This window comes from Odocoileus virginianus, chromosome 12 (genome assembly GCF_023699985.2).
Source record: "Odocoileus virginianus isolate 20LAN1187 ecotype Illinois chromosome 12, Ovbor_1.2, whole genome shotgun sequence".
Classification (NCBI taxonomy): domain Eukaryota; kingdom Metazoa; phylum Chordata; class Mammalia; order Artiodactyla; family Cervidae; genus Odocoileus; species Odocoileus virginianus.
The window spans coordinates 62,659,185-62,803,363 of NC_069685.1; positions in this window are offsets into that span (position 1 = coordinate 62,659,185).

Here is a 144,179-nt window from a genome sequence, read left to right on the forward strand (position 1 = left end):
AGATGTGAGTTCGATCCTGGATCCTGGTGGGAGGATCCTTTGGAGGGGTGCGTGGAAGCCCACTGCAGTATTCTTGCCTGGAGAATCCCATGGACAGAGGAGCTTGATGGGCTACAGTTCCTAGGGTCGCAAGGAGTCAGAAGTGACTTAGCACACATGCGCGTTCTCTTACTGACCCAACATTCATTCCACAAATACTTCCTTAAGCATCTACAGGGTACCATCCTCCATACTAGAGGCTAGAGATTCCAGGAGGTCCAAGTCTCCCAAATTATAAACTCCAGAAGGTGGGAGGGCCCAGAGCAGACCATTCTTGTTAAAAGGTCCTTTGGTGACAAATAGCAGCGTGGTTCTTTCCAACCTGGCCAGGGACCAGTCAGTTTCCTTCATCCCTTATAGATGCAGAAAAATGCATGAGTCAAGACTATGGTCTCTGTCCTGAGCAGCCTGTGTTTGCATCAGGTTTGTAGAACTACTAGCTGGTTGGCCTTGAGCAAGTTGCCTCTTTTCTGCACACCTCAGTTTCTTTATCTGTAGAATGGGAGTAAACACACTATCGACCTCATTGGGTTGTTACAAGAATTAATGAAAATTGGCAGAGCACTTAGAACAATGTATGGAACACAGGTCTTATTAAGTCTTTGTTAGCTAAATCACAAACCTTACTTTTGAAACAGTTACTTGAAAATAAAATCCATTGTAAAACCAGATTGCTTTGCTTGTTCCATGATTGCCATAGGGGATTCATTTTACAAAGGGAAAAACTTGGGTAGCCGTGTGTTGAATTTGCTAAGAGTGAAGGAGTCGTGCTGCCGGCTTCTGACAGGGGCGGGAAGGGAACTTTGCTAGGAGGTATGGCAGGTTGCTGTGGAACACCCATCCCTGAAGGGCCTGGAAGCTCCTTGAACTCCCTGATTTTGCCTCCATGTTCGTCTATCTTTTTCCTTTCTTTGCCCCCAAAGTCCTTGCAACACTGGGAGGTGAGAAGGTGTTTTAACTAAGACCTAGTAAGGGACACATGTACTGCTTTCTTAACATCTCAGGATGGAAAATCCTAAGAACTTTTCTGAATCCACAAGCCAAGCCTTCTGTGAAAAAAAAAAAATGTCTTCCCTGTACATCTCTCTTCACTTCCTGTACCTTTCCCTCCACTTCCTGCTCCACAGGAAGTGTTGAAACAGGAAGTGATCACTTCCCATCTCCGGGGCATCTTGGCCAAGGTGGTCTAAATATAAACGCTCCCCTCAGCAGAGTGCTGGGCAAGGGCCACCCCTCACTGCCTCACACCCAGCGACCCGGGACCACCTCTTGAGCGTCACAGCCCAGCAGATGATCTCAAAGTTTTCACAATTATTACAGGTGTCAACAGGATGGAAATTAAGCCAGAAGCTGTGCTGAGATTCTGCCGTCGAGATCCAAAAAGGAGCATTCGGCTTCCCAGCATTTCTTGCCAAAGATGATCTCAGATTCATCTGTTCCTGTTCACAGTGAGCAAAGGCCTTGATTTTAATAAGGGTGCGGCTCCCCTTCCCCTGTTCCTGAAACGGGGCTGGGTGTGGGGTTGTTGATGGTCAGAACTGGGGTGAATCTGGAGAAAGGTGTCCTTGTGTTGGCAGCTGGCGACGTCTGCTACCTACAAGGGTTTTGGCATCTCTCCTTGTGTGGCTCTCCTCTCACACAATCCGCTCTCTCCTGAGGGCCCCTGGGCCCCTGCCTGCTCCCATCTCCACTGACTCATTTATTATTATTTTTTTTAAGGTTGAACATTTATTCTGGGAATGCAGAGTTGAATGAGACACAGCCCTGTCTCGTGGAGCTCACAGCTGGAACACAGGATGGGGGCAAGTGAACAAATAAACAGACAGTTAAACACAGTGGTAGGAAGCGTGACACGGGAGGCAGGGGCACGTAACAGCGTGAGATGAGACATTAACGCAGCCTGGAGGATTAGGGAAGGTTGCCTGCGCAGAGGGGATCCAGCAGAGCATCTCTCTCAGAACCTCCCTGCATCCCTCGGACCTTATCGATTCACTGTGCCAGCTGCTGCAGGCATCTCTGGGTCTGAGGGGTTGTGCCAGAGATCCATGGCATAGGGTACAAGTGCTCAGGAGTTAATTCATCAACCCCAACACAGAACAGCCCTCATTCTGGGGAAATGGTGTGTTAATACCCAAGCCCCCTCGCACCTCCAGTGAGATGATGCTGAAGCTTGTGTTTTATGGTGTTTTCCAGACTTTCTCTGCAGGATCAAGCTCCAGCCACCCTCTGTGATGACTGGCTCTATAATATACCCCTTTGACCCGCCTCAGTTCCTCATTCCCCTTAAGTGAACACCCTGGGGTTCCTTTCCTAAAACACTCCCTGCTGTTGAATCCTCCATGTTGGCTTCTGGGGAAATTCAAAGTAAGTGTGTGGGGAGGAGAGCGATATGGTCAGGTCTGGGTTTCCGAGAAGAGTTGCTCTTTTTATCCACCTGGCTGGGAGGCGTCTCAGAGTGGACAGGTGAGACAAGACCACAGGTTATGATCTGACTGGACACCAGGATGCAGCCCGACCTTTCAGTCCTGGAAATACTACGAATGCTCCCCCTCTGTGTCCCAGAGAGCACTCCTTTCCTCCTTTATCCTCACAATCCCCTTGAGGCAGTTTCTGTCGATGGGAACCCTGAGGTCCAGGGTCAGGGAGCAGGTGACTGGCAGACGGTGACTCTGCCATCACTGGGTAGAGACAGGATTGAGGCCAGGAAGACCCAGTATTCGGGCGGCTGGACTGGCATGTTCTGAGACAGGAACTCTGGCCCAGAGAAGGGAGTGATCTACTCCAGGGGATGTCTAGACCTAAGACACTCAGAGTCTGGTGGGCCTTGAGCACCTGCTGTATCACACACACGCCAAGAACGTCCCTGGCTGCTGTTCTCTGGGGTCCTTCCCATGGCCAGGTCCCCAGTGTGTTTCATGATTTAAAAGGAAAATTAGCGGTTAAAGTGTGTGTAAAATTAACTGTTAATGCATGTGGGGGGGTTAGTCTCTCAGTCGTATGTGACCCCATGGACTGCATGCAGTCCTCCAGGCTCCTCTGTCCATGGGATTCTCCAGGCAAGAATACTGGAGTGGGTAGCCATGCCCTTCTCCAGGGGATCTTTCCGACCCAGGGATTGAACCCAGGTCTCCTGCATTGCAGGTGGTTTCTTTACCATCTGAGCCACCAAGGAATCCCCTAACAGTTAATAGAGAGGAAGAAAGAAGGGGAGAGTAGAAAGAGGGGAAGGAAGGGAAGGAAAGAGGGAGGGAAAGAAATCTCAGAAGGGCCGGGTCCCTGGCAAGGGAATTAGAATGTGAATGAGCAGGATTTTTTTTTTTTTTAAGAGAACATTATTTATTTACTTTTGGCTGTGCTGGGTCTTTGCTGCTACATGGACTTTTCTCTAGTTGAGGCGAGCGTGGGCTACTCTCTAGCTGCAGGGTGGGGGTTTCTCAGGGCGATGCCTTCTCTTGTTGCGGGGCGTGAGCTCCGGGGCATGTGGGATCAGTAGCTGTGGCTCACCGGCTTAGTCACCCCATGGCATGTGGAACCTTCCAGTCCAGGGATTGAACCCATGTCCTCTGCATTGACAGGTGGACTCTTAACCACTGGACCACCAGGGAAGTCCGTGAGCCAGTTTTTTTCCCTGGTTCCAGCTCCTGAGAACTTTGCACCTGGTGACAGGTTCCCCCATGTCTCAGCATTTAGGATTTCTCATTCGCCCAGTGGGAGCCTGCTTCATTTATTCCTGAACAACAATAGCAGCAGTATCAGTGACACAATTGTGCTTCTGTAGGGTTTGCTCCATGCCTGGCCCTGTTCTAAGCACTTTGTGATCTTGGTTCACTAGAGGCTCAAGATGACCCTGGGAGAGAACACTAAGCTAACGCTAAGTCACCCTAACCCTAACCCTGTCTCCTTTACGCTCTGGGACACAAGTGTGCTCAAGTCGCTTCCGCAGGGCCACAGGGCTCCGGGGTGGCTGTGTTGGAAGATGAGCACAGGGCCAGGGTTTGTGGCCACCAGGCCACACCATCTCTTCCTGCCCATCAGGCAGCAGGCTGACGGGGCCACTGGCAGCTACGTGGGAGGACACCTGCATGAGCCTGGCATGATGCTGAACACATAGTAGGTGCTCCAGACCCACCCCTTGCCTGGCCCGCTTGCTAGTCTCCTAAGAGCCAGGCCTCTGAAGAGTGGCTCAGACAGTATGGAGTCCACCTGCAATGCAGGAGACCCAGGTTCGATCCCTGGATCAGGAAGATCCCTTGGAGGAGGAAATGGCAACCTACTCCAGTATTCTTGCCTGGAGAATCCCATGGACAGAGGAGCCTGGCGGGCTACAGTCCATGGGGTCACAAAGACTAAGCACGCACCCACTCCCAGGGCATCTTTTAATTTTTTGTAAGTTTTTTTTTTTTTCATATGGACCATATTTTTTTAAAGTCTTCATTGAATTTGTTACAATATTGCTTCTGTTTTATGTTTTGGCTTTTTGGCCGCAAGGCACGTGGCATCTTGGCTCCCAGACCTGGGATTGATCGCATACCCGCCCTGTACTGGAAGGAGAAAGTCTTAACCACTGGACTTAACCACTGGGGAAGTCCTGGGCATCTTGTAATTTAACCACAGCCTCACTCTGTCCCTCTTAGGATGGCCAGTCCCGACAGGACCCCTGGGCTCGTACCCTGGCCAACCAGTGGGGGCCCAGCACCCCATTATCATTCCACTGCCTGCCGATGGAAATTATAAGCACTTTGTGTCAACCCCAGCAGGCATGCCAGGGGAAAGCGATTGAGGTCAGGGGAGGCAGACAGCCTACCCATCACGGCCGCCACGGCCATTCCTCACGCGGTGACATGCAATCTCCCGCCGAGGGTCACCTCTGGGGAAGCGATTCCTTCAAGCCCAGAACAAGTGCCAAATTGCAGCTTTGCCGAATAATCACGTGGATCACATTGAAAATAGCGGCCTCCGTAATAGATGGTTAACCAAAGCGGCCCCTTCCTCCAGCATAAGCAAGAACGCGGTCACTGTAAATACATTAACTTATTCGTGCTCATGGCCCGGGAGCTGGCTCCACAGGCAGTAGAGAGCAAACCCCAGCCAGCCTGCGAGGGAGCAGACGGTGAGTGGGAGGAATTTGTCAGCCAGGAAGAGGAAGAGGTAAGCAGGAGCGCCCAGCATGGAAGAACCCGCTGCTGGTCCCAAGGCCCCATCCCCGGGGAGATCTCCCTAGAAGGAGACTTGTGATTTTGCATGAGGCTGTCACTCTGAGTCCCATGGAATCTGTGAATTAAGACTGGATTGAGGAAAGAGGCATCCGTGTGTCTTCCTGCTCACATGTACGTCAGTGGTGTGGCAACTCCGAACTCTGCTGGACAAGTGTGTTGGGGAGGGGCGTGAGGGAGGGGAGGAGAGAGAGCAAGACAGAGGGATGGGGGGGAGGAAAGAGTGACAGTGAGAGGCAGAAACGTCAATGAGACACGGGAAAAAGAATGGAGAAGTGATTGGAAGATGGGAAGAAGGATGACCAGAAAAAGCAATACAGAAAGGAAAGATTCTTTGTTATGTTCTTTTCCGTGATGGTTTATGGGAAAACAGCACCAGGAACTATACTTAACATCACACAGGATGTGTGGTTCCCTCTGCTGAACGGCAGGGCCTTGTTGTTTGTCCATTCTCAATATGTTAACAATAGTTTGCATCTACCAACCCCAAACTCCCAGTCCATTTCCCCACACATTCCCCTTGGCAGCCACAAGTGTGTTCTGTATGTCAAGGACTCTCTCTGTTTTGTACATAGGTTCACGGTGATAAGCCTGATTGGAAAAGGGTAGAAAGAATGTCTATAAGTGTAAAGATTGGCACAACATTGTAAATCAACTATATTTCATGAAAAAATCAAAATTTAAAAAATTTAAAAATAGATAAAAAAAATCATGACAATGGCAAGATTTATATGTGTTATGCTACAATAAAAAGCAGACCTATTAATGCATTTTATATTCTTTTTATAGAATATTTCTGTCAACTTTTCCCAATCTCAAAGTACAGGATTTGATGTATTTTTCCCACATTATGGACTATTTGTCAAAATTATGGTCATGGGTTATCAACATTGTCACCTTAAACTGCGAGTTAGTCAGAGAACTGGTTAAACTGTATTATAATGTACCTTGTGATTGTCATTGATAAATATTAGGATTTCTTTATTTTTTCTAAACTTATTTTTAGCTGCAAAAAAAAAGAAGGAAAACATGCTGGAGGAGGTGAAAGAAGAGGATGGAGAGACAGGGAACGTGCAGGGAGAGAGAGAGAGAGGTGGAGAGGGCAAAGGTCCGCTCTGCAAGGCAGGGTTTTGTTTTCGCCGAGAACAAACATCATTCTTTGTTATCAAAAGCCTTGAGTGACACCAGCAGACCCTCGGACCCCCTCTCCAACACAGCAGCACCCAGACTAGTGCGAGCATGCACGCCCTGACAACCTCACACACTGACTCGTAACCCACAGTCCATCCCCTGCCCCCCGCCCCCGCCCCCAGCTCTGAAGGCAATTCAGTCCCAGAGCAGAAAGAGCAGTCAGTGGCCCTAGCTAAAGGCAAGAGGCCAAAACCAGATGGGAGCTGGGTGGAGGGGAGGGCAGAGGAGGCAGCCCGGGTCAGGGGCCCAGAGAGGACAGAAATGCACGTGGAGGAAAGAGAACCTGGAGCGGCCTGGGGCAGGGCTGTGGCCTCCAGCGCCCCCAGACTTGTCCCCCTTCATCCCAGCATCAGGGGCCAACTTTAATGGGCCATGGCCCCCCGGTACCTAGAGAGGTCTGTAGGACACAAGCTTCAAGAGGCAGGGACACCCCTGCAGAGAGCGGGCAGTCTGGGCCACGGCAGGCTCCCAGCGTCTCCTTCTGAATTAGATGGGCAGCTTCCGGCCAACCTTTACTTTAGCCCTTTAGCCTTACTCCCTCCCGCCGCCCCTGACACCTCACTAATTTGCCAAATTAACAGATTTATGGCAGCACCTTGGTTTGGATGAACTTTTCATATGTACTTTGCAAGAGAAAAACATTTCCCTCCTCTCCGACTTACTGTTTACCCGTTGATACACTCCACATTCGCTGGTGCCGAATGACTGTTCACATTTTCTCTCTTCATCGAGAATGCTGCTGCTGTGATTAAGGGTGCCAGGGTTCTCACAAGTACAAACACCAAAACCATAAAAGGGCAATTAGTTCTTTAAAAAAAAAAAGGATACTAGAGTGTGGGAGACAATGGAAGCTCTGTTTACAGAAAAGCAAGAAAGAAAACAGGTGTTTGTCAGCAGTGTCCTTACAGGGCAGTGATGTCTCCTGTAAACCATTGGAAAGGTATTGTCCAGCAGATACTTGGTCGTCGAAAGGCTGTGTGTCAACCACTTGTGATTAAGCCGGCTCCTGGGGTGGTCACTGGAGGAAACCACAGAGCATGGTTCGGAGGGGGGATAGTCTGGCTAGAATGGAAATTCCCCCTCTAGATAAGGCACCTGCTTCCTCTGAACTTCAGTTTAGTGATTACATACTCAGTCATGTCTGACACTTCTCGACTCCATGGACTGTAGCCTGCCAGGCTCCTCTGCTCATGGGATTTCCCAGGCAAGAGTGCTGGAGTGGGTTGCCATTTCCTTCTCCAGGGGATTCTTCTTGACCCAGGGATCAAACTCACACCTCTTGTGTCTCCTGCATTGGCTGGCAGATTCTTTTTACCACTGCATCACCTGGGGAACCTCAGTTCAGTTCAGTTCAGTTCAGTTCAGTTACTCAGTCGTGTCCAACTCTTTGAAACCCCATGGACTGCAGCACACCAGGCCTCCCTGTCCATCACCAACTCCCAGAGTTTACCCAAACTCAAGTCTATTGAGTCGGTGATGGCATCTAACCATCTCATCTTCTGTTGTCCCCTTTTCCTCCCACCTTCAATCTTTCCCAGCATCAGGGTCTTTTCAAATGAGTCAGCCCTTTGCATCAGGTGGCCAAAGTATTGGAGTTTCAGCTTCAGCATCAGTCCTTCCAATGAACATTCAGGACTGATCTCCTTTAGGATGGACTGGTTGGATCTCCTTGCAGTCCAAGGGACTCTCAAGAGTCTTCTCCAACACCACAGTTCAAAAGCATCAATTCTTTGGTGCTCAGCTTTCTTTATAGTCCAACTCTCACATCCATACATGACTACTGGAAAAATCATAGCCTTGACTAGATGGACCTTTGTTGGCAAAGTAATGTCTCTGCTTTTTAATATGCTATCTAGGCCGGACCTCAGTTTCCTCATCTGAAAAATGGGAAACTGAGCCCCTCCCCAGGATGGCTGTGATCATTCAAGAGGAAAATGTCTATCAAGGGCTTGGTTGGGTGCCTGGCACATAGGCATATGAGAATGAACTGGTTCTGTGTTCACTCGTGCATTTATGGACCACCTCCTCTGGATCAAGTCCCAGGCTGGATTCTGTGGGTGGGATGCTAAGAAGGATGTACCAGTCCCTACTTGTGCTGAGCTGATGATCTCTGAATGGGAGTCAGAAACTCTAAGCCTCTAAAACTGTGAGGTTTCCTACAGTGACCAATGCTTGCAGAAAAGCAGAACACAATGAGCGAATAAAATTGTCCTGGTGGCTCCAGCGGACCGTGGATGGTGGTGGGGATGGAGGTGGGGGTGGGGGCAGGCAGGGGACTTGAGCACAGACAGAGCAGGGAAAAAGGTGAATGGTGGATTTTGTTTATATCTTTCCCAGTCGCTTTCACCTTTCCTAAAAGTAACGCTTAACAAGTCCCGAAAGAGCAGGGAGAGACAGTTGTGTGTGAGCAACTGAGACATACTTTGGGAGTCATTGAAAAAGAAAAAAAGGCCAGGACACACTCAGTGAATGTTCTCTTTCAAAAATATGCACGTATGTTCTGAGCACCTACTACGTGCCGGGTGCCATGCTGGGCTGTGGGGATACAGCCACAGAGAGAGCAGGCGTGGCTCCCGCCTCCTGGCACTTAAAGCTGCGCAGGGCTGGGGTTCACACCCTGAACGAACCCAGACGCTCTGGTGATGTCCTCACACGCTCTGGCAGGGGCCTCAGTGAAGACGCGGTGAGCTCTGGGGCCCGCACCGGGGCCTGACCGGAAGTGACGACGCAGGTGAAATTGGAAGGGTGAGTAGGAGGTCAGGGGTGGCGGGAGGGTGAGACAGGGAGGAGCGTCCTTGAGGGAGGGAACAGTGCGTGCGTGGGCCAGGCCGGTGGGGAAACGAGACACACAGGCTCTGGGGTCAGGCCGACTCCGGTTCAAGTGCCTGCCCCGCCGCCTCCCACCTGTGTGACCTTGGGCAGGTAACTCAGCATCTCTGAGCCTCACGGTTCTCACCTGTAAAGTGGGGCCTCGCTGAGACTCCAAGGGGCTGTCCTGAGGACCTGAGGGAGGGAAGCGTTAAACCAAGCTGGGCGTTTTGCAGAGCAATCGGATCTGGGGGTGGGGTGGGGTCCAGGCAGCGGTCCAGACACCCAGCATCCAGACCCTGTGCTGTCCCTTGTCCCACACTGACATCATCTCCTGTGATGTCCCGCACCATGAATGAGGGGTCCCCATCACTGTCTCAGGAAAATAGCATTCAATCCGCAGAATGGACACTGATCAAGTGCCTCCCAGGTGCCCACCAGTGGACTCAGGAGCTAAGATGACCTGGTCTCAGTTTCGGTCAAGGTCAGCGTGAGTGACTTATGTCCATCCAGTGACCACAGAAACAAATTCCAGATGGTTCTCCACACTCCCCTTCACTCAGCGGGTTGCTGATTCCCCAGTCCAAGCCTCACCCCGTCCAGTCGGATCGGGGTCAAGTCACTTCCACCTCCTTGGGAGGGGTCCCTGACTGGCTTCCTGGCAGCTCCGTGTTCGCTCTGCCCACACCCCCTCCATCACTGGCTCTGCCCTGGTGCCATCTCCTCCAGGGTGATCCTGTGGTCCTTGCCTCTCTCCGCCTGGACTCCTTCCTCAACTTCAGCCTTGCTGTCTCAGCTGCCCCCATCTCACCTCCACTCTGACATCTAAATGACACGCACGCTTAACACGATCAAAGCCAACCTGACCCCACCTGACCTACCCCCACCTTCTTCCACCACACCATGCCCTCCTTTCAGCAAAGGATGGTGCCAACCTTCTTCTGTCCCCGTTTCAAGAAAAACTCTTGGCCCCGCCCTGGATGCCTCTCTTTTGCTCACACTCCACATCGAGCTAGTACTCTTGGTTCCAACTTCATCATTTGTCTGGAGTCCAGGCACATCTCACCAGCCTCAGAACTGCTACCCAAGCCCGGGCCACTGTCACCTCTTGACAGGGTTGTCGAGGCAGCCCCCAAACACCTTGTTGCTCTCTGCATTACCCCCTCCCCATAGTCTAACTGAAAGCTAAGACATATGTCAGACCAGGTTACTCCTCCTCTCCAGGCCCCCTCAATGCATGCTGGCTCCCTCAGAGTAGAAGCCTGTGTCCAGCTCCCCCATCACAGCCTCACTGGCGTGGTGGGCCCCAGGGCCTTTGCACTTGCATCCTGAAATGCTTCTCCCCAAAGTGGCCACTCCCTCACCCTTTCCAGGTCTCTCCGGGCTGTCAGCTCAGAGAGGATGGCGAAATTAAAACACTTCCTAGACCCGGTTCTGCTGCCATATGGTCTACAGGGCACTCGGCCCCTTCTGACCTTCAGTATCTGTTCAGTCACTCATGGTTTCCTTCCTTCTCTGCACTAGAAGGCTGGGTTCTTGAGGTTTATTGGTTGTGGGGAGTGCCACTGAGTAAATATTTGTTGAATGGATGATGTCTGTGACTCCAGCCATGATTGATTCACTGGCCCTTTGGATCTTAGAAAGATGGCAAGGGGCAGCTTCTAGTGAGACGTAGAGCATCCCATCTCTCAGGGGTCTGGCTTCCCTTGATATCAAGATATCTAGGGGTTGAGCTGAGGGGGAAAGAGGTGACGGAGAATCATGCTTCAGGCAGAACCCACGCAAATCACAGCCTTGGGAACTCCCTCCAGGTACCTGATACTCATGTTCTCATCCTAAAATGGAGCATGTTGGGGACTAAACTGTGCCCTCCGTAAAGATATGCTAGCTTCCCCCAGTGACTTAAGTGGTTTAAAAAAAAAAAAAAAAAACCGCCTGCAATGCAGGAGACGCAGGTTTGATCCCTGGGTCAGGGAGATCCCCCAGAGTAGGATAATGGCAACCCACTCCAATATTCTCACCTGGAAAAGCCTGTCGACAGAGGAGCCTGCCGGGCTACCCTCCACGGGGTCACAAGGAGCAGGACACGACTGAGCAATTGAGTGCACCCATAAACACGTGCTAAGTCCTAACCTCTGGGAATGGGATTCTAGTTGGAAATAAGAGGTTTTTGCAGATATAAGTAGCTAAAAACTAAGGTCATACTGGATTCAAGAGGGCCCTAAACTCACTGGCTGATAAGTTTATAAAAAGGGGGAAGTTTTGGAAGCACACGCATGCAGAAGACAGCGTGGGAAGAGGGAGGCAGAGCTCGGAGGAGTGCTGCCTCAGCCACGGAACACCTGAAGCTTCCAGAAACTGGAAGAGGCAAGGAACGCCCCTCCCCTGGAGACCTCAGAGCAAACATGGCACTGCAGACACCTTGACTTTGGACTTCCAGCCCGTAGAACCGTGAGACTCCCGCTGTTTGAAGGCACCCAGTCGCTGGCATTTTGTTTCGACGGACACAGGACAGAAACACAGAACGACACCCCCCTGTTGCTAAGGTCTGCGGGATGCACCGAGGGCCCCCAAGGGCTAGGTCACAGCAGCCCCTCCCCGAGTGCTCCCTGGCCCCTCTGACATGCCGGACACCACTTCTGCCAGCTCTGAGGAAGGGAAGGGGGAGGACGATGCTCGAGTGACAGGCTGAAGCTGCTGTCTGATCACAGAGTCCCCAAGATCTGGGCACATAGGGGACCCGCAGAGTCTGGTGGCCGGCCCCTCTCACCTGCAAGGGGGCCACATAAGTAGCGACCCTTGTGAGCCCTCAGATCTCTGCTGAAATCTCTGCTCTGATCCCTCGGAACCACGCCTCTTCCCCAACACCCCCAACTGAAACACAGCCAGATTCTCCATCGGATTCTGCTAAACAAACCCAGTCTATCCATCCACCGCCCACCCCCCACCACCACCACAGCTCACCTCCACTGCCTCCATCCACTGACATTTGGACCCCAAAGCTAATTGCAGCAGCTTCATCTAAAAGGAAACCACAAACACGCTCTCACCCACGTTTTATGACTTTATAACTCACCAAATAAACCTGATTCCTATAACCATAAAACAAAGCAGAAACGAGTTGGACATGTACCAGCCAGGAGAAGTTGGGAGGGGGGAGGAGGGGGTGGAAATTGCCGGAGGGGCCTCTTAGCTGCGGAGCCGCGGTTCTCTGTGTGGATTTCGGCGCCGCGCCTTGCAGAAACTTAATATTCCAATCAGCACCCAAGCAAGGCATTAGAAGCCAAGGAGTGCATGAATGCCCCCATAGCTGGGGGAATATTACTCACCAGGTCATGGTCGGCTGCGTAAAATACAACCCTCATATATCATTATAACTGCCAGCCAACGACAGTTATAATTGAGACGGCAATAACTAGGAGAGAGTTCTTTAATTTAACATCCAATTATTACAAGTTATCACTTCTTAATAAATGTAATATAACAGACAATCAATGTTGCATGCGACGGCCCAGACTGCAATGGAATGGGAAATTTATATCCTGGGGAAAAAAATATACTCTGTGTAGTGTGTGTGCGTGTGTGCGTGCGTGCGTATGTGTGTGTGTGTGTGCATGTGTGTGTGTGTGTGTGTGTGCGCGCGCGCACGCGTGTATGTTTCGGCTTTCTGAAGTCTGCAGCGGCTGTGATAAGTGTTGCAAGACTCCAGCTATAAATAGCCGAGTTTGCCTCAATAGCTGACATCGCCTCATTTGCATATGTACAATAGCTCCAGGCCAAGGCAGAGGAAAGAATCAGAAGAGGGGGAAAAAAAGATTTTCTTTTCTCCCTGTTACTGGCTCTGAGGGGAGCAAGTGGAAGCAGCTTCCCCCTGACCCAGAGTGTGCTGAGACCCAAATTGTCCTCAACTTAACACTCAGTTGGGTGCGACTCTTTGTGACCCTGTGGTAGCCCACCAGACTTCTCTGTCCACAGGATTCTCTAGGCCAGAATACTGGAGTGGGTTGCCATTCCCTTCTCCAAGGGATCTTCCCAACCCAGGGATCGAACCCATGTCTCCTGAATTGACAGGCAGATTCTCTACCACTGAGCCACCAACTTAGCAGGGAATGCTCTTTTAAAATATTTTTTTGTTCTTTGATGTGTGACAAGTACACAGAAAAGTGAGTACGCTGTGAGTGAGAGTGCAGCTGGGCGACTTTCGACAAAACAGATACACCCGGGGATTAGCAGCTGGGTAAACAAGTAGGAAAGATCAGCCCCCTCCCCAGAAATCCCCCTCCAGGCATCACCCTCTCCTGGCACAGCCAAGATAACCTCTCCCGATTTCCTCCTCCACAGATGATGTTTGCTCTTTTTCCAACTTTGCAGAAACAGAATCAGACAGTGCATTCTCTTGAGTCTGGCTTCTCCTGTGCAATATTATTTTGTGACACTACTGCATGTGGAAGCGCTTCGTGTTTTTTTTTCCAGATAATACCCAACCTTGGGAACACGCCATGGTCTATTGATCTGTTCCTTAACCGGTACTTCTGAGCAGAGTTTTCAGCTTAGGGCTCTTACGTGTAGAGCCGCCACAGACATTCTTGTGCGCGTGTTGGGTGAATGTCTGTAGATGGTTGTCTGGGGTGTGGGCCTGGGAGGAGGATATCTGGTCTCCAGGGAAGGTGCGCGTTTACTCTAACAGATGCGGCCAAACAGCTCTCCAGGGTGGCTGTACCGTCTGCTTTCCCAGCAGCAGTCTACAAGCATTCCGAGGGCTCTCTACATCCTCAACAACACTTGACAGGATCCGTCTGGTTGGCCTCCATCAGTCAGGCGGGTGTGTAGGAGGATCTGGGTGTGTCTTCATTCACATTCTCCTGGGGACTAGGAAAATCGTCACTGTGGGCGGTGACTGCCGTCATGAGATTAAAAGACGCTTGATCCCTGGGAGGAAAGCTATGACCAACCTAGACAGCATATTAAAAAGCAGAGGCATCACTTTGCTAGCAAAGGTCCGTCTAGTCAAAGCTATGGTTTTTCCAGTAGTCGTGTACAGATGTGAGAGTTGGACCATTAAGAACTGATGCTTTCGAATTGTAGTGGTGAGGAAGACTCTTGAGAGTCCCTTGGACTGCAAGGAAGTCAAACCAGTCCATCCTTTGGAAATCAACCCTGAATATTCATTGGAAGGACTGATGCTGAAGCTCCAATATTTTGGCCACCTGATGCAAAGAGCTGACTCATTGGAAAAGACCCTGATGCTGGGAAAGGCTGAGGGCAGGAGGAGAAGGGGATGACAGAGGATGAGATGGTTGGATGGCATCAGTGACTCAATGGACATGAATTTGAATGAACTCCAGGAGAGCGTGAAGGACAGGGAGGCCTGGCGTGCTGAGGCACACAACTTAGCGAGGGAACAACAAAGTGGCTAGTGAGGTTGCCCACCTTTATGTGCTTTCATGAGCCGTTTGTCTGTCCTCAGCGGTGACGGGCTTGTTCTAGTGTTTTGTCCATTCTAGTGGGTTGTTTGTCCTTGTCTTTCTCTGGATACAAATCTTTGTTGGTTGGAAGGATCGCAAATGTCTTCTCCTGCTCTGCTTTGCAACTTGCCTTTTCATTCTGTTATAGTCTTTTGGTGAAGAGAGATTTTCAAATTTCAATCCGGTCCAATTTGCAAAGATTGGCTTTCGCAGCAGTGCTTTTTCTGTGCAGTACAGAATTTTGATCCTCTTTAAAAAGTGGAATCTGCTCGAAATAAGTTTTAGTTAAGCTTCTAAGAGAACAAATCAGTTGGGCATCTTGTGGGGGTTTTTTTGCTCCGCCTATTAATCCACACCCTCAACTTGGTTCACATGGACCCAGTGAGTAAAAATTATGGTAAATCATTCATTCACTGTGCATCCATCTCTCCATCCATTGACTCAGTTATGGAGACTTGAGTGCCAGGCACTGTGCTTCTAAGAACTTGAGTCACACAAATGAATACAACAGACATAGCTCATGATCTCAAGAAATATAAAATTCCCAGAAAGAAACATAGGGTAAAATTCATAGTGACCTTGAGTTTGGTAAAGAATTTTTTAAAAATTTTTATTTATATATTTTTGGCTGTACTGGATCTTTGTTGCAGAGCATGGGCTTCTCATCGTGATGGCTTTTCTTGTTGCCGAGCACAGGCTCAGATGCCCTGTGGCATGTGGGATCTTCCCAGAACAGGGGCTGAACCTGTGTTCCCTGCACTGGCAGGGATTCTTAACCATTGGGCCACCAGAAAAGTCCCTTCTTAAATAAGACAAGACAAGAAAAGAATGAAAACACATGAACTATAAAAGCAAAAATAAATCCCTATATTGGACTTCATCAAGATGAAAGAATTTTGCTTTACTAAAGACACTTTAAGAAAGGCTGAAAACAAGTTTTCCAGTAATCTCTTTATTCATCCACTCAGTATTTAATGAGTACACACGATGTGCCAGGGAGAATGGGGGGCCCCAGGTAATCACACCTGGAGGAGAACGGCCAAGCAAGCACACTATGGGGCCCTGTGCAATGGGGGCTGCGTGGAAATCAGGGCGGACGTTGTGGGAATGTGAGGAGGACACCTGGAAGGCTTCCTTGAGGAAGTGACCTTTAAACACGGCTCTGAAGGATGAACACCGGAAGACAGTCAGAGGCTAGGAGTTAGGAAAGCGGAGGCAGGTTCCAGAATGGAAAGTCGCCTTAGGACCTGGAGGGCAGACAAAGGAAAGACAAGAGGTGAGCCTGGAGAGGAGGCGGCCAGTCTCAGAGGGGTCCACGTGCCCTGAGAAGGGCTGGGATTGCATTGCGAGGGCAACAGGGATGGAGGGATGGAGGGAGGACGGGAAGGTCTCAGAAACAAGAGCAAGTAGAATTTCAGCCGGGCACTTGGCGTTCAGGGCCCTCTTCATCCTCCCCTCCTCCGGGCATCCCCTGGGCGGGGGCGGGGGCAGCCCGCAGGGGGCGGGAGTGACACCCACTCGCCCCAGACAGAAGGTCCCCACGTGGGGCGTGGGCTCTGCATTTGAGCCTCCGCAGCCGCACCCGCCTCCTTCTGGGGGAGCCGAGAGGTGGCGGGGCTGGGGGCCGCGGGGGAGGGTCGCGCCGCAGTTGCGCTCCGCTCGGCAGCCTGCCGGGCAAACTAAGGGGCTCCCCGCCAAGGGAGGTGTGATCTCCCCCCAGCTCGGCGTCCTGGAGTGCGAACTTCAAACGCCCGATTCCCAACATTTGGCCGATTTTTTTTTTCCCCTTACCCCAAAGCAAATGTGGCTCCAACGTGGGCTTCTGGCGCCCGACCCTGGAGCAGTTGGCTGTTTTGCCCGGATGAGAAGGACTCACTCAGCCGGACTAGAGAGGGGAAATCTAGTCGGGGGAGAGGGAGGTGAGACCTCCGGCAGGGTCATCGCGGGTGGGGGTGTGAGTGGGTGGATGGATGGAAGTGCTAATACAGAGGCACAGAGTGGGCAGTGTGGTCAGAATGAGACCAGGACCCACCATCCCCTCTTGCGTCCTTGTCACACTCACCTCCCTGGACGAGGAAGACCCCCTTTCCCTTCTTCTGAAGGGGTGAGTCTCCCCAAACTCCCTGCTGCTGGGGCTGAGCATGGGGCCCAACTCGGACCCACATCCAAGTGGAGAGCAGAAACAGGGACAGAGACGGGAAAGAAAGAAGGAAGAGGAGGTGAAAGGAGGGAATTCAGTCTCGATAGAAACAACAGGACGTCTCACACAATAGAGAACCTTCTCCTGCTACTCCTGGCCCGGATCTCACAGATGACACAGCTGCAAAAAGGGCCAGACACGAAAGGGGAGAGACTGTGCAATCCCAGCTGTGAGTGTCAAACCGGGCAGCAGTCGGCTCTGCAGGAGGGGTCGGAAGAACGGTCACCCCTGGGGTCGGGTAGTAACTGGGGAGGCAGGAGGGTGTTGGGAATATTCTATAATCTTGATCTCACTGATGGTTCGGGGGGCAGCCACGTATGTAAGAAACTATCAAATTGTAACATAAAGATGTGTGGACTTCAGAATACACGTTCCTACGGGTACATTTTAGAGCTCCGTCATTTTTTAAAAGTAGATAACAAGACAGAAAATGGATGGATGGATGGACAAAGGACAGATACTCATTTAGTGGATATGTATGGACCCTTCATGTGAGTGGGACTCTGTGGCGTTTTGGGGGCGCCCAGAGACAAACCAGTCTCAGCCTTTTCTTCCAAAGAACTCACAGTCGGACCGACCGGGAGACAGGTGCACGCAGGCAGGCAACACAAGGAAACAACAGGAGGGCCGCGGTTGGAAAGAAGGGAGGGGCTGGATCAGAGGAGAGGGAAAATATTTGCCAAGAGCATCAGATGGGCCGAATGGGATGAAAACACAGAAACAGACTGAAAACAGAAGCCTGAGCAGAAAGAAGTGTGAAAAACAGAAATGGATGGATGGATGGGTAGAGGGATGGATGGATGGATGGATGGATGGATGAGTGGATAGAGAAATGGAGGGATGGATGGAGGGATGGATGGATGGATAGGGGGATGGATGGATGAGTGGATAGAGAAATGGAGGGATGGATGGAGGGATGGATGGATGGATAGAGGGGTGGATGGATGAGTGGATAGAGAAATGGATGCATGGATGGGTGGATAGAGGAATGGATGGATGGTAGACGGATGGATGGATGGATAGAGGGATGGATGAGTGGATAGAGAAATGGATGGATGGATGGATGGATGGATGGATGGATAGAGGGATGGATGGATGAGTGGATAGAGAAATGGAGGGATGGATGGAGGGATGGATAGAGGGGTGGATGGATGAGTGGATAGAGAAATGGATGCATGGATGGGTGGATAGAGGAATGGATGGATGGTAGACGGATGGATGGATGGATAGAGGGATGGATGAGTGGATAGAGAAATGGATGGATGGATGGATGGATGGATAGAGGGATGGATGGATGAGTGGATAGAGAAATGGAGGGATGGATGGAGGGATGGATAGAGGGGTGGATGGATGAGTGGATAGAGAAATGGATGCATGGATGGGTGGATAGAGGAATGGATGGATGGATAGATGGATGGATGGATGGATAGATAGAGGAATGGCTGGTTGGCTGGCTGGATGGATGGATAGAGGGATGGATGGCTGGATAGAGAAATGGATGGATGGATGGATGGATGGATAGATAGAAGGATGGATGGATGGGTGGATAGAGGAATAATGGATGGATAGATAGAGGAATGGCCGGTTGGCTTGCTGGATGGATGGAGGGAGGGAGGGAAGGAAAGAGGAAGGGATGGATGGGGAATTTATTTTACTCCTTGAATGTTGAAATTGTCTTGCACATAGTACATTTTTAATTAGATGTTGAATGAGCAAGTAAATGAATCTGATATGTTCCAGTTTTTCTAGCACGGTTGATAGCAAGGTAACTAAGAAAGGATCTTAAACATTTTGAGCTTCTTTTGGATCTGAGCATCTACTTGCTCAGATCCAGCCTACAGAATAATCAGGGATGCAAGAAAGACCATGAAACAAGGGGTTTGTTGTGGCTTTATTTATAATGGCACAGGTTAGGTGGCAACAACCCCCGAAAGGTAACAACAGGGAGCTTTGATGCAGCCACACAGGAATATGTAGCTCGACAGAGAGCTTCCCTGGTCCCTCAGACAGTAAAGAATCTGCCTGCAATGCAGGAGACCCAGGTTCGATCCCTGGATGGGGAAGATCCGCTGGAGAAGGAAATGGTTACCTGTTCCAGTATCCTTGCCTGAAGAATCCCATGGACAGGGGAGCCTGGTGGGCTACAGTCCATGGGGTCATAAAGAGTCAAACACAACTGAGTGACCAACTTTCACTTTTTTTCACATAGGACAAGGGAAAAAATGTTGTCAATGACACGAGAAGATGTTTAGGATGGGGAAAAAGGGCAAAATAAAATAATTAGTATATAAAAGTAGTTTTACCATATGAAAGCACTAACGTTTGTGGTTTTTTTTTTTTTTTTTTTTTTTTAAGAAAGGACTTAGAAAAACATCATGTGCAGGCGTTTCTTTCGGCTTTCCCTAAGTGGCAGGATAATTTTGTTTTCTGCTTTGTTACATATTCTGCGCTAACTAACCATCATGCAATGATAGCAGAGAGCTTTAGTTATCAGACAAAGAAAGGCCATTTCTGTTTTGCCAACTTCAAGGAAAAACAAAAAGGGAATTTGCTCTAAAAAATAATGATGATGTCAGTGATGTAATAATGACAATCAAGTCGAAAATATTCCACCCTGAAGTTGCTCCTTTTTTAGTTCTCATGAGCACTTGTGTCCCTCTGAGCAGAGCAGTATTAAAAGGCTCAAGAGACAGATCTGTTTGTCCCTGGAAACAGTGCCTTCATTCACCACAACATGTCTACTGAGCACCTGCTATGGGCTGGATAGGCCAATGGGCTGCAAGTGACTGTCTTTGCTGGGAATGTGTGTTTTGTTAGGTGTCAAGCCTGAGTAGCCACACTGTCACCCCTGTTCACCCAAGCAGGGGCTAAGAAGAGTGCCTAGCGTCTATGGAGTCCTGATTCCATGCCAGGGCCCCGACATTCATCACAGAGACTGACCTCAAGCCAGTCCATGAGACCAGCCCTGTGTGCAATTCACCAACCAGGAAACTGAGGCTCAGAGAGGCCAGGGAGCTTGCTCAAGGACACATGGAAGATATGGCAGAGCAAGAGCCTGTGCTCACACCTTCAAGGCCACCCTCTTCACCCTCCCGCTCTGAGACCTGCTTTCTCTTTGCGATTACACTCATTCAGAGAGAGAAGGCAAAGAAGAGGTGATGGAAAGATAACATAATGTCATGCTGTGGAAAGTTTTGTGGAGGAAAGCCAAGCGGGTGAAAGGCAACGGGTGACGTGTGCACGGGGGCTGGTTTAGATAGAAGGTGCTCCATGAAGTGTGAGGCCTGAGTGAAGGAGAACACCATGGGGAGAAATACAGGGAGTATTCCAGGCAGCAGGTACAGCAAGTGCAAAGGCCCTGTGGCAGGACCGAGCGTGGCAGAAACAAGGAACAGGGGAGCTAGTACAGCTGGAGTGAGGTGGGCAAGAGAAAAAGGATGGGATTAGCTGTGGGTGTGTGGTAGTGAGTTCCCCATCCCTGGAGGCAAACAAGAAAAGTAAATGAATCACTGCACACATATAGGCTTCAAGTATAGAGTATACTAGATTATCTGTATTATAGTAATAGCCAGAGCATAGGTCATTCACCCATCCATACATATGCTTATTCCATCAATCATCGAGCATCTACTATGCACCAGACACTGGGTTTTTAGCAAAGACACAGGAGAAATATATCAACATGGTCCCTGTCCTCACAAAGCTTACAATGAAAATGATAGCATGAGCATATTGGTAACATTCACCCAGTTATAGACAGTGTGGCTGGCAGCCCTGTGATGTTGATACTTTTTAACTTCATTAAATTTTCTTCAAGAAGAAATTGGCATGCTTTCTTCATAGAGGAGGAAACTGAGGCAGGGAAGGTTACAGAGACCTCCCTAAATGGTGTGTTAATGACAGAGTCGGGACAAAAGTCTGGATTTGCTAAAATCTGCATGGCAGCTTCCTTCCCAGTGAAGGAATGCTCTAAGACCCTTACGGAAAACACTGGGTTCCTTGCACTGCACCTCCCACTCCTGTCCCCCGCCCCCAAAAAACCCCTCATGCCGATTTGCCAGGTCAGAGGGTGCTCTGGGAATTCCCAATCTTCCCCCCACTCGCCAGGAGGAGACCCTGAGCCACGAGCCAGGCCACTTCCCTCCCAGCTCCCAGCTTAATGAATGCTCTGCTAAATTAAAGTCGTACCTCATTTTAAATTAAGGGGATTTAAAAAAAAAAACATGTCTGAAACATTTAAACATCATTAGTAATTACATTTTATTTTATTTTGAGCTGGTTGGAAACATCTTATTTATAATTAGGTACATTTGTTTTTAATATCCAGTTTACTAAACAGAAAGACCTCTCTAGTAATGGTTGGGGGAGGGGTGGGGGGCTTTGCTGGGTCCATCAGGTGATCAAGGGAAGGGGTCTGGGCTCTGTGGAGATCAGAAACCACCTCCCCCCCTCCAGACCAAAACTCACAACTCTGAAGCCAGTCTTTCCTCTGGTCATCAAAGAAGCCACGGAGAAAATACAGAAGTGAACGCTAGTTAAAACTTATAATAATAATCACAGCAAACTCAAAAAAATTTTTAGCGTTTACTATTTCTAAAGCACTTATGCTAAGCACTTTACTACTCCAAACGCCACTGCTAATGATTATAATCAGCTAACGTTTACTGAGCAGTTGCCATATGCCACGCACTTTGTGTGTAGGATTTGTTTTAATCCTCGCAAGAAACTTTTTAAGGTAGATTTCAATGCCTCAGTCTCAATTCTATAATCCAAAAATCTCTGGAAATTTCAAGTCTTTTCAGTAACGCACCTGGCAGCCGTCCTGACCTCAGGATCGCGCCTACTGGGAGCCCACAAGCTCGGCAGCCCCAGCGCCCCTGGGATGGTCCTGGACACTGGCCCAGCCCGCAGGTGCAATCTCTGAAATCTGAACAGGATCTGCTCCCCTCAAGAGACTTGGACGAGGGATTGTGCACCTGCATTTCTTTTCTTTCTGTTTCACAGGTGAGGGTACAGGTCGGGTGGTGAAATAACTCACCCCAGAGTCAGTCGGCTCAGAAGTGTGATTCAAACCCACATCTGGCTTCCCAGGGGTTTTCCCAGGTGGCTCAGTGATAAAGCATCTGCCTGCCGATGCAGGAGACCCGGATTCGACCCCTGGGTCGGGAAGATCCCCTGGAGAAGGAAATGGCAACCCACTCCAGTACTCTTGCCTGGAGAATCCCACGGACAGAGAGGGAGCCCGGTGGACTACAGTCCATGGGGTCGCAGAGTGGGCAGGACTGAGTGACTAAGCCACCACCACCACCTACACTGGTCAGAGCAGCAGCCGTGACGGTCCTTCACAGACGTATTTCGCCTTCCTCTGTCCTGGCAGGAGGCTGAAGGCCCCAAGCAGGACCAGGACCCAGGACTCAGCCTTGTGGCCCCTTCCCTCTCCCTGTTCAGCTCGCTGGCCAGAGTGTTTGTTGACTGGCTAAGGAACCTCACAACTTGCACCCTGAAAGGATGATCTTGAAGTTATCTAATTACTGAGCTGGAGGGGGACCTCAGATGTTATGGGATCTACAGTTCAAACCTTGCGGAGGTTTTCGCACAAAATACTGCTCTCTGAGCCCCCACCCAGACCTGCGGAAGCAGCGTCTCCCAGGGTGTGGCCCAGGAATCTGCATTTCCGGCATTGACACCTCCTTCGTGATCTGATGGTGAGCGCCTCAGGTCCTGGGCTGGCATTCTGGAGCTCAATCACCTCACTCCCCCCTCTGCCTCCATCTCTTGTACTGATCTTCTGTTCAGCCTCCCTGACAGAGACGCTTGGCCTGTTTTATTTGCATGCCTCCAATGGCAAGGAGCTCACTCACTCTCATAGCTTTGAAGCTCATTCTCGAAGCTGATGAAGCACCCGAGCTGATCTCTAGCATACGTATGTGCTCAATGGTTCAGTCGTGTCTGACTCTTTGCAATCCCATGGATTGTAGACCACCCACCAGGCTTCTCTGTCCATGGCATTTTCCAGGCAAGACTACTGGAGAGGGTTGACATTTCCTTCTCCACTGATCTCTGGAGCCTTTCAGAAGGAGCAGTTGCTCCTTAACTTGATGGAGGGCAGATCAGACAAGAGTGCGCATGCGTGACAGAGGCTGGAGCCATATTCTAATTCATTTGGAAATCATCACTCAGGTAAAGGGATGGGAATGGGGCTTCAGACATAGCACCACTGCACATGTGCACGTGTGACCAGCGGGTTAGACCGCATCAGGCATAGTCCTCCGGATGGGCGGTCAGGAGATTCCGGCTCTGCCCATCATTTCCTGTGACCTCAGGTGATTTGCTCACCCTCTCTGAGCCTCCCTTCCTCTTCCGTACAAGGTAACAAATAATGACTCCGTCTCAGGGGTGTATAGGCTGAGTCCCTGCAGGAAAAGGATGCCATGTTGCAGATGGGAACCACTGAATAAGGGGACGTATTTATCACATTGGGGGCCGAGCACAGGAAACCACCAGACAGCTTCCTGGGGTCTGTAGCAGGAGGGAGAGGGTGCAGAGAGGACCCGAAGGGGCAGATGAACAATATTTGAGCGCATCTGTGCTGCAGATTTAATGAGAGCGTGGACTGCAGAAGCTGGCCTGGTCCCCGGGGCATACTCAGCCTCGGAAGTCCACTCCCACTTTCCCACCTCTGCTGCTTTTTGTTGTTATTTAGTCGTTCAGTCATGTCCAACTCCTTGCGACCCCAGGGACCGTAGCCCACCAGGCTCCTCTGTCCATGGGGTTTCCCAGTCAAGAACACTGAAGTGGCTTGCCACTCCCTTCTCCAGGAGATCTTCCCGACCCAGGGATCGAACCCATGTCTCACGCTTGGCAGGCAGATTCTTTAGGGCTGGGCCAACTGGAAGGTTCCTAATGCTCTTGGTGACGACCAAACACCCCAAACAGAATACCTGGCTAGAGGCACCTTACGTCTTCCCCTTCGGAGCTGGAGGTGGGGGGGTGGGGACCCACCAAGTGGCCAGATCTGGGCTCTGCAGAGACACAGGGCACAGCTGCTCCAGGAAGCTGGCAGGCTTGAGGCCAGGGGCCTCCGGGGCTGTTTGTGAAATTCTGGCTGCGTGGAGCTGCGAGCTGTCGAAATCAAGAGGCTGACATTTAACATGCAGCAGCTTCCTGTGATGGATAAATATTAAGCACAGCACGACCGACAAGACTAAGTAAATACCTATTAGTCTCAGCGATGGAGTCGGCAGACACAAGGAGAGGATATCCTAATTGTTCACCCTTCTCGCAATATTAAATCAGCACCCCGGCAGACTTCAGCCAGGACAGACTGTCTGACTTGGCTCCTCTCTCTTTCTCTCTTTATTTTAACCATATGAAGTTGAAAAATCTTACTTGTTTTGAGGCCAGCCCCCAAAATGGATCTCGCAGGTGGAAAACCATTTCCATGACCCTCCTTCAAAGACTAGAATAGAAGGGGAAACTTAGAGATGGTCTAATTCAACCCATCACTTGACAGGTGCTAAACAAATAAATAAAAGATGAAGGCCAAGGAAGTATAGAGGAATATCATCCTTGAAGCGAGCTCTGACTTCTTTCATGTATATTGTAAAGTCTAATTCATATGTGTATATAAATATATGTATAATTATATTATCATATGCATTGTAACTATTCCTAACATATATATTTATACATCCACACACATCTTGGCAAGGAGTTTGAGGTCCAGGGGTGAGCATCACGCGTTTGATCAAACAGCAGGTGTTCACCAAGCACCTACGCCAAGAGAGACGCTGTGTGAGCCTCTGAGATAGAAAAGCAAAGAAGACAGAATGGCTTATTTTGTTACTACGATATAGCTCAGCCTATCACAACTGCTCCCGGAGGCAACCTCAGGGCCCAGGGCTTCTGGAGAGGAGAAGAAGGAACGTGGAGAGGAAGGAGCTCAGCCACGCGTGAGCATGCCCTACTCCGCCTGAGCTCCAAGCTCTAGGCGAGAGTTGTTTGGGGTGGCTTTTGTTCTCACCCCAAGAGCAGCCTCACTCCTTAGTCTGTGCTCCGTTGGTGTACACAGTGGCTAAAAGCTCTCAGACTTAGGTTAGACAGACTCGGGTCCCATTACTGACTCTGTGACCTTCGTCAGGTGATGCAATCTTTCCAAGGCTCAAATGCCTCACCTGTATAACCCGGGTAAAGATGGCACTTTCTCCAACAGCCACTGTAACGATCCAAGTAAGCGCTCAGATAATGGTGTGTGCGGGTGCTCGTTGCTTAGTCGTGTCCGACTCTTTGCAGCCCCAGGAACTGTAGCCCGCCTGGCTCCTCTGTCTATGGGATTTTCCCAGGCAAGAATACTGGAGTGGGCTGCCATGCCCTCCTCCAGGGGGTCTTCCTGAGCCAGGGATCGAACCCTCATCTCCTGCCTCTCCTGACTTGGCAGGCGGATTCTTTGCCACGATCGCCACCTGGGTAAGCCCCTACCCAGGTAATGATGCATGCTAACTTGCCTCAGTCATGTCTGACTCTGAGACCCTGTGGACTGTAGCCCGCCAGGCTCCTTTGTCCATGGGGATTCTCCAGGCAAGAATAAAGGAGTGAGCAGCCAATGCTCTTCTCCAGGGGATCTTCCTGACCCAGGGATTGAACCCAGTCTCCTGCATTGCAGGCAGATTTTTTTCCTTCTGAGCCACCAGTAGCTATTATTACTAAGGTTTGTGCTTGACTAATAGCATTCAGCTTCCTCTAAAGCTGACTTCTGTCTGATCCCTCTGAGTGTCATCCACAAAGTCAGAGCAAACCCATCTGAGGACTTGCTCCAAAGGAACATTTAGAAAAGGGAGCACCCAGCAAGGAAAAGGTTTGCCAGGAATCCCAGCAAGCAGGGAGGTGCAGAGTCAAGAACCGCAGGCTGAGGCTGAGAGCTGAAACCACCACTGAGCAGAAAGGAAAGGAAGTCCATCTCTGAGCCCTGCTGGAAACCAATAGAGGACCTGGAATTCACACTGAGGCTGTTTCATCTCACAACGTGGGTGCTTTACCACATCTCTGCAGGCTCTTTGCAAAGCTGAGGTCCATGAATCCACCCGCTTTGTTATGCCGTGTCCTTATCATGCTGGTAACTAACATGCTCCATTCCCATGCAAGTTTATTTCAAGGTTAATGCTTGCTTTTTGTAGGTGACTTCCTGCGCTCCCTCTCATCAGAAATCCCCGCCCCGTACAAGGTATGTCTGGATGGTGGGGAGTTTTGGAACACAATTCAGTGCCCATGGGTTTGAAGTCATTTGTCACTTTGTGTCCCTTCTAGGGTCTCTGACCTCTTCTCTCCTTTAAAATCTTACCTCTGCCTCATGTTAGAAGCAGTGGCAAGCTCCCCAGTTGATGAGCAGATTCAAAATTTTTGCAAATGTCCATACCAACTGAGTTATCTTAGAATATGTTTGGGCCTGTATAGGGTCACTGCCAAAGCCTCTCAGTGGGTGGAACCATAGGCTTCTAGACCAAGTGGCTCATTATTGTGCTGGTGTATCAGTTATCTATTGACGGCATGATGCTGTGTAACAAACAGCTACAAAATCTTAGGGGGCAGAACAATGAACCTGTGTGTTATCCCCATCACCTCTTCCCAGTGGTGGCAGTTTGGTTCCATAAAATTTCCCATTTTCTGGGAGCTATTACCAAGAGGCCAGGCGTCTCAGGAGGGGTCTGCCAGGGGTTACCACATTTTCCAGAGACAAGCCAGCCAGGTACAAAGGCAGATATGCTGCAGCCACACAGACCCGCCGGAAGAGCTCTTGTAAAGGCATTAGTCAGTGTTTCTAACAGATGAGTAACAGGAGCTGCCCAGTGCCACTCGCGGGCAGCCTGGGACAGAGGAGAAGGTGGGCTTAGAGGTGGCTTCCCCCGGACCCACTGCTTGTTTGCTCTATGACTGCCTGCCTGAGGCTTCATCTCTCTGAGCCTTGGCATCCCCCTGGAAGTGAGGATGACACCTAGTTGGCAGAGTACAGGTCACGCTGGGTACGCGGAGCCGGAGGGCGGCCAGGTACTATTATTGTTTTTGTTTTATCCTTCACTCCCATCCCCTCTTCCTGACTCTTCACAGAAAAAAAAAAAACCACCCATGCATTTCAGCCGGGGCCCAAGCTTCTGTTTAGTATGCAGCTGACTGTGTTTTCCCCAAACCCTCTTTTGAATTTTAGATTATAGGTTTGATTAAGGATTCAAGATATTAGAATATGAGAGTACAAGTAACGTCCTATTTCCTGCTGTGGATTCAGGCTTTCTCCTCCCCCGCCCCCGTCCTTCCATCCCACGGACTTTGCTGTGTGGTACCCAGGACACAGCAGGCTGGCACAAGCTGCCCTCACCCAAGCGCCCCCTTACAGGTCCAAGTGAGTGTGGTCCGTTGTCAGAACCTTTGTAAAATCAGGCCTGCTGTCATTCATTCATTCATTCATTCAATTTGCTAAATAGGAATGCACTTGCCACGTGCAGGCAGTGTGCTGGGAACAGGGAAGCAGGGGGTGACAGCCAACCCCAGCCTGCCCTCAAGAACTCAGCATCCTAAATGCCATGGTGATAAAAATAAGAGATCTTTACTGAACGCTCACTACAAGCACTGCCCAATACTTTCCAATCTCTGTCTCATAACAGCCGAGCCCCAGCCACCTGCCCACACATCCCCAGGTCCCTGACTCAAAGGCAGGACAGATTGGGGTGCCCAGGAGAGAAGGGATCATGGCCCAGGGAGCAGGGATGGTCACTTCCCCGTGCCAGACCATGTGCTCAGGGAGGCCGGAGCAGGAGGGAGGATCCTTTAGCGACTGCTCACCACAGCGGGGGCTCTTCTCAGCCCTGCACACCCACCATGGGCCAGAGCAGACTGGGACAGTCTCTGGGGTTTGGGCAGCAGCCTCTGGTCACCCGTGACTGACTCCATGCCTGTGATAGCACTTTCCACTTGGGATGGTGAATGGACATTGAAAGCTTCCCTCACCATCTGCGGGGCCTAGTGCCAGTCTGGGGGGGAGGCGCAACATGTGGACTGATCATTATGCATGTGGTAATAAACATCTGGGTGTCTGCTCATGTGCCCACTTTACAGAAAGGCAAACTGAGACTCCAAGAGTTTAGCAACTCGTTCTCATTCTCCTAGCAAGCAAGCCAACATGAAGTTGGGTGGGGACTTGAACTGATTGACGTGAAGGGTCCAGGCCTCTGCCAACACCTCCCGTGTACCCAGTGGTTGGGCCTTGGGTAGGGGAGGAGAGGGGACTGGTGTTTTCTCGATGCTCAAAGGCTGAGAGTGGAATCAAATTGCCAGGAGCAGGAGTCTGTGATTATGTTTACTTTTTTAATTCTTTCTTATTTCATGGGTTTTGACATATGTACACACCATAAAACCATCACCACCCTCAAGATCATGAGCATATCAATTACCCCCAGAAGTCTCCTCCGGCCCCTCTGTAATCACTCCCTCCCTCCAGCCAGGCAACCGCTCATCTGCTTTCTGTCAGATGACTTCGCCTCTTCTAGAATTCTATGTGAATGGAGTCCTACAACATGTAATCTTTGGTGTCTGGCTTCTTTCACTCCGAACAATACCCTTGAAGTTCATCCAAGTTTTTTGATATGTCAATAGCTCATTCCTTTTTATTGCTAAGTAGTATTCCGTTGTGTGACTACACTAGTCTGTTGATCCATTCACCTGCTGATGGGAATCGTTTATATTGCTTCTAGTTTTTTGAGCTATTTCAGAGAAAGCTGCAATGAAGGTTGGTGTTGTCTTTTTATGAGCACACACTTCCAGTTATCTTGGGTGAGTACTCAGGATTGGAAAGCCTGGACTATTTGGTAGTGGGATGTTTAAGTATTTTCAAAACTGCAAACCATTTTCTGAGGAAGCTGTGCTGTTTACATTCCCAACAGCAGTGAATGAATGTTTCCATTTCTCTGTGTCACCAGTACCTGGTGTGAACAGTCTTTTAAATGTTTGACTTTCAAAGAAGTATGCAGTGGTATCTCATTGGGATTTGAGTTTGCATTTTCTTTTTTTTTTTTAAATGAATGCCCATTAGTGACTTTGTTCTAATTCAATCAATGAGGGGAGGAGGTAGATGTTACAATTTGTTCAAAAGAGAATCGGAAAGAGAGCAAACCTATTTATAGATCAGGAATATTGACATGAATGTGCAAAAAGAGGCAAAATTTGCTTCCTCAAGGGGCTTAGGAGTCAACTGAGCCTCTACCGTAAGGGACGGAGAATTTACATTTTCTTAATGATGATTGGTGAGTGTCTTTCCACCTGCGTCTTTGCCACCTGTATGTCTTCTTTCCTCACCTGTCCATTCAAATTCTGACACTCAGAGAGCAGGTACCCTGGATCCCAAGGGCTTCCCAGGTGCCTCAGCAGTAAAGAATCTGCCTGCCAAGCAGGAGACACGGGTTCTATCTTGAGTTGAGAGGATCGCCTGGAGAAGAAAATGGCAACCCTCTCTAGTATTTTGGGCAACCCATGGACAGAGGAGCCTGGCGGGCTATAGTCCCAGGGTTCACAAAGAGCTGGACACAGCTTAGCGACTAAACAACAACAACAAACCTAGATTCCAGGACTTGGGAAGAGCTGTCCAAGGTCCCAGAACAGGGACTTGAATACAAGTCTGTCTGATTAGGCTTCCCGTCTTAGCTCACCACCTGGCTTATTCACTGAATGAATGAATGAAATGGTAGGATGAAGTGAGTGAGCACACGCATTAGCATGTCTGTGGGTCCCTCTATTTCTCACAAGTAATCAAAACTTCCTGTGCAGGTTATAGTGAGCCATTTCAGAGGCTCAGGGAAGGCAAGGCATTTACCTAAGGCCATACAGCCAGAGAATCAGCTCCCCCCCAAAAAACAATTCTCTTCTCCCCTTCTTTTCCAATTGAGGCTTCTAAAGCAAGAACTGTATTCCAACTATATATATATATATATATTTACATGCAATATTTGGCTTTAAAGATGTGCGCAGCTATATCTCTTTCACCTTGGCTTGCAAGCAGTCAGGTTTTATTTGGACAAATGAGGTTTGAGTGCACAGCAGAGCTCTGGGTGAGGGGACAGAGGTCAGTGCTAAAGAGGAGAAAGAAAGCAGGGCTACTTGGTTAGGCTCTGTCGAGGCTTGTTTAGAAAACACGCTCAGTTCACTTTCCTCTGCAGCTGGGAACTTAATCTGGAGGGCTTTCTTCTCAGAATCATCCCAGGCTACATGCCACCCGTCGAACTGCCAGGACTGTTTTTCTTAGAGAAGCAGTTTGGAAACAAAACCATTGAAAATGACTTGCCTTTAAGAAGCCTCTTGGTTCAGGCTAAGAGGCACATAGGGATGAACACAAGTTTGAAATGAGATCAAGTCCAATCTGGGTTCCAACAGGTATTAATTATGACTCTTTCTGTTGTAAATTATATGATCCAAATAAAACTAAATTAATAAATGTATATATCTGTGAATATATATAAACACATTTGTCCATTATGTGTCATGTAATCTGTTCATATAACTGGGAAGTCTGGGATGGAATGCTTTCAGGTAAGCTGAATCCAACAGTTTCTGTTCCCTTTTAAAATAATCTTATTTGTTGCCATTACAAAATGAATCATGGTCATTTTAGAAAAAGTATTGCTTAATATGTATTAAAAGTGCTGTATATGGAACCCTGCTCAATGTTACATGGCAGCCAGAATGGGAGGGGAGTTTGGGACAGACTGTACATATATGTGTATAGCTGAGTCCCTTTTGCCGTTCACCCAAAACTTTCACAAGATTATTTGTTAATCAGCTATACCCCAAAACAAAAAGTGTTTTAAAAATAAAGTAGAATGCATAGTGAAGGGGCTTCCCAGGCGGCTCGCTGGTAAAGAATCCTACTGCAGGAGACGTGGGGTTCAATCTCTGGGTCAGGAAGATCCTCTGGAGGAGGAAACGGCAACCTACTCCAGTATTCTTGCCTGCAGAATCCCATGGACAGAGGAGTCTGGCAAACTACAGTCCATGGGGTTGCAAAAGAGTCAGACACGACTGAAACAACCTAGCACTCATGCATGCACACAAGAAAAAAAAGGCCAATAAATTGTAAAAGACCGTTCATTGTAAGTAAGTTCCATCCCAATTTCAATTGCTAAAATGAATTTACATTTTAGCAACATTCAGTTGCTATGTATATCCTGTTAATAACAAAATTCAGTATTTTTTCTCTTTTTGTATTCGCAGTTGCCTTCTATTTATGACTAGTGATGAGGGTTTTCTGTTTAACATGGTTACATAAACTAGCTTGGGGAATAAATATGTTTATTAAATAAAATATTTAAATTGTTTACTTTTAATCATTAAATTTCATTTTATTTAATTAAAATGCATGAATTTAGAAGTAAATATGTGTACTAAGTAAATTTATGGATTTATTTAAAGGAAAATATTAAGTAGATCACAGCAATCCTGATACAGATACTGCAGGCTGGTTAATGAACAACTAAAGATTGGGAAACCCCACTACAGATGGTTTGGCAAAGTGTGGGTGCTGTGTAATCATCAAACCTTTCTGAATATGGGGAAGACAGTCCCCTCTGACTGGAGATACCCTAAATGGACATTTGGCACATTTTCATCTGATAGATGGGGAAATTGAGGTTGAAGAGGAAGGAATGTAACTTCAGTTCAACTCAGCTCTATGTCTTCTCTTCCTTCTTAGGACCAACCTCCAAGCCTTACTATTCACTACATTATTCAGACAGAATCTCTTGCTGGGTCCAAACCAAAACATGGGTTATTACGTGCAAGTCCTTTCTCACTATCACTTAGACATTCTTGAGTCCTAGATTTTGATTCATCCTTTCATTGGCTGGAATACTTCTTCAATTATTTTTTTTCCAGAAGGATACATGAGAATATGTTATTTTCCAAATCCTTCAGTGTACGTTTCCTTCTGTGGTTTTCATTACATTAAAAGCAGTTGGGCTGGGTATAAAATTCTTGGGCCACAATTTTTGTCCTTTTAATATTCCTTTCAGGGAGAATTTATTATTGTGGAGGATAAATCATGGTCTTTCAAAGATAAAATGATTCTTTTAATGTTTCATTTTTTTTTTTCCTATCTAGATTCTTATAGGATTCTTTAATGTGCCTTTGGAATGCAAAGTCAGATTTCATCTAGTCATGGTCACCTTTTTGCTAATTTATCTATAATGTCTTTTGTAACTAGCACATGTACCATTGCATATATGTATATGTGATGCTGCTTTTCAAATACTTCTTAAGATGTTTCTTTCCATTGCATCTTTGATTAATGCTGGAATTGAAATGTTCCAGCATTAATAAAAGATGGTTGCTGATTAGATGACCATTTTAACTAGAAATTTCTTCCCTAATGTAGCAATTAAGGTGATTTCTGGCCTCTACTAACTACTCAAAATTTTAACCCCCTTACCTCTTTTCTTCATAATTGTTTGGGGGATAGTTGGGCTTCTCATTTGCATATATTTTGTGTTTATTCATAAATTGTTTCTCATGATTATGTTTTGCCAGATTCCTTTTATTAGGTCCAGAACAAAGTGCTTTCTGATCTTCTAGAACACAAGAGATACCTTCATCTCAATGAAAGAGACCTTTGAGGTTTGACCTGAATCTCTAGAGAAGCACCAGTCTTTCAGTCTCATACAATCTAACAGCAGACTCTCATGAAACATTTTGAGGTTACAGATGTGCATTCTAAACTTTCTGTGAGTGAGAAGGCATAAAACTTCAGCAACTGATAAATTCTTTCTTTCCACAGTGCAATTAAGCTGGCTAAGCAAATGTAAGCAGGATAAAAGAGTATCTCTTAAGAAAGGAAGAACTTTTTTTTCAAGCAGTTGTTAAAGACCCATCTACAAATTGCATATAAGCTAATTATAAATCAAGTACCCTACAAAGGCCCATTGATAAATTATTTCTATGCAAATTCTAAATCACTTCAGAGAGCTCATTCACAAAAAGATATATGTGCTAATCACAAATCAAGCAACTTAAACATACCCATATACAAATGGTATATGTGCTAATTACAAAAGACACTTTAGATGTTCTCATTTACAAATTAAATACATGCTCACTGTCCACTAAATAATTTAGAAAATTCTATGCACCAATGGTTTTTATGCTAATCACACAACAAGTAATTTGAAGCACATATTTGCAAATAAGCCATGTGCTAATTACACAACAAACACTTTAAAAACACTAATGTACAAATGATTTATGTGCCCTTGACACACCAAACACCTTAGAAACTCCCAAGTACAAATGATTTATATGTAATTACACACCAGACACTTCAGGAACATCCATGTGCAAATGATTTATGTGCTAATTACACCAACACTTAATCTCAAAAATGTCAAACAACAAATTACTTGTATGCTAATCACAAATCCAAACGCTTACTTGCAATTGATTTATGTGCTAATTATTAGCTGTGCTTATCTGTTTCCTTTAAAGGCACATTGTCATCGACAGATTGACAGCTTTCTCCTGGTTGATACTCATTATAAATACAAATAAAATTTGAGTCCATAATGAAAAGACTTTAGGACCCTCTTTTTATCCCCCTTCCTCCCTTAATCCTGCCCAGTCATTGCAGTCTGATCACATTTTGGAGGTGCTGTGAATCTGAGGAACCGTCTTTTAGAACAAGCTTACAGATGTTATCCAAGGTAAGAATATGCTCTTCCCTGTGTCTGTTTGGAACCATCCAAAGAAATTAAAAACTGAAGCACAGGTGTTTATTTGCCCCTCGGTCTATATAATCATCTTTCACATTCAAGGGGGCTCTTGCCGTCCTCATTCTGTTTATACATAAATGTCCTTACGTTGTCTATCACAGCCACTTCTATCTGTTTATGCACCATCTAGCATGTCATAGCTGATAGAAATTTTCCATACTCATTAGGTCTTTCCATACCCGTTTGGACTTAGATCTCATGAAAGAGGGAGAAATCCAGAACTGGGATTAGACTTCCCAGTTTTACAGACGGGAAAACTGAGGCTCAGAATAGCAAAGCTATCTTTGACCTAATTCCAAAGTCGGCCAGACTCCACAGCTCTCGATCATCCTGTGTGGTCTCCAGGTGACATTTCTGCCACAAGAAAACTTCCAACTGCCATACTCCCAGACGCCTCCTGAACCAAAAGACCCACACTGCCCGGAGGCCCCACTCGCCCTTGCCACCCCATCCCATCCCCTCTCCCATCCTGGCATCCTCAGGTCCCTGGCCTCTCCCTCCAGACAAGGCTGGCATTCCAAACCAGACTGGGGGCCCCGGCATGCTTCTCACCTCTTTAAGAGTGAAAATGTATATCCTTGAGATTGTGGCTTAATTGACTGATTAATAACAGAAAACCTAATTGAATGCTCCCAGCTTGTATGTACGATGTCTTAATGTTAGAGCCTTGGGAATAAACGCACAGCAGGGGAACCTGAACTGCAGCACAAGCGCTAGCACTTTCATTTTAAGAGTCAATCTCATTATACAAGAAGCTGTTCCCTTGATCCCCCTGGAAAAGCTCAGGCTCTCAAACCAGACTCCCCTTGTACCAGCATCCTCCACTCTATCCTGTCTATGAGATGCAAATAGGAAGATGGGTTCTCCTCTCTCTCTCACCCTCCCTCCCTCCCTCTCTCTGTCTCTCTCTCCCTGTCTCTTTCTCTCTCCTCTTTATTATTTGCTCTCCCTGCTGCATATCTGAGCAGCTCAGTGAATATTCATGAAATGCCATCGTGGGGTCTGTGAATTGCACAGACGTGGGCCCTGGGAGGTGATGTGTAATTTGAACTCGCCGGCGCTGAAGGGTGAAGGAGGCAGTGAGATGCCTCCAAGTGAGTCCTCTAGCTACAGTTTGCTCCTTTTAGCTTTCTCCTTCAGGGCAGCCAGATCTTTTGATGCCAGAGAGCCGGGGCTGATGTTCTGGGCTCAGAGTGATGAGAGAAGACACTCCAGACCCCAGGCTGGCGTTCCTACCTGCTAGTCAGCGGCAGCATCTCGGAGGCAGGGCCGCAACCTCCTGGGCATCCCTATCAGTCAACCTGGGCTGCCGTAACAGTACCACGGACTGAAGGGCTGAGACAATGGGAAATAATTTCCCCACAGTCTGGAACCTGGAAGTCCAAGGTCAAGGTGTCAGCAGGTTTGGCCTCTCTCACTGGTTTACAGAGGCTGCATCTTATCTCTTTTGAAAGAATAAATTAAAAGAGTCACTTGAATTTTTGCTTTCCTTCAGTGAACTTACACTTTTTTCTGACTGATACCTTCCTTCTCTGTCTAGTGCACCTTACTGAAAAAGCCTTCCATGGTGTGTAACCCTTCGGAGTATCTCCCTGTTTGTCATTTGAGATGCATGCTGTCCCACTGGGGAATCATTTAATAAGGCCAATTAGGTCTTCAAATCTCCTCAATTAGATTTTGTTTTTTAACACAGCACCAAGGAAAGGTCATGTGAGAAGGTGGCCTTCTGCTGGCCAAAAAATGATAGTCCTCATCAGGGACAGAATCAGCCCCACTTTGATCTTGAATTTTCCAGCCTGCAGATCTGTTGTTTAAGCCACACAGTCTGGGGTATTTTGTTATGACAGCTCAAGATGATGAAGACAGGTGTTACTCAGTCACTAAGTGATGTCCAACTCTTTGCGACCCCATGGACTGCAGCACCCCAGGCCTCCCTGTCTATCACCAACTCCCAGAGCTTGCTCAAACTCATGTCCATTGAGTTGGAGGTCCATCCAACCATCTCATCCTCTGTTATCCCCTTCTCCTCCAGCCTTCAATCTTTCCAAGCATCACGGTCTTTGCCAGTGAGGTGGCTCTTCACATCAGGTGGCCAAAGTATTAGAGCTTCAGCTTCAGCATCAGTCCTTCCAATGAATATTCAGGGTTGATTTTCTTCAGGATGGACTGTTTTGATCTTGCTATCCAAGGGACTCTCAAGAGTCTTCTCCAGCAATATAGAAACTTGCATCCAGCAATTCATACCTTTTACTTTCTATAAAGTGAACCTCATACCGAAGTCAGCAAAAAAGAGCGAGAAAGGGCAGCCTGACCTCATTTGTACCCCCAGCTGGTGAGTGGGTGATGCAAGTTGCCGTTTCCTGTGTCCATTTGGCAGACAAGCAAAGGGAGGCTGGGAATGCTGAAGGAGTGCATGGATGCAGCGGCAGAGCAGGGTGTGCAGTCCAGCTGAAGTCTGGTGCCACTTCTGAGGGATGCTAGACCATGGGGTGATGATGTGTAGACCCAGGCGTCCCTCCTGAGGAGTCTAGCCATGACAAGTAAGTAGGTGCTTACAACATGTCATGGTCCCCACCATGATGGGTTTCAGGGAGGTCATGAAAGCATCACAGGGCCACCCAGCAGCCCAGGATGCCAGGAACAGGGGCTTCTGAGCCAAAACTGAAGAATGGCCAGGCACTGAGCCCATTTTGACCCACTTTCCCAGTCTGTGCATGGGAGCCTCTAAGCCCTGCTTCCTAAGGTGTGGTCTGTGAGCCAGCATCATCCTTGTCACTTGGAACCTTGCTGAAAATCAGAATTGTAGCTTCATCCAGAACTACTGCATCAGAATCTGCATTTTAGCAAAATGCCCTGGAAAGCGCATTTAGTCTGGGAGAGTGCAGCTGTTGATGCTTCAGCTGGACTTGAGGAGCCAGGGAGAGCCGTGAGCAGAAGTGATACTTTCTTAAAGGACCAAATCCCCCTCTCTAACTTTGCTGCCAATACTTTTGACTGCCCGGCCCAGGGTACCCATTCAATCCCCACTGGCCCAGGCAACCAGATCGCCTGGGACCATGTGTCTGTACTCAGCCTCCCGATTGGCAGGCCTACCCCCAACAGATGTGTTAGCCTCTGATCTGGCAATTTGCTTGCTGGCTGGACAGCTAGCTACTTCCCCGCAACAAAGGGGGACTTCTCCTCTCCGAGTCCCTGGATAAAGAAGGCTTCCAGGATGGCTAATTACCTGATAGGTAACAAGGTTCTCTCACCGACTAGGCCTTTTAGCTCAGATAATAAAGCAATCTGCTTGGCCTTTTATCCTTCTCTTGTTGTGACATCTTGGCTAACACAGGTTTTTACAAAGCGAGAAAGTTGTACCAAGCCTGCTAGCTCCAGGCTTTAGCATCTAAAAGAAGGAGGAGGGCCCGGGCTCCTCCAGGTCCTCCCCAGGCTACAGCAGCACAGGGCACCTATAAGAAGGTGAGCTCCCCCCACCCCCTTCTCTTGAAAGGTCTGTAGACCCAGCAGGTGTCTAGATAACTGTACCTACTATGCAGGTTAGTATAGCTCAGTTGGTAAAGAAACTGCTTGCAATGCAGGAGACCCCAGGTCGATTCCTGGGTCGGAAAGATCCCCGGGAGAAGGGATAGGCTACCCACTCCAGTATTCGTGGGCTTCCCTCGTGGCTCAGCTGATAAAGAATCCGCCTGCAGTGTGGGAGATCTTTGTTCAACCCCTGGGTTAGGAAGATCCCCTGGAGAAGGGAAAGGCTACCGAATCCAGTATTCTAGCCTGGAGAATTCCATGGACTGTATAGTCCATGGGGTTGCAAAGAGTCAGACACGACTGAATGACTTTCACTCATGCAGGTTATGCTAGAATTAATGTCAAGATCATATATGGTGGACTTCCCCAGTGGTTCAGTGGGTAAGAACCCGCCTGCCAATGCGGGGGACATAGGTTCGATCCCTGGTCCAGGAAGATCCCACATACTGGGAGTCAACTAAGCCCATGCCCCACAACTACCAAGCCTGCTCGCCTAGAGCCCGTGCTCCGCAACAAGAGAGTGGCCCCCCCGCTGGCCCAGCTAGAGAAGCACAAGCACAGCAATGGAGACGCAGTACAGCCAAAGATAAATAAATAATGCATTTTAAAAAGCAAGCATCATCTATGTAAAAGGAGCTCAGTAAACTGTAAGCTTATAGGTAAGCCCGTGTGCAGATCTGCTTGCTAAGCTCGATCTTGCCGTCTTGAAATCGTCTGCTCAGCTGTACTTAAGTGATGGGTCCCCGCCATCATTCACTATCTGCCCAGTGCGTCGTACACCACAGGCGCCTAATGAATGCTTATCGAATAAGTGAAGGAATGAGTGAGGCAGTTGACAAGGAGCCCAGATGGCAGATCCAGGCTTGCCGGTTCATCTTCCCCTCCCCTCCCTGCTCTCTGACACCTGGAAGGTCCCCCTCGGATGCAGGGGAGTTGCCAGCTCTGCAAGTGGGAAGGGCAGGAGGCACAGGAAGCTTGCTCACCCAGCCCAGCCCTCGGTGCTTGGGTCTCGGCCTCTGGCATGGCCTCCACGGGAAATGCTCACCTTTCCATCTGGGTCAGTCACCTCCCACGTTTGCCTCCGTCCCCCCCATTTCTTCTTTTTATCTGGAGCCTCCTGGTGCTCAGAAGAACGTAGGCTGTGAAATGTAGCTCTCATGTTTCGGGAAGTTTTGGAATACCCATGGCTTCTAATGGTGTGTGTCTCCTGCATCGCCCCAGAAAGAAACACGTTTCAGGCGCCTCTGTCGGTGGGATTTCCCCGGCAACAGTACTGGAGTGGGTTGTCATTTCCTTCTCCACCCCCCATCTTCTGAAAGTACAAGACACATGACCTTCAGCCACCCAGGAGGCCTGGAAAACCCAGCCAGCTTTGTCTCCTTGCGTAACGTGGGCTGTCAGGCAGCCCGGAGAGGCCCTGCGGATCCCGGGCTCCGGGTACCTCCACAACCATCTCAGGGCCTGCCCTGGCGGGCCGGTGGCTAAGACCCTGCACTCCTGATGCCGGGGTGCGGGTTCCCTCCTTGAGCGGAAGACTACGATTCTGCAGGGGGCACAGCGCGGCTGAAGAAAGAAGGAAAGCGCCATCTGAGACACCGACAGGCCGAGAGAGGAGGTGACGCCCGCTCAGAGAGAATCGGTGTAAGAGCCGCCTGGTGCCTCACCCCCGTGTCAGACACAGGACGTGCGTCATCGGGGTGACTTGGCTGCACTATCATTTCTTCATTTAGGTTTTTAGGGTTTTCTGTTTTGGTCTGCCAGGTGGGTAAGGGCGCTGCCTTCAGTACAGACCAAGGGCACAAAATGTTTAAGTCATGAGTTATCCAGTGTTCTCCAGGAAGTGAGTGGGGGGGGGGCGGCGGGAAGGAGTGTCTGTGACACACACACACTCATACACCCACACATATGTGCACACACACGCACACACACACATCCACCCAGACACACACACACGTGCACGCCCACACATGCACGCACACACACACCCACACATGCATGCGCACACATACACACACGCCCACACACACAGAGCTGCCCACACACACACGCACACACACACAGAGGAACCTGGGAACGGTAGGATTCAGGGCCAAGAAGAGTGTAGGAGGAAACAGCCAAGGGGGACAGAGAGTGCGGACATGAAAAGGAAATAGGAGAAGGTGCTGGAAGGTAAGATATAAGAAAGGGAGGTGAAGGTGCAGGAAGAAAGGGGGAGGAGGTGAGAGGAGGGGGAGGGAAGGGGACAGAGAAAGAGAGAGCGGAGCAGAATAGCCCGAGAAAGGGGGGAAAGGAGAGACAAGAGAGATGGAAGGGAAAAGAAAGAGAGAAAGGAGAGGAAATAAAATAGGGGTGGGATTCGGGAGAGAGAAAGGCGGAAAGGAGAGAGAAGGGGGAGGAAGATGAACAGAATGAAAACGGGGAGAGAGGCCAGCGGTGCTCTGAGTCCCGCCGAGCGAGTGAGGGATTCTCAGGGGTTTTCTTTTCATCGAATTTATTTATTTTTATTTATTGACCACGCCACGTAGCATGTGGGATCTTAGTTCCCTGACCAAAGATCGAACCTGCGTCCCCTACTTTTTGGAAGCTCAGAGTCTTCACTGCTGAACGATCAGGAAGTCGCCAGCAAGCTTCTATTTTTTTTTTTTTGGCAGCACCCTTCGGCTTGCGGAACTTCTCTGACCAGGGACTGAACCCTGGGCCCCTGCAGTGGAAGCTCGGAGTCTTCACCGCTGGACATCCAGGGAAGTTCAGGACCTTTGATGAGCCTTACTACTTGTGGATGACAGACAGATCCAGGGGAAACCTAAAGACCCAAACAGTAGTGTGGTGGTGGGGTGCCCAGGCACCCCTGAGTTTGTCCTCTCTGCCCTTCAGACAGGAATCCAGACATCTTGAAATGTGGCTGCAAATGGACTGCGAACTTCCCAGTGGCCCCAGAGAGGAGCGGAAGCGGTGCAGCAGCCGCGGGAACTTGGCTCTTGACCTTTGCACAGAATCCGCGTGTCCCCAAGTCAGCTGCGTCCAGCATCCCAATCCATCCACCTGCGCCCCCCACCCCCATCCCATGGGCCCAAACAAAGCCAAAGGATGTTTCATGCTTGTGGTGCAGGCAGCCTCCCAGCTTCTCAGACAGGTAATGCTATTTCAATATCAATATATGTATTTTGTGAACTTCAAATGACTTCAGAGGCATATTATGTCCCCTTTCGGATGATCTCCTCAAGGAGAGATACTTTGGCACAGAGTCCTGGTTACCGAATCTTTTACCGCATTGTGTGTGGCAGGGTGCAGAAGAGCTGTACCATAAACACCAACTAAATAGAACATTAAAAAGCAAACAGAAATTCAATTCCTTGTCTCCTGCTTTATAGAAAAATTTGTACCCCATTATTTTTGGGGAAAAATATTTCAGAAACTTCTTTAGAACAGTGAAAAGAATCGTACCATAGGACTAATAATTATAAGAATCCAAAGGAAAAAAATTTTAGCCCAAATATTAAATTTCTGACATTGGAAGTAAAATCTTTTTGAAACATTCTAGAAGGCCAGTAAAAGAAAAAAAACAAAGTTAATTTTTAAACCAAGATGAGGGACTTCCCTGGTTGTCCAGTGGTTAAGACTTGAGCTTCCACTGGCTGGGTTTTGGGTTCAGTCCGTAGTCAGGGAACTAAGATCCCACATGCCACGTGGCCAAAAAAAATTGTTTTAATTAAAAACAAGATGAAAAAACTTTGTAAGAAGATTTTCTTAATGTTGACCAAGTATCTCCTTACTCTGAACTCTGAAAGAAATCTATCAAATGGGACTTTATTTATGAACCAAAAGAATGATTCAGGAGCAGTACCCTCAAATGGTCAAAATCTATAGTGACATCACTCTGGAAAGACAATTCTACAAATATGTATGCTTGTGTGGTCTATTTCTTATTACTCCTTGCGAATTTGCTTTTACTCACTGCTTTGTTCTTAGCTGCTGAAGAATCCTAGTATTTTTCAAGCAGACTCTTGCTGCTGTGTTAAAAATGTATTCTAGTATTTTTCAAGCAGACTCTTGCTGCTGTGTTAAAAATGTATTCTGTACATCCAAAACCTAACATTCGCGGGGTCTCTGAAGCTAAACCATTTGACTAAGAACAGTGAGAAAGATATCCATGTGCACCAAAACCTTACATAAGGATTTAAAATATATTTTATTACATACCTATTATAAACTAGATGTGTATATGTGCATACATACAAGCGCACACATATGTGTACACACGCATGCATGTGTGTGCATTGCATATACATATGTGTGTGTATGCATATGTGTGTTTGTGTGCGTACTTTGTTTTTTAAGCTTACAACTCAAACCACTGTGAGGATCTCAATTTTGGAAAAAGGAAGAAAAACGCAATGAGGAGACATAAGAATCCTTCAATGACCTCTGCATGACAAAGGAAGCCTTTGGCTAGGCCAGGCTGGATGCTGCTTCTCCAGTTACTGGCCACACACGAGTCAACCTCGACCCCCAGAGAAGTGTGAGCAGAAGCCGCTATGCATCTTCCGACAGGTGTTTTTACCTTTAATAACTCCGAGGTGCAATTATGCAGGAATATGGCCAAGCTTTTTTTCCCAACTATTTATACATTCAGCATGTACCCAATCAGGAGAGGGAGGGATGGGTTAAAAAAAAAAAGAGAGAGAGAGAGAGGTTTTAATCTCATGAGATTTATTTTTTGTCGTAAAATGACTCTAAGGGAAATGAGGTGGGTGGGTGGCAAATTGTCCCGTATGGAGAGCGTGCTGTGTGCCCGGCGCCACACTGGGGGCTTCATAAACAGCCCCTCATTTAATCCTCATAAGGCCCCTACATGATGGGGATGGCCATCCCGTTTCGGGGATGAGGAAACAGGCTCAGATAGGCCCAGGCGGTTGCCCGAGACCAGTCAGCCTGTGTCGGTGGGTCTGGGGCCCTGGCCTGCGTGCTCACAATGCCTGACCCCAGGCTTTTCCTGGAGGCCAGAGGTGGCTGCCCTGAGCCCTTCTAACAGCCTCCTGGGAAGCTAGTGACACACACGGTTTCAATTCTCTTTTCCAAAAGTGTCTCCCTCTCGTTTCTCCCGTTTGCCCTGTTCGATCCCCAGGCCCCAACCCAAAGTCTCTGCAGTTTGGGGGTTGTGAGGCTAGATGCTTAGGGGGTTCCCCCGGCCCTGGGGGTGTGTGAAATGCTCGGGAAAGCCAAGGGACTCTCATAAAAAGGCAATTTCTTCAGCACGCGGGGGGGATAAAAGCCACGATATTTTCCCATTCTTTTTCTTCAGGACTTGATGAAAACATGAGCCCATGCACAGGCAGGAAGCAGAAAACGATCATTTCCCAGCAGGCGGCCGCCGCGCCTCTGCACAGGGCACCATCGAATGGGAGGGGGGTACCGGGCTGGTGCCTCTGAGGGATGGGCTTCTCTCTGCAGCCCGGTGGGGGCCCTTCCCCTCTCGGGGTCCCCCCTCTGCTAGCTCCCTGCTCTGGGGGTCTCCCACGCTCCAGGTTCGCTGGGTAAAGTCAGGGGCTGCCCGAGCCCAGCGTTCCGCTGTAGCCTCCACTCGAAGGGGTGGCCTGAAATGTCGAAGTGGTCCAGCAAACACCTTCTGACTTCTGGGAGGAGATCTTCAGGAGTGCTGGCAAGTTCATGCGCCTCTTACCGTTTGTACTTGGTGAAGAACTAGCTCTGGGAGAGAACACTCCTCCTAATCCTGACGCTGCTGGGGGTGGGAGTGAGGGGACAGGCTCGGACACCTGTCCCCACCTCCGACAAATCGCCCGGGGTCCTACTTTGTTGTTGTGCTAGGCTTCCGCTTCCCTGGTGACTCAGTTAAGAATCTGCCCAAGATGCAGGAGACCTGGGTTCGATCCCTGGGTGGGGAAGATCCCCTGGGCAAGGGAATGGCTACCCACTCCAGTATTCTTGCCTGGAGAATCCCATGGAGAGAGGAGCCTGGCGGGCTATAGTCCATGAGGTTGCAAAGAGTCAGACATGACTGAGAGACTAACACTTCCACTTTTCTGCGAAAAGTTATTAAAAAGAAGCAAGTCCAATAGACCGTGGTGACACAGAGAACAGAATTAATATCTGCTGGCTGTGTGACCTTGAGCAAGTCACTCACCCTCTCTGGTTCCTGCACTGCACAGCGGGCTGTACTTTATCTGGCTGTTGGAGAAATGCAAGACATTTCTAAGAACATGACAGCCTGTGAACACATGAGGAGATTGTCTCACATTGATGACTGTCACACAAGCTCTGATGGGTTAATTCAACCATAACTAGGATGAAGACTCAGGATCAGCAGGAAGGCAGGTGGGTCAGGGAGGTGGGGTAGGGGCAGCCTAGGTGCTGGCTTGCCAAGGATTACCTGGCTTTTGTGTGCGTGGTGGAAAGAACTGGGCAAGTGAGCTGGGGGGTGGGGTGTCTCTGCAGGACCACCTTCATGAGCATGCACCTCTGCAATCACGCAGAGTGACCTTGGCACTTGGCGTCATGCTCCTGAAATTCACATACATTTTGAAGAAGGGGCCCCATTTGTCCGTTTGCACTGCACCCTGCAAATTGTGTGGCCTCTCCTGAGTTTCAACCCATGTAGTCATCCTACGGCTGCGTGTTAGCTGCGATGTCTACAAAACAGGCACGCCGGATGGTGAGGGCACGATGCTACAGGGGAGAAACAATGCCTGTGCTCTTCGGAGGCCTCCTGAGCTGTGCCGAGCACTCCCCGTGCCTTGCTCGGTGCTTGGCACCAAATAAAGACGTGTTAAACACTCTGGCAAGTTTGGGACTCAATGCCCAGTGCCCACTTGTAGGACTGCAAGGAGTTCAGTCACAGGAAATTGGAACCAGCCGGACCTGGGTTCACATCCTAAGCCCTCTACCCGGCAGTCATGACCTTGGGCAAAACCCTACCCTTCTCTGCAACGTCATGGTTTACCATGGGGGTGATGACACTATCTCTTTTCGAAGTTACTGGGGGGTTAAATGAGATTGTGTATGTTGGGCAGCAAGCTGGGTATTTTAATAGCAACCCTTAAGATGCATTTATTTATTAACTGAGGACCTACTCTGGGGTGGGCTCTGACCACAGTGATGAGCTGATTCAGCCCTGACCCTCAGTGGGTTGACAGCCCAGATGGAGGGCAGCAGATAAAGAAGCAGAGGCCGCCGGTAATTTTAGATGGTGCCAGCCAGGAGGGGGGGCTCTGCCATGCGGAGGAGGTGATTAATCACGCAACAGCTCCTTCCGACTTCAGAGCTGAACTGGTTTGGAGCTGGAGCTGGGGGTTTCAGCCCTACCCATGGTGCAGCACAATTCAAAAGCATTAGTCTCTCAGTCGTGTCCGACCCCATGGACTGTAGCCCGCCAGGCTCCTCTGTCCATGGGGATGCTCCAGGCAAGAATACTGGAATGGGTTGCCATGCCCTCCTCCAGGGGATCTTCCCAACTAGGGCTTGAACCCAGGTCTCCTGCATTGCCGGCGGAATCTTAGCACCTGAGCCACCATGGGGTGTGCAGCATGATTAGGGGAGGGAAATATTTTCTAGGAATTTCCAGACAATTCACCCCCAACTCTACACCTGGCAAAGAATCTGTGTCTCCCCACCTCCGGGCGGGGTGAGGGGTGGGGGGCAACCACCCCCCAGGGGACCCCACTAGGAGCCTCCCAGCACCCTGCAGCCCTGGGACCCTGCCCCCCGGGACTGGTGAGCGCTAAGAACAAACAGAAAGGGAAATGAACAAATTATCCTGATAATTTGTTTAAGAAGAGGAGGGGGGGAAAGGCACCCAAGAAAAATGATATCCACTAAGACGGTGGGTTTCTAATGAATGTACGGATAATGAAATAAACCCGTTTAGGCCACGCTTGGCCCTGATCTTCCCAGGCCTAGATTAAAAAATGGAACATCTGTGATGATTTAATTTACATCTTAATAACAAACAGGCCTCGAGAAACCCGCGGATAAATGCCTTTTATTGCCGGCGTATCTTTTGCACTGCAGCTTGAATGAAAACTCTGGTAATTAATTGTTTTAAGCGATTCTATTAAAAAGTGTCTGCAAGTGCTGTGTGCCGAATGTTTATGCGGGCCAGGCTGCCACAGGAATATAGACAAGCCGAGCAGCGGGCAGAGAATGAGGTGACTTAGTCTTTTTTTTTTTCTTTCCACATTCATTGCCTTAAAGACACGCAGTCTTTTTATTTATTCTTTCCAAAAAGATAGCTGCGGAGCTCGCTCGTTTCCCGTCCATGTTTTTCAAATCTTGTCTGTCTCTGAGGTGACAGAGGCATGGTCTGCTCCCTGCGGTCCCCTCCCTACCCCGACATTGGCTTGAAAGTCTCCTCCCATCCACCCCAGGAACTGCGGCCACGTCGCATCCTGTTTCCAACCTTCAGATTCCTCATCTGGAAAATGGGGCCATGACTACGCTGTGGCTGGATGGTAATGGTATCAGGTCCTCTTCTGAAAGATGGTTCCCTCGAAACACACTAAGGAGGGTGGCCGTGCCGGGCAAGGTGCTCGGCAGACTCCAGGGCTTGCTTCACGGCTGCTGGCATCTGTGAAGCTCTGGTCGCGGGGTGGGGGGCGCAGGCAATAAATGTGCAATAGGCGAGTGACCTCCTCCAGCCCTGGTTCCTGCCCTGGCTGCACATTAGAACCCCCGGGGGAGCTTTCAGTGCAAACCCAGGCCCCCACCTACCCCTTGGAGGTCTTGATTTAATTAGTCTGGGGTGGAGTCCAGGCATCAGTATTTTTTTTTTTTTGAAAGCTCCCCAGAGGATCATAGAGGCATAGAGGATTTATGGATATTTTCATCTCAGCTCAGAGCTGTGAAGGGACGAGACAGTCTCAGAAGGGAGAGTCTGAGAAGCAATCAGGGTGGCCTCCTGGGGGTGGTGACACCCATGGTCAAGACCCTGTGTGGGTCTGAGGAAGAGTGTTCCGAGCACAGGGAACAGCATATGTGAAGGCTCTACCAGGGCTAGGTGGGTGTGTTTGATGGACAAAAAAGTGGGTGTTTATGCTGAGGGTGGAGGATGGGGGAAGCTGCTTCCTGGGCTGGCTGCCTGTCCCCCCACCTCCAGCCCCCTAGTCTGGACCAGGATCCAGCCCTGCATTCCCTTAACCCCCAAGTGACCCCATCACTGCCCAGGGCACAGTGTGTCTGTCTATACCTGGACTGAGGAGGGGGCTGGATTCTGGATGGCAGGTGGGTCACAAGCCTGGATGAGCCACAGGCTCATCAGGTCCCACACAGAAGGGCTATCTCCGTGTGGGACCCTGTCCAGATTTTTGTCTTCCCAGCCCCTGTCCCATCCTAGACCCAGTACCCGCGGCAGCACATCACATACACCGCTTCTATCCAAGGAGGAGAGTGAAGTCAGACTTCGAGGGACAGTCTCTGGGTCTGCCACCTGCTTCCTAGTCCCCATCTTCGTTTCTTGCATCTGATCCTTTTTCAAATTCTAACTTTAAGACGATTCCTCCCATACACAGAGTCTTTACAAAAGCGGAGATGTACCTGGTTATGCAAACACAGGCGGAAAGCTCAACTTCAATAGGAATCAGAGGAAAAGACATTACAGCAATTAACAAATAAAGCCTTTAACTTTTTTAAAAAAAAATTTGTTGTTGTTTTTGTTGCTACGGTGACCTATCCATGAAAATCAGGACGTGGTGAGAATGTCCCCTCGCGTGTTCCTGGTGGGGACGTAACCCGAGGGCAGGGCGTCTTCAGAGTACGTGAGGCAACCAACTAAACTTCCCAAAACGACATGCCCTGGCCCTGGGCTCCAGGTCCTAAGGGGTTGCCTTTGAGATGGAAAAACAACAGTGCTCCCTGTAGCATTACATATGAGCCCCCAAACGGGCACTGACCTAAATGTCTACCCAAGGGAAAATGAAAAATGAATTATGACTTATCTGAAGGCAGAATATTATGCAGCCATTGAAATGTTTATAAAAATGAGTAACAGCATGGAAACATAACTGTAACATAATAGTAATTGAAAAGGAAAAAAAGACAAAATTACATAGCAAATATGTCAAGCACAAAAAAAAAAAGAAAAGAAAAGAAAAGAAAGGCACAGGGCAAAGACTCTAAATAAAACCATAAAACAATAAAATAGCCTCTGGTTACATTGCTGGAAATGGAAATTAAAGCATCTTGTTTGTTTTGTTTTGGAGGGAAGGGGGAAGGGTTTACCATAGTATGTTCTCTGCTGTCTAAGAATTATGGAGGTTTTTTTCATCATTTAGCCCCATTTGCACACAAAGGTAGAAATCTCAGTCTCCAGAATAGGTCAGGCTAGGCTAGGCTGGATTCCTGCTCCTCCATTCACCAACCCTGTGACTTTAGGTAAACCATCTCTTCTGAGACTTGGTCTCCTCATCTGCAAAATGGGCTCATTCATGCCTTATGAGACCATCATGGGGAACTTAGCAAAATCAAGGTGTAAAGCCTTCAGAGTCAGCCTAAGTATTGGTCAGCATAGATCAGTGTTGTAATTATTTTCACGAGAGAGATTATTTTTAATCAAAAGTCATTCAATTTTGTAGAGCTTCTCATGTGGCACTAGTGGTAAAGAACTCTCTTACCAATGCAGGAAATGCAAGAGACTTGGATTAAATACCTGGATCAGGAAGATCACCTGGAGGAGGAAATAGCCACCCACTCCAGTATTCTTGCCTGGAAAACTCCACAAGCAGAGGAGCCTGGTGAGCTATAGCCCTTTCAGTTTTGTACATTAAAAAATTTGACAAATCTTTATTAAGTGAAATAGCCCTCCAAATCTGGGCCACAAATTAATAAAGGAAGCTACACCTGAATCCAAGGGTCTCTGACCCACGATTGTCAGGGCTCCCACATGTGCTGTGGGAGGGCCCCCCCTTTTCTACAGACTTTGGCCGTCCACATGAGATCTTTGAGGATCCCTCTTTGAACGGGGTGGGCAGGACCAGAGAGACAGGGTGGGTGTGGAGAACGAGGCAAAGCTATTAGGAAGTCAGAGATCTGGGTCAAGACTCAGAGACCGAGACCCTCAGTTTCCTGACCTATGAGAAGGATGGGTGAGTCTAGATTGGCTTTTCCCAGCAAGGACTACCTGGATATGAGTCTGATGCATCCTGTCCAGGGCAAGGCTCTCTTCTAAGACATCGATTTTTTATGAAATGCATTTGACCATGGACATTTCCCCCCAACTGTACTCTCACTGTTGCTTTTGTGGCATAATAACATTTACCAACCTGCAAACCCCACTTGGGAAGCTGAGAATAAAGATGGTGCATTCATTTCATATCTGTTGGGAACCTGATGTGTGTCCAGCAGCAACATGGGTGTTGAGGATACAGCAGGGAAAAACACAGAGAAAAATTCCTGCCCTTGAGAAGGCGGACAAAATGAACCTCATAAATAGGTAGGTTATAGAGCATGATTGTTGTGGTTCAGTCACTAAGTCGTGTCCGACTCTGCGACCCCATGGACTGCAGTGCGCCAGGCTTCCCTATCCATCACCAACTCCTGGAGCTTGCTCAAATCCATGTCTGTTGAGTCAGTGATGCCATCCAACCATTTCATCCTCTGTCATCCCCTTCTCCTCCTGCCTTCAATCTTTCCCAGCATCAGGGTCTTTTCTAATGAGTTGGCTTTTTACATCAGGTGGCTAAAATATTGAAGCTCCAGCTTCAGCATCAGTCCTTCCAATGAATATTCAGGGTTGATTTCCTTTAGAATCAACTGGTTTGATCTCCTTGCAGTCCAAGGGATTCTCAAGAGTCTTCTCTAGCACCACAGTTTGAAAGCATCAACTCTTCAGCATTCAGCCTCTTTATGGTCCAATTCTAACATCCATACATGACTACTGGGAAAGCCAGAGCTTTGACTATTCGGACCTTTGTTGGTAAAGTGATGTCTCTTCTTCTTAATATGCTGTCTAGGTTGGTCATAGCCTTTCTTCCAAGGAGTAAGCATCTTTTAATTTTATGACTGCAGTCACCATCTGCAGTGATTTTTGGAGCCCAAGAAAATAAAGTCTGTCACCGATTCCATTGTTTCTCCATCTATATGCCATGAAGTGATGGCAAATAGAGTTTGATAGAAGGTACTATATGCTGTAGGAAAGAAAGGCAGGAAAAAGTAGGGGTATTAAAGGACCAGAGAGAGGGGGTTTGATTTTCAATAGAGTCATCCAGGTTGCTTCATGGAGAAGCTGACATTTGAAGAACAGCTAGAAGGAACAGAGGGAGGTTTTGAGGCATTTATTGCAAGCAAGAGAGCTTCAGGCAGGAAGAGCAGCCAGTGCAAAGGCCCTGGGGCAGGAATATGCATGGCTTGGAAGAGCTGAGTGGGGAATATGCATGGCTTGGAAGAGCTGAGTGGGGCTGGAGCAGGGTGAGCAAGGGAGATCAGGGAGGGCAGGGACAGAGAGGTATCAGGGCCACTACAGGGATGCTGGCCGGCATTCTAAGCATCCTACAGCTCATGGACTAGAAACAGGGCTCCCCTTCCACACTTCTCTCATCCCACCTGTATCTGAGAAATTCCACCATGCCAAAGGTGGACAATACAGAGGGGCTTCCTTCTCCTCTTCGCCTCAACAGCCCCTCAGTGGTACCCACACTCTGCTGGATCAGTCTCCTTGTTCCGCACGGACAGAGGAGCCAAGCAAGCTTGGCAAAGTGTCTTGCCCACCGCCTCACACACCCTGGTGGAGGGCAGGGGGTTGTAGATGCAGACTCAAGTCCGAAGGGCTCCATGGCAGGGCCAGCCCTCAGAGAGAATGAGTTCAGTGATGGAGGAAAAGCTTAATCAGCGTGTCCCCTCCCCTCCCCATCCATCTCACGGGGACACTCCAAGGCATTTTAGGAAAAAATTAAAGTGCTGTAGTGCTTTACTCAGTGGGAAGTAAACATATGAGGTTCATTATCCCAAGAGGTGGTGCGGGCTAAAAATACATGTCGGTTCGCGGAGGGTTTCGAGTAAAAGTAGGGATGATGGATTCGGGACGTGTTACGAAGAGGAGCGAGGCAGCTCAGCGAGGAGGCAGGACTGGAAGGAGGCAAGGTCCCAGAGGGCAGGGGTCGCCTCCAACCCCGCCCTCTCTGGGAGCTTTTGGGAGGCAGCTCGGAGGAGGGGTTTCCCGGACGACTCTGGAGCCGCGCAAGCCCGAGTTGCAGTCCCGGCTCCAGTCTGCACACCGCGGGCAAGTCTCCCACGTCTCGGACCGCAGGCTCCTCTGCTGTGAAACGGGGAAAGCACGAGCCTCACCCTCCGGCAGCGGAGCGGTGATTAGATGGGATAACGGATGTAACCAAGCAGGCTTAGCGATGCAGGCATTTGTTCGACGTCTGTCTCCCCGCCGACCCCGGGACGTGTCAGAGGCGCCTCTCTGCCCAGCTGGCGCCTGACCCACAGGAACAATATTGGTTGAGCTACATGTCCGCCTCCTGCATGGTCGAGCGTATCTACCTGGGTGCTGGACCCACCCCTTCCTGCTTCCTCTGGGAGCTGCAGCCATCCTAGCAAAGTCCAACCAGCCCGGGAGACCACCCGGCCAGCCCGAACCGACAGTCAGAGTCAGGGAAAAGCTAAAGGCCTCGACGTCTAGACATATACACACTGCTATGTTTAAAATAGGGAACCGACTAGGACCCACTGTAGGCCCTTAGAGAATGTCCATAATCTCAATATTCTGTAAAAACCTAAATGGGAAAAGTGCTTGAGAAAGAACAGGTACATGGATATGATGAGTCACTTGGCTACTCACCTGAAACACAACATTGCTCATCAACTCTACTCCAACATAAAACTTTTTAATAAAAAAATAAAAATTTACAAACAAAAAATAATAAAAATGACTCTTAATCCAGACAGACATCACCCTCAGCAGTCTAATCCCCAAGCAGTAGCAGGAATGGAGCGGGGTATGGGTGAGCAGGGCGTTGGGGCTTGAAACCAACATTTCCATTCTGTTGTTGTCATCGTTCAGCTGCTAAGTCGTGTCGGACGCTTTTCAATTGCAGCACTCTGGGCCCCTCTGCCCTTCACTATCTCCCTGAGTTTGCTCAAATTCATATCCATCGAGTCGGTGATGCCATCCAACCATCTCACCCTCTGTCGCCCCCTTCTCCTCCTGTCCTCAGGCTTTCCCAGCATCAGGGTCTTTTCCAACGAGTCAGCTCTTTGCATCAGATTGCCAAAATATTGGAGCTTCAGCTTTAGCATCAGTCCTTCCAGTGAATATTCAAGGTTGATTTCCAGTCTGAGGTTTCATTACTTTTTCCATTCTAAACATTGTGGATTTCGGCTGGGTGGAATGTTTCCTTTTCTCTACAGCAAGAGAACAGTCCAGAGGCTAAAAGCAATCACAAACAAGCTGGCCTCACATCTCAGCGCAACGAGGTCACAGAATGCTTCCTCGGTGGCAGGGGCAGACCTCAAGTCCTAGAGCAACTCAGCCCCAGAGGAACACAACACAAGCAAATCATTTAAACTTTCCAGAAGCCATCTTTTTAAGAAAAAAAACCTGGGAAATTAATTTTGATAATATCCTCCTTAACCCATTACATCAGAAACACAGTTCCAACCTGCAACCAACATGAAAAATGTCTCATCACATAATTTTCACTCATTCTTGGGACCCAGTCCTTGAAATCCGGAGGGTGTTTTACACTTATGACACATCCCAGTTCATCTGAGAGTGTAAATTCACGTGGCCACGTTATTCCAAGTACACTTAAACAATTTCCAATAACTGAAAGAGTATCTGTTTTTAGATTTCGCTATCATTAAAATCTCGTGTAATTTAAAATTCAGACCCTCGGTCCCACTAGCCACATGGAGAATGCTCAACAGCCACACGGGGAAAGCTGTGACCCCCGGGAACGCGCAGGGGTCAGTGGCGGCCCTGGCCCCTCCATCCTGAGCCCTGCTTTTCTCATCCCCGTGTCTCCTGTAGCAGGTTCTCCCCCACCCCAAGCCTGGAGAGATTCACAGCACGGCGTCTGGCAGGAGAGGGTCAGGCTCCCTGTCTCCACGCCCCCATCCCGGGGAAAGGCCTCTCCCCTGGCCCGTCCACTCAGGGCCTGTGCACACACACACACACACACACACACACACACCTCTCACGGAGCAGTGTGGAAAAGAAGTATGTTGGGAAGGAAGCCTGTGTGCAGAACTGGGAGCTGTCAGAAAGTCTCTCTGGGGGGCTGGAGGTCGCAGGGTTCTCCCCCCTCCTCCCAGACCGCCGGTGCTCCCCCGCCCCCCCCATCCCTCCCAGCCGTGTGTCCATCTCTGGACTCGACTGCCCAGCCCCCCTGGGGGCGCAAATTCTGTACTTTTCTGGCCAAAGAGTACAACGTGGGGAGTCTGGAGGAAAGGAAGGAGGGATGCCGGGGGGAGCAAGTGTGGATACGAGAAAGGGGGGATGGTAGGAGACAGACAGACAGAATGACAGGCCCAGACGGAGAGACAGGAACGGAGAAAGGACCAGAGAATCCTGGAGAAGGAAAGGCTCAAGACATAGGGTGACTGATCGCCCAGTGTGCCTGGCACCAAAAGGGCTCGTGGGACGTGGGACTTTCTGTGCGGGGGGCAAGGGGGTGTTGGGGGGAACCTCACCAAGAACCACAGGCACTGAGAGATGAAGCCCGAGAGATGCAGAGGGTGGTAGGGAGAGGAGGCGACGGTCAGAAAGGGACTGGCAGGAGCCCTGCCCCCAGGCCAGGCTGGGGTCTGTCGCTGGGCAGCCCTGGAGAGTTGCTTGGGGTAACACGACCCCAACCCACAGGCAAAACTCAAAGAAACTTCCCTCAAACGCTCATGAAGCTGACCTTCCCAGAGGGCTACTCCTTTCTTGCGTGCATGCTTAATAGCTCAGTCATGTCCGACTCTTTTGCAACCCCATGGACTGTAACCCACCAGGCTCATGGGATTTCCCAGTTAAGAACACTGGAGAGGGTTGTCATTCCCTTTTCCAAGGGATCTTCCCGGCCCAGGAATCAAACTCTCGTCTCCTACATTGGCAGGTTGATTCTACTGAGTCCTAAAGGAAGCAGCCCTGTTCCTGTCTACCCTCTGACAATGGTTCTAAAGCCCAGGACACATCTGGACCCAAGGCTCTGGCCTCGGATGGTGGCCTCTGAACCACCTCTTCCAAAATCGAGTCTTGATGAAGTTACTTGCTGAGCATCTGACCTCGGACGCCCCCACTACTCCCCCAACTCGGGCTGTAGCCCGTCCATCTTCAGCTGGTTGAGCTGTCGCAAAACCCCCCAGCTTGAAATATCCCTGGGTCTAGGTGCCGGGTGATTTTTTCCCCCCTTTCTTCCCTTTGCTTTCAAATGTTAACCGTGAAGGGATTTATTTCAAACCAAATCACCTCTCCCCGTTTCCCGGAGAAAGTGACAGTTTGCAAGGCCTGTAATTCTTTTCTTCCGAGTTAAGATTTGCGGGAGAGAAATGGATTTCTCCACATCGCACAAAGAATGCAAGGGAGAGAGGAGGAGATATAAAAAAAGAAAAGGGAGGCATTTGTCAGCTCTGGAGAGTGTGTGTGCATGCGCACGTGCACGCGTGCCTGTGTGTGTGTGTTTCCTGCTGTCAGCCGACATTTCACAGAACTTTGTTTTCACTAGTTAGCACAATTAAAATCACAAGGAGTCAGGTAGAAATCAAAGTTCCTTTGCATTTCACCAGAAAGACGAGCGGCTGACTCCTCACTCAGCGTGCACCAATAAAAGATATGTGGTCGCCTTTGGCGGGAGAGGCAAAAAATAAGCAATTTAGGATCTTAAAAGATAAAAGATAATAAAAGTAATTAAGATAATTAACCACCCTGAAGAGAGAAGAATTTACTGCTGTAAATTTTGTATTTTGTTTCGCTTGGCAATACCACAGCTGCCACTCTGCTTAATATACAGCGCGTCAAGCATCTGAGAGTCTTTGGCTGTCAAAAGGCATATATAATAAAAATTTTTAACAGAAGAGGAAGGGGGGAGAGATGAGGGCTGCAATTACAATTTTTTAAAAATCTGGTTAATTGAGTTTGGAGCCAGGTGGTCGGGCTTTCTCTGCGTCCTGCGGATTTGGAAACGATGAGATTTTAGTCTCTCCACGTACGGTCTCTGCAGCCGTGGAAGGATCCCATCTGTACCACCCTGCTGCCCCCCCACCAGCCCCACCCATTGGTCCCCAGTGTCACCAACTCGATTCAGCCCTTATTGTCTCTTTCCTGGGCCGCCCCGTTCCTACTGCGCTGTCTCCATAAGCATCAGATACACATATACCTATGGCTGATTCATGCTGAGTTTCGACAGAAAACAGCAAAATTCTGTAGAGCAATTATCCTTCAACAGAAAATAAATTAATTTTTAAAAGAAGATGCTCTAGCATCCCACTGCAGGGTCTCCCTGGGGGGCCTCAAGTCTAAATGCTAATTCCTAGCGTGACATTCAAGCTTCTGAAAGATTGGGTCCCTGTCTCAGCCCTGGGTCCGTCCATCCTTCTTGCAAAATACAGACACTCAGCACTTTCAGGTCTTCCTAGGGGATGCGATGTTTCTATCCCTTGGATCCTTTTGCCACATGAGCACTCTGACAAACTCCTGCTCACCCTTTATCTGTCAACGCATCAAAGCTTTGGGAAAATGCCCCCAACAGAACCCCTATCCCCTAGAGCCCCCGTGGCATTCTCACATTCCTATGACTCATTGGTCATCTATGCCTCATGATACTTCTCCCATCTGAGCATATTTTCTGTATCATTCATCCCCACATTTCGATGAACAACTGTTTAGCTGCTGTTGAATGCCAGCTACTGCATGGGCTGTTGTGGGTGCAGAGATAGGTTCATTCATTCAAGGAATTGTTTATGGAGCATCGATCACATTCCAGTCACTGGTCCAAGTGCTGAAAAGTAGCAGGGACATAAAGAGACAAAATATCTGCCCTCATGAAGCAGAAGTTCTAGGGGGAGGGAGGGTGACAGATGATAATCAAGAACAAATAAATGTTGATCACGAGAGGCGGTGATAAGGGTTGAAGTGATAAAATAGCAGTAGGGCAGAGAAGGGTAGAGAGATTAGAGCTGAGCAGAGACACGAAAGAGAGGAGGGAAGGAGGCAGGCACTTAATTGGGGCACCAGCACTCCTGGCAGACGACTTGGCATGTGCAAAGGCCCAGAGGTGAGACTGAGTCCGGAGCGGAAGGAGACCCTCTAGTATGGCTGGGGCTGGCCAGCGAGGGTGGGTGAGAAGAGCTCAGATCACGAGGATCCAGGGTTTCCCTGGTGGTCCGGTGGGTAAGACTCCATGCTCCCAATGCAGGGGGCCTGGGTTCGATCCCTGGTCAGGGAACTAGATGCCACAGGCCGCAACTAAGAGTTTGCATGTTGTAACTAAAGATCCTGCATGCTGCTGCGACGAAGACCCGGCACAGCCAAATAAATAAGCATTTTTGAAAAGTCACACAGGACCTTGTAGACTATTCTAGGAGTCTCGGTTCTCCCCTGGGAGGGGCGGGAACTGGAGGATGAGGACAGAGGGGTGACCAGACCTGCCTACTGTCAGCAGCGCATCCTGAGTTGCCATGGGTGGGGGTGGGGGCGGGTTCAAGTGGGGAGGGGGAAAGGGAGGGGTTCAAGAGAAGGCTGTCATCCCCCCACCAGGCCAGAGAGTGACCAGTGAGGGAGCCCGAATGTCCTGAGCATCTAAACAGGCACCTGGTGAATGGGAGCCTTCAGTTTTGGTGCGTGTCTGAGGGTGTGTGCACGCGCACGCACGCACACACACACACACACACACACACACATGATCCACACCGTACAGCCCAGAATTTAAGCAGAAAAAGGTGACCATGAAGGAGTGCACTCGCCCTCTTGCAAAAAGTGTGCATGATACACCGACTCTCCGTCCAGCCCCTGGCTTTGGAAGAGATTCTGTCTCACCTCCAGAACCGTTATATCCAACCCTGATGCACAAGGGGTTCTCCTGATCTCTTTATGGAATGAATGAATGGATGGATGAGGCGAGGAGGGGAGAGAGACCTGTGAACAAACAGATATCACGACATAGCTCTAAACCAGAGGCACGAAGTGGAATCACAGGTATGAACGTGCGACAGGAACCCACTGCAAGAATCCAGACGGCTGCCCGATGAGGCCCTGCCAACCTCCTCGGACACACCCCATTCTAGTGTCCCTCTTGACCTCCACGTCCCTCCTCCCTGAGAGTCCCCAGCTGCCCTTCCTGTCTGTGTGCCCACGGATACGCCTATGACAGGAGCCTGCCCAGCACCATGTAAATCTGGACCCAGGTGAGATGGGCACCTGAGATCTCTCAACAAGCAGACTTCAAGGGGCCCCCATAACTCAGCAGCCAATTACCTCACCCACTGCGTCAGCTCAGCCCTCAGAGGCAAGCAGCCCATTTCCCTGGCAGGCTGGCCCATAAAACGCAAGAATATACTGTATTTATTTATTGGGATTTGGAGAAATACACCTGGTACCCAGGGGCCTTGGGACGTGGGGACATGATTTTGAAATGCAGATTGTTAAACTAAGGGAGAATTATAGGAAAGAAAGAGTCAGGAGGCTCCCACTCTTCTGGGCAGCATCCAAGTGGTGGGAGTGCAAGAAAGGCGAAATTTACAGACCCGTCACCCTGGTTTGGGGTCCTGAGTTCTGCTCTTCTGCTTAGGCCCCGAGAGACTCAGTTATCTCATCTATGGAGCAGGGAGAGTAGCAGCCCCAAAGCAATCACGATGAGCAGCTTCCCTGCTGGTTCTAGAGGCAACAAACCCTCCTGCCAGGGCAGGAGACGTAAGAGATGCGGGCTTGACCCCTGGGTGGCAAAGATCCCCTGGAGGAGGAGAGCATGGCAGCGCACTCCAGAGTTCTTGCCTGGAAAATCCCATGGACAGAGGAGCCTGGCGGACTGCAGTCCACGGGGTCGCAAAGAGTTGGACATGACTGAAGCGACTTAGCACACGCACACGCAATCATGGTGAAAGGGCACACGTAGGGCACCCCGGGCATATAGTAAATGCTCAACAAGTTACAAGAAAAGGTGCGTATGAGTACAGTCCTCACACCCAACCTCATGTGTAGCACTTTGCAGGTGGCTCCCAGTTCCTCCTTACGCCAGGCGTGAAATAGGGGCCCTCACCAGTTCAAGGTCACAAAACCGAGAAGGCTCAGGAGGTGAAGGTCAGTGGCTCACAGGCAGAGGCCACACTCAGGCCCTGTCCGTCTGACACCAGAACCTGTGTCCCTAACAGATTCCCCTCGCTGTTAAAAAGTGTAGGCTTGGAATACACGTTTGCTGCATTCTCTGGCTTCGCACATCAATCTCAATGTGCAGGGGGTTGGAGGGAGGGGTCCCTCCACATGGGCATTGAGGAAGACCCCAAATGAAAAGCATTTTAGGGCAAAAATATCGTGTGATTCCTCCCAGGAGAGCTGTCTTTTTAGGGCCTGTGTTTGGAGACTGTAACTTACAATACAAGGGACTAGCTGTTTACCAAATGGTGGCAAGAACACGTGTTCTAGCATCTCAGTACTACCTGCTTCCTCTGTTGGAACAATAGGCTGAGATACGACGAGTCCAGAGAGGAAACTGGAAAGGAAATACACAGTTCCAACGCCTCTCTCCCCAACCCCCTGCCCCCGTCATGGGAGCCTAGCCCAGAACCCCTGCCCCCTCCCAACCCATCAGCAACCTTGCCTCAGGCCCCAGCTTGCAGGGGCACTTGGCCCCCAGAGGCAGGACCAGCCATCCATCAGTGACAGCCCCTCATGGTTACTCTGGGAGAGTCACCTTAAGTCCCATGGAAGAGAGGCAGAAGCAAAGAAAAATGGCCCCTGACTTAAGAGCAACATTCTGGTGCCCACAAGACCCTTATTTCACTGAGAGTATTGAGCAAGTAGCCTTATCCTGTATAGACCTCGGTCTCCTCATCTGCAAAATGGGTATAATCATGATGTCACTCCATAGCCACCTTCCCTACAACCCTGGCAGCAAATCGCTTACTCTGAAAAGAGGCTTTTTTCAAAGCCTCCGTTTATTCACCTATAAAATGGGTCAATAATAACAATGGTCACAGCGTTGCCTTGAGCCCTCAGTGCCACGACCCACACCGGAGGTCAGCAAGCGTTTTCTCTAACGGGCCGGATGTTCAGTACTTTCAGCTTTGCAGGCCAGATGGTCTCAGCCGCAACTACTCAACGCCGCCACTGCATCGTCAAAGCAGCCCAAGACAAAATGTGAGCGAATGGGCGTGGCTGTGTGCCAATAAAACTTTATTTCTGGACACTGAAATTTGAATTTCAGATAATTTTCATGTGTCACAGAATAGTATTCTTCTTTTGATTTTTTTCAATGATTTAGAAATGTAAAGCATTGCTTTTAGCCCACAGATCCCACCAAAACAGATGGGTGGTTTGCAGCCCCCAGTACACACACCAGTTGCACCGTACCTGGCACGGAGGCTCTCAGTCAATGTTCATTTTTCCACTGAAATTTTTTTTCTCTTTTTCCACTGAAATTTAAGTTACAGGAAGAACGTTGGAGGTCATTCATCCAATATTACTTCCACTTTAGGAAGCTCATCCATCAGACTTTGGAGAAAGACAGAGCTGGTTGTTGTCTTTCTGAATATAAGTCTTCTAAGATGGGGTCCTTGATTTTATCAAGGCAAAATCTCACTTCTGTCTCTGGCCAGACTGGCCCAAAGTGACTTCTGTTGTCGTTTAGTCCCCAAGTCCTGTCCCGCTCTTTGCGACCCCAGTGACTGTAACCCACCAGGCTTCTCTGTCCGTGGGATTTCCCAGGCAGCCATTTCCTTCTCCAAGGGATCTGCCCAACCCAGGGATCGAACCCATGTCTCCTGCATTGCCAGCTGGATTCTTTACCACTCAGCCACAGGGGAAGTCCCAAAGGGACTTTACCATGAAATACAAGTATGCTTTGTAATAAGCACATTTCAATGCTTATTTGACAATCCCTATACCCTTAATTGCTCACAATACCCTTTGAGGTAGCAGCTATTATCCATGCCCATTTTTCAGATGAGAAAAGTGAGGCCAGAGCAGTGGAGTCATGTGGCCCATGATTGCACCACCATGTCTGGGCAGAGACAGGGTTTGAACCCTGGCTGTCTGAACCCAATGATTAGGCTCCAGGGTAACCAGGGTACAGCCTTTCCACCTTTGAGAGGATGAAGGTCCTGGTACCACCAGCCATCAGCTCCCATCTCCTGACATCCCCCCAGAGAGAAGCCCCCCTCCCAGACCTCACTGTTCCTAACAGCTAGTTACACCCTCTCCCGTGATTCAGTGAAGCTGAGCAGCTTCCCGGCAAGAACATTATTCTTGCAGGGAAGCGAGGGTCTGATGTTGGGGGGATGGGGTGGGCAAGGGAAGGGGTGGCGGGCAAGAAATCAACACATAAGCAATTAAAAGGCGTAAGATTTTTAAAAATATATTGCTTCCTCCGTATGGGCGGGCTGCAGATCCTGACGGAAGGTTGCACAGATGCCCTGTGCTTTTCTGTCCGGGGATGTAGGAATGGATTCGGCTAATTGAACCCCCATGTAGTGAGAGGTGCGGGGGGATCTCAGGAGCGATCCATCTCCCCTGGCAGGCTCGTTCCGGGAGGCAGACGAGGGAGGCCTTGTCGAGCGCCTTCCAAGACGAATATCCCTGTAGCAGGAGGGACGGCTCGCAGGAACCCTCGTTTGTTTTTCGGGATTCTTTTTCTTATAGAACTGACGTGGCAGTTTTTCCCCCTGATTTTTCAGAAGCTACACTTATTTACTGCTCTTTGTGCATCTTCAGAGAAATGTGACTCCAAGTCTTTTCTTCGTGGAGCGGGTGGGAGAGGAAGATCAGAAAATGGAATTAACCTATTTTCTTTTCAAAAAGAAACAATCAAATTCTGTAGTTTATGTTTCCGGGTGCATGCATGTTCAGTCACATCCAACTCTTTGCAACCACATGGACTGTAGCCCGCCAGGCTCCTCTGTCCATGGGATTCTCCAGGCAAGAATACTGGAGTGGGTTGCCATTTCCTCCTCCAGGGGATCTTCCCCCACCCAGGGATCAAACACATGTCTCTTGCATCTCCTGCACTGGCAGGCGGATTCTTTACCTTTGGTTGCTTCCAGCTTTAGGCTATTGCAATGGTGCAGTGGAACATCCCTGAGCAAAATTTGTTTTCGTAAATATATAAGGAACTCGGAGAGGATCTATGTGCTGGTCACTCACACTGCCCACCTCATATGTCTTGCTCTCCTCTGAGGCCGTGGTAGAACTATGCTTCCTTGCCCACATAGAGACAGATGCGTCATGGGCCTGCCTTCAGTGACCTATGTCATATTTTTCTTGTATGGTCACTTTGGGACTGAGATTCTCCCCTCTTTTTTCCTTCTGCCACTGCGGCTGGCCATGCTCCAGAAAGTGACTGCTCCACCCACCAAGGTCCTAAGCTACAGATAATGGAAATATGTATCAGATCCCCCAGCCAACCTGCAATGGACATTTAGTGTGAACCATAAAAAAACAAACATTATTTCATGCCATTGTGATTTGGGGTGTATTTGTTAGTGCAGCATAAACCAGTTCATCCTGACAGGTACAAGCTACTAAAATGCTTCCATTTTATAGACAGGAAAATGAAAACTACCTTTATTGCCTCTAATCCTTCAAGTTTAAATATTTTTATGGTGCCCCACCACCCCCAGATTAGAACTCAGACTCCTTAGTATGTTATTAGTAGGCTTTGATTATTTTATCACAGCATACCAATCATTGTGGTATTATTTCCACCAGATTTACCTTGAGCCCCAGCCATACCTAAGATTCACCATAACTATGAATTCTGCAATTTCATCCACGCTGTTCCCTAGGCCCGGAGTATACCTTCCTGCCTCAGGGGGAATTCCTACTTGTCCTTCAACAGCCAGTTTAAAGAGCTGCCGGTTTGTCGAGCCTTGTCTGGTGCTCCCAGGCAGCTGCTTCCCCAGTACCTAAAACAGCCTCCACGTGGGACAGAATTACTCTCTTTCCTAACTGCTTATTTGTGTGACTATTTTGCTGACCCCCAGAGTGTAATCCTCTTGACTGCATGTCATCTATTTTATTCATCGCTCCCCAGTGTCCAGCACAGGGCCTGCATATGGTGGGTTCTAGGTAAATGTTCTACCCATGAATTAATGATACCAGTGAATTAGTGAATGGATGGATGAATGAATGAACGAATCTATGACCTTGACCTTCTAGCCTTGTCCACTACCACACTGGTCTCTCCTTCCTCAGCCCTTCTCGTATCTCCTTGCTGAACAGCTCGTCCCTGATTTGAGGTTTCCCTGCCAGCCCTCAGATAGAAATGGACGAGAGAGTGACGGTGGACAGGTTTCAGGTTGCCAACACGATTCCTCTAAAGACATCATTATGGTCCACGCAGTAAGATGATAAGGCAATGTAGCAGGTCTTCAAAAAGTTCAATGTGGAATCACTACACAACCCAGCAATTCCACTCCTAGATATAGAACCAGAAGATTTGAAAATAAATGTTCAAACAATCTTTGCACACCCATGTTCATAATGGCATTATTCACAATCACCAAAAGGTAGAAATAAACATCCATCAACGGATAAATAGATAAGTACAATATGGTCTAGCCATACAATGGGATACTGTGCAAATGTAAAAAAGTATAACACACGCTGTGATGTAGATGACTCTGGAACACAGTAGGCTAAGCGAAATAAACCGGACACAAAGGGGCATCTATTATACCATTCCAATCATGTGACATGTGCTAAATAAGGGAATCTAAAGAAGCAGAATGTAAGTTAGTGGATATCTGGGCAGGGGCAGGTGGGTGGGTGGGATGGAGAGTGAACTGTTGGCTGGTTATTTTGTTTTGCTTTTCTTTGTTTCTTTTTTCCACCTCTTCACTAGGCTTGTGAGATCTCAGTTCCCAGACCAGGGATTGAATCAGGGCCACAGCCCTGAAAGTGCACAGTCCTAACCACTGAACCACCGAGGAACTCCCAAAGAGTGAACTGTTGATGGATAATTTTGGAGCGACGAGAGGGTTCTGAAACTAGATAGACGTGGTGGTTGCCCCACGCCGCGAACGTCACAAAACCACCAAAGTGTTCACTTGAAAACAATTAGTTCAATGCCATGTGAATTTCACCTTAATCAAAAATAATTTTTTTTTAAATAAAAGAAGCTAGAAAGGCAGCTGGCACATTCCTTCCTGGCTTCCTTCTGGGAGGCAGGATGGTGGGCTGAAAGCTGGGGCAGGGCAGGAATCCTGAGCAAACGTGCCCAGCACTAAGCAATCTGTTTTCCTGGAGGCTAATCCCTTCAAGGGGGCAGAAATGAAACATGGGATGTCAGTAGGGTGCATATACTGGAGGAGGGGGAGGAGGGAGAGACAGGGAGAAAGAGGGAGAGACCTGGAAAGAAAGAGAGAAACAAAACCCTAAAGAGAGAAACTCGGGGCGGAACAGAGGAGAGGGAGGGTCTTGGATGAATTAAGCAAGCCAGGAGGACCACAGAGCCCTGATTACTCCCCGCTGGGCAACATGTGAATAAGGAGCTGAGAAAAAATAAGCAGAAAATCCGTTTTTTTTCTCCCTTCCCTCCCAGTGACAAATCCATCCCACAAGCCAGATGGAGGCTCAGCCACAGGCTTTTGTGTGGGACCTGGGGAGGGAAGGCCCCCTCACTGGCCCCCACCGGCGGGGGGGCGGGGAGGGGACACATTCCAAGGGGCCCTTGGGGGCGATGGGAGGGTGGGCTTCCTATGCAGTGTGGGACTGGGGACTCTTTCCTCCTCTGAGCCTCTCTGGCCTCAGCTGCAATTAGAGCAAATTGTGTTTTCCAAAAATGACGACAGCAACATTTGCAGAACTTGCCAAACAAGAAGCGCCGACTGATTCCCCTCCCTCTGAAAGTGGGCAGGTCTTTGCAACTGCATGGGCTTGAAAGAAGGTGGCAGATGCTCTAAGAATTCTGAGACGAGGCCGTGAAAGGTCATGTGGACATTTTCCCTTGGAACCTGGCCGCCATGCTGTGAGGAAGCCCAGACCACACATGCAGAGGATGTGGCCATGGGCAGGCGTTTCCCCCAGTGGCCCCAGCTGAGGTCTCAGCCTACAGCCCCGATCCAACATCAACCACATGTGTGTGAGTGGACGCGACTTCAGAAGCCCCACGCTCAGACTCTGAGCCATCTCAGCTGACACCCTATGAAGCAGAGACCAGCTCTCTGTGCCGAAGTCTGCCCCACTCACAGACCCATGAACAAAATAAATATCATTGTTTTAGGCCACTAAGTTTGGGATGGTCTATTACACAGCAGCAGACACCTGGAAGGAAAAGCAGAGTGCCTGATGCATTGCTATTGCTCCCGAGATATTTGCTACAGACGAATGGGCAGCGAAGGGCCACCACCTCCCCTACAAGGTAAATGCTCCATCTTTTTTTTAATTTTATTTATTTCCTTTATTAATATTTATTTGGCTGTGCTGAGTCTTAGTTGTGGCATGCAGGATCTTTGATCTTAGTTGCAGCATGTGAACTCTTAATTGTGATATGTGGGATCTAATACCCCAATCAGGGATTGAACCTGGGGCCCCTGCATTGGGAGCGTGGAGTCTTAGCCACTGGACCACCAGGGAAGTCTTGCTCCATCATTGTTATGGGCTGAATCGTGCCCACCAACAAATTCATAATATGTCTCCCCCTCACCCCAAATCTCACATTTCTTTCATGTTGAATTCCTAACTCTTAGTAGCTCAGAATGAGACTATATTTACAGATGTGATCACTGTAGAAGCAATGTTAAAAGAAGGTCGTGAGAGTGGGGAACCTAATCCAGTACGTTGGGGTCCTTATAGGAAGAGGAGATTAGGACACAGACATTCTCAGAGGACAGACCCTGTGACGACAGTGGGACAAGGTAACCATCTGCAAGTCAAGGAAAGAGGGCTCAGAAGACAGCAACCCTGCTGACACCTTGATGTTGGACTTCTAGCCTTCAGGATGGTTAAAAAGTCCTTTTCTGTTGTGTAAGCCACCACGTGTGTGGTGCTCTTTATGGCGGCCCTAGAAAATGAAGATAATCAGTGAACCCACTTTACAGGTGGGAAAACAAAGCTCTAAGCATTCATGTGTCACCAGACTGCCCAGCCAGCCAGCAATGAAGTGGGCTTGGATCCTCCCTACTCCTGAAGGGGAAGGGGTGTGACCTCGTGTGCTAGGTCTGAATGGAGTGGACGGAGCAGACCAGCTGGGTGGCGCAGAGCCCCAAGCTGCACCCGGGCGGGCACGGCCAGCCCATCCCAGCACTCCATCCCCCAGCCCAGAAGGGGCCTGAGTCTCCTTCTGCAGCCAGGCGGTCCCATGGGGGCCAGGAAGCTGGACAGTCCTAGGCACAGCTCAGAGGGGCCTGCCTACGGCTGCTCTATCTGGGTAACACTTCAGCGGTGCTGGTCAGACCCTGAATGGGTTGTTCAGTCGCTCGGTCGTGTCTGACTCTTTGCGACCCCATGGACTGTAGCCACCAGGCTCCTCTGTCCATGGGATTCTCCAGGCAAGAATACTGGGGTGGGGGGGGCACCGTTTCCTTCTCCAGGGGATCTTCCCGACCCGGGGATAGAACCTGCGTCTCCTGCATGGGCAGGTGGATTCTTCTTTCTCTGAACCACCAGGCAAGCCTTCTGTACAGGTTACTATAGTGAAAATATTACTCCAGGAGGCCCTTCTGACTAACTCATGAGCATTATGGTGACATGGCATCTGTGAGATAAGCTGGGTTTCTAACAGAGACTTGTCCAGGGTACAAAGCTGGGCCTACCACAAGGAAAATTATAGATTAAATGTTGTCCTCAAGAAGATCCCTTCTCCCCAGCCACTGGGTCAGGAAAGTTTAGCAAGACCCCAGCCTTGGAGTCTGAGTGACCCCCAGTCTGCCTGTTAGAATTATGCAGAGGATTAAAATAATTACTTGAGCTGGTTCCAACTTCCAAGAGTCTCATAGGATTGCCCAGGCCTAGGTTTTTCTTTAAAGCCCCCTGGAGACTTTCTCAGAGTCTGAGAACCCCGATATGAACCTCAGTGGGAAGCTGGAGGTACAGAGGGGGCCTTGGGGTCAAGGGCCTCCTGTCAGTTTCTCAATGGGGCAAGCTTGTCGCTGCCACAGGATCTTTGCACAGACTGCTCCTGTGGCCTCCACACTCCACCCTCTGAGGTTCCTAATTCCCCCTCCAACCTCAGCTTAAACACCATCTCCCCCAGGCTTCCTCATCCTGGTTCTCCTGCCATTTTTCCTCCTCTCTCACTGTTCCCTGTTCCTTCCCTTTAGATCTCTTACAATATTGTCCAATATTGTATTCTTGGCTGTTTTCCTTACTTATTGGGTGTTTCCCCACCAAACTTCAAGCCCACAGGGGCCACAGTGAAATCTGTGTTCTTCACCAATGGGTCCCAGGGTTAAGCACGTCACAGGTTCTCAACAAATAGAGAGTGAATGAATTTAATGACAACAAGTCAGTTCTCCCCCAGCCTCACTTAGCTGGAAGAAGTAAATGAGTTCATTTCTGTAAACTGCTTAGAAAGCTCTACTTCATGTTAATCAAATGCGTTGGTGCAGATCAGATGCCTAGTGTAAAGTCAGACCTAGAATAAGCTCACAGTAGTAATGATGACTTACTATTATTGTCATGGCTACTGTTGTTGTTGTTTACCCTGGCCACAGCACAGTAGGTGCCTGATAAAAACATGAACTATCAAAGTCAGGTGGCCTTGAACCAGCCATGAAGATGGAGGATGTGGCTGCCGGAGGAGGCTTCCGTGGTGGTCTGAGGTGGAGAAGAAAGCATGGCTCAGAGAGGGGAATGCACCGACCCAAGGTCACCCAGCAAGTCTGAGGGAGCTCCAGGACCACAACCCAGAACTCCTGGCAGTGTGCCCTTAGGCAGATTTCTTACCCCCTGCGTAATGGGCCTGGGGGCTCTGCCGAGGTCACAGAGGTCAGGCCCACCCCTGCCCTCTGCCCCCGACCCCAAAGCCTGCAGCATGGTGAGCTGGGTGACCACGTGGTGGCGCTGTGGAGTCATGCCATCTGGCAACCACCCCAGGACCTAAGTCTAGTGGGGACCTCAGAGGAGGCAGAACTGGGCCTCAAAGGGTGTTCTGTGCTGCTTTCCTTTGGACAAGGAAGCCAAAGCCCAGAGAAGGACAGGCAGCTTGCCAAAATCACACAGCTAGCCTGAGAAGAAAGAAAAAAAGGCTTTTAGTGAACACCTACTATGTACCCAGGTGGCGCTAGTGGTAATGAATCTGCCTGCCAAGGCATGAGATGCAAGGGATATGGGTTGGATCCCTGGGTTGGGAACATCACTTGGAGGAGAAAGTGGCAACCCACTGCAGTACTCTTCCCTGATCAACCCCATGGACAGAGGAGCCCAGTGGGCTATGGCCCACGGGGTCACAAAGAGTCAGACACAACAGCACATGCACACATGGACACACACACACACACACATGCACACATGCACACACACACATCCACAGAGACACACACGTACACACATGCATGCACACACATGTGCACACGTGCACGCACACGTGTGTGCACGCACATACATACACATATGCGCTAACACATACATACACACACACACTGTACCAAGTCTGCAACTATCTCATCCAGGTCTCACAACCGCCCAAGGACTTGAGAACTCTTCTCCCATTTTCCAGATGAGGACACTGAGGCACAGAGCGCTCACGTGGACCTGCAGCAGCAGGGACGACAATGATAACAGCTGTGGATAATATTTACTGAGCGCCACCTGTCCGAAAGGTTGTCAGTGCAGCTGGGCAGGCCCGCCACAAGGCTGAGGCTTGGACTCCAGGATCAACCCATTTTAAAGAGATGGAAACTGAGGCTCAGAGAGAGGAAGGACTTCGCAGAGGTCGCACAGCTGGGGCGTGTCTGTTGCCAGGACTTGCTGCTATCCAGGCAGGACTTCGCTGATTCTTGTCCTCTCCCCACAGTACCCCAGTCTCAGGCAACTCCCGTCCAGCGTGACCAGACCTAAGCCAGACCTATCCTTCCAGGGCTCTGGGAAGACCAAGCCCCTTCCCCAGACCCAGAGCTGTCCAGATTGGGCTCCACGGCTGGCTGAACTGGGCCGCCGTCAAGTGTCTGGTGCCCACTGGAGCTCGCAGGTACGTGGAGGGGTCCCTGCACCTCTCCACATGGCCCCACAGTCCCTGGACCAGACATGAGTTCAGGGGCGCTGCTGCCTGTGTGAGAATTCTCTCCAGGGTGCCCTAAAGGAAGAGGGTGCTGGGGTGAGAGCCACAGAGAAAAAGCCACGGAAAGATGGTGCAGTAGAGAGAACAGAGGCGGCAACAGAAAGAGAACAAGAGAGCCCAAAAGAGAGAGAGGAACAGATTCAGACAAAACAGAGGGGAACCAGCCGGACCAGAAAGATAGGGGCAAGGAAAGATGCTTATTAGGACAGACAGAGACAGAGAGAGGGAGACGGAGACAGAGATAAGGAGAGGCAGGCATTATCAGAGACAGATAAGGACCAAGGGCCAGAGGGTCACAGCGACAGAGAGGGACGTGCTGCAGATGGAGACCCAGAGACAGACAAGCTCCAAGAGAAGGACCCCGGGGAATTCTCAGGTGAGAGGGACCAGGAGGTTGGGCAGGGAGAAAGCCACTAAAAAAGAAAGGCTGGAGGAAGGAGGCTGAAAAGAGCAAAGAAAAAGAGATCCTAGGGAAGCCAAGAGGAAGGTGAGACTGTGTGGAGAGCAGAGAAGGGGCAGTCTGGATGGGGAAGAGGGGACGGAGATGAGACAGTTCGAGGGCGGAGGCCAGGGCCGGGCAGGGCTGGCCCTGTGGCCAGGGATCCTGGCAGCCTGGAGACCCTACCCAGGGCCTTGGATGCTGGGCGGCCAGGGCCCTCCACTCACCATCTGCCCCTGCGCCCTGGAGCCTCCCCCGGCAGCGGGGGCCTGGCCCGGGCCCTGGACGGCACAGGCTCTGGGGGGAATGGACACCCTGACATCTTCCATTTCCGCCCACTCAGCAGGCCCCAAGCATGTCGTTTGCATAAAACAATATTCCTGTGGGGGATGCTAATGGGCCCTGCTATTTTTGCCTCTCCTGGATCGTGGTTTGCATATATTTGCATACCCTGGGAGAATTAAGCTGGGATCATGTAAATGAGCCCACCAGCTCCGGGGTGAGGGAAGCTCCTGGCTCCTCGCCTCCCTACAGGCTGCAGAGACCTCAGCCACCACCTACCTGCGCCCCCGGGGCCGCCCTGGCAAGGCCGGTCGACATGAAGTCTCCGATGTGTGCATCTCCCATCCTGAGGCCACCGTCCACCAGGTTTCGGATAGCCAGAGGGAGCTTTTTCAAAAACCCAGATCTGCGCACGTCACATCTTTCTTGGAAGCGTTCATGGCTTCTGAGGTCTTAGAATAAAGGCTCAAACCCCAGTAGAGCCACAGGGATGAGCCCCCACCAGTCCCCTCCCCTAACCCACATTCCCCCTCCCTCTAGACACATGGAGCTTCCTCCTCTCGGGGTTCACCCTCACCAGGGTTTTGTTCACCACAGGCCCTTTGCATGTGCCATCCCTGCTGGCTGCCATGCGTTTTCCTTCTCCTCTTCACTTACTTACGTCTAATTCATCCTTCAGGCTCCAGCAGGGCACCACTTCCTCAGGGAAACCTTCCTGTCATCTCCAACCTCCTGAACCTTATTTCCCCTTCTGCAAACTGGGAACAGTAGAAAATTTCTTCCTCAAAGGGCTGTGTATATCAGATGCAGCCATGGTGCCTGGTACATAGTTAGCCCCCAATGAACAGACAGGTATTCTGTTATTATTGGGCTTCCCAGGTGGCATTAGTGCAGGAGATTTAAGAGACTCGGGTTTGACCCCTGCGTCAGGGAGATCCCCTGGAGGAGGGCATGGCAACCCGCTCCAGTGTTCTTGCCTGGAGAATCCCCATGGACAGAGGAGCCTGGCGGGCTACAGTCCATGGGCTCTCACAGTCCTACACGACTGAAGCAACTTAGCATGCATGCACACTTTGTTATTATTGTTGTTGCTCTCTCTTGTTTAGGCATCAGAAGTTTGGTCCAGGCCCTGCACCACCCAAGAAACAGAACACACCCAGGCCGCGTTCTCCTCCCGTGGTTGGTGTCCTGCAGCCTCGTAGAGAATGAGGCTCAGAACAGGTCTGAGTCTCAGAGCAGCTGAGCCACATTGCCCTGGAAATGACGTGTTTTCTTTCCAGAAACTTCTACCCTTGACATCAAAGTCTCTCCTGTTCAACAAACCAACACTTGTTTAATTATTAGGAGACGCTCTTCAGTCAGGGCAGGGATCAGCCTGGCTGGACTTTCATGGGTGCCAGCGTGCCCCGCATGCAGGCATCTGTGGTTGGGAGGTGAATAGGGCCAGGTCTGGACAAAGGCGCTGGAGGAGGGTGTGGTGGGGAGGAAGATGCTGACAGTTGATGTTCCTCCAGCCTACGGTGTCCAGCTCTTCCCAGCAGACATCAGAGTGTTGGGGAAGAAGACAGAGAAAATTATCTTCCTTACCTGCACCCTCTCTTTGGGGAGGACGCCCTGCACTGGTCCAGCCGACTCAAGGGTATCGGCGTGTGTGGGCTGGAGACACCCCAGGTCTGCCTTTTCTCGGGGGAGACCCGCCCTTGTAAGGTTTCCACCTGGTATCATGTTTCCTCATATCAGGAGCCTCAATCTTCTCAGCGGAAGGAAGTAGGGGGTCTTCTGCGGAACTACAGAGGGGTTCCGGGCGACTTCCCTAGAGGCCCAGTGGTTAACACTTCACCTTCCTGTGCAGCAGGTGTGGGTTTGATCCCTGGTTGGGAAGCTAAGATCCCACATGCCTCAGGGCCAAAAAAATCAAAACGTAAAACAGAAGCAATATGGTAACAAATTCAATAAATGGTCCACGTTAAAAAAAAAAAAAAAAGACTCTGCTCCTCAAAAGCCACAGGTTCGAGCCCTGGTCAGGGAACTAACATCCCACATGACATGCTGCATGGCATGGCCAAATTAAAAAATAATAATAAAATATAAAAGATAGGGCTTCAGCCTCATACCATCCTCCAAGCCCCTCTGAGTGGGTATGAATGTCAGTTCTGAACTGGCTGCACCAATCCAGCTTCTGCACTTGCAAGCCAAACGCTGCTCAGAACCACCCCCAGAGACTCAGTTTTCCCATCTGAGAACTGGGGACGGCTCTCAGACTTACTTCATTCATGGGGCTGGGGCGAGAGTTAAAACAGTGCAGGCAGCTCTGCACATAGTAAGAGCTCCATAAGTGCATCTTCTGTGTCATGACAATTGTCATGAGGTCTTAGGTTTCCACTGGGTTTATCACCATCTCCCCATGTGACCGGGCAAGTTCTTACTTGCTCTGGGACTCAGTGTCCCCATTTGAATAAGTAAAGAGTGAGGGCTTGTTCAAATGACCCCCTGGGACTCTTAGTATTTTCACCATTTCCAGTCTCAAGTTCTGTCTCTTCTTGAATTCTATGTTTCTCTGCAGCCAAGACTGAATTCACCAATTTCCCACAAACATCAGCCCAAAGGATCAAAAGGTTACCTTAAAAACACAATTCCCAAAGGAGAGAGATCCTCCATAAAATCCCCTTCCCCACTCTGCCCACAATCACCCCTCCAAAAGGACCCTTGACAGAGATAGCAGCCACACCGACCCAGCACCTACTGTGTGCCAGGCACTGTTCTACACACAGCCATGAGGTACAACCAGGGCCTCCATTTTACAGAGGCACAGAGAGGTTAAGCAACTTTCCCAGGGTCACACAGCTCAAAAGTAACCCAGCTGGGATCTGAACCCCGGCCATCAGGCCCTCAACCCCAACGCTCCCCTCAACAAACGATGGAATATCGGGCATGCAACAGACGGATGGCAGGTGACATTTGGGTAGGGAGAGCCTTTGGTGTCACAGACACTGCCCTGTTCTCTAAAGATGCCCCAGACTGGCCTCACGGGGTCATGTCAGGAGGTCTGCTCAGCCCAGGGGAGGCCAGACCACCCCCTCTTCCCAGCCTGTTGGTTTAAAGAGATCCAATTATCTCAGTCGTGGTGCACACACGTGCTCTGATGAGCTGAAAAGGGAAAATGAGGAGCCTGCGTCACATGCTGTCGGAGATAATTAGAGGTAACATCACTTTTAAGGAAACAAGCCTGTAGCCAATTGTTCAGGACTGATTCAGTCGGTGGCCAGCAGGGGCAACGGGGATCAGGGAGGGCAGTCTGACCCTAATCACATGGCCTGCATGTGGCAGGGGCCATGGGCTGGGCTGGATGGCCAAGGTGGGTGACTGCCAACCCCCAGCCTATGCCCTCCCTGCCCCAGGGGTTCCTGAGAGCTGCTCTCGTGTGCATTCGGGGTGGATGTGTGAGCAAGGGGCTGCTTGCTCCCTCAAAGCAGGACAAGGGCTTGCCAGCCTACGGGCATGAGCTGGGTGCCCTCAGAGAGGGGAGGATAGGTTAGGGCCGTCGACTCACAGCCACTCTGGCACTGTTTATCGAGCATCTCTCATATACCATGAGGATACAGCCTGAAAGTGTCTTCTAAGCAGAAAGGGCAATATGTGCAAAGGCCCTGAGGCAGAAGCAGGCTTGGATGTACTTGAGGCCATGCAGGAAGTTCAGCTCAGTTGGAGCAAGGATGCCTGGGAGAAGACAGAACCAGATGAGCTTCTTTTAAAAGCTGTGAATGAGCCACTGGCGTTTCTCGATGATTCCCTCTGTGCCTGGCATTGGGCTCCATCTGCCCCGCAGAAAGGCTCTGAAACGAATCACAGATCATAGATGAGGAGTCTGAATGTCACAGAAATGAAGTCGCCGCCAAGGTCCCATAGATAAAGTCGATTCCTTTTCTAACAGGACTTGTCCCACACGGCCAAGCCCACTTGCCCCAAACCATAGCTTTCCAACAGGACAGAGCCTGAAGGTGACCTTGAAAGGCGAGTAATGGGAAAGCTGGACACGGCAGCATGGAGGTGAGGTGCCCCCTGCCAGGCTGAGGATCTGCCGTTCTTGCATCAGCCCCCACAAGCGCCACTTGGAGGCGGCCACAGTCAAGCGGAAAGCACCGTGGGGACCTGTTATGGCAGAGCCAACACACTGGTTTTCTATGAGCCAACAGGCATTATCCTTTTCTTTGAAATTCACCACCCTAGAGCATTTCCAAATAGTTTTGGGTACACAAACTCTTTGGGGTGTCTTTTAAAAATCCATGGTTCCAAGCCATTTGAACTTGGAATATGCTGCTAACTGTACCCACTTTGGAGAATCGCTCTGTGTGTGTGTGTATGTGTGTGTGTGTGTGTGTGTATATTCAACATATAAAGGCTCTGATAAGGCCTGCTGCAAAGGAACCTGTTTTCATTTCCTTAGTCCAGCATTCCCCAAATTCATTAGAGCATGCCATCTTTACAAACATGATCAGAGTTAGAATTTTCCAGGAGTGATGATGGAAAACCCTGGTGCTGATAACTAAGAGAAGCTAAACTAGTCCTTCTGACCTTAGAGGGGGAAAAAAAAATCTGAATATGATTTGGAGGGCAGGTGAAATGGAGAAGTGATGGAGAAGCCATGGTGACCACCATCAAACCCACTGGAGTTTCCCAAGTGTTCTGGGGAGTGAGGGAGGGGAATTCCTCTCTAAATTCAGAGAGCAGAGCTAGGACCAGTAACTGATGCTGAAGTAGGAAAGGAGTTGGAGCTTTCACTGGAGACCACCTGTCTTGGTAGAAACTGAGTTTCCCATCACCAGAAGTGTACAAGCAGAAACTAGAAGACTATTGGCTACTAAATGGCTAGTAAAGAACAGATTCATTCTGTAATTCTGGAGTTTCCAAGGCAAGGACAGATTGACCTAGGCCCCAGCCATGCTGTATTCCCCTCTTCTCTCAAGGCTGGGCAGAAAGAAACCAGGCATGTCACATCCATCTGACATTAGGAAAATTCTTATAAATAAAATAGTTCCTATAAAAGGTGTATGAGCTCTCTCCAGTCCATCTCATCTCGACAGTAATAAAACCAAGCCCGTAACTCCAGCGTCGCCTTGCCATCTACAAGAGGAAACGCTTATTTTAAGAAGTATAAAAAGAAAAGTAATTTACAGTCTATTAACATTTTAAAAAGTGTGTTAGCAAGAAGGGGGAATACATTACGGGCTCGATGAGGGATCCACAGAGAGCGGAAAGTGAACTCGTATAAATTTTCCTTGGTCTCCATCTTAACCTGGGGACTGCAAACGCATCCTGAATCCTTTCCTCTTTCCTGGAGAGGAAGGTCTGATGGAGAAAGGGTGGCCAGGAAGAGAGCGGTGAGGTGGCTCCATGAGGCAGTGGGAAAGGCATTGATGGGGTGGATTAGGATATCAGATCTACGTTCCCTTCCCGGCTGGGATTCCTGGGGAGCTTTGTCAGCTGCCCAACTTCTGTAAGCCTAAGCGAGTTGCCTAATCAATGGATGTAATAAATCCCAGGGTCCCGCTGTTTCATGTAAAAGTCTTAGCTTTCCAGTAGACTTGAGAAGATGGTGACTGGGAAAGGTACCAGGTATGCCGTGGTCGCACCTAGCCTCACCTCCTTGCCCAGCAGCCAGCCCTCCATCTGCGGGCCCAGAACTGAGCCAGATCCGGGGCGGGGGAGCGGAGGAGCGTGAGGATGGATTGCAAACTGCAAACCGAGGGAAATACATGGAAACAATTACAGAAGGATGGACTGGAAGGGAAAACAAACCATTCCCTCAAAGGAACGCAGCCACAGAAGACTAGCCAAGGGGAGGACTAGACGGGGGAGGGCTAGCTGGGGGGAGGACTAGCTGGGGGGAGATGCCAGCTGCTGAGCAGGAGGACCAGGCAGGGGGCACCCCCGAAGGCGGGGACATTCCATGTGGCTGTCACTCGGGCCTGGAGCCCTGACTCAGACCTTCACCTGCCATGACATTCCAAATAAGCCCCTTCTCCTTCCAGGGCCAGCATGCGTGCGCGCGCACACACACACACTATAATTTACATACACACAGGCCAAACAATCTCACACATGACACACAGACAGTACAGTCTCACACACCTTTGCCTTCCATAGGCACACAGACACGCAAGCCACACGCACACACACAGGCACATGCACACAACGAAACTCACCCACACACACACCAAAGCAATCACACATGCGTTCACATGCTCATCCACTTCTTGCACACATGAGCCAATGTAAGCACACGTGTGCGCGCACATGCCACCCCGCACACGTGTGTGTGTGCATGTCTGCATGATCGTCCACAGGCACGTAGGTATACGTGTGTGTTCAGTGCACATACCCACGCTCACGCGTGCTCCCAGTCATTTGCCTTTACACACTTGTGTGCACACACAGTCGACATACCCACATCCTGACACTTGCTCCGCACACGTGCACGCACACAGACACCCAGGCGGCAATGTCCCTCCCCCTTCTCCACACTCCCCAACTTCCCCCCACCGTCCTGACTGCTGGAAATCATGCCCAAGTGCAACACACGCGTGTAGATTCTCCCAGGAAAGTGTCCGCGGGCGCCAGCATGGGGCGCGGGGCTGCCGGACGGGCAGCATCTCACACCCCGGCCGCCCCCCTGCCGGTGCCTCTGTTTGTGCAGCTGCTCCTGCTGGCCCCCGACCCCGCTCCCAGCGTGGGGAGGGGGCAGGAAGAGCCACGCAGGGGAGGGGGCGGGCCGCAACTGGCCCTAATCAAAAATTTCACACCCCCATCGGGACCAGGCCCCTGTGCAAAGCCCGCACGCAGCTGGGGGAAAGCCCAAAGCTGGCTTTGTTCACGGCTGCTGAAGGCCGGGGCCCCTCGCCGGGACAGAGTTCAGAGGGCCGGGCCCAGACTCGCCCATCTCGCGCCTCTTCCAGCCCCGAGTCCTGCTCCCCCAGCTGGGGGCCCTGTCGAGGGCGGCCAGCAGGCCCCGAACGGGCCTCAGAGAGCCCTCCGCCCCTGGCCCTTTCCCAGGCCTTATCAGTGAAGGGGGAGGCGGTGGCCTCCAGACACATCAGCCTCCAGCAGGCTGTTGTTCCCAGTGTGGCTGAGCATGGCTGCTTTTAAGATTTGAATCTGGAGAGGCCTATAGTCTCAGAACCACACTCCTGCCCTCCCTCCCATTTTTCCAGCCGATCATCCTTGAAAATGATGCACCGTCTTCACCTCCTGGCCTTGCCCCAAGTTGTTCCCCCCACTCCCCACCCGTCTCAGATGTCTTTCCTCTTCTCTGAGCATGGACGACTCTTACTCATCACCGTTCAAGACCAGCACTGATGCCTCCTCCTCCAGGAAGCCCTCTCTGACTCTTCTGGCATCTTTCTCCTCTCGCACCATGTTGTCAATTTCTTGTTTCACTCATCCGTGTCCTGGACCATGAGATGCCAAGGGCAGGGACTGAGCTTCCATCACCATAGCAACCCTCAAACTGGCACAAGACCAGGCATACGGTGGATATTTGTTGAAGGAAGGGAGGATTACTGGGTGGAGAGACACGGTGAAGTTCCACATCGGTGCCTCACATCCACGGGCAATGAATTAAGTCCCTGATCTGAATTTAAGAGTTAAATAATACCACACATATATTACAAAAGTTAGGTAAATTTCGCCTTCCCTCCTGTCATTACCTAGAAAGCTGCCAACTTCTAGATTGTAATTATGTACATGAATAATGAAATTAGCATATCTACCAGCTCACTCCCTGCTCATTACATACCAGCAAAAGCCATGTGTTCTGATTCCAAATCACCCACCTCTGGAGGCTGGCTGGGCTCTGGGCTCTGGAACAGGCCCTGGGGAGAGGTTGCAAGTCCACCCTGCACACCCTTGGCCTGGGGGAAAGGGCTTCAGGGAGCCCCTAAAGACCCTGCTGGATGGAGAGCTCAGGTCTGATGAGCCTTTAACCTCATCCAGTGGGTGGGCGGGAACCATCATTGAACCAGCCATGGCGGGGGGCTGGGGCGGTGGAATAGTGATGCTAGGAAGAGGACCTGAGTCCTGGGTCCACTCTGCACCACTGTGGGCCTGTGGATAGGCCTCCTTTCCCACCCATGAAGTGAGCATGGCGGTACCATCTGTTTTGTTGAGGATGGTACGGAAACAGGATGTGCTCGGAAAAGCAGTGTCTGGATGCAAACGGACTTGGGTTCAAGATACGGCTTCACCACTCCTCTGCTACATGATGTCACTCTGAGCCTTGGTTTCCCCTTCTGTAGAATGGGTATGATCAGGCAAGTGGAAGGATCCAGTGAAGTTCCACTGTGCTCATATCATATAATAAACACTCAGTAAACATCAGCTATTGCAGGTGTCTTTGTGGAGATGGGTGTTTATGCCTTAGCCTGAGGGATGTCATTCTCTGTGATGGACTAAATGTTTGTACCCCGCCCCCATATTTGTATATTGAAACCCTACTATCCATGGGATGGTATTAGCAGGTGGAGGTGGTGCCTCTGGAAGGTAATTAGGATTCAATGAGTTCATGAGGGTGGAGTCCTCATGATGCGATTACAGTCTTTATTAATGTAAGAGCCCTCCCTCCTAGCTCCGTGAGGATACAGCAAAATGTGGGTAGTCTGTAACCCGGAAGAAGGCTGTCCCCAGAACCTGACCATGCCAGCACCCTGATCTTGGACTTCTCAGCTCCAGAGCTGTGAGAAGGAAATGTCTTTTTTATTAGCCCCCCAGCCTGCGGGATTGTTGTCACGGCAGCCCAAGCTGAGGAAGGCATACGCTCCCAGCAGGAATCCTTGTCACAATATGGGACCAAAATAAAACCCAGGAGTTGGGGCTTCCCCGGTGGCCCAGCGGTCAAGAATCCGCCTGCCAAGGCAGGAGATGCTGGTTCAGTCCCTGGTCTGCGAGTATCCCGCATGCCATGGGACCACGAAAGCCCGTGCACCGCAACAAGAGAAGCCGCTGCAAGGAGAAGACCACACACCACAACGAAAAGTGGTCCCCGCTTGCCGTAACTAGAGAAAGCCCATGTGCAGCCACGAAGACCCAGCACAACCAAAAATTTAAAACTTAAAACAAAAAAAGGAAGTCAGCACTTGGATCAGCCTTGCCTCTCTACCGGGCATCCTCAACTCCTGGATCCCCCTGTAGTTGTACCAGAAGGCCAAGTTCTAAACTCTCCACCTTGACCCCACCCGAGCTGCCTTTCCCCACAGAGCTGAAGCCGTGGGCAGGCAAAGGACGGGCCCAGCCTGAGACTGCCCAGCTCACGCATACCAACGCATTCAAACTCTTGCCCTGGGCTCCCTGTGGGCGATATAGGAGGCTGTGGGGAGCCAGTGAACGCTTGAGAGCAGGGGAGAGTTGGATGCAGAGTTTGACTTTCAAATGATAAATGTCAGGCTGCTCTGGGGACCTTACCCAGACTCCCCTGACCCTACAGAGAAAGACTCAGAGGCTCAGCTGGTGCCAACTTTGCTTCCTGACTTTGCCCCTCAATTTTGCAGGGCTGGCTGGCTGGCTTCGGCCCAAGCCTGCTAGCTTCCCAAACTGACTGGGCATCTTCACAAACATCACCGTTGCCCCCTTGGAGGACCAAGATGGGCCAGGCCTCTTCCTAGCACTCATCATCTGGAGCTTTGCCACTGTGAGCTCAACTTCCGTGCCCAGTGACTCTGATTGGGTCCCTACTGTACCCATTTCAAAGATTAGAGATAAGTCAATCCCAGATTCACAGAGTCAGTGGAAGCGTTCAGCTGAGACCCATGGGGCTGTGCATCTGCAAAAGAAGAGGCTAACTAAAAAGAATGAAATAATGCCATTTTCAGCAACACAGATGGACTTGGAGATGATCATAGTAAGTGAAATAAGTCAGACAGAGGAAGTCAAATATCATCTGATATCACTTAGACGTGGAATCTAAAAAAAAAAATAATAGTACAAATGAAGTTATTTACAAAGCAGAAACAGACTCACAGACATGGAGAACAAACAAACTTGTGGTTTTTACCAAAGGGAAAGGCAGGATCGAGGGGCAAACTAGGAGTAGAGAATTAACAGATACACACACTACATAGAACCTAGATAAACAAGGATTTACTTTGTGGCACAAGGAACTATGTTCAATATTTTGTAATAAGCTATAATGGAAAAGAATATGAAAAGGAATATGAATTTATTATATATGTTCTGTATATAAATAATATATATTATTCTAATATATATATATTAAATCATTTGGCTGTAACCTGAAACTAATGCAATAATGTAAACTAGACTTCAGTTTTTTTTTAAAAAAAGAAGAGGCTACACATTACCTGTATTTTTACAATCTCCTCCACACTCCAGGTCCCCATGGCCTGTGCAAGACACACCCCACGTAGGTAGATAATAGTAATCATAGGAGCTAATAACCTGGGCACTTACTACATGCTCTAGGCCCTCATTTAATCCTTGCAAAGCCCAGAGCACAGTGCCTGGCACATAGTAAGAGCTCAATAAAGGTTTACAGAAGAGATGAATGAGCGAGTGAGTGAATGAATGAATTCAACAATAGCAACAAAGAAGCAAATCTCACAGCCTCAGCCCAGGGCTGGGAGTCAGACAGACCTGGGATCGAATCCTTGATCTGCCACTTATCTTGTCAACTGTGTGACCTTGCCTGAGATACACTCCTTCCTGGGGACTCGAGTCTTCCCATCTGTAGAATGGGCATGGTGACACCTGCCCAGCAGATGGGAAAACTCCACACAGGAAGAGCTCAGCACCACCGGGTGAGCCCAGAGCAGGGCCAAAGACTTTTGTTTTTGCTATTGTTGTGGATGAGGGTGCTCTTTCCATCTGTCCCCTCAGCTTGCAGTCACGGGTCAGGAAGTTAGAGCCCAGAGGTCACACATGCATGGTCTGGAGGCTCCATTCAGCTCCCAGATGTGTTTGGTTTGGCCCTCCTTTCAATTTTCTTTTTTTTTCCTAATTGAATTAGTTGCCAACATTTCAAGATTGAGGGATTTCACATAAAATACAGAATTTTTTTGGTGTCTCTTGGAACTTTAGAAGTTTGAGCCACATCAGAATCACATTCACCCGGAGCCAAGGTCAGCCTAAGCCGAGAAGCATCCATCCTGGAGATGAGCTCGCCAGTCTGCCCCAGTCCCCACCCCTCCGTACTGCCTCACTCCCCGCCAGCTTTGCTCATTTAGGTCACTCGCCTGCCCCAGGAGGATTCTGTGTTTCGAAGGCCCGCTCTAGATTTTCTCTTCTGTGAGATGTACCAAGCAAGGTCCAAGTTATCTTGAACCAAGGGGAATTCAACAACGAGAAGGAAAGCCTACACCTCCCAGCGATTTCATGGGCTTTTCTCCCAGCTCCACAAACGCACCCCCACCTCCCCGAAGGTGCCATCACCCTGTGGATGCTGAAAGCCACCTTCACACCCATGCCCACTCGAGCCCACAGGAAACGCACCCCCTCCCCCAGAGGGCCCCAGCCCCTCCTGCAGGAGGAGGGTGGACAGAGAAAATAGCTCCCATCTGAGCCGCCGGGGCCGCCGCTTCTCCAGCTCTAATTGGGATGCAGTAATTAGATGATGGCAGAGTGTACCCGGGCTCAGCTTTCAGCCTGAGGTTCCACCGACAAACCATCCCATTTGGAAAGTTCGCCTGACATTCCTGAGCCGGGACGCCTTGCCAAAGAAAACTCAAGCGAGGCTTGTCTTGGCGCTGACTCAACCCCCAGCCTCAGCAGGAAAACCAAAAACATTTACACAGCTGGGGCTGCGACGCCCGCTTCCCTCAAGAGTTTGTCAGGGCCGGGACAGCTCGGCTGGCTCGGGGGCCACCTCTGAAGGGGCCTGTGTTCCCGAGCACAGCCAGGCACGGCCGGCCAGACAGAAAACACTGTGGCCGGCCCCAGGGGGTGGGAGAGAAGGGGCTAGAAAATAAGGACGGAGCAGGGAGGGCTGGGGGCCCGGGTGAGGTCCATCCTTGACCTCCGCCCCCTTCGCCAGCTGCATCGGCACGGGTCATCCCGGCCAGCCCGCCACCCCACCTGTGCACGCTGGCTGCTAAATGGACCCCTAGATACGGCTCCTGGAGGGCTCGGGGCCTGGGGCCCCCATGCTGACAGCTCTGAGCACCTCTCTTCACCACCCTCTCTTTGCACTCAGTCCCCATCTCTTTCCCTGGCTCCCTTTCCGTGGGCTTCTCTGATGCTCTCCACATCCTCCCTGTCCTACCGCCACCAGGCTCCCCAACTGGCCTCCCTGTCCTGATGACCGAGGACAGTGGTGAAGAGGTCCTCAAAGGTGTGGTTAAAAGCAAAAGCCTAAAGCACTGGCGAGCACGCTGGGAGTCACCAAATTATCCGCTAAGTTCCTTGGGAGCCCCTCTGCTTCTGTCTGTCCCCATCGCCACCGCGCCCCCACCCCCCGTCCAGGTGACCATCGTCTCATCCCTGGGTAGCTGTGGCAGCCTCCCCTCTGGTCTCCCAGCCTCCATTCTGTCCCTAGAGCCCAAGCCAGCAGAAGCTTTTTTATTCTCTCAGTCGTGAAACGTAACTAACATACGGCAAAGCACAGATAATGTAGTTTTGCACAATTTCATGATTAATTATCCAGCAAACACCTACATACCAGACAAGAAATGAGATCTCAGAAGCACCTGCTTATCCCTCTTCCATGCCTCTCCTTCCCCTCCTCCTGACTCTGGTGATCATCACTTCCTGGGTTTTCTTTAGACCAGAGAAAAACATGGTTTCCTATTGCCTACTTCTGGATTTTATATAAGTGGAATAATAGTATCATTACAATTATTCTTAGTAATAATGTCAGTGTTATTTTGTATCTGGCTTCTTGCCTTCAACGTTGCACAGCAAGACTCATTCACATTGTTGCCAGGAGCTAAAGGTCATTCATTTTTCACTGCTGTATAACATTCCACTATGTGAGCATAGCAGTTTCTTTACCTGTTTCACTATTGTTAGATTTTGTGTTGTTCCCAGTCTGGGACTATTTTAAGACTATAGTTTTATCTTCTTGTGTCTGAGTACATGGCATATAGAAGTTTTATACTCTGTGATCAAACACAAGATCAAAGAAAGCTACAGTATGCAAAACTAAAATTACTTGTTTCCTGCAGGACTTGTCAGAGCCGTTAATGTATCAACGTGTTGACATGCACTATGACTCTCCAGAAGGACCATCTCTGTGCCAGGCCCAGAGGATGCAGAGGTGAATAAACCTGCCTTAGTGAGTAAATGGGGTGGATGGAAAGTATTGGCTTCAAAATCTGGTCATGGTCTTTACCACTTCCTGATTTGCTGTGCAGGTTTGGGAAAATCTCTTGCCCTCTCTGAGCATCTATTTATTCATTTGCGAAATACAAGTTGAGAAATTGTGATTCCCTCAGAGACTTCCCCCTCTGACACTAAAATACTCATGGACAATATTTTTAAACAACTGTTCACTGTTTTAACTGACCAAACCCTGGAGGAGGGGACATCTGACCGGCATCTTGAGTATTTGGATAGGGGTCGGGTGGGGGCAGCAAGGCCGCGTGAGGAGAACGCGGACCTCCTGGAGCTAGCCTGATGTTGCTGTTCATTTGCTCAGCCGTGTCTGACTCTGCAGCACCATGAACTGCAGCACGCCAGGCTTCCCTGTCCTTCACTGTCTCCCGGAGTTTGCTCAAACTTGTGTCTTTTGAGTTGATGGTACCATCTCATCCTCTGTCACCCCCTTCTCCTCCTGCTCTCAATCTTTCCCAGCATGAGGAGCTGGTTTAGGGGGAAGCAAGAGGAGGCTTGGGGCCTGTATGGAGGGTTCATCCATGCAAAATGAAAGAGAAATGATTTACACAAATCAAATCACCTCCTTGACATCCCCCTTCTATCCTTACCCAACCACCATGGGAACCACTAAGAGACAGGCAGCGACGTAATAGCCTAGAGGATGCATTCTCAGCAAGGGTGAACTTTGCTCATTGGGGAACAAACAAACAAAAAATCTCACAGCTATATATACTGAACATGAGTACTTATCCAATATATCTGTGGTATTAAAATTTCGCCAGAGGGAGAAGGGACAAGTAGGGAGAAATGCCTAAAATGGTTCCTTAAAGGGGCAATAATGTTTTAAAGGCTGAGGACACCTTGATCTATAGATGCCCAATTCAAATGCCCCAGGGGCCAGGCTGGAAACTTAGGGAATCCAGTAAGTGGTATATGAAGCAATAAGGTAGGGTGGGGACTGTGGCAAACTGGCACACCCACATTAAATGTCCATCATTTCCTTTTTTTTTTTCATTACCATTCAGGCCAACAAAGCATACCTGTGGGCTGGATCAGTCCTGCCATCCATCAGCTTGCAACCCCAGATTTCAGTAAAGAGCCGGATCAGACCCAGTTTCTGGAGCTGATGCCAAGACAGCACTCAATTTGCCTCCATGCCAGTTGGCTGCTACCACATGAGAGGGCCCCACACCCCCACCCCAAACACACACCACCCCGGCAGCTTCTTTCAGCATCCTCCCGCCGACAGGGCCCGAAGCCTTGCTCCATAGCGCTCACACATGCATATGATGGGGATTAATGCTGCATGATGCATAATTAATGATACTGAATAAATATGCAGATTGGCAATCACCGATTGACTGCTATGATCAGATTCCTGAACATCGGCTAATTGATAGGCTGCCTGTAATCACCGTATTCAGTGCTGTTTTCTTCAGCACATGTGCAAACCAGTCCTGGCAAGGGCAGGGGGCTGCCCCACAGCCCTGTTGGTTCTAAGAGATGCAGACCCTGCGTTGGAACCTCCTCTCATTGCTCAAGGTGAGGTTTTCTTGACCCCTGGCTCTTCATCCGTTGCACCAAAGGTGTGGACCGAATGCCATGCCATGGTTCAGGAACATATCACTATTGCCGTTTCACAGATACAGAAGGAGCGGTTCAGAGAGGGTATTTTGCTTAGGGCCCCACAGCTTAAATAGATGGGGAGGCCAGGATTCCAACCCAATGTGTTGACCCTAGCCCCTCCTCTCTTTCCTTTTCCCAATAGTTTCTGACCTCCTGATGGTGCAACAGGGGAGAAAGGGATTTTACTCACTGATTCATTCAATTTATCTTGGGCACATCTGCTGCGCCAGGCACACAGCAGTGAACCAGAGACAAAATCCTACCCGCGAGAGGACCATGTTTAGGGTTGGAGATTGTGTTTTGAGAGCCTCAGAGCAAGCATCCCGCTGTGTGCATCTCATGGAGAAGGTGGTAATTGAACAGGATTTTGCAGAGGTGGAAGGCATTTGGAAAGGAGGAGACCATGGGAAAGCTAACTTTGAGGGCAAGGGCAGTGGAAAACGTGTGGAGGTGGGAAAATAAAAGGTGTCGCGTGAGAAGAGGCAGATGGGCATTTAGAGTGAGGCGGAGGGAAGGTGGCAGTGGGAGGGACAGGGAGTTGGGCGGTGAGATCCCTGAATGCCAGGCTGAGGAGAACGGGCTGGGGTAAGCCCGGGACCTGCGCCCTGCAGCGCAGAACAGAAGCCAACATCAAGGGCTTCCTTGGGCACTGCACTGGGTCTTTTCCTTTCCTTTGTTTATATTTATATTTTTATTTGTTGATATGGCTGATCTAGGTCTTAATCACAGTACACAGGATCTTCTGTCTTTGTTGCGGCATACAGGATCTTTACTTGCAGCATGCGAACTCTTAGTTGCAGCCTGTGGGCTCTGGTTCCCTGACTAGGGATCTAACCTGGGCCACCTGCATTGGCAGCGTGGAGTCTTAGCCACTGGACCACCAGGGAAGTCCCTGCAATGGGTCTTTGTTGACTGTTGTCCTTGTATGAACCTCTGCTCACCCATCAGTCACGTGTTCACAGTCACATACACACTCACACACTCTCCAGTGTTCACACTCACTCTTGGTTACATAGCGTCCGGAAGCGTCCTCTGCCAGAATCAGAAGCTGCAGTTTGCCCAGCCTTGCGGTATCCAGCATAGGAAGCCCTGGCTACAGACAGCAGGATCCCAGAGAGAGCCACATGCCAGGGCCCTGACCTAGAGCTGGTGGCACCATCACTCTGGGCAGCGGGGAGGAACACCCTTGGTCCCAGAGTCCAGTATCCGGGTTCTGGGCTCCTGCACTGAGGAACCTCCCTCTGCCTTCCTGCCTGGCTGCTCTGGGCCTGGGAGGTAGATGGTCTCCTAGATAAGAGCTCAGGCCTCAGAGGCAGCACCAGGTTCCCGTACAGCTTCACTGCCTCCTTAGGCAAGTTCCCCACCTCCATGTGGCCTCAGCATTTTCACCTGTAAAGAATAGATGCCTTTGGGCTGCAGTGTTGGAGAAGACTCTTGACAGTCCCTTCGACTGAAAGGAGATCAATCCAGTCCATCCTCAAGGAAATCAACCCTGAATATTCACTGGAAGGACTGATGCTAAAGCTCCAATACTTTGGCCACCTGATGCGAAGAGCCAACTGATTGGAAAAGACCCTGATGCTGGGAAAGACTGAGGGCAGGAGGAGAAGCAGATGACAGAGGATGAGATGGTTGGATGGCATCGCCGACTCAATGGACATGCATTTGTGCAGGCTCCAGAAGATGGTGAAGGACAGGGTAGCCTGGCGTGCTGCAGTCCATGGGGTCACAAAGAGTCGGACACAACTGAGTAACTGAATAACAACAACAACCTCAAGGGGCTGAGTCTAAATAACATGATTCACATAAAGCACTTGGCATTTGTCTAAGGCGAAGCTCTCCATAAATATCAGCTCTTATGCATCGTTGGGCTTCCCAGGTGTTGCGAGTGGTAAAGAACCTGACTGCCAATACAGGTAGATGCTAGAGACTTGGGTTCGATCCCTGGGTTGAGAAGATCTGCTGGAGGAGGGCATGGCAGTGTATTCCAGTATTCTTGCCTGGAGAATCCCCATGGACAGAGGAGCCTGGCAGGCTACAGTCCACGGGTTCACAGAGAGTTGGACACGACTGAAGTGACTTAGCATGCACGCACATGCATTGTCGATCATTATGATTTGTGTTAGGATTTTGGAAGGGGGTTGCTATCTTGCACAAGTGCTCTTGGAGGTGTGGCAGGGAGCTGGGTGTTTGTAGGAAATGGAGGGGAAGAGGCCAGGGTAACCAGAAGACACAGAAGCTGGGGGACCACTTAGCCACGGGCCTAACAAGCAGCCTTGTGGCACCACTCAGAGTTGCCTGAAGGCCACATCGACTCACAAAGGAAAGGGTGTGTGAGTCGCTCAGTCATATCTGACTCTGTGACCCCATGGACTGTAACCCACCAGGTTCTTCTGTTCATGGAACTCTCCAGGCAAGAATACTAGAGTAGGTTGCCATTTCCTTCTCCAGGGGATCCTCCTGTCCCAGGGATTGAACCCAGGTCTCCCACATTGCAGGCAGATTCTTTGCCGTCTGAGTCACCAGGGAAATCCAAAGTATTTAGTTCTTTATTTTAATTTATCTATTAATTTGACTGCACTGGGTCTTAGTCACAGCATGCAGGATCTTAGCTGCCACATGTGGCATCTAATTCCCCAACCAGGAATGGAACCTGGGGCCCTGCATTGGGAGGGTGGAATCTTAGCCACTGGACCACCAGGGAAGTCAAGGAGAGGTTACCCCAGGCTCATTCCTCTGGCTCCCCTGAGGCCCAGGGTTACATCTCTACCCTTGTGAGCAAAGCCAAGAGCCTGCATACCCGCTCCCCCCGCTCCCGCTCCCGCAAATGAGTCTTGCTTTCTTCCAACAGGTTGCCACATGGAAATAAACAGGAGCCTCTGACGCCTCGGAAGATTTCCTTGGGTTGTCCTTCAACTATGTAGAATAGCAAAGGGACAGAAGACACTATTAAAGCAACGTAGGAGTCGCCATAAATAATAAATCAATAACCATCGGTGATTCGCCCATCTCTCTTCAACCGGTTTTAAAACAAAAAATTAAATATAGAACAAAGGAAACTATAAAGGAAATACAAGAAGCAGCGGGAGAGAGATTTTCCTGCTGTTTCTTGCCTTAAAAAAAAAAAAATCCCTCCAAGGGAACCGGTCTTGGCTGAGGAGGGGAGGGCTGGGTGGCTCCGTGGGGGGTCGTCATCCAGGCAAGCTGCCTGACTAAACACTCCCCTGTTGCCGAACCACAGATTTCGTGCCACAGAATAAAGGAGGAAGCCCCCTAGAGCGGGCCCGGGGGCTGCGGCGGGGAGAGCTGAGGCTTGGGCATGTGGCGTGTGTGTGTGCTAAGACGCTTCAGTCGTGTCCAACTCTTTGCGACCCCGTGGACTGTAGCCCACCAGGCCTCTGTCCATAGCGTTCTCCAGGCAAGAATAGTGGCGTGGGGTGCCATGCCCTCCTCCAGGGGATCTTCCCCACCAGGGATCAAGCCTGTGTCTCTTACATCTCCTGCATCGGCAGACAGGTTCTTCACCACTAGCGCCACCTGGACAGTGGTCTCAAACCCCCGCCTCTGGGAGCATGTCTGAGCTTGGGCCTTGCTGTTCCTCCAGGCTCCCCACCTGTAGGTGGGTGGGAGGCGGCGGCGGCAGTTTACAAGTTTGCATCTTCCTGGGACTGTTGGAAGGAGGGAAGGAGACAGAGCAGAAGGGTCTAGAACCTCGCAGACAAAAAGGGAACTCATTCAGGTCAAGCGCCTTTCTGGTCTGACAATGCGCCACCGATTTTTGTTCAAAGCAGGACCTGGAGTGGGTGCTTCCTCACTGGGGGTGTGGGGTGGGGGTCTCTCAGCCAGCTCTGCTTCTGCAGCCCCCCACAACAGCGTTTACCTGCTGACCCACAGGGGGTGGCTGCCTGGCTATGCTCCTTCTGCTGGTATTTTGTTGAGCACCTACTACACGCGTGCCGGACAAGGCCTCCGTGGCCATCTGAGCTCTGGGGTTTTCTCTTCTATGAGAAGCCGAGGAGGATGGGGAGGTGTCAAGGAAGAAGAGGCCCGGCTCCCCTCTCAGCCACATCCCTGGTCTGGGCAGCCCCTCCCCTCCTCTGCCTTCAGGGACTGTCCACGGCCCACAGCCTCAAACCTCCAGTCCTCCGGTTCCTCCGCGTGGCTGGCTGGACACCCCCTCTTGGCTGCCATCTCCCTCCCTCTCTGTATCCATGCTTTGACCACGTGACCCGCAGAACCCTTCCCCCTCTGACTCTGGGCTCAACCACCTGCTTTGGCCAACGGGATGCTAGCAAACACGACGCAAGCAGAGGCTTGGAAAGTGCTCGTGTGACTGGGCTTTCTGCATCTCTGCGGAGGCCGTGAGGACACACTCGTGCCAGCCTGCTGCATGATACGCTGTGTGGAGCCGAACCTAGATCGGCCGGCAGCCCGCACCCTCCAGGACTGTCTCAGAGAAGATCAGCCCAGCCCAGTTCAGAGCCCCTGAGCGCCATGGACACACAAGCTGAATAATTATCGATCTCTAAATTCCAATGAGCCTTAGCGGCTATTTGTTAGGCAGCATAACTGTGGTCGTAGGTAACTGATACACTCTCCAACTCCTCAGACGTGACATGGGTCCATCTAAACTCTTCTTCTTTGCCCCCAAACTGCCCACTGACCCCCATTTTATGGAACGCCCCACCTTCCGCCCAGCTGCCCAAGTTAGAGATCTAGGCTTTACCTTCAACTTCTCCCTCTTCCTCACGCTCCCCACAGACAGATGCTGGGTTGCAAACTCCAGCCCTGGACGTCTCTGGACTTGGACTCATCTCACCCGAACACTTGACTCTTACGCTTGGCTTATTCCCACCGACACCTACCTCTGAACTAGTCTCCCCCATCCAGACTTGTCCTCGTCAATTGGGTATTCCCCCAGCCCCACCCCCAGGAAGAATTTTCTTAAAGGGAATCTGCTTAACACTATCGACCGACAGCCAGAGGTGCACCCAGCCCCGTTCGCCTCTCCAGACGAGGACTCCTCCAAGCCTCCCGCGCTCCACCTTTCTCTGCAAACACCGTCCTGCTACATGGTGCTGTGACTGCAGGTGCTGTTCCCACCACCAAAGACGCCCTTCTCTGCCGCTTTCAGGTTGCTACCTGCTATGAAACTCCTGCATAACTATGCTGTCACCTCCTCCAGAAAGTCGCAGGCTGCCACAGGAAAGAGGTGCCACAGTGCAGGGGATTGGGAGTGGGAGACAGTTCACTCTCCTCCCGGAAACTCAGGAAAGCTGAGCTCGGGATTTTGACTTCCGCCGTGAGGAGTGCGTGCATGGCCCTGGAGACACAGAGAACTGCTTTTAAATCCCGGCTCGGCCTCCCCTTGCCTAGAGCAGCAGCTTTCGGAGCCTGAGCTCTCTGCAGGCACGAGAGCGGCTGGTGGCGTGTGAGAGCCGAGGACCCCTGGAGACGTGTGAGGAATACAGGGGCTCATTGGATCCTCTGCCGACCCGACTGTGCACGGGAGGAACCGAGGCTTTGAGAGGATGGATGACTTGCCCGAGGAGTTGGAGGTGAACCCGCTCAGGGGGCCTTCAAAGAATAGAGAGGGAGCAGCCCAGACCCTCCCACCACCAGCTTCCCTTCCCCACAGCTCCTTCTTGCAGAAGTCCCTCCCAGCCTCCTCTTTCATTCCGGCGGCGCCCCTGACCCCTTGTCCCTGAAGCTGGCGTTAGATTACAGATAAAGCTCTGCCAGGCAGGCAGGAGCTGAGGCTGGGGAGGGCCTTCCCCCACCATGACCTCTGACCAGGGATGAATGGGGGCAGGAGGGGGGCAGAGGGGACAGAGACAAGCCTGCCTAGCAGAGTGGGGAGATAGCAGAATAAAAGACAGCTGGGGGGTGGAGCCAGAGTCAGGAGCCAGGGGACCTGGGAGTGAGGAGGGACCCTGGGGCTGGGCTGGTCACAGGTGGGAAACCTGACGCCCCATATCCCACCAACTCTTAGTTGCCAGTCTGAGCACAGACCCCCAGACTCCTGATTCAGTGCTCCTGCAAACAACGAGAGCCAGCCCCCTACCCCACCTGACTGATGTCAGCAGACAGACCTCCCCTTTCTCTTATCCTCCCTACAACCTGGGGAGCCTGGCAACACGGGCATGCCTAGACCCATTTCACAGATGGAGAAACTGAGGCCCCAGGTGTTGTACCCCGAGTCTCACAGAGACACGGTGAAGGGGCTGGGATAAAACCCCCTGGGGCTGATGTCTCCAGGTCAAGGCAGATGTGAACATTATTGGGAAGAAGGACCCAGTAGGAAGGCACTAATGAAGACACTAATGCTGGCCGGCACCTCCCCCGTGCTGGACACTGGGTGACCAGGTGAGCCAGGCAGGCGGGGTCCCTGCCCTTTCAAGGCTCACAGCCGGAGGCGGAGACACAGCCCAAGGACAGCGCTGAGGGCCAGGCGGGGGCAGGGGCCCAGGAGGGCGGGGGTCAGAGACCCTGTGAGACAGACCCCAGGGTGACGCCGCACCCATTTCACAGATGAGGAAGAGGGGCTCAGAGCTGGGATGGTGCCTTGAGCCCCAACTGACCTCAGGCTCCCTTTCCCATCATCTCGCCTCCCTCCTCATTCCCAGGACCATCCTGGGTCTGGATTCTCTTTGCTGGTCCCCGTGGGAGATGGCAGAGGCATGGCTGGGCCACCGCAGGCCATGGGCATGCACCAGCATCACCAATCACCTTGGGAGCCTGAAATGGGCTTCCTGGTTGGGTCCAGAGTTCAGCCCCCCAGGACAATGGGGGCTATAGGTGCTGTGAAGTCTTGGGATAGGGCGTCACTACGCTGTGTGAACTCACACACACACACACACACACACACACATACACACAGATGCAATCTCGTTGGCCTTGGAAGCAGCTAATCTCTAGCTGCTAGATGTCAGGACCAGCCCCAAAGTAAATACAGAAATCAAACTTCCCTCCAGAGGACTTGCAACCCCGTTCCTGTGGGGCCAAGAAATCCTCCCATCTCAGGGGCTGCAAGAGGCTGAGTCCCTGATGAAATACAAGCCGCCAGCTTCTTCCTGCTGAGTTTTCACCCTCCCGGGAGTTCCCAGGAGAAGGCTCAGAGACCTCAGCCCTGGCACGCTGACTTCACAGATGTGGAGCCTGAGGTCTGGGTCGGGGTGGGGGGGCGGCGCCGGGAGGGTCGTGGCAAGAATACACCAGGGTCACGTGGTCTGGAAGCAAGTCAAACCTAGGGCTGTCTGAGGCCAGGCCCAGGGGTCCAGCCACTTACCCTTAGACTTCTGGCAAACAATCTCGGCATCTTTTTTTTTTCCCTTTTCTTTCCCCTTACTTGAAAGTCCAGGGAGAGAGTGCGGCAGAGATGAGATTGTTGGATGGCACCACTGACTCAACGGACGTGAGTCTGAGCAAAGGCCAGGACACAGTGAAGGAGAGGGAGGCCTGGCGTGCTGCAGTCCGTGGGGTCGCGGAGACGCGGACACGACTGAGCGACTCAGCAGCAGCAAGAAGGGCTTGCTCCTCTGTTAGCCCTCCATTTTCTCCTTTCACTCCCTCCTTTAATCGTCCACCTGCCCTCCTTCTGTCTCTTCCTTTCTTCCCTCCCTCCCCTCGGCCCCCTCCCGCTCTCTCTGTGGCTAACTTTGTCCATTTCACCACTTCCTGTCCCATACCCTTGTCTCTATCCTCCTTAATCCTCTCCTGGTCCTCCGTTTTTCTCCCTAGACCCCCGTTTCCTCTCGCCTGCACCCCGTCCCCATCCCCACCTTTAGAGGGTGCCCTCTGCCTCTCTGCCCACCCTGCCCACCAGCCTCAGCGCCACTCTGCCCCATCCCCCAGCCCGAGCTCCACAGAAGCCAGGAAGCTTCCCCGCCCTACCCCTCCCACCACCCCCTCCAGCCCAGGACCACCGGGCCGGGCTCCGGCTGTATCTGCAGCCACGAAGGAGCCCCCACCCCAAGTGAAAGAGCAAACACCTGAGGGGCGCAGGGCTGGGGTGGTGGGGAGGTTAGCTCAAGCCCTGATTAAAGAATGCGCTTCCCCGGCAGCCTGGTTTGCATTACCCCCGGCCGGGCCGGCTCCAGCCTGACAGCTGGACACACTTTTCCAGGGTGCGGGGAAGGGAGCTGGACCGTGTGTGTGCGCACATGCGTGGGCCCCGGCCCGGACAGCCCCGTAATGGCTTTCGCATGGAAGAGGAAATAAACTTCTCTAAGCTCAAGCACCGATTTTCCTGTCAAGAGATTTCTGGATTCCAGAAGGGAAGAAAAAAGAAAGAAAGAAAAAAAATTATAATCACAAAGAAAAGGGCTTTGCAGTCTGCACAAAAGGGTCTGGAGCCCTGTGAAGTCAGATTCTGAGATGGAACCAGGGTCAGGAGACAATAGCGTGGGGACAAAGGGAGGCAGAGGGGCCAGCGGCTCTACCCCGGCGGCGGCCGGCCCGAGACCCTCCCAGGCCAGGCAGGACACAGCGGAAACCTCTGCGGCCTGGCCGGCCCGCCAGCACTGCCCCCACGGTCCACCCCCTGCCGTCTGTCCACCTCCTCCCCGGGTAGGAGAGCCCAGGGGCGTGAACCCAGATTCCCGCATTTGCTCCTGGTTTGAGTCCCAGCTCCTTCACCGACAGCTGTGCTGAACCCACTGAGTCCTAGCTTCCTGCCTTGTGAAATGGACCCATGTGCCTCCTTCCTGGGGCTGTGGGGAGACTCTACTTGAGCTGGGACCTGCGTCCTGCTTGGCTAATGGCCTGGACTTCTCCCAGCTGGAGGTAGCTCTTCCTCCTGGGAGGAAAGCCCCAAGCTGGAAGGCGGCAAGCCCAAGATCCACCCTGGCTCTGGCTTTCGTCTCTCTCAGGTGACTCCCAGGCCTCAATTTGCCCATCTGTAAAATGGGCAGGCAGGGCCTGAGCCCTCTCATGTCCTCCTCCTAGTGTCCTGAACTGCCCTAGAGCCTGGCCCACAGAGAGGCTCACAGGACTTCCCCCGCCACTTCTCCCCGCTTCACCGCCTTTGCCTGGAAGACCCTTCCCCTCACCCATAGGCCTGAGGGGAGGTGACTCCTGCTAGGGGAAGTCCTCTCTAAATCTCAGCCCACTGGAGTCACAGATTGCATGAGTGTAACCCTGAACAATCCCTTTATGAGGAAATAGAAATTCCCCCTGCCACAGAGCCCGCAGTACCCAGCAATACAGTGGCTTGTCTAATTATAAGAAATTAAACATGTATAGGGCACCAATTATGTGCCGGGCACTTTAGCCATAATAGCAAATGAATGGATGGTTGGATGGATGGGTGGATGAAAGGATGGGTGGATGAAAGGATGGATGGATGGGGCGGTGGATGGATGGATGGGTGGATGGATGGATGGGTGGGTGGACGGATGGCTGGATGAATGGATGGATGGATGGTTGGTGAGAAACAAAACACATGCTTATGAGGCACTTATGCCAAGCCCATGCCAAGCTCTCTACACGAATCATCCAATTTGATTCTCACATCAACTATTATCCCCGTTCTACAGCTGAGGAAGCCCAGACAGGTTAGGTAACTTGCTCAACGCTGCATGGCCAGCGTGGTGGAGGCAGGACTCGGTCCCTGGCCGTCTGGCTCCAGACCACACGGGCTCAATCACTCAGCTAGACTGGGGCCAGCTTGAAGCGATCATGAGGGTTATCTGTAGGCGCATCTGTCCCCCACCCACTGGACTGTGGGTCCCTGGGAGCAGGGATGGGGTGGCTCACCTCTGCAAGGGGCAGTCTGGACGTAGAGCAGAGAGGCAGGGTGAGAGCAGCGTGGGAAGTGGCTCCAGATCCCAGGGAGGGCGTTTGGGGCCCATTTTACATCTGTGAAGGACTTCCCTGGTGGCACAGAGGGTAAAGCGTCTGCTTACAATGCAGGAGAGCCAGCTTCAATCCCTGGGTCGGGAAGATCCTCTGGAGAAGGAAATGGCAACCCACTCCAATACTCTTGCCTGGAAAATCCCAAGGACGGCAGAGCCTGGTAGGCTACAGTCCATGGGGTTGCAAAGAATCGGACACAAGTGAGCGACTTCACTTACATCTGTGAGGGATTGTGGAATTAGACCGGGCTTTGAATCCCTCCCTCTACCTACACGAAGTGACTGATTACCGGCTGTATGACCTTGGGCTGCGGGTGAGCATGTTCAGTCATGTCTGACTCTCTGCGACCCCACGGACGGTAGCCTGTAAGGCTCCTTGGTCCATGGGATTCTCCAGGCAAGAACACTGGAGTGGGCTGCCATTTCCTCCTATAGGCGACATTCCCGACCCAGGGATCGAACCCACGTCTCCTGTGTCTCGTCTCTTGTACTACAGGCCAGTGCTTTACCCCCGAGCCACCTATGACCTTGGGCAGGACAGCTAATTCTTTGGGGGCTTGGCTTACCCATCTGAGCAATGGGAATGGTAAAACCTGCTCTACAGATTAACACGCCCCTGCTGCAAACATGTGCCCACCCAGTTCAGGTCGGGGCACACAGCGGGGCTCCACTCCAGGCAGCGTTTCAGGAGCAGCAGAATCTTCTGAAGGACTCACGCCTCCCGGACCCAGCCGGCTTCTGGCCTGGGTCCAGCCTGGCCGCAGCCGCCAGTCCTCCAGGCTTAATATCCTTGGCGGCAAGGCTGGAATAAGCTGCCTTTCAAGAGGGGAACTTTATTTATACGCCGATGCCAGTCGCGCTCCTGCTATTAGAAATTTCATCGGCTCCTCTGATTTAGGGCTTGCCACGAGCTGCCAATCGCAGCCGCCTCCCGGCCCGGCCCTGTGGCTCGGCCAGCCTTGTTCCGGCTCACAGAGGCAGAAATGAACATTATTTAATTTCCCGCCAGCGGGCAGTGAGAGCCGGGGCTCCCCCTCCCGCTGGACGTATTTATTTAATCCTTTTTGAAAGTGTCTGGCTAGGGATCTGATGGGCAGCTCTGGGTACCCTCCTAATTCCCTTAGCCTGGGCAGATGGGGCCTGGGGACCACTGAGGGAAGGAGTCTCTTAGGAAGATTCTAGGGGTACCTCAAGATGGGGTACCTGCCACCTCCTGACCCCTGAGGTTCTTTGCATGGAAGGTGTCAGCCACAGACCCCGCAGTAAGCACTCCAGGGTGTTTATCTGAGGACAGATCCCAAGAAGCATCCGAGGAGATAGAAGAATTGAGATAGGAAAGGATGAAGGACTGGCAGGCAAATCAAGATGCATAAGTGAGCAGGTTTCCACCATGGTCACCTGGGGCGCTGGTGTGCCGGGAGATTGCATAGAATCTCTCTGAATGCGTAGACCCTGGATGACGCATCTCAGGGTCATCCACCCAAAGGCCCAGAAGGTGAGGAGTCTGTATCCCAGCCCCCATCTGCCTTCAGGTGAGGCTACTTCCCCCGGGGGAGGGGTGGTCCTTCCCCAATATTTCTCTCCTGCCCCCATGTTGAGACCAAACGTGAACCTGCAGCTACCCTGACAGCTTGTGTGTGGGGGAGGGGGGGCGGTGGCGCGGGGCATGGGAAGGTGGGGCACTAACCTCGCACACACGTCCGTTCATCCTCCTTGTCCCCTGTCAACTCCTCCTTGTTCTTCAAAGGGCACCTCCTCCAGGAAGCCCTCCCTGACCAGTCCAAGAAAGAGACCGTGACCTTGTCATCAGATAGTTCTTTCCTAACCTGTACCATGAGCCACGATCCTCCATGTATTTTTTGGTAGGTTTATTGTCTATCAGCCTCAACTAGACTGGAAGCCTCCTGAAGTGGGGAGTCACATCTGACAATTTCCATCATTGCCCCTTGCACAACTTACCTGCACAACGAATGTTGTGGGAAGGGGAAGGCTGACACACGCCATATTCCAGGCCAGAGGTCATTTATCCCAGCACCAAGCACCAGGCTTGGCTTTTTCACATGTGACGACAGATTCTTTAACACTCAAGCTAAGCCTTCGAGGAAGGGAGTGGAATGCCCATTTGACAGATGGAAGATGAATGCTCAGAGGAGACACTGCCTCAAACTCAGCTGCAGGTTTGCATAATGCCCACATCTTGCTTCTTCTTCCCTGCAGCCCCAAAGAACAGGTAGAAAAGTCTTCTAGACCTCATTTCACAGCCAGGAGAGCTGAGGTTCTTGGGGAAGGAAGCGGGGGAGATAAAGCCCTCCTGGAGCCTATAAGATCAAGTGCTAGAGGATAACAGTGGAGAAAAGTATTCAAAAGGGGTGAAGCAAATCAAGGGATGCTTCCTGGAAGAGGTGGCTTTTTTCTCTCTCTCGTAAGCAGTCAAACAAGAAAGTCTCTTGAGGCTTGAGGAGGGAGGAAATTAAAAATATTTGATGACCCATTAATCCCAGCAGTATTGAAACTTTTATGCACAACATACTTCCAAGTTGGAATTTTTAAAATATGTATGGCTCAGTGTTAAAGAATCCGCCTGCCAATGCAGACGTGAGTTTGATCCCTGGATCAGGAAGATCCCTTGGAGAAGGAAATGGCAACCCACTCCAGTATTCTTGCCTGGGAAATTTCATGGACAGAGAAGCCTGGTGGGCTACAGTCCATGGGGTCGCAAAGAGTCAGACATGACTTAGCGACTAAACAACAACAACAAATGTAACATAATGTCACGCTTTACTTGTAATGATTTTTAATATGTAATGATTCCAAATTGCTGAAGCTGGGAGATTAAATGCCGAAAAGTCTAAAATAAAAGGGAACGAGAACACAAGGAAAAATGCGTAACTAGATGAGGTGGTGGATGTGTTAACTAAATTTATGGTGATAATCATTTTGCAGTATATACATGTATCAAAGTATTATGTTGTACACCTTAAACTTATACAATGTTATACGTCAGTTACATCTCAGTAAAGCTGAAAAAACAAAATAGTAGGTCAAACTGAAATAAATAAAAGGGGGAGAGAGAAAACCCAAGGTGAAGTGGGCTGGAGCACAGGTGGGAAGAGGCGTAACTCTGAGCTACTGACTCAACGCCAGGGCGATGTCGGAGTCTTTCTCACAGGACGTGGTGGCAGCACTGGCCCGGGAGTGCTAATTGTCTGTGAGTCCTAATAGGTGTAATATTCTCGTGTGTTACATGTGCATTAATTAAGTCACAGTGCATTTAGCTTCAAATCATGCAGAAGGCTTGTGTGGTGTTTGCACGGGCATAAATATCCATTCAGTTACCAAGTGACTGGCATGCTTTCCTCTGTGCCCATTGCAGTCAGAGAAGGCATTTTGGGGAAACGGGGGGGTAGTGGAGCCAGAAGGGGATGCGGGGAGTGAGGAAAGCCTCTACATGGCCAGGGACAGCGGGGGGAAAGAGGAACGGAAGATAAGCTCCATACATCGGGTAACCGGTGTGCCCTGAAGCCAGGCAGATGCACATTCGAGGCCCAGCACTGTCCCAGACATACTGTGTGACCTTGAACAAGTGGCTTGGGCTCTCTGAGACTGTTTCCTTATCCAACAAAACAGGACCACAATAGGAACCCCTCACAGAGTGGTTGTAAGAGGCGCAAAGGATGAACGCCTGAAAAGCGTTCTGCACAAATCACTTCAAGATGGGCAGTGGTGATTCGAGCCTTGTTTTGGGATGAGACCTGGGCCTCTCAAAGTTGGGGTCTGGCCCCAGGTGAATCCTGTGTGTTCAGGATGCTCCAGGCAGAGCGGAGACTGCAGGAGGAGAAAACGGTCCCCTGCTCGGCGCAGAACTGAGCTCTCCGCGTGGGAGGGAAGCAAGCAGATGCAGCAGCTACCTGGGAGAGGCATCCCGGGGTAGGAATGGGCTAGAATTGTCGCAGAATGGGGGTCCAGATATGCCATCTCGTCCCCCTTTCAGCTTCTACAGGACGTGACATGGGCTCGGTCCCTCTTCTGCTCTGAGCTTCAGTCATCAATATGGGACCATAATTCTGAAACATCCTGATGTTTGTGTTCGTCACTCAGTTGTGTCTGACTCTCTGTGATCCCATGGACTGTAGCCTGCCAGGCTTCTCTGTCCGTGCAATTCTCCAGGCAAGAATATTCGACTGGGTTTCCATCTCCTTCTCCAGGGAATCCTCCCAACTCAGGGATCAAACCCAGGTCTCCTGCACTGCAGGCAGATTCTTTACCCTCTCAGCTACCTGGGAAGCCCCAAAGTGTCTGTAGCTGACCACAGGAAACCTTATTGGAATAAGAAGGATGTTGACATTGGCAAAGAGACAGGGGGATCTGCAGGGCAATGGCCTCAGTGAGTGTCCCCCAGCATCATCAGACCTCGTGCCTTCCTTCCCTTCCACAGATGAGGAAACCAAGGCCCCAGGAAGGGAAGGGGCTCTCTCAGGGGGTCTTTGCCATCGGGTGGCAGCCTGGAGTCCAGAACCTTGACTCCTGGCCCTGGTCCCTTTCCCTCCACCTGGCTCCAAATCCACAGGGGGACCCTCAGTCAGAGCAGCAGCCCGCCCCATCTACCAGGCGACCAGAACCACCGGTTTTTTGTCTGTTTCACACCCTTGCATCTCTGTGTTTTTGCTTCTTCTTTTAAAAAGGGCTCTGGATTCAGGAAAACCAACTCAACGTGCATAATTTAGTAATTATTTCTTGCGTTCATCCTCAGGGCCGCGCCTGCATACAGATATTGGAATTTGCATAAAACAATCTTGCTACCAGTCCTCCCCCCGCCCCCCCTCCACCAACCCTGCTTGCTGGGGAAGAAGACACCCAAGTGGGGGAGGGGAAGCTCAGGTCAGGCCCACCTGTCCCCGGTCTGTCCTCCACCACAAAGGCAGATCCAGGGGAGGGGGCGGGGGCTTAGCCTCTGGTACCTACACCCAGGGGACGCAGCGGAAGGCAGGACCGGTGGGGCCTTGGTGGGCGGAAAAACACCCCGTGGCAGCTCGGAACCCTCCCGATTAGTATTCAGCGAGCATCTCACTCAGAAAGGATTAATGGAGTCTGATGCTTAATATCCTGGAGAACAATTAATTTGCCCACAGTTTTGTCATGGTTGAAAGTCAAGTGCTGGAACAGATCGATGCTCGCACGGCGAGCAGGAGCCCAGGAACCTTCGGCAGGAGCGGAATTTTAATTTTCCCGTCGTCCTGGCCACCCCCTCCCCCCCCATTCCCAGCACACCCACTTTCTAATAGTTCTAAAAGCCACCTTCTCCACGTACAGTGCGTGTTGTCTTCACGACAAAAGTCCATTGGGAGCCTTCGAAGGCAAAACCCTCCCAGTCTCCCATTATGGGATTAAAGTCGGCTGCTCTTTCTTGGGGGCGGGGGTCTGACCTGTTTAATTCCAGTTGCCCTCTCCAGTCCCTACCCCCTCCCACCTCCCACCAACCCCCACCTCCCCCACTGCTGGGCCCCTGATGTCTCAACATTGTCACCAGAACACTTGTTCTGAAAGATGCTGGAGCGAGGTGGGACATATGTGGGGTGTGGCGGGTATTTGCTTATTTATTTGCTTGCCAGGGTTTCACCATTTGTTTACCCCGAGACATTGACTTGGCAAGGAAATTGCAGGCGTGGTGGTGGGCTTGAAAATGTGGTGAATTGATAGGCTGGGAAGGAACGTGGGCTTTGTTTAAAAGTCACTTCCAGCCGGGCTGAATGGACGAGGTGACTTTGGTGATTTGATTCTGGTGGGGGCTTGGGGGTCTACGATTTGGGGGCTTTGTGGGGGGACGGGGTGCCAGAGGGGAGCTTCCAGGCCACCCCATCTGACCCCCTCACCTTCCAGTTGGGGAGACTGAGGTCCAGAGAGCCCAGACTGGTTGCCCGAGTTCACAGCACATGGTGAAGGACCAAAACTGACAACTGGCTGAGCTTTTAATGCTTCCCAGGGCTGCCCCCGATGGCTCAGCTTGGTAAAGAATCCGCCTGCAATGCAGGAGACCCTGGTTCAATTCCTGGGTTGGGAAGATCCGCTAGAGAAGGGATAGGTTACCCACTCCACTATTCCTGGGCTTCCCTTGTGGCTCAGCTGGTAAAGAATCTGCCCGCAATGCAAGAGACCTGGGTTCGATCCCTGGGTTGGGAAGATCCCCGGGAGAAGGGAAAGGCTACCCACTCCAGGATTCTGGCCTGGAGAATTCCATGGACTGTACAGTCCATGGGGTCACAAGGAGTCACATAGGACTGGATGACTTTCACTTCACAGGGCTGCCACTGGAACCCCAAACCCAGCTCCTCCAAGTGCGACCCCGGGCCAGTGCGACCCGGGCCAGCAGCCACCACCCCCCTGGAGCTTATTGGAAACGCAGACTCCCAGGCCAGCTTCTCAGACCCGTGCAGCCCATGTGTTTAACTTAATGCTCTACCGTTGACATCTTGAAATTCTTTTCAGCAATTTCTGAAGCAGGATCTCGCGTCACCATTCTGCCCTGGGCCCTGCAAATCAGAGACTCAGGCCTGCTCAGTCAGAGTCTGAATGTTAACCCGCCTCCGAGTAACTCCCGGCACAGTGAGCTGTGATGGTGGTGGATTTGAAAATCCCAGGTACCAGCCCCCAGTTCAGAGGGCTGGCCAACGAGTGCCATCAGCATCCCCAAACCCACATGCCACCCACATCCTCTCCCCCAGGAGCAGAGAGCCACCCCCAAAGGGCAGGCTCTCCTATCAGGCTGTATCTCTACTCATTCAGTGTGGACCAAGTGCCAAGGCCCCCACTGCACTTAACCCCCTTGTTGTTTAGTCCCTCAGTCATGTCCGACTCTTTTTGACCCCATGGACTGCAGTCCGCCAAGCTCCTCTGTCCATGGGATTCTCCAGACAAGAATACTGGAGTGGGTTGCCATGTCCTCCTCCAAAGGATCTTTCTGACCCAGGGATCAAACTCCCATTCCCTAGGTTGCCTGCATGGCAGGCGAATACTTTACCACTGAGCCACCAGGGAAGTCCCACATCCCACAAGGCAGGCACTATCCATGGGCCCATTTTACAGATGCAAATGCTATGGCACTGGGAGGGGACATGCCTTTCTTGGGGCCTCAGGCTGGGGGAGTCTGGGGAAGGCTGAGTAGGGGGCTGGCTGTCCTGGGCCAGTGTCCAAGCCCCTCAGTGCAGACAGGTGGTGGGAGACGATGATCCCAGTGGTCTGACCCCACCTCACACGCCGGGTGACTAAGGCCCAGAGAGGGTGAGTGACCACCCCCGCCCCCGGTCACACAGCCAGCCAGCTGGGACCTCCTGCTTGGCCCCAGGAAGCCAACCCCGGGGGACCCCCATAGGCATGGGTGTTGAGGGGGCTGGAGAACATGGGTCCATGGGATCTCCCCAGCCCCGGAAGAAAGAACCAGAAGGTTCCTGCAAGCCCACACCCCTGCACAAATGCTTCCCCAGCCCGCCCTCGACCGCAGGCTGAACCCCGTCACAGAAAGCACCCCTCCCAGCCTCACGGGGTCAGCCAAGGAGGTCCTCAGCCTCCAGGACCACAGCTGCAGCCTGCTTCGTGGATACCAAACATCTGGCTGCTGGCTTCCAGAACCACAGATGGGCCGCGGGGGAGAGAGGCCCCTCGAGAACGCCTGGGTCGGATCTCCCCCCAGGAGGCCCCAAGCCTGGATCTGCCCACACAAGCAAGCAGCAAAAGTGGGGAGAAGTATGAACATGCTTCTCTGGGAGGCAGGGTGGGCCACCTCGGTTCCCTCATCTACAAATCGGGGACAATAAGACTCTATTCATGGACTCTAGAAGCACTGACCCTACCAGGATCAGGGTAAGTGCTCAGTAAGCAGGCATTGCCAATATTATTACTTTTAACCAGAAATACAGTCATCCCTCAGTATCCCTGGAGCATTGGTTTCAGGGCCCCCTGGCTAGTACCAAAATCCCCAGATGCATAAGATCCCCAGCTTTATGTAAAATGGTGCAGCATTTGTATATAACCTATGGTACATCCTCTGAAATACTTAAATCATCTCTCAGTTCAGTTCAGACTCAGTCATGTCTGACTCTTTGTGACCCCATGGACTGCAGCATGCCAGGCCTCTCTGTCCATTACCAACTCTGGGAAGCCACTCAAACTCTGGTCCATCGAGCCGATGATGCCAGCCAACCATCTCCTCCTCTGTCGTCCTCTTACCCTGCCTTCAATCTTTCCCAGCATCAGGGTCTTTTCCAATGAGTCAGTTCTTCACATCAGGTGGCCAAAGTATTGGGGTTTCAGCTTCTACATCAGTCCTTCCAATGAATATTCAGGGTTAACTGCCTTTAGGATGACTGGTTTGATCTCCTTGCTGTCCAAGGGAGTCTCAAGAGTCTTCTCCATCATCTCTAGATCACTTATAATCACTAATACAATGACCATATAATGCAAATCATTGTAAAGACCACGTAAATGCTATGCAAACAGTTGCCTGCACATGGCAAATTTAAGTTTTGCTTTTTGGAACTTTCTGGAATTTTTTTTTCTCCCAAGCATTTATAACCCAAGGTGAGTTGAATCTGCAGATGTGCGGATCGAAGCGCTGACTGTATTCACCCCACCATGCACCCTCTGAGCTTCACTTTTAGCACAGAGAGTTCAAGGTCAAGGAGGTCATTGGAGATCAAACCTCTAGGAGAGAGGCAGCACGTGTGGTCGATGAAAATACAAGGGGCTGGGCTCAGCTGGGCTTGGATTCCTACTCAGTCTCCACATCTTGCAATCTTGTGTCCTCAGCAAATTACTCCTGAGGCTGAGCCTCTGTTTTCACATCTGCAAAATGGGAAGTGTGCCAGCATCACTAGGTTGCCTAGTGATCTCACAAGGCTCTGACTGTCGGAGTTTATGGTCAAAGTCTCTGTTGCAACTAGACGTTTTTCATCACTGTTGTTTTACTTAAATGCCAGGTCCTCGGTGGACTACTGGTTCTCCTAGGACCTAATATGATGGTGCCTCCTAACTGGTTCTCATCCTCAGGTAATGCCCTGCCAAGTTACTGTGGATTCAGTTTTCTCTGCTGCACGATGGGGAGAAGGCTTTGGCCAAGGTCAAGTGCCCCAGCCCTGGCATGCACTCCCTGGATATGGCAGAGGAGCCAGAGGCAGCCTCCAATCAAAGGCCACATTCCCCAGAGGAAGGTCAGAGACAGGGCTGGGCGTGGCCGGGGAGGCCGGAGACACCATCCATCTTTCGGGCCTGCTCCACGTGCCGGCACGGTTATTAGCGCCGTGAAGGTCCGATAATGCTGCTCATCTGTCTGGGAGCCGCATCACGTCCCAGCTGTCTCCTGCATCCCAGGAAGGGAAGATTTAAAGACGAGGCCTTTCTTTAGGGCCCCGGGGATGGGGTGTTCCCACTGAGGTGATCCAGGAAGAAGACGGGGGTCAGCGGTGTGGGTTCAGATCTTGCCTTTGCCTCCTCTTTGCTGCAAGGCCTTCCTTCTCTGGGCCTGGGGTTCCTCACGGGTAAAACGAGGGTCACACTCAGGACTGGTGAGTGCAATAGCGCGGGTCGTGCTGGGCGCCCGCAAGTGCTCAGGAAACAGGAGGCATCAGCGTTATTACACAATCAGCAGGCGCGTGAGCCACTGCTTTAGTCTCCGGACCCTCAACAACACTGTTTGTCTCCTGTGCCTGGATTTATGAGTCAGTCAAAGACTCAGCAGTGTTCAGGGGAGCCCCAGGCTGAGCAGCTCAGGGCGAAGGGGAGAAGTGGCAAGAGCGTGGTCTCCGGACCAGGCGGCCTAGGTTCGCATCTTCGGCCTGGCCCTTGCAGCTCTCTGAAGCCTGCTGACCTCTCTGAGTTTCTTTCCCCATCTGTGAAATGTGTAGAGCATCCCCACCTTGGAAAGGCTGAAGAATGTTCTTACATACGTCAAAACCATCCTGGTGTACAGTTCAGTTCAGTCGCTCAGTCGTGTCCAACTCTTTGCGACCCCATGGACTACAGCACGCCAGGCCTCCCTGTCCATCACTGACTCCCGGAGTTTACTCAAACTCATGTCCATCAAGTTGGTGATGCCATCCAACCATCTCATCCTCTGTCATCCCCTTCTCCTCCCGCAATCTTTCCCAGCATCAGGGTCTTTCCCAATGAGTCAGTTCTACCCAGCAGGTAGCCAAAGTATTGGAGTTTCAGTTTCAGCATGAGTCCTTCCAATGAATATTCAGGACTGATTTCCTTTAGGATGGACTGGTTGGATCTCCTTGCAGTCCAAGGGGCTCTCAAGAGTCTTCTCCAACACCACAGTTCAAAAGCATCAATGCTTTGGCACTCAGCTTTCTTTATAGTCCAACTCTCACATCCATACATGACCACTGGAAAAACCATAACTTTGACTCGATGGACCTTTGTTGGTAAAGTAATGTCTCTGCTTTTTAATATGCTGTCTAGGTTGGTCATAGCTTTCCTTCCAAGGAACAAGCATCTTTTAATTTCACAGCTGCAGTCACTATCTGCAGTGATTTTGGAGCCCCCAAAATACAGTAGGAGCTGGATAAATGCTCTCTTTCATGGCTCCATACTCAAATTAGGTTTCATATCCTCATTAAAGCAACTTGCCACTTTCTATAGGAAAAGATGTGTTTTACTCACAGATATCCAGTTTTAACTGTACCTATTTCACAGATATTTCAGACAGTACCTGATTGGGGTTGGAGGTGGGGAGATGGGAACTCAGAGTTCCAGGCCAGGGAGCCCAGTTGAACCACATTTGGTGATCTTTAGCAGGGTGCAACTCTCCTCTGAGCCTCGCTTTCCAGGTTTGTAAACTGAGGAGGTAAAGATGGTTAACCATGATTATTTCTATGTGAGAGGAAAGTCCTTTGATCACACCCCCCACCTTCACTGTGGTTCGTAGGAAGGGACAGCCACTGAGAATTGCCAGATGAATGACATCAAGGGATTTGAGGGTGACTTTACAGCCCCCTTGAAGCCAGTAGAAATGAAACAGTGTCAGAATTTACTAGAATTGAGGCTGGCTGTTAACTTTGCACAAGTTCCCCGGGCAGGTCCCACTGCCCCCTAACTACTGGCCACAGTGTGGTGAGGACCCACTGCTTTGGTCCTTCAAGGGGGCAAGCAAGGACTTCCAAAGCCATTTTTGAGTTAGACAGATAGAAAGATGGGTGAGAGGGTACATGGGTGGACAGGTAGTCAGGAGGGTGGGTTGAAGGATAGTTGGATGGATAAAAGATGGGTGCATGAAAAAATAAACAGGTGAATGAGTGAATGCTTAGAAGGGACATCAAAGAAAAAGCTAAAGTGAAGAATGAAAACCCCAAAGATTTTCTAGTGAGAGAAAAGTCCTTCACCTTCTCTCCAAGGCTATCCAAACTCTGTTTCTGGAGCCCTAGCACCTCTCTGGGACGTTCCTGGGATGGCCACAGTGTAAATAAGCCTGGTTTCCCACCATCTTTTAGGTCCTTCCATCCCCCATCCCACAGCCCAACAGAACAGGAAGTCCTTGCCATATTCCTTGTACTTGAGGACACGTGTAGCCTGGGATGTAGAACCATCCCTATCCCAGGATTCTCCCAAGTGACTCAGAGGCAAAATAGGATGCTCTACAGATCCTGGAGCTGGGAGCCCACTTGGAAAACAGGCTTCAAACACAAGCACCCTGGCCCTGGGCTCTGGGATGTGAACCACCAGCCCCGAAGAGTTTCACCAGTCTGATCAGTGATGTCCTGGTACACCTGCTCATCCAATCACAGACGTGTTCATTCAAGCAGCTCTTTGTCCATCTGTCCATCCATCTGCCCATCTATCCGTTTGTCTGATACGTATTTGGTGCTTGCTACCTGCCGGGTACCACGCTTGGTGCTAGGCACCATACAAATCCCATTCGGAGCTTCAAGGTGCCAAATCTTCAGGGTTTCACAGCCCAACTTGCCAATTACACAAAGTGGGAAAGCGCGGTGCAAAGAGAGGAAGACAGTGGGGTCTCTGGTTCTGTCCCCCCGCCGTCCCCTCACCTCCAGCTTCCTTCGGCCCTCCAGCCTGGGAGAGGGCAGCCTAGCTCTCTGGACTGATCAGGCCACTAACTTGGCCACTTGCCTTTAGCATTTAGCACATTCACATCTTTCAGGCCCGTTCACACCAAGGTGTGAATGACTGGATATGCCTGCCCCCTGGGGAGTCATCTATTACAAATGAAAGGTGCTGAATCCCAGGATCTTTCTGGCAGAGCCTTCCTGGATTGAGATAGAGAAACCTAATTAAGGAAGCACTTGAGACAAGATCTCAGTGGGCATGGCATGACGGAGGGGGTTCTGGAAAGCCCTGTCTACGGAACAGACTTGCGTGGGGGAGGGGGAGAAAGCACTAGGAGTCAGCAGTCTACTGTCCTGTGTTGGGTGCAGACATCTCAGCTCATGGTCCTGTGCACAGCACTCAACAGTTTGCATGCATGACTGGGCAGACACACCCCATCCTGCAGTTAGGGGACTGTCCCCAAGCCAAGGCCACTGCTGCCCTCTTTCTATTGCCTCTGATCAGTCACATGGCTTCAGTCCTCCAAAGCACCACACTTCTCGCCTCTGGGTCTTAGCAGGTGCTATTCTGCCTTCCTGAAATGCTCTTTCCTCCTCCTCCCACCCCACCCTGTTGCCTACTTAACTGTCTCTCAGCTGTCAGATTTCATCTCATATGTCACTTCTTCCAGGCAGCCCACCACCGTCCAAGTGTGGGAGCTGTCCGTGGTGTGTGACGCCACACCCTCAGTAATACCCCGATCAGTAATCCACCCTTGGCTGGAATTTTCCTCCTCTCCATCTCACCCTCTGTCCCCTCACTCCTGCTTCCTGTAATCAACTCCAAATACATCTCCTTGTCCCTAAGGCGGTTGCTCAAGTCCTGCTTTCATAGGCGCCAAGTTAAGACCTTTGATGAGCAAATTTTTCTCGCTGACCATACTTGCTGTTTCTCTGAAGGCAGAGCCTGGACACTCTGGGGTCTTTACTGCATCCCGCGCCTAGGACCTGGCCAGCAAATGACCTTGGAGAGAGGGGAGGGAAGGGGGAGGAAAGGGAGGGACAGAGGAGAGGGAGGGAGGCAGAGAAACAAACACCTCAAACCCAGGTGTGCCTTGCATCATATCTCAGACATATCGCATCATCCCCAGGTTCAGCCAGTGTAGACAAAGGAAACCCCCGGGGTGGATGCCCTCCCTGGTACTTACCATCATTCAGAAGAACTCTAGTTCCCCATTCTCTTGCTCACCACCCTCCTACACACACACATGCAATGAATTATATCCCTGGGAGGGGGCTGGCATGGAGGGGTCCTGCCTCGGTATCATAAAAAAAAAAAAAAAAAAAACCCATAATAGAAAACTCCACCAGTCATTTTCCCCCCTCTTTTTGTATCCATGAGCAGGTGCACGGTGTAATGCCCCTGATTTTCAAGATCTGATTAAACTGTCATAGACGCAGCACAACCGCAATAACTCCTCCGCCTCGGCGAGGCCCAAATTATCATGGACCCGTGCACACCCCGAGACGCTGCAGATAAGGGCCTGTCAGCGTTTCTATTACGGGGCCCCGCTTGGGGGATTTGTTTATTTAAACTGGACGGACTGGGCGCGCCAGGGAGCGACGGCTGCGCTGCAGGCAGCGTGGGCGGCGGCTGGGGAAGGAATCGCCTTCCGGCTGCCACCTGTTGACGTCACGCGTGCCTCGGGTTCAGCGCCATCGGCCGGCCAGGTGACTGACGGCAGATGGAGCGGCCGCAGGAAGCTGGAGGAGGAGGGAGTCACGGGAAAAATGTTGGGTAATGTGGGGTGCAGGAAGTGTCACATCCACGCGGGTAGTGATTTCACATCCACGTGGGTAGTGATTTTAGAGAAGAATCACAGCAAGGGGCCAAAAGGCAGTGGGGAAAGGAACCAACAGACTTGGAAGAGGTACCTTGTTATAAATTGACTCCTTGCCAGGCATTTGGAGCATGGTGGCCTCCTGGTAAAGAATCTGCTTGCCAGTGGAGGAGACACAACAGATGCAGGTTCGATCCCTGGGTCGGGAAGATCCCCTGGAGGAGGGCATGGCAACCCACTCCAGTGTCCTTGCCTGGAGAATCCCATGGACGGAGGCGTCCTATGGGCTACAGTCCATGGGGTCGCAAAGGAGTCGGACACGACTGAGCGACTAACACCAATAAGCAACATGTGTGAACTTGCGCTCTACCTCACCAGCACCTTAGCTCCCAAACTCTTGGCCACAGATGGCCTTTGAGACACGCTGTGATTGGGTCTCACCTCTGACACACCCCCGGCCCACTCGCCCTGCTCCAGCCACATGACTACTCAAGTCCTTGAATATGCCAAGCTTCTGGACCACAGGGCTTTTGCACAGGCTAAATAAACCATTTGCCTGAAATGCCCTCCACCCACTGGCTTCCTCACACCCTTCCTGCCTCAGTGTAAATCACTCCCCTGATGACTGTCCCTGACCATCCGTCCAAGGCTCCATCCCCACAGCCCGCTTCAGCATGAGTTACTCTTTTGAGCATCCTGTCTTTGGCCGACAGAGCATTTATCACCCTGGGTAATTATGTCCTTGAGTGTTTATTTGTTTATTCTCCAAAGAGGACATATGTTGTTTTTGTTTTCCTACCCTCCCTTCTTTGGAGAAATCTCAACCTCTCGTTGCATGTGGCTCCAGCCTGGCTGCAGTCACAGGCTCACCCCCCCCACCCACCCCCTGCCCCCCGCCAATGTGCACACGGGCCCCAGAAATGGGGGTGTGACCCAGGTCTGGACAGTCACAACATCCCCTTCCGCAACAAGAAGGACTGGTTCAAGGAGTGCTCACGGGGCCCAAGCAAGTGCACTCTGTGACCCCAGAGCAGAGGCGGTGCAGTGGTTTTAAAACATGGCAGCACATTCATTGACCCTGCCTGCTCCCAACAAAAAGGCAGAATCTAGTTCTCCTCTCCTTGGATCTGGACAGCCTTTTATAAGTGCTACAGAGAGCAGAAGATAGCAGGACATGCCGCGTGACCTCTAAGGCTGGGTTACAAAGGAGGACACAGCTTCCACCTGGCTCTCCCTCTCTCGGGGCACTCATCCTTGGAACCCGGCCACCATGTTGTGAGGAAGCCCAAGCCACGCGGAGAGGGCACATGTTTGATGTCCCAGCCCCAGCTGAGCTCCCAGCCAAGAGCCAGCATGAACTGTCAGACGTGTGAGCAAAGGAGGCTGTGGATGGTTCCAGCCCCCAGCCTTTGAGTCACCGTAGGTGATGCCAAGTGGAGCAGAGACAAGCTGTCCCGCTGAGCTCTTCCCAGATTGCAGATCTGTGAACAAAATAAATGGTGTTGTTTTAACACTCAGTTTTGGGGTGGCTGGTTATATAGCAATAGAAGAGGGGAATGGCATACTAAGTTGAGAACTCTGGGTAACCAGGATTCAGATTCAGGCAGTGGACAAACCTTAGGGGTGAGGAGCTATCCCAGGCAGCAAGGAGAAGGAAAAACATTTCTTATCACCTGAGTACCCTTTGTTGCATAGAAACAGCGAAAAGAGAAAGAATGGGGCAAGGGGAGGGGGTAAGAAAACTCTTACTCAACACTCAAGACTCCAGCTAAAACGCCCTTCCCCCACTGATCTCATATAGAGTATAGTAACTCCCCTGTCTTGTGATTACCCTATAATAATAACAAAAGTTAATATTTATTGAATGCCTACTATACGTCAGGGGGTGTTCTAAGAGTATTACACAATTTAAATAATCCCTATGGCCTGTAGCCCACCAGACTCCTCTGTCTATGGAACACTCCAGGCAAGAATACTAGAGTGGGTAGCCATTCTCTTCTCCAGGGGATCTTCCCGACCCAGGACTTGAACCCGGGTCTCCTCTATCACAGGAAGATTCTTTACCATCTGAGCCACCAGGGAAGCCCCAATAATAGTAACAAAAGCTAATATTTATTGAATGCCTACTGTGTGTCAGGGGGTGTTCTGAGAGTATTACACAATTTGAATAATTCTCATGCTCACATTGATTCATGAGGCAGGTATTATTGTGATCCCCACTTTGCAGATGAAGAAATGAGACCCCAAAAGATAAAATGACTAGCTCACGGTCTCCCAGTTAGTATGTGGCACAGCCAGGATGTGAGCCCTAAGCAATCAGTCCTTGCCCCTTTACCAGGCAGTTGGTACTTGCGTGTGTCTCTGAACTTGTCTGACTTAACTCTAGGCCTCCCAACTGTCCTGCCACCAAAAGCTCTGTCTTCCCTCCCATCCCTGGGGTCCACCCTCACTCCTGGGGACTCCGGTCCCGTTTGCGACACTTGTCCCTTCACCAGGCAGAGTCCTGGGGTGGAGGCATCCTGGGACAGGTGAAGGCACTCCTCAGACCTTGCAGGGCAGGGTGGGGACCCCGAGCATCAGAGAGAGTCCACACTGGGGTCTGCAGGGCCCAGCCCCGCAGCATGGGGAAGCAGAGAGGCCAGTGGAGAGAAAGTTTCTTCCAAATGAGTGGGGAGATGGAGGAGGCGGACACAGGAGGGGAGAGGAGGTGAAAACACAGGAGGGGAGACGCCCAGACAGAGGATGGGAAAACGGACAGAGATGAGGAAGGCAGAGACACGGAGGGGGAGAGCAGCATGGAGGGGGAGAGAGGGACGGGACACACAGAGAGATGAGAGGAAGGGGAGAAGGGGGAGGGAGGGAATGGCCGGGAGGGACGCAAACCGCAGGAGACAGGGACAGAGAGGCGCGGGGACACCGAGGCGCAGAGACAAAGGCGACCCAGGGACGGAGAACCAGGGGGACGGAGACCCCGGAGCCGAGAGAGACCAGGGAGAGGCCAGCATGATGAGGCGGGCAAGGCCCGCAAGTCGCCGGCAAGAGGGCAGAGGGCCGGAGGGGCCTTAGAACGGCCCGCTCGCCGCCGCCTGGCACCCTGTTCCCCATACATACAAATACCCGCTTTGCTGGCCAAACAAACCTGGGCGGAGTCTGAGCTACACCACTTTCTCGTGGCAACTGTTGCCACGTGGAGAGGCCCCCCGCCCATCTAAATAACCCTACGTCCCCCTCTTCCCCGGATCCTAAGCTCGGCGGCCCCCCCACCAGTCGGAGTGGGGTGGGGGCGGGGCAGGGGGCATGCCCGCCTCCCTCGTCGGAAACATAAGTGTGCCTCTCTTTTTCTTCCCTTCCCTTTCCTCCTCCCCGCCCCCATCACCGCCAACCCCACCACACATCCCAGGGAATGTTTTATTTTTTAATTTTTTTTTTTTTAAGAAAACAAGTCTTTCGAGACAGAGGTGACCCCGACAGTGATAAGTGGGAAGGTTCACCTGGGAGAGTGTTATCAGCTCTCCGTGGCTGCCGGGGCCTCAGATTTCTCATTTTGATGAGGAGGCCGGGGAAATTGGATGCAACCCGACTGTGAGTCCTGTGATGAGCTTCCTGGAGCCGGGCCTGCGAGGGCAGCGCTGGCCTCTCTCCGAGGTCGGGGGGAGCGGGGAAGCGGAGCGGGCTGGAGGGGCCCTGGGGCTGGCGGGGAAGGGCTTTCTGGAGTGACTTTCTCTTCCAGCTTTTCCTCTTTCTGAGCGTTCTGCCTGCCTCCCGCTTTCTTTCTGTCTCAGCCGAGGGGAGGGGTCTTCCTGAGTCAGGAGGAGATGCCCACAGAGGCCAGCTCACAGCCAGAAAGATCCCCACGGTGGGCGCAGAGAGGATGCCCCCAGCCCACCTCCTCATTCATTCGATCAACATCCCACCTCGGGGTCAGCCAACCTGGGCTGTGAAAAGACCTGAGAGTAAACACTTTCAGCTTTGCCACCCACGGGGTCTCCCTCGCCTCCTCGACCCTGTTCATGTAGACAAAATGTGAATGAATGGGTGGCTGTGTCCCTAAAATCTTTATTTACAAAAGCAGGCAGCAGGAGGGACTTGGCTACTGGTCTGCCACGTCCTGATCATCAGTAGCCTCGCTACTCAAAGTGCGGTCCCTGGACGGACCTGCAACCTGGGCATCCCCTTGTTAGAAATGCAGAAGCTCAGACACCACCCCGGACCCGCTGTCTCATTTAATAAACTCCCCGGCGAAGTCCGGGAAGCCCTGGTCTGCACAAAGAGAGGGATGATTTGCTCTCTTGCATTTGAGGTCCCATGTCACGTGACAGGTGAGGAAACCGAGGCTCAGAGAGAGGTCGGCTGCCCAAGGACATGGGCCAAGGGTGGCAGAGTCAGGATTTGCATCCAAGTTCAGATCCCATGCTCTTGACTGCTGGGGAAAGAAGGGTCCCTGGTGTGGCTGCTTCCGTCCACCTGAGGGACTGTGCAGGGACCCTGGGGTGAGTAAAACTCACTCTATGCCAGCAGCTTCTCTGCTTGGAGAGACCCGTCAGCCTGCCATCCACTGGCCTGGTTTCCTGGAAGGCAGGGCCACCTGGGGAAGGCGGTGGAGCCCTGGGGCATCCAGCCCCGCGCTCTCTGGCCAGGCCCTGTGGCGCCCACCCCTTCCTGCCCTCTGTCTAGCCCCTCCACTGCCCCACTCTCTGTGCCACTGCCCTTCTTCTCCACGCTCGGGTCCCCTCCTGGAGAACACACAGATGCTCATTGACTCTGATGCTTGGAGAACGAACCTGTGGTCAGAGCTGCTGGCAAGGGGCCCACTCTGTGTCACTCCATGTCCTGCCTCCAGCTGGACACAGGACCCTTGATCCACGATCAGACCTCCCCGAGCACCCACTGTGTGCCAGGCTCTAGGCTGGAAATAAAAACATGAACAGAGTGCTTCTTTCCTCCCCCAAGGAGCAGAGAGCCTGGCGGGGGAGATAGATGTGGATCCAAGTGGCTGTGACGGGAGGTGGAGAGGGGTCAGTGCTAAGTCAGAAGGCCATGGACCTGGGACTGGCTGCAACATTGTAGACCCTACTGTGAGCCAGCCAAAGACTCGCTGTGGTCAGCGTGAGCCGTGACACGCTGGGAAGCATCGGCCTGAGAAGGGGCTTGAATGCTGAGTAGAGAAACCCACAGGTCTTGGCATTGGCCTGGCACTGTGAGGGTGTGGATCTGGGCCCCGCCTCTGTACGGCTTGGGGTCAGAGTGAGTGCTTCGATAAATAGCACTGCATTTATTGGCATTATTAATACTGGAGTACAAGCACTGCTGCTGACAGTATTTTCGGCCAGGCTATCCACTTCAAGATAAGTAGAGTTTTCCAGTTTCTGCCAATGCTGAACAGCCCAGATTCCATCATCCTAGAAGAGAAGACCAGATAAGAGAAATTACCTTTTTCCTATTCTATCCATTAAGGTTAAGACTGACTGAGAGAGAAGTCAAATAACAGTGGCTTCAACAAGATAGGCTATTTCTCGCTGATATAACAGAAGTCCAGAGGGAGACTCCCCATACAGAACTTTGTCTTCACAGTCCAATATGGCTGCATGAGCGTCAGTCATCATGTCCACCTTCCAGCCAGCAGGAAATTGGCAAAGAGGAAGAAAAGGCGACAGGGTGCCCACCCACGATGTTTTAAAGAGGTTTCCCTGAAACTCTTTCCACATCACTCTGTTTGCCTCTCATTGACCAAAATGCAGTCACAAGGGAGGTTGAGAAATAGTCTTTATTTTGGGCGGCCACGTACCCAGCCAAAAATTGCAAGTTCCATTAGTAAGAGGAAACGAACACATTCAGCGTAGGTGACTCATAGTCAATTCTGCCCTTATTATTTGTGGGGGTGGGGGTGCAGGTGGTCTCTCAAGGCAGCCTGGAACCCACCGACTGGAGGATTACCTTTGGAGGCTTCCAGACCTGGTAAGAAGGAACAAATATATTCAGGTTACATTTTGCAACATCCCAAGCACCCTGCTTTCCCTCCATCCTCGTGTTGTGAAGCAGAAGATGAGAAAGTCCAGGGTCGGAGAGGGACAGCCTCCCCAAAGGTCACCCAGCCGGCCAGGGACAGGGCTGGGTTCTGGATTCTTGGAGGCCAACCTCCGACCACTTTCCAATAAAGCTCACCATGAGCTGTTGAGAATACGTTCATTTCCTGTCTTGACTCTGAGAGGCAGAGATGGAAGGAGAGAGACATATACACATATACATACATAGCGATGGATACCTGTGTCTCTCTCCTTTCCTCTTCCCTTTTTGAAAAACAACTCAGAACTTCAGTTTATCAAAGTTCACCCTTCCTGAATAAGAGGCTCCTGATGAGCCTGGTGTGGGGGGCTCCCCAAATAGGACCCCCAGTCCATGGCATGTTTTTAGATCCCCACTGGGAGAGCCAGACCTGGCCTCTTCAGGGCAGAGCTGGAGCTAGCTGTCCCTGGGTTTGGGGGAGCGTGTCTGTGCTTGCCCCGAGCATCTGGTGCCATCAAGGGCTGCCGAGGCAGACGTGTTGAGGACGCCAGCCTGGGGAGAGGGGCAAGTGGGCCCGGCAGACGGACGTCACTGAACCTTGGCCACGGCCCGGCAGGCATGCCCCGACAGTGTCCCAGCTCCCTGCTGGGGACTGGGATTTAGGGGCTGCCCTGCTCAAACCACAGCCTCCCAGACAGAGAAGGGCAGGATTCCAATCGGGCGGCACCATCGTCCCCGCCCTTAAGAGAGTCCTCACGGCCCCACCCCCGCCCCAGCCCAGGTGCCAGGTCCTCAAATTCGCAGTGACCTGAGGGCCCAGCAAAGGACCAGGTGGTCCAGACACAAGCTGAAGAAGAGGGGGTTTTTGCATGTGACTCCGCACATACACACACACAGGCATGCATACGGACACACAAACGCACACACGTGAATGGACACACAGGCACACGTGGACATGTGCAAGCACAGACATGCACAAATGAAAACATGCGGACACAACGAACCATGCACGCACACAGACATACACGCTTACACACATGTGTGCATGTCACATATGCACATGTGCACACGGCCCATATTCCAAACAGGGACGCAGTCTCTCTGACCCCCATATGGAGAGGGAGACAGTCTCCAGACACTCCTGTCTGTGGCCTGCTGCACACTGGAGACTCCTCAGCCAAGGGTGGAGAAAACCAAGACCCCAGAACTGAGGTCCGTCAGTCCCCTAGGTCTGGTTCCCTGATCCAAACTCAACCCTTCAGGCCCCCGCATGGGGGGCTCTTTGGGAATATTTTGGAGTCATCCAGTTCAGCCTCCTGCTTATAGAACCTTCTCCCAAGTCCAGCCTATGAGCTTGAATGCCCCCAGGTGTGGGGGGCTCATTACATTCCTGGGCATTCACCCCAGTGCCAGGCCACTCAGGACATCGGAAGAAGCCTCACTTGCCAGCCACATGGCTTGAAGAGATTGCGCCCCACCTTTTACAGCTCTGTACCTTGGTCTGCAACCACAAATGGAGTCACTGTACCCACCGCTAGCCTGGTCTCTGCCCCCATGAGGCTTATATGCCATCAGGCAGGTACAGCTCTTCTCTGAGCAGACAAGAGTGTGAAAGTAATTATTCTTCATTGCTGCCTCCTCCAAAGCCAGCAGGCCCTTCCCTGTTTGGAGCAGGGCATCCCCACGGTGGAGAGGGGAGAATCAGAGGACCAGGGGACTCTCTGCAAATAGGAGGGGGCTGTGCCACATCCTGGAAGCCACCCTGATTTCACCCAGGAGTGTCTCCCGCCCTCACAAGGCTCACACAGGTGAATGGCTGCTGGCCAGGGCTCCCCAGGGATGGGTGGTCGTTGGGGTCTCACCATGATGAGCCAGCTGCCGGCATTCGTGAGCAAGGCTGCTCAGGAACATGGCAGAAGAAAATACTCTGGGCAGGAATGCAAGCATTGCGTTGGCTGCTATGTTATGGCCGGCAAGCCTCTCTTCTGCCCTGAGCGTATTTCCCCAATTCTTATCCAACGGAGAGGAGCACGCCTGCCCCAGCACCCTGTCGTGAGGGTCCAACCCACAAGTAGGTGCCTACCCCTAAACAGTAGGTAGTCACCTGTATGACTACTAGTTTCAACCAAACTAGTCCGTAGAGACAAAAGTGGATGCCCAGAGAGGGCAAGTCATTGGTGCAAGGTCACACAGCACACATGACCATGTCATCCATCTCAACCCCTATTTGATGAAAGGAAAGAAGCTGCCCCATGGGCGTGGAGACTGCCCCCAGCACAGGAAGCCCACACGTCCGTCCTTCAATAACTTACACCAAATCCACTGGGCATTGAATTAACTCCTCCTTTTGCAAATGATCCGCAACAGAAAACTCCTCCAGAGACAAGGGAAAATATTTCCCCTAAACCTATTTACTTTTCAAATTTCAGTTGCCATAACAACTCGGCACAACTATTTATGTGAAATCTTCGCCTTCCAAGTCTTGTCGAGCACCACGCTCTGCAGAGAGTTCAACTCAGCCCTTTCAATAACAACACATTTTTTCAATCAATGTGGGTCTTGGATTTTTTTTTTCCTTTTCTTTTCTATAAACACACATAAAGTATGTTGTGCAAAACTTTTGAAAGCTAACAGGGAAACACTGAGTTTTACAGACCTATTCTTCTCTAATTGCCCCCAGTAGATTCTTCTGAAGTATGACAGTGACAGAAACGACAGGCCAGCTTGGGTTTGGGGTTTTTTTTTTTCCAAATGTCTCTGAATTGTTTCCATTCCTGGTTGTCTGCGGAGTGCCTAGAGGCAGCGAGGGTTCTAGTGAAGGGCCCTGAGCACCGGCTCCAGCTCAGGCCCTGCCCCCCAACCGGCTGCATGTCCTTGGAGAACTCAGCGCAAGTCCCTGGGGACTTGGTCCAGGGGCACACTTGGTCCAGCTGGGCCCCTGCCCGAAACTGGGGGATGGAGGATCAGGGCAGGCATCGTGTGCCTGAGGCATCCTGCAAATATCCTGGGATCATGATGGCCACAGGTTTTCATTTTCCGAAACAACCCCAGCTTCAGATTTTCTGTTCCAGGGTCCTTGTGAGCCTTCGTACAAGCTGTTCCCTTTGCCTGGAATTTCCCCTCTGTCGGCCTGTCAAGTTGACGAGAAGGGGCCCATGCTCGGTGTAAAGTTCTGCTGCTGCTGTCTTAAGTTCATACGTATTATTGAACAAGAGGCCCGGCACTTTCATTTTGCAACTGGACCCTTGGATGCCGTAGCGGATTCCTTGGAATTCTGTTCCAGCCAGTCTCTACTCTAGCACACTGTGTGTATCAAACCGTTGAATCCCCAGACAACCCTTTAAACACACTGTGGTGATATCTGTTTTACACATAAGGAAACTGAGTCTCAAGAGACCAGAGGTCGAGGATAGTCATCATTCCCACCCACCACTGCCCCCTCCATCCCAATAGGAGCTGTTATGCATTAGGCACCATTCCAAACACTTTTTTGGGTCACCTCATCTAACCTTGTGAGAAGGGAACTACTATGATTCTCATTTTCCAGAGGCACAGAGAAGTTAGGTAGCTTACTCGAGATCACACATCAAGCAGGTAGGAAAGCCATGCTCTCCTATGAGGCCCTCTGGATCTCTTCCCTACATGCCAGCAGCAACTTTCTCAACAGGTTCTGACCTCTGAGCTAACCCCTCCCAGCCCATCCTCAGCACAGTAACTAACGCCATGAATCTCCCTTATCCTGACATTTCATTATGCTACTTTCTGGTGACAAATCCTTCCATGGCTCTCAGGAACCTCAAGAAACATCTAACCTCCTTTATCTGACCATTGAGACCCTCAATGATATGACCGCTGCTGACCTCCACAGCTTCAGTGTCCCCTGGGTCTCCATGCTCCCACCTTCCAGATTATTTGTAGTTATAGCTCTGCACACATCAGGCTGCTTCTTGACTTATCAAGTTAGGGACCACTGGTTCCCTACACAGAGCCTGGCACACAGGTATTCTAGAAAACTTTGCTGAACTGAACCACCCTGTCCTGGTGGAATCCATCAGGATGGATGGATGAATGGTGGCTGGATGGGTGGATGGATGGAGGGATGGGACGGTGGATAGGTAGGTGAATGAAAGCATGGATAGGATAGTGGATCCGTGGATTGGGTGGTAGATGGGTGAGTGGGTGGCTGGATGAATAGAATGGTGAATAGATGGTGGATGAATATACAGATGGATGAAAGAAAACCCCAGAAACCATCTCGTAACCAGTAATACTTGTATGGTAAGGTACTCGAAGTTCTGAGCATGGAGTAGACCAGCAATAAATGTGGACTGAATGGATGGTTAAATGGATATCAGAGAGCAACTGGTCGTTAACCCTCCATAAGCACCTGTTTTCCCTCTCGTTTATTCCTTTCTCTCCCATCTCCACCCTCATTCTCCCAGCCTCCCATTGCTTCCTGCAGTTGTCACATGACTCACAGTGGCCAAGCTCCCCAGGTTCATGCCTGCATATTAATTATTGAGTCACATAATCCAAATTTATCTAATGAATTAATAATAGACCATAGGGGTATTTTAATAATGAAATATTTGGAGTTGTGTTTTGATCATTGGAGCAGGCTTTCATAATTACAGCACGGCTGTGGAACTAAAATCAAAATCAATTAGGTGGTATGCAATGACACCCCAGGAGCACCTCCTCAAAGCTTCAATAGATAGACCCACCAGGATGAGGTAGAACCATTTATCTCTGGAACCAGATGAGGCCTGGGGGGTCAAGGCCTTTGCTGGATGCTTGAGCTGGGGAGGATTCCAGGAAGGACAAGGGAAGGAACATCACTGAAATACATTAGATGTTTGAGTCACAAAGTGCTTTAAAGGTCAACCAAACAAGCGTCTGCTCTTACAGAGGAAGAGACCAAGGTTCAGAGAGTCACCCTGACTCACCAAGGCATCCTTAACATAGAGAGCCTGGACTGCATCTCTGGACTCCTAGTCCAGTGCTCTCTTGGCCCTGGAACACACACTCTCCTCCTTCGGCCACAATACAGCTCTCAGTGGCTTGGCTATGACTCCTGCCTCAACCCCTGAGACTCCCCGTCCATACAACCAAACCTCGTGATGTTCATGAATTTCAACTTCATACCTCTCTGCCTTCCCCTGCGCTGTGCCCTCTGCTCAGGATGCCTTCCCTTCCCCATACTCAACCTTAAAATCCTCCCAGCAGGGGTGACCTCCTTTCCTCCTGCCCTCAAGGGCTCCCACTACATGGTGACTGCCCCTCTGTCTTCTCCAAAAAGATTGGAGCTCCTTTAAGCCAAGGGCAAGTTCATTGTGTCTCCCTGGGATGTTAACAGTGGGGGCTAACAAAGAGTAAATGCATAATATAGGTTTATTCAAGGCCAGATGGTGGACAGGGAGGGAGGAACAAGAGAAAAGAAGGGAAATAAACAAGAAAGTTGGTTCTGGAGTTATTTCCAGAGTGCATTTAGCCAAGGCCTCCTAAAGGACATTTGGGCTTAAAAATACTAGTTTAGGGACATCTCACTGGATATTTAAGCTGCAACAAAATTAGACACAAGAAAGCAAGAGACATCTTTTCAGGAGGACAAAGAATGCTAATGATGGCAGATTGGTATTCTAAACCACCATCCTCCCCCTCAGTCCGCCCCACACAGCCAAGAAACCTGGGCAATTGACCCTGAGGTCCTTCTCTAAGACGTGTCCTCAAGAAGCTACTTGAACTTCTGCAGACACTGCCCAAAGCGGGTCCCCTGTGCAGAGCTGACAAGCGGCAGCTGGGCCTGCAACCGGTGCGGTTAAGATCTGTTTCTTAAGGCCGTGGTGGTTCCACTGCCGGTAACCATGGAGCCAAGTGTGAACTGCAGAAGCCAGCCAGGTTTGGCCACCTTTATCATCTGTGAAACAGTGGTCGGGTTTCTGGAGGTGGGAGGGAGGCTAATGTTCAGGAGTCTGGTGACCTCAAAGTATCACCACCTCCCACCCCCTTCCCCCACTCCCCACTTCCAAGCAGGATCTGTTGATTCAAGCTCTGAGCTTTGAGAGGCACCATAGCACTGCAGTTAAAAACACAGACTCCACAGGCTGACTTTAGGCTTCAAGCTCCAGCACGGCCACTTTCGAGCAGCAGGAGTCTCTTAGCCTCTCTGTAACTCAGGGTCACTTGTGGGGAGTGATGAGCTGATTGACCTAAATGCTGGATTAGGGGGGTGTCTCTGTTCTCACCTCCTCTGTTCAGAGCACCTTGATGTGCGTGCCCTTCCTGACTCTGTGTGGACGGGAAGGCACTGGCCCCGCCCACCGGTGCCAGGCCTTAAGCCCCGCCCCCAAAACCAGCCAATCAGCAAAGTCCATTCCTCTGGACTACAGCGATTGGTCAGGATCAAACCCTTACTGTCAGTTTTCAGTCGCTCAGTCCAGTTCAGTCACTCAGTCCAGTTCAGTCGCTCAGTCGTGTCTGATTTTTTGTGACCCCATGGACTGCACCACGCCAGGCCTCCCTATCCATCACCAACTCCCGGAGCTTGCTCAAACTCATGTCCATCAAGTCGGTGATATCATCCAACCATCTCATCCTCTGTCATCCCCTTCTCCTCCCACCTTCAGTCTTTTCCAACATCAGGTTCTTTTCCAATGAGTCAGTTCTTTGTATCAGGTGGCCAAAGCACTGGAGTTTCAGCTTCAGCATCAGTCCTTCCAATGAATATTCAGAATGGATTTCCTTTAGGATGGACTGGTTGGATCTCCTTGCAGTCCAGGGGACTCTCAAGAGTCTTTTCCAACACCACAGTTCAAAAGCATCAATTCTTTAGCACTCAGCATTCTTTAGAGTCCAACTCTCACATACATACATGACTACTGGAAAAACCATAGCTTTGACTAGATGGACCTTTGTTGGCAAAACAATGTCTCTGCTTTTTAATATGCTGTCTAGGTTGGTCATAACTATTCTTTCAAAGAGCAAGCATCTTTTAATTTCATGGCTGCAGTCACCATCTTCAGTGATTTTGGAGCCCCCCAAAATAAAATCTCTCACTATTTCCATTGTTTCCCCATCTATTTGCCATGACGTGACGGGACTGAATGCCATGATTTTAGTTTTCTGAATGTTGAGTTTTAAGCCAGTTTTTCCACTCTCCTCTTTCACTTTCATCAGGAGGCTCTTTAGCTCTATTTGCTTTCTGCCATAAGGGTGGTGTCAGCTGCATATATGAGGTTATTGATATTTCTCCCAGCTATCTTGATTCTGGATTGTGCTTCATCCAGCCCCGCATTTCGCATGATGTACTTTGCATATAAGTTAAATAAGCAAGGTGACAATATACAGCCTTGAAGTACTCCTTTCCCAATTTGGAACCAATCTGTTGTTCCATGTCCAGTTCTAACTGTTGCTTCTTGACCTGCACACAGATTTCTCAGGAGACATGTCAGGTGGTCTGGTATTCTGATCTCTTGAAGAATTTTCCAGTTTGTTGTGATCCACAAAGTCAAAGGCTTTGGCGTAGGCGATAAAGCAGAAGTAGATGTTTTTCTGGAACTCTTGCTTTTTTGATGATCCAACGGATGTTGGCAATTTGATCTCTGGCTCCTCTGCCTTTTCTAAATCCAGTTTGAACATCTGGAAGTTCACGGTTCATATACTGTTGAAGCCTGGCTTGGAGAATTTTGAGCATTATTTTGCTAGCGTGTGAGATGAGTACAATTGTGCAGTAGTTTGAGCATTCTTTGCCATTGCCTTTCTTCGGGATTGGAATGAAAACTGACCTTTTACAGTCCTGTGGCCACTGCTGAGTTTTCCAAATTTGCTGGCATATTGAGTACAGCACTTTCACAGCATCATCTTTTAGGATTTGAAGTAGCTCAGCTGGAATTCCATCACCTCCACTAGCTTTGTTCATAGTGATGCTTCCTAAGGCCCACTTGACTTCACATTCCAGGATTGTCTAACTCAACGAAACTATGAGCCATGCCGTGTAGGGCCACCCAAGATGGACGGGTCATGGTGGAGAGTTCTGACGAAACGTAGTCCACTGGAGAAGGGAATGGCAAGCCACTTCAGTATTCTCGCCTTGAGAACTCCATGAACAGGTGAAGCCTACCAATCAGAGCTAAGGAGGCTCTTCATCAGGGATTATGAGCTAGTTTGGCTGTTCTGTAATTGTGACAGATGTTGGCTCTCCAAGCTGAGTCTGTCTAGAGGGTGAGAGAGACAAGGCGACTAAGAGGTTTGGGATCCTTGGGTGGAACGCCTATGTCCTTCTCCCTCGTGCTCCCCAGCACGGCTGGGTCAGAAGCCTTCTCTTCTGGTCCTCAAAGGCTCCTGCTATCTCTACTGTAAAGTGAAATAAAACTGGTCATGCTGACGGTGGGCCTGATTCAAACCTCAATCCCGGGACATCCCTGGTAGTCCAATGGTTAAGACTTTGCCGTCCAACACAGGGGATGGGGGTTCAATCCCTGGTCGGGGAGCTAAGATCTCACATGCCTTGCAGCCAAACAACCAAAACATAGAACAGCATGGTAACAAATTCAACAAAGACTTTAAAAATGGTCCACATTAAAAAAAATAAATAAAATAAAATCGTAAAAAACGAAAACCACCCCAACCCTCCCTTCTTACACGTGGGACCCTCATCTCTCACCACTCAGTTCCCTCCCCTGGAACGCGGAGGTGACAAAGGACGCTGACCCTGGGGAGGCTCTGAGGCTCAGTGCAGTCAGGCGTGCCCAGCACCTGGCACCAAAGTGGGGCCCGGGCAGAGGCGCAGGTCATTAGCCACATGCCCGTCCCGCCTTCTCTTGCAACTGGCTCTTACACATCTGTCCCCCCTGCCACACTGGGCTCCGAAGGCGGGGCCAGTGGGGATGATCACTGTGCCTTCAGCATCCTGTGTGAGGCCAGGGGCGGGCAGGGGAGGAGGGGAGATGAAGGAGGGGACAGAGGAAGGGAGGGAGGAAGCTTAGGTGTCTTTATGACACTGAAAGCCCAGCTGTTCCAGAGTCAAAGCACATTTAGATCAGGAGACAGACCAATCTTAAGCCCTTCACTCTGCAGCGACAGAGCTCAGAGAGAGGCTCTGACTTCCCCAGGGTCACACAGCAGAGCCTAGCTAAATAGACCCCTGCCAACAGTACCTCCCCAGACCCTCCAGCCAGCCTCTGGCTCCCCGGCAGCCCAACCCCCGTCAGGCCGATCCCAACATGCAGCGCCTTTTCCTGTCTGGAGGGAGAGACGCCACCCCCAAGCCAGGTGTTCCCTTCAGGTGTCTCCTTCCCCAGAAGGGCTGGGCCCCAGAAAACATCCTGGGGCCTCCAGGCCAGAAGGAGCAAGGTGAGTCAGAGCCAGGTGAGGGGGAAGTGCAGTCAGAGAGAGGCTGGGGGTGTTAGGGGGGAGAGAGTGCTTTGTAAGTGAGTCAGGCAGGCAAGCGTCTCTCCAAATAATATCAAGGATCTCTTGGCCTGAACTCAAGTTTGCAGGGCACCGATGTTGGTTTCCTGTAACTGAACTTGTGGGACCGAAGCCACCCTAGCTCGGTTCTGAATGCACCTACCGTGTGACTCCTATCATGGGGTGACCTCCGGCTTCACGTCTTTTCTGGCGGCCTCACCTGGGGGCAGGAGGTCTCTGTCTCATTGGCGGAAGGACAGGTCATGGGTCACCAGTACTTCCCAATGAGTTGCTTGTATCTGAGGTTCTGACCTGTGAAGTGATCGTACCTCCTCACACCCAGAAGCGTCATTCCCTCCTCCAGGTAATAAATGCAGGATGCTTCCCCCGCCATGATGCCCTGATTGGGAGGTGAGGAGGGTTATAGGAACCCTAGAGGCAAACCTCTGGGTCTTGTTTCAAAGAAGCATGTCTCTCCTGTCTGTCCAGGGCGGGCTGCTCCAAAAGCACACCTCTGCCAACAAGCACAGTGGTGCAAAGGATGTAAGCAGGTTGGGGGGAGAAGTGAGAAAGAAGTCTCATTTTCCAGGAAGATTCCACTGTGAGCCACTGGGGCTCCATCCCCTGGGGACCTCTGGGAGACCTTGAACCACCCCTGGGAGTGTCTCACCCAAGGGAGGGGGGAGCTGGGGTACAGATCCTCCATCTCCCATAGGGTCTGCCACTGGCCGAGGGGTACTCCGCCGGTATGTTAACCTCTGTCCCTGTGAGACAGGCCTGGGACCTGGGACTCTTTGCTGCAGTGTGGCAAAGCTTGCCCCTGGATGCGCCTCTCCTCAAGCTACAAAATTCAGAGAAACTACACGGGACTCTGCGCCGGCACAGTTGGGGCAAATTCTGGATCAAAAGATATCAAAAAAGGAAGAAAAAAACACCCTGCTGTCATTTCTGAAGAGCCAGAAGCAAAAAAAAAAAAAAAAAAAAAGAAAAGCTGGGTGCTGGGAGCAAAAGCAGGGTATTGTTTATGCCATCTGCACTCACCATCACAAAGGAGTGGGCAAACCACCTCAGACATCCATCCAGCCAACGCCTGGACTCACCCTCATCCCATAGAAGTCTGAGCTCTCCCCCCTCCTTTGAAAGCAATCAAGGGAACCTGAGTTACTTGTTTTAGCTCCCCCTGCAGCTGGCACCTGAGCCCCTGGAAGCCTTGCCTGAATTTCTCGCCTGGCCATTTTGTTATTCAGTCACTCAGTCGTGTCCGACTCTTCGTGACCCCGTGGACCACAGCACACCAGGCTTCCCTGTCCATCACCATCTTCCGGAGCTTGCTCAAACTCATGTCCGTTGAGTCGGCGATGCCCTCCAACCATCTCATCCTCTGTTGCCCTCGTCTCCTCCTGCCTTCCATCTTTGCCAGCATCAGGGTCTTTTCCAATGAGTCGTCTCTTCGCATCAGATGGCCAAAGTATTGGAGCTTCAGCTTCAGCATCAGTCCCTCCAATGGATATTCAGGGTTGGTTTCCTTTAGGATTGACTGGCCTTTGGTAAATTTCTGTTGATGGGGGAAGGCCAAGCCCCCTGGTCAGTATCAACTTCATCAGGGAAGGACTGGCATTTGGAAGATGTGGGGTGGGCCAGCATGGGGACGGTGAGAGCCACGGAGTGGTGGGTGAGCATCAGCTGTGTCTGCCACACTCACTGAGCTAGGAGTACCAGCCCTCGGCCTGTCCACGGAGCTTTGCCATTTACACTGCACTCACCTGTGATCTCCTAGCATCACCTGCAGACATTGGTTCCACCCCCTTATTACAGATGAGAACGTTGAGGCCTGGAGCAGGGAAATGGCTCACTGGTAAGAGGCCGAGAGGGGGCCACGAATCCAAGGCACTGGCTTCTAGATCCAGGGGAACCAGCTTCAGAGTTAGTCCTGTCTCCGGGTTCAGATCCTGGCCTACCTCTCCTGGCTTTCACAATACACAGCAGAGTTGTAGACTTGACTTCCCTTTGGCGTCTGTTTCATCAACTGCAAAGTAGAGACAAGATCAGGCCCCCTCGCAAAGTCAACGTCAGGACCCAACCAGGGGACATGTGCAGACAGACGGGAGCAGGCCCAGCACAGGGTAGCTGCTCGGCCATCGTTTCTCTCCAGGCCCCTCTGGCCTCAGTCTGCTCCCCGCAAGGCACTCTAGGACTGTGGGCCAGGCCACGGTTAATCCAGCAAACACTTACCGAGCCCCTGAGGTTGCCTTCTTCCCGTGCTAGTGCTGCTTGCGAACAAGACAGGCCGGGACCCTGCCCTCGTGGGAGGCAGGCAGGTAAAGAGAGGCTCGAGCAGCACGGGGATGGCTGCACACCCTCCTGAGTGGGAGACCCGGGAAGGACAAACAGAGTTGCCCCGAGGAGAGTCAGGAGGCATGGAGGGGGCTGGGGAGAAGTGAGCTCACAGCAGAGGCCAAGTAGCCAGGCCTGGAGGCAGCCTGAGGTGGGAGCAGCGTGGAAGGCTGAAAGCTGGAGGTGGCAGGGTCAGATTTTTAAACACCTACGGCTGCTGCATGGATGCTGATCAGAGCTGACCAAGAAGGACCATCTCTTACCAGAGATGAGCAAAGATGACGGCCTGGCCTGGGACTGGAGTGGGGAGGTGGGCAGAGGGGCTGCAGTGCCAGCACTGAGTAGGTCCTTGTGCAGGCAGGAAGGGCGGTCAGGAGGCATCAAGGACAGCCTTCACTTGAGAGCCTGAGCCCAGCTTGTCCCAGGACCTCAGCTGACCCTGCCCAGGTTGTCCCAAGACCCAAAGCACCACCCCATGGGCCCACATCCTTCCTGCACCTCGGGGTTGTGACTATGGCCCCCTGGACCCTCCTCTTCCCTCGGCTCCATAGTCACTAACCTGCCTGTTGTTGTTCGTCGCTAAATCGTGTCTGACTCTTTGCGACCCTATGGACTGCAGCACACCGGGCTTCCCTGTCCATCACTATGTCCCGGAGTTTGCTCAAATTCATGTCCATTAAGTCGGTGATTCCATCCAACCATCTCATCCTCTGTTGTCCCCTTCTCCTCTTGGCCTCAATCTTTCCCAGCATCAGGGTCTTTTCAAATGAGTCAGCTCTTCACACCAGGTGGCCCAAGTATTGGAGCTTCACCTTTAGCATCAGTCCTTCCAAGGAATACTCAGGGTTGATTTCCTTTAGGATTGATTGGTTTGATCTCCTTGCTGTCCAAGGGACTCTCAAGAGTCTTCTCCAGCAGCACAGTTCGAAAGCATCAGTTCTTTGGTGCTCAGCCTTCTTTCTGGTCCAACTTGCTGGGGCCCCCACCCATTTCTTCCATCAGCAGATATAAAGACCATTCTCCTCCAGGATGAGCTCTGAGACCCAGCTCCTGCTGAGAGAAACCAGAGGCCAGCAGAGTAAACAGACCTAGGCAATGATCCCTTGCCTGGTAAAAATGTGGATAAATGATGGTGGGAAGGACTGTTTTTGGAGATGCACCCACCCAGCTCCTAGGCTCTCGGGCAGGCACCTAGATCAATTGACCCATTGTCTGATTGTCAGAGGGACTTCTCATTGCGTGGGCATTCTCACAGCTTGGTGAGGAGGCTTCTTTGCAGACCCACAGGGGACCCACTGAGTGTGCAAGGATCCCTAAGTCAGACAGCGAGTCCAGCAAAGGAAAGCACATTTGAGAGGCTGTAGCTCGGTTAGTAAAGAATCCGCCTGCAATGCAGGAGACCCCGGTTCAATTCCTAAGTCAGGAGGATCCTCTGGAGAAGGGATGGCTACCCACTCCGGTATTCTTGCTGAAGAATCCCATGGACAGAGGAGCCTGACGGGCTACAATCCATTGTATTACAAAGAGTCAGACACGAGTGACTAACACCTTCACTGTTCTTGCTTGTGTTGGATTGCTTTGCTTTGGTTTGATTTTTTTGCAGACAATCTAGGGATATAGTATCATGATTCATAATTCAAAAGGTACAAAAGGATATACAGTGAAAAGTCTGTTAGTACAGTTATCCCTCGGTATTTTCAGGGCATTGATTGGTCCAGAATCCCATAAGTACCAAAATCCACGGATGCCCAAGCTTTTTAAAGAAAATGGCCATAGTATTTGCCTATAACATATGCACATCTTTTTAATTATTCCTGGATTTTTAAATGATACCTAACACAATGTCAATGCTGTGGAAATAGTTATAAAGACAATGGGAATGCTATGTGAATAGTTGCCTGCAAACAGCAAATTCTAGTCTTGCTTTTTACTGGCATTTACTGGAATTCTTTTTCCTGAATATTTCCCATCTGAGGTTGATGGAACCCGTGGGTGGGTGCAGGACCCACGGGTGGCTGGCTGACTGTATACTGAAGAGGCCCCCTTCAGGGCGTTGATTGTTCCGGACTCCCAGTCTGTCAGTATGTTTAAAACACTGAATTATACCCATAAGGCGAATTTTATGGTAAGTGAGTTATATCTCAATACAACTGCTGAAAAAAGAAAAAGTCTCCCTCCTCCAACCCTCCTCACCCAGGTACCACTCCGTGATCCTGGAGACAACTCTAGGACCTATTCTCTTCTGCCCCATCCATTCCTTCTTTAGACTTCGGTGGATCTGGGGTAAAAAAAAAAAATGATCCTGCCAAAATAAAAGTATTGAATCTCTCTTTCTCACTCCCTGTCTGACATTCAACAAGCACCTACTACTTGCAACCATTCCAACATCTCTTTCAAACTTCACCACCATGTACTGAGCAGCAATAGTTAATTCCACTTGCCAGATGAAGAGGAAAGCTGAGCATCAGTTCAGTTCAGTTCAGTCATTCAGTCGTGTCCAACTCTTTGTGACTCCATGAATCACAGAACACGCCAGGCCTCCCTGTCCATCACAAACTCCTGGAGTTTACCCAGACTCATGCCCATCTAGTCGGTGATGCCATCCAGCCATCTCATCCTCTGTCCTCCCCTTCTCCTCCTGCCCCCAATCCCTCCCAGCATCAGGGTCTTTTCCAGTGAGTCAACTCTTCGCATGAGGTGTCCAAAGTATTGGAGTTTCAGGTTCAGCATCAGTCCTTCCAGTGAACACCCAGGACTGATCTCCTTTAAGATGGACTGGTTGGATTTCCTTGCAGTCCAAGGGACTCTCAAGAGTCTTCTCCAACACCATAGTTCAAAAGCATCAGTTTTTCGGCGCTCAACTTTCTTCACAGTCCGACTCTCACATCCATACACAACCACTGGAAAAACCATAGCCTTGACCAGACGGACCTTTGTTGGCAAAGTGATGTCTCTGCTTTTTAATATGCTATCTAGGTTGGTCATAACTTTCCTTCCAAGGAGTAAGTGTCTTTTAATTTCATGGCTGCAGTCACCATCTGCAGTGATTTTGGAGCCCAAAAAAATAAAGTCTGACACTGTTTCCACTGTCTACCCATCTATTTACCATGAGGTGATGGGACCAGATGCCATGATCTTAGTTTTCTGAATGTTAAGCTTTAAGCCAACTTTTTCACTCTCCTCTTTCACTTTCATCAAGAGGCTTTATAGTTCCTCTTCACTTTCTGCCATGAGGGTGGTGTCATCTGCATATCTGAGGTTATTGATATAACTTGATTCCAGCTTGTGCTTCTTCCAGTCCGGCATTTCTCATGATGTACTCTACATATAAGTTATGCATATAAGTTATGCATAAGCTGAGCATAGCTTTCCCAATTCTGGACATTTCACTGAAAGGGAGTGATAAAAGATGCAATTGTTTTTTTGGGGGGGGGGGTCCAGATTCTTTCACTTAGTGTCATGTTTCCAAGGTTCATCCATGTTGCAGCGTTTGTCAATGCTCTGTCCCTTTTCATGGCTGAATAATATTCTACTCTGTGCCTAGAACCCCCATTGGATTTATCTATTTCTCTGTTGAGGTGCAGGTGGGTTATTTGTACTTTTTGGCTGTGGCGAATAATGCTGCTATGAACATTCATTTGCAGGTTTTTTGTGTGGACATATGTTTTCATCTCTCTTGGGTGAGTGCCTGGGAATGGAACTGTAGCATCACATGGTAACACCAGGTGTCATTGTTTGAGGAACTGCTGGACTCTTTTCCAACGCAGCTGCACCTTTTTTTTTTTTCATTCTCCAGACAAGGGGCTGTTTCTTGAGCCAGGAGCTCACACAAATTATCTTATCGAATCTTCCCCACAAGCTGCAGAGAAGGTGGACGCGACTTTCATCCCATCTTCCAGATGAAGAAACTGAGGCTTGGCAAGGCAGATCCACTGGCCCAGGTCACCCAGCTTGTGTCCAGGATTCCAGCCAACTGGCTGGCCTCGGACCCAGCCATCAAGGAGCTGACGGGACCTTGGAGGCTGACGTGAGGAATCGGGGGGCAGACGAGACTCCGACACAGAGGGGACCCTCCCCCAAGCCTGCCAGGTGATCCTGGGGAGCATTTACCCTGGGGCTCAACCGGCTGAGAGCGAAAGCCCTCGGGGGCTGTAACTGAAGAGGCCGGCCCTGGGGCTCTGCTGGGGCAGGAGAGCAGGCACAAAGGGGTCTTTGTCCTGCCCATTGTTCAGTAGCCCAGCCAGTCTTGCCGCGCCCCTCGGACCAACAAGGGACGCGCTGGGTCCGCAGAGCAGCTGGGCTGTCTCAAGTTCTCCAAGGGGCCCCCTGAGATGGGCCTGAAGATTCATTAGGGGCTTGGGAAATATTGGGGGATTAGTAGATACCCAGCGGATGGGAAACCATCGCCCTGATTTTTTTTCACTTGTCTTCTGTCCTTGATGTGAAGTCCCCGGGACACATGCAAGCACAGAAAACCAAACAGCCCTAAGGACGGGTACATTCAGCCTTCCACGTTGAGCCTGCAGCCACATCCATATCTCTTGTGTATCTTTACAGAAAGTTGTCCTTGCTTGTAGAGGGAAGCATTTGCATGTGTGTATGTGTGTATCTGCTTGTTTTTTTTCACATCCATCCCTTTTTTTTTTTTTTTTTTTGTATGTGGCACCTGGAGATTATCCTGTCCCAAGACCAGCCCCTGCCTTCTTCTCATTGACTGTGGTGCTCTGTCTAGAGAAGCAACATCCTTTATTCAGTGAAGCTGCATGTAAGCGTTCCTAGTCTTCCTACTACTCCAGCTGACACGAATGTCTTGCACATGGGTCTTGGTACACAAGGGTGAGAACGCCCTGGGCATGTGTGAGATGGGCCATTGCTTTGCTTCTCCGTGGGGGGGTGGGGGCGGGCTCCACACTCTCCCCAGCATGGCGTGGGGGCCCCTGTGTGCCCAGCACCCGCCAGCACAGGCTGGCATCAGCCCTTCTGTTCTTTACTTTTTCTGTATAAAAGCGCACACCCGTCCTCAGAGTCCAGCGAGGTGGGTTTTCACCCTTTGTAACCAACACCCAGCTCAAGACCGAGAACATTCCAAGTCCCCAAAGCCTACTTGTAACGCCCTTCCCAACATCACCCTGATTTTTGGTCAGCCCTTTCTGCTAATACCTGCCTCCTGTACCCAACCTGCTTCATCCACAGTGGCCATGCCAGCATCACCTCAAGCATAAGCCAGAAAACTTAAAAAAAAAAAAAAAGGCTTTGTTTTAGAGGAAAGATATATCAATGAGAACAAAGGTCAGCCAAATCCAGTTCATAACCCTTTTTTTGTATGGTCCGCAGGCATAAAAGGATAACCTTCGTTAACCATTTTTAAATGGTTTATAAAGAAACTACAGAAGAATAATTCATGGCACATAAACATTTTATCACATTCAAACTCCAGCACCCATAAATAAAGTTTTATTGGAAGGGAGGCATGTCCTTCATGTATGGATTGTCTCCGATTGCTTTCTGGTCACAACAGCAGTCGAGGAGTTACTACGGAGACCCTGTGCTCACAAGGCTGAAAATATTGCTATCTGGCCCTTTGCAGAAAATGTTTGCCAGTCCATAACCAAAGCATCATCCCTCCTTAGGTAGGGACCTAGATGCTGTCCCGTGGGGGCTGGAACTGCAACGGGATCCCAAGCCCCCCCACCCTGCAGTGGGGCCTCAAGGGGGTGCAACCAGAGCCCAGGTGGTGGATGCTGCAGCCTGGACTCACTTGCAAGGCAGCAAGGATGGAGAAGAGGAACTGAACTGAGCAAGTCTAGAGGTTACACCAGCAGCCATGAGATGCTAAGGGATGTGCAGACAGAAAGAAGGGAGGACAAGAGGATTTGGGAACTATTTGGGAGAAGCACTTAATGGCTTCATCACCCCAGGAATCCTCTGATCCTGTGCATGGCACAGGTATCCAGAATCCATTTAACCAAGGGAAGGAATTAAGGGAGAAGAAGCAGCATTGTTGACTGCAGGAGGTATGTATGAGGGGAGAGAAGATCCCATACAACCAGCAGGGTTGGTTATTTGTGCTGGGCACCGCAGCACATTTGAGAATCACCTGGCCCAGTTGCCCATCCAACTAAACAGAGAATTGTGGGATTAATGTCAAGTAGTGGCCATGGGATGTTTCTAGAGGTTTCTCCTGGCTTGGGAGTGGAGACAGTGCACACAGGCTGCAGACTCACAAGCCTTCAGGAGAATTCTGGCCGCATCACTCAGGAACCCTAAGTGAGTTCTCTTTACCTCTTATATCCTCAGTTTTCCCTTCTGTGAAATGGGACTGTAATCTTGACTTTGTAGCAGTACAATGAAGATTAAAGAAGAGTTTGTGTGTGAGATGATGGCTCATTGGAGCCACAGCCCAAATGCCAGCCCCTTTGGGGCCTTCAAAAAAGTCTCTAGATCGGCACCCAGAAGTTCTACTATTTTGTTGATTTGGAGAAATTTCCCCAGAGGGTGACTCTGCAGGAACAGAGTGGAGGCAATCTGGGTTGGGGAGAGGCCGTTTACGACTCTGAGTGATGCCAGCTCCAACTCTTATTGTCATAAAGGAAGTTATTCAAACACAATCAATTAGGCACCCATATTAGCATATTTTTCATTGTGATACAGCCGCAAAGAGGAGATTCTAGAGACTGTTTATTGCTGTTCTGAGCTAATATTTGTTAAAGTGATTAATATGTTTTTCAAATATCTGTGACAGGCATGGCAGGCGTTGTTTATCTCCACCGCCTGGAGCCTGGAAGGGTGCCGGGTGAGAGTCCTCAGAGAGCGGCATCAGGTAGGGGCCTCGGGGGCCCGCTGGGGACAGTGTCCACCTCCCCCTCCCAGCTCGAGCCTCACCCCTTCCATTGTCCCCCGTCCCACCCCCCCCAATCCAGCCTTGAACTCCAGCTCTACTGACCACTCTCATCAGCATTCAAGGGCATCTCTCAGTGCAACAGATAAGACCCCACAACCCCTTCTCCATCTGTTCCTCTGAACCCCCACGTCCTCCAGCTCCTTAACCATCTTCCTCCTTTTCTCTAAATTCTTCCAAAGAACCCTCCCTACATCCTTTATTCACCTTCCAGTCCAGGCTTTTAAAAAATCATTCTGAGATATGAAAGCACACAGAACCTTCTAGAACAGCACCGTCCGAAAGAAGGTTCTGTGATAATGGGAAAGTTCTCTATCTGCATTGTCCAATATGGGAGCCGAAAGCCACATCTGCCTGTCGAGCCCCTGAAATGTGGCCAGTGTGACTGAGCAATTTATTGAAAATAAAATTTTACATTTCATTTATTTTTAGTGAATTTCTACATATTTAATTTTAACCTTTTTATTTTGTATTGGGGTATAGACGATGAACAATGTTGTGATGGTTTCAGGTGAATAGGGAAGGGACTCAGCCATACATATGCATGTATCCATTCTCCCCCAAATGCCCCTCCCATCCAGGCTGTCACATGATATTGAGCAGAGTTCCCTCTGCCTTACAGCAGGTCCTTGTTGGCGATCCATTTTAGATAGAGCAGCGTGTCCATGTCCACCCCAAACTCCCTAACTATGCCTTCCCCCAGCCTTCCCCCAGCAACCATAAGTTTGATGAACTTCTATTTAAATTGAAGTCCCCATGTTTGGCAAGAGACTACCGCGTGGAACCACTTAGTTTTAGAGAGTCACATAATGAACACTGCATACTCACCACCCATCAGCTTTATTGAATGTCTGCATTTTTGTCATATCTGTTTCTGATATTTTTTATGTAATTAGATGTTATGGATCCATTTCCCCCTTTTCCTCTGTTGAGTTAACCCACTGTCTTGAAAGTTTACATCTCAGTATTTATCCTTCCCATTCATGTTTTTATGCTTTTACTATATATGGATCCACAAGCAATATATAGCAATATTTTTCACATTTTAATACTTTGTATACATGGTAAATTATTCTATGCATCATTCTGCAACTTGCTTTTTTTGTTTGTTTGTTTTCCAAATGGGCATCACACTAGTTCATTTTCACCAAACTATAGTATCCTACTGCATAAGCAACCTGCTATTTAGTTCTCATCTTGAGGAGTGTGTTACTAACAACGCTGTGATGAACATCTTGGGACATATTTCTTCAGGCAACAGGCTAACATTTCTAGAGAATATTCACCAAGAAACAATAGTTCGGTCAAGTTACAAACCTTTAACTTGACTAGATGCTCCCAGATAGCTCTCCAAGATGCTTGTACCAACTGGCACTCCCACCAGCGGCAGAGGAGAGGTCTGGCCACTCTACAGGCTCATGGACACTTGGTATTCTCAAGTTTTAAATTTTCTGTTAAGCAGATGGGTGGCATCTTACGGTTCTTTCCATTTGTATTTCCTGACTACTGGTGAAGTTAAACGTCTTCCATGATAATCAGTCATTTGGGTTTTCTCTTTTGAGAAGGGTCTGGTTGTACCCATTGCCTATTTTTCTACTGGCTAATTGGTGTCATTCTTATTGATTTACAAGTGCGCTTTACATACTATGGATTCAATTCTCTTTTAGTTATATGTGCTCGGATATTGCTTTCTGGGCTTCCCAGGTGGCTCAATGATAAAGAATCTGCCTACAATGCAGGTTTGATCCCTGCATTGGGAAGATCCCCTGGAAAAGCTATCTGGGAGAAGGAAACCCACTTCAGTATTCTTGCCTGGGAAATCCCATGGACAGAGGAGCCTGGAAAGCTACAGTCCATGGGGCCGTGAAAGAGCTGGACACAACTTAGTGACTAAACAACAACAACATTGTTTTCTAGTTTTGTCTGCTCTGTTAACTTACTTATGGTAACTTTGATTGAAGAGAAGTTTTTAATTTTAAGGCAGTCGAATTTATCCACTCTTTCTTTAAGGTTTGTTTTTTGTGCTATGATAAGAAATCTCTTAATCCAGGGTTATAAAGACATCTTATATTTCCATTTGAAACTTAATTTTGTTTCCCCTTTTTGTATTTAGATCTTTACCGCAACTTGAATTTATTTGTATGTATTATGCTAGGCAGTTTGGTATCTAATTTAATACTGTTTATATTAGCTGTTGACACTGCATGATAAAGTTATGCACAAAATTGATGGTTTAAAACAGCACACATTTATTCTCTCACAGATTCTTTGGGTCTGCAGTGTGGACACAGCTTAGGAAGAGCCTCTGCTTAGAATCTGTCCCAAGGCCACAGTCAAAGAGTCATCTGGAGCTGAATTCTCAGCCAGAGGCTTGACTGGGGAACAACCCACTTCAAGCTCCTCGGGCTATTGGCAGAATTCATGCCTAGCCAAACATGGGGACTTCAGTTTAAATAGAAGGTCATCGAACTCATGGTAGCTGGGGGAAAGGATTGTAGCTGTAGGATTCATGGCAGCTTGTCTCCTCAAAGCCAGCTATGGAAAGAACGAGAGAGTGGGAGAGAGAGAGAAAGAAAGTTTAGGAGAGAGAGACAGACCCCCAGTAAGACAGAGTCTTACATGATGTAAAGTGATGGAAGCAGTGACATCCATCCCCTTTGCCATGTTCTATTGGTTAGAAATTAAGGAGCCAGTCCTGCCCACACTCAAGAGGCAGGGGCTGCACAAGGACCTGAAAATCAAGAGGTGGGATCATGGCGTCGTCTGAGACTGTCTGCATCTTGTGCACATTGACCATCATTTTCCAGTATTCTTTTGTTAAAACTTTCTATTTTTAGAGTGATTTAGGTTCACAGCAAAACTTAGAGGAAAACACAGAGATTTTTCATAAATTTTTTTCATAAAATTTCAAAAAAAAATTTCATAAATAGCCCCATATGCATAGCCTCCCCCATTCTCCACATCCCCCCACCCGAAGGGTACCTTTGTTAGAAGTGATGAACTTACAGTGACATGTCATTATCTACCAAGGTCCACGGTTTACATCCTGGCAGCTAAGTCTTGGTGTTGTACATTCTATTTGTTTGGAAAGTGAAAGTTGTGCAGTCGCGTCCTATATATACAGTCCATGGAATTCTCCAGGCCAGAATACTGGAGTGGGTAGCCCTTTCCTTCTCCAGGGGATCTTCCCAACCCAGGGATCGAACCCAGGTCTCCTGCATTGCAGCCAGATTCTTTACCTGCTGAGTCACAAGGGAAGCCCAAGAATACTGGAGTGGGTAGCCTTTCCCTTCTCCAGGGGATCTTCCCAACCCAGGAATCGAACCTGGGTCTCCTGCACTGCAGGGGGATTCTTTATCCGCTGAGCTACCCAGCAAGCCCCCTTTTTTTTTTTTGGACCAATGTATAATGATGTGTATCCATCGTTATGATATCATCCAAAGTGCTTCCGCTGCCCTGAAAAAGCCTTGATGCTCTGCCTGTTCATCCCTCCCTCCTCCAGCTCCTGGCAACCACGGATCTTTTTACTGTCTCCAGAGTTTTGCTTTATTCCCCCAGAATGTCATAGAGTTGGAATCATACAGTATGAAGCTTTTTCAGATTGGCTTCTTTTACCTAGTCATATGCATTTTCATCTCCTCCATGTCTTTTCATGGTTTGATAGCTCATTCCTTTTTCATGACAGATAATACCCACCAGCATTCTTTTATAGATGGCCCAACCTCTTCTCCACTGGCCGGTAATGCTTTCTCCATCACATATGAAGTTTCCCGAGGCACGGAAGTCTGTTCTGGGCTCCTTCGTGATTGTTGTTGCTGTAGTGGGGTTCCTGCTCCTACCATCTGTCTGAATATGCTCTAGTTTGGGATCACCAAGAGTACTATGCTGCTGAGTCATACTGGATCTTTCCGGACCTCACCAGGCTAGACCCCTCACAGACACTGGGTTTTTGCTGCTCAGTGGCTCAGTCGTGACTCTTTGTGAGCCCATGGACTGCAGCCTGCCAGGCTTCCCTGTCCTTCACCATCTCCCAGAGTTTGCTCAAACTCATGTCCATTTGAGTCAGTGATGCCATCCAACCACCTCATCCTCTGTCATCCCACTTACCAGAGACCTTTCTCTTTCTCTTGAATCATCCTCTCCAGGTTTGAGGTGCCTTGGCATGGATCTCCACCAGCTGTCCCTCCTGCAGAAGGGACACAGAAGCCCTAGAAGTCATTCACGCTTTGTTCACTATCCAGGTAATCTCCCCTGTGCATTGGAACTGAATGCCATCTTCAGGCTGAGGGGCTCAGGCCCCATCCTAGGCTGGAAGCTTCCTGGGTCTCCACATTGATGTAGCCAGTGGCCTGTAAAACTCCACCCGGCAGACTCGTGGCCAGTTTGGACAACACAACCGCATGGCATTGGGGCTTGATCCTGCCACCCCCCACCAAGGACCCCCATCCATTATCTGCCTCTAACAAGAGGTGGGTCTCCCACCGTACGCCCGCGGTCGCCTCACCTGGGGTCTGGCCACCTCCTTCCACGCCCTCAGCTCCCACCCGGCCCGATCCACCGTCACCTCCTCCACGAGCGCCTGCGGGAGCCTCCAAGCTCCCACGCCCGCCCTCTGCAGTCAATTCGCCACACGGCGGCCAGAGCAATATTTTCAAAAACATAAATCATCTCACATCATTCCCCCACTTAAAACCCTTTCCAGAGCTTCCCACTGCTCTCGGAATGGGATCCAGTTTCCTCAGCGCGCCCTCAATCAATAGTGGGCTGTCACCTCCTCTCCAACCCCATCCATCACCACCCACCCCCCCCCAACACTCTCAGCCCCCACCTTACCCCACCCCCGCTGGACCGTGGAGATGATCTGATTATTTCTCTAAGGGGGAGACTTTGGGGGTGGTCCAAGCGGTCCGGGGGTGAGGTGCCAAATTCCCCCTCTGAGTGGCAGGACCCGGGCAGGGCCACGAACCCCGAGGAGGTCAGGTTAAGCGGCGCTATTTACTTTAACCCTCTCCGAAGTATGTTTTGGTGGTGGAGGAGAGTTATGAATAAGCTCTTAATTCCAGGGAGGGCGTGGGTCAGCTCTCCGACAGCGGCGTTTATTGACATTCGCGTCTGAGGCTTTGCCCAGCACCCCGAGTTTGAGTGGCCTGTCTGTGGCGGGCCTGGTGGCCCCAGCTCACCCGGACCTGGATGGGCACGGTCCTACCTGTCAGCTGTCTCCAAACTGGCACCGGCATCTCGATTTTCCTACTGGACCCTCAGGGAGTAAGCATCTGCGAAAACTGTGGTGAGCAGGGAGTGACCCACACCCCACGCCCGGGAGGGAGAGCCCAGAAGCCAGACGCCACCCAAGGAACCAGGCGGGTGGGAGGTCGGCGGGGCTGTTTGAGGGCCTGTCACCTGGTCAGGCTGTTTGTTTGTGTTTTCACCGGGCTGACAGGGCCCTTGGGGGCAGAGAGGGAGCTGACTGGGCTCCTGAGCGGCTGGCTGTGTGGCTCGGTTTCTCTTGCTGCTCCTCAGCATCCCCATCTGTCTCACAGCCCTTCTGTGCTGTGGACAAAGATGCAGGCACATCTGATGGCAGCCTACAGCCTCACAGAGGACCATGGCACCTTTAAAGAGGAATATTGGAGAACAAAAATCCAAAGTTCAGAGAGGACAGTTTGCGCAGCATTCTTGAAATGATGAAACTACAGCGTTGGACTGTAGATGAGTGGTGGCCTGGGGACTGGGAGAAGGCAGGAAGGTCCCATCCCTAAAGGGGGGGGGGGGGGTCACACAAAGAGCTCCTCCATGCGGATGGATCATCTTGACTGTGGGGGTGGGGTAGGGGTGGGCCTGGGTATCCATTGTTGTTGTTCAGTCGCTAAGTCATGTCTGACTCTTTGCGAACCCATGGACTGCAGCATGCCAGGCTTTCCTGTCCTTCACCATCTCCCAGAGCTTGCTCAAACTCATGTCCATTGAGTCAGTGATGCCATCCAGCCATCTCATCCTCTGGCGCTTTCTCCTGCCTTCACTCTTTCCCAGCATCAAACTCTTTTTCCAGTGAGTCAGCTCTTCGCATCAGGTGGCCAAAGTATTGGAGCTTCAGCTTCAGCAACAGTCCTTCCAATGAATATTCAGGGTTGATTTCCTTTAGGATTGACTCGTTTGATCTCCTGGCTGTCCAAGGGACTCTCAAGAGTCTTCTCCAGCACCACAATTCAAAAGCATCATTTTTTCAGCACAGGAAAAAACCATAGCTTTGACTACACAGGCCTTTGTCCGCAAAGTGATGTCTCTGCTTTTCAACACACTGTCTAGGTTTATCATAGCTTGGGTGTCCATATGTGAGAGCAAGTTGCACAGAGCTCCATACACACATTCATGTACAAACCAGTGAAAAGTCAGTAAGTAAGTGTTAGTCACTCAGTCGTGTCAAACTCTCTGCAGCCCCATGGGCTGTAGCCCACCAGGCTCCTCTGTGGGCAAGGGATTCTCCAGGCAAGAATACTGATGTGGGTTGCCATGCCCTCCTCCAGGGGATCTTCCTGACCCAGGAATCGAACCCGGGTCTTCTGCATTGAAGGCAGATTCGCTACCACCTGAGCCACCAGGGAAGATCTGAAGTAAGGCCCCGGGGTCTAGTTAAGCTTGTACTGAGGTCAGTTTCCTGGTTGTAATTTCCTGCTCTGGCTCTGTAAGGTGTCAGCACTCGGGGAGGCTGGGTGAAGGGTCCACAGGACTCTGTATTATCTTCACAACTTCTCATTTCGAAATGAAAAGTTCCAAGAAAAAGTTCACAGAGGGTCATGAATGTGCCCAACGCCAGCCAGCAAATCGAGAATGAAGCTAGAGTTAATACCCTGGTGTCCTGATAGCCAGGTTCTTGCTGATCTTTCCTAGAATGATAGGGCGGGGCGGGCATTTGGCAAAATTAAAGTAAGTGAGTCTTAGCGATGGCAGCATGAGAGGGGAACTAGCGGAAGTGGAGATAGTGACCATAGTAACAGGGATGAAGACAGCTTCTATTTATTGAGGCCTGACACCAGGCAAGGCATCTTGCAGGCAGTCCTGCTCCTCACCATGCTCTCCAAGGTCACACCAGCCAAGCTGAAACTTGAACCCAGTGCCCAGTCCCAGCCCCTCGGGCCTGCCTACTCTCTGAGGGGGGTCTTGGCAGACCCGAGGGGCAGTAGGGTGACTGATGGCCCTGTCCGGGGTCCTGGCAGCCATCCAGGGGTGGCTCTAGTGCTGAGCGGCCCTGCCCACCTCACGTTCACCCACGAGCCATCCTGATGGAGGTCAAGGGCCAGGACAAAGAGGTGTCCAAACAAACGAGGAAGCAGTCACCCGAGGCTGTGAACGCAGGCAGGGTCACCGGCCGAGCAGCCCCGGATCCTAGTCACCAACCTGCCGCCGTGGGCTGGGTGCCTGGGAAGAGCTCATCCCTCTCTGGTCCCAGGTTTTATCTTAGAAAATTCTAGGCAGGGGACTTCCTGCTCAGATTCTGCATCTTCTCCAGGTGGGGATGTTTCTAGCTCCCCAGACAGCCTGACCCATCCAGGTCTGTGTGATCCTCTACTGCTGGGCGGGGCCCTCTATTACTGTCTTGTGGCCGTCATAACAAACTGTGTGGCTTACATTAACACAAGTGTAGTCTCTCGCAGTTTGAGAGGCTGGAAATCTGAAATCAAGGAGCTGGCAGGGCAGCGATGCCCCCACAGTCTCCAGGGGAGGATCCTTCCTGGACTCACGCCTGCATCCCTCTGTCTCCATCTTCACCTGGCCTCCTTTTCTCTGTCTCTCCTCCAGTAGCTGTTATAAAGATGTTTGTCCTTGGATTTAGGGCCCACTCAGGCAGTCCAGGGCTTCCCCGATGGCTCAGTGGGTAAAGAAAATCCACCAGCAATGCAAGAGACACGGGAGATATGGGTTTGATCCCTGGGTCAGGAAGATTCCCCTGGAGGATGAAATGGCAACTCACTCCAGAATTCTTGCCTGGAGAACTCCATGGACAGAGGAGCCTGACATGCTACATCGTCCATGGGGTCACAAATGAGTTGGACACGCCTGAGTGCACACACAGCCTTTGTTGAGGTCCCACTGTGCACCAGGCATTGCTAAGTTGTCATCTCAACAGCCAACTCTGAAGAGGAGGTACCCTTCTTGTCTGCATTTAACAAAGGAGGAAACTGGGGCTCAGAGAGGGGGAGTGAGTGACCCAAGGTCACACAGCAGTCATGCCTCAGAGATAGAGCTAGAACCCAGGCCTGCCCAATCCTAAACCCCAACTTTCATCTATTCACTTTGACCGTCTACCATCTTTGGCCCAGTCATATTCTCACTCTGGACTCGGAACACGCTCACCCCAAGGACTGTGACCCAAGCATCTACACTGGGGGTTGGCACACCACAGCCCACCATGCATCAAATCCAGCCCACCACCTGTTTTGTTGTTTGGTTTTGATGGTGCTATCAGTTTATTTTATTCTGTTCTGTTTTCGGCCACGGCCGCATGTGGAATGTGGAATCTTAGTTCCCCGACCAGAGATGGGACCTGTGCCCCCTGCGGTGGAGGCACTGGAATTGAAAAGTCTGAACCACTGGACTGCCAGGGAAATTCCCCACCACCTGTTGTTTAAAAATTAAAGTTTTATTGCAACACAGCCACCCCCATCCCATTACATATTGTCTTTCACTCCTTCCATGTTCTAGTGGCAGAGCTGAGTAATATAGAGACTGCGCAACCTGATAGATTAACTGGCCTTTTATAGATAAAAGAGTTTCCCTTGTGGCTCAATTGGCAAAGAATCTGCCTGCAATGTGGGAGAGCTGGGTTCGATCCCCGGGTTGGGAAGATCCCCTGGAGAAGGGAAAGGCTATACCCACTCCACTATTCTGGCCTGGAGAATTCCCTGGACTGTGTAGTCCATGGGGTCACAAAGAGTCAGACACGACTGAGCAACTTTCACTTCACTTCACTTGCAGATAAAAATTTGCTGAGCCCCGCTCTGGAGTTAAGGATGGTTGGATCCTGGCTTCATATAATTTAAGTAGAAGAATGATGCCCACAGGGGGCCCCCTTAGCCCTGGAGCCCATGGACTCCCAAGGAACACCACTGAGACGGGGGTTGGTGGTGGGGGGGAGGTGGCCAAGACAGGTGTGCATGTGTGGGAGGGCAGAGACAGACGTGTTTCCTGCTGCAGAAATGTCTCTAGTCACCGAAGGGGAAAGCCCCAGGCTCTCGGCTGCTTCTGACTTTTCAAGCCCGCCGGTTCCCCCACCCCCATTTTCTTCCTCTCCAGCCCCACGGCTTCTTGCAAGGTTTCCATGCATTCTAGAAAACAGAGCCCCTGCCCTTCTAAGTCACCAGGGCCCTCCAGCCCCCAAGGGAGCCCTGACTCGGGAGACAATGAAAAGTCAGTGAGAAACCCAATCTGGGGCTATCAGGTGGGCAGCTTGGTGGAAGGGGTCTCCTTTCGGGCCCCCAGACAGGTCGGATCCTCTTGCCCCCTCCCAGACGTCGCATTCCAAGCACCAGTTGGATCCTCTCGGCCGAAGAAAAGAAAAGTCCTTCCAACCTTGCAGGGGTTCCGAAGACTTTTTTTTTTTTCCCAAAGTAACCCCCCAAACAGTGGCTTTTCAAGCCACACACAGACTGAATCAGGCTCCATTTGTTTCCAGAAGGCCGAGGGGCAGCAGTTTGGAAAAAAGAACCTTCTCTGTAACTCACGGGGAGGCGAAGGCGGGGTCAGAGGGCACATTCCGATTGCTAAGATGCATTGACAAGAGCCCAGGCCCCCCTTGGTCCTGCCCAGAGACCTGAGGAAGGGGAGGGGGTCCTGGGGGGGGCGGTGCACAGCGGCTTCAGAAACGCTCCCCTGAGTCACAAAGAGTCGAAGGGTGACCCCTCCTCTGTCGCTGGCCCCCCACCTCCTACAGATACGCCCAGAAAGAACCCCCAGGTCTGGAAGGAACAGAGTAGAGAGGTTTAGCTATGACATTTTTTTTTTCTTAATGTTGGTTTGATCAGTTGATTTTTGCCCCCAAATGTTCAACTGGAAGCACAAGTGATGAACCATGGTGAAAGCTGGGAATTTCTCATGACCGTTTGCAAAAGGGGAATAGACAAGGACTGGGAGGTCGTGGTACAAGTCCACGCTTGGCTGTCGATGACTGGGTGACCTTGGACAGCTGTCTATACCTCTTTGAGTCTATCTCCTCGGTGTCAACTGGGATCTGCCCCTGGATTTGGACCATCCACTCAGATGGTGACACAGGGTGAGGGCACGTGCGTGGTGACTGCACGCACAGACCAGATGCTCTGAGATGGTGACGGTGGAGGTGGGGAGACTGAGGGACCGGGGCTGAGCAGATGAGGTTCCACTGGGGGCAGGGAAGGACCCAGACCCAGAAGGAAGGGTTAACCTTGCACCACGGAGCGGCTCAAATAAAAACTCAGAGAACCATTTGTCAAAATGCTCTTTCCAGGAGGAAACTGAGGCCTGGGCCCACACCACGTGTCAGTGAATGAACCCCTAGCATCACCTTATACCCAGCCCCCCGTGCTCTGGACTCACCTTCTCCAGGTGGCACTTTGACCAGATGCCTTGGTCCAGCCTTTCAAGGTGGGTCAGAAGCATTGTTCCACTATAGAGAATGGGAAGAGGGGGTATGCCTAAAATGTTAAGAAATACAGAAAGAAAGGTTGCCTTTCTCCCTACAGAGAATAAGCATTCACAGCCCATGAGTTCTGGCCTCAGCTCAGTCTAGTGGGGTGAGTGGGAAGTATCACAGTACTGCGCGATGCAAGGTGAATTCACAGGAGTGTGACTATGGGGTCACACCGGGGGCAGGGCGGTCTGTGAAGCCTTATCTCCTCGCCCTCCTCAGGCAGCAAATCCCCACAAATTCCCAGGCAGGCTGGGGGACAAGGGGACAGAACGCTGGGGAGAGGTGTTGGGCCATCTACCCTCTTGGGGCAATTTCATCGTCCTGATAACTCTCCAGGCAGGCTGCTAATGCTGTACCTTCCAGATCCAGGCTCTCAAACAGGCTCTGATGGAGGCCACTTCTGCCTTGATGAGCCCGTTTCCCCATCAGTCTGTCCCAGGGGTCTACTGAGGGTACCAGCTCCCCTGGGAACAACACTGATCTGGCAAAAGCAATGACAATCTTCTTTCCTCTGTTTGGGAGATACCTGTTCCCCTCTTGCTTCCTGCTTCCCATAGAATCAGGTGACCCAGGGTCTCCTCCCACAATGAGATGTTTCTAACTCACCTCTACTGACAAACCCTCAGGACAAGCTCCAGTGCTTGGGAGGAAAAATGGGATGATGGCTCCTCCCAGGACTTGAGACCCCACCTCCCCTGGACAAATACACCATCTTATTGCCTCCAGTGAAATTCTCACGGTTGGAAATGATGTGAAGACCCTTCAGAGGTCAGCCCTGGCCTGGGGCTCCTTCCTCGTGTTGTGGCACGTGTGTGATCTTTGCTTCTGCACAGCGCCTGGGGCCTGGTCTGGCTCACTAACCACGGGACCCCCTTCCCAGTGCTTTCAGAGGGAGGCTATACCACCAGCCACCCCTCAGGGTCCTTGGACTCACTGCATCTTCTTGCCCAACAGATCTGTGTTCTTGATCAAGCCAGCCTACCTGCTCCTGGACCAAAGCAACGACCTCAGTTCCTACCTGTGTCTATCACCCCACTTGGAAGCTCCTTCCACCAGGAGCTGGTACTTCTCAGATGCTCTGGACCACTTCTGTTTCAGCAGTTTCCCCACCAGCCACTTCTGGGCCTCTGCCAGCGGGGACCATCACAGTTCCAAAGCTGGGCTGATGGGAGGACTCTGCGGCTGTGACGTGGACCCCGGTTCTAGGTGGCTATCAGGATCAGTACTGTGAAAAGGGGCCCCAGGAGATTCCAACGCTGGCTCAGCATCCCGGGGAGTGTGAAGGTAACCCTGAAACACAGCCTCACATGCCTGTGCAAATGAACGGCAAAGCCCACTGTAGCCTGGTCCACAGCCCTTCACAGTTTGCAACAAGTCTTTCCTTCCTTCATGAGAGCTCCCTGGTTCTTCTGAGCAGCTTCCCAAGGCAGGGAGGACAGGAATTCTCATCCCCACTCAACAGGTGCGGATTCTGAGGTTCAGAGAGAACTAGGACTCAGGTGAGAAAGGTGTTAGGCAGGAGGAAGAGGGAGCTGCTGGAAGCCCTGTCTCAGAGGATCACATCCTGGGTCTGCTATGGATGAGCTGTGTGACATTCAATAAGTGGCTTAGCCTCTCTGGGCCTCGATTTGCTCATCTGTCAAATGGGGATACTAAGAAGTCCCTACCTCTTGGGGTTACCGTACAGAAGAGATGAGTTAATAAACACAAATCACTCAGGGCCTGGCACGTGGCAAGCAGAACAATTGCCTATCACCATCGCCATCGTCGTCATCCCAGGCCCGCAGCCAACCAGCAGGGGGGCTTCGGGTAGGTCCTCTTTTGCCTCTGGGCCTCAGTTTCCCCACTGGCAGAACGATCCCTGATGGTCTCTAACAGCTCAGCTG